Raw genomic sequence first — 113,128 nt, 5'->3', positions numbered from 1 at the left:
CTCACTGAACTCACCTCAACCAAAGGGGGTCAAACTGGTTATTAGGGTGTCCTAACTTTCTCCTCAGCTATAAAATGCATTTTTTGCTGATATCTTTTTATGAATAAACCTTAATGATACATTAAAAAAACAATAATATTAGACTTCAATATCTGAACCTTTGTTTTTTTTAAACTGAATGTTTAATGGCGTGCCCCCTTTTCTTCACAACTGTATACTGGGATATTTATTTCTTATTTAATTTATTGTTATGAAATATGAACAGACCAAGAAGAACCGAGTTTCACAGATAAAGATTTTAAACAAATAAAAACGATAACCTTATTGTTATGTTTAGATTGTTGGCTAATCCCAGGGACTGACCCTAGGTGAGACTGGGACCAGCTGGCAATTAATTTTTTTGACCGCATACATTTATAAATCCACTTCTAGAACTATCAAAGTACATTTTCAATAAAATTATTTATTGACATATACTTTCATACGGTAATCTATTTTTGTGAAATACTTAAACAACAGTAAAAAGCCTAGAAATTGACCAGAATTGTCCTAATATGGCCCATAATTTATAGTGGCTATATTTCCCAGCTGCTATAATTAATTGATTTAAAGATGGACAGAGACTTTCAAACAGTCTAACAAGCCTTAAAGTTGGCGCTGCACATAACGAGCTTATATAATTAATAGGTTGCCTTTTTCCCCAGTTTGACCCGGAGGTCAAAACTCTAGTAACGGCACCACAAGGTGGCAATATGCAGCGAATTGTCTCAGAAACACTGATATAATTACATCACCTCAATTAAACTAATTTCTGCCAGCTTTAGAGACAATTAGCCAATCATGTACGTACCCAACCATGTTATATGTGTTTGTTTCCCTTTAGATCAGGGGTGTCCCAACTCATTTCAATGTTTGGGCCACTCTGCCATCATGAAGTCATTAAAAACGCAGGTTGCACCTGTATAGATGATACTTTTGATTTCATCATTTCAGTTCACATAGAAGTGAAAAAAAATGCACAGTAACACAAAAGTAGCACCCTTAGGCCCATTTTATACAGTTCTTCTGCAAAAAAAAGTTGATATTGGGATGAGTTATACTTTAAACTCATCATTCTGCATCACCTTTTCTCTTTTTGGAGATTTCTGTTTTTTTTTTAATGTGTTGTTGAAAAACTGACATCTAGTGGCAGGATGCTGTTACTACACCGAAAAATAATCAACATTTGCTACGGGAAGCACAGTTTTAGCCACTTTATACAACATAAAAGGATATATGCCTTTACTTTCTGACACGACATGAGGGCCAATAAATTGACTTGACGGGCTGATTTCGGCCTGCGCACCTTGAGTTTGACACATGTGCTTTACAGTATTTTTAATAAATGTGTAGGGATAATTTATAAGAAAGCTCAAATATCACCTATAATATACTATAATAAAAACTTGAGAACTTCCAAAAATAAAATATATAATTTGGATAAAATCTGTATAACATAACGACCCACATTTAAAATACCATCCTTATTTTAACATTTGCTGCCATTTAATCCCACCACCTCTGGTAAAGGGATTTATTTTTTCCACTTTTTAATTACTGTATTATGGCAGCATTCTGTCAGAGATTTATTATTCTAAATGTTTTACCTCTGTCCAATCATGATTATCAAGCACCATTTTTATTACACCGCACGTTTAGGAGGAAAGACTGGCCTTTTTGTGTTCTGGGTTCAACTAGTCAAGTAAACGTAATTTTACAATATTCAGCTAATTTCCTATTAACATTTTCCTGATATTGTTTCATCATTATAGACTCCTATCATCTATTAAATATATCAACGAGGTCCTCATTGTTAAAACTCAATGACTCATAAATGTGTTGGCTGCGAGCAGGGACTTAATTTCAGCCACAAAACGTTGGACTCGACTCTTTTGTTAACCAGTGTTGCGGGTTAAAGGCCAAACTCTTTTTGTTTCAGCTGGTCTGAGCCACATTTAGCCATCCACGCCTCTTTCCTTCCTTCCTGCTGCCCTCCTCTTTCACTGCTAGAGTTTCTAGGAACAGAAGTTTCACAATATCACAGAAAACTTTTACCAGTAAACTTAAAGCAATTTACCAACTGACACCACCCTGCTAAATTAATAATTATATGGTTTAATCTTTTGATGTAGCTCATTAATGAGCGGCGTAAAAATACCAAACGGACTGAAGACTTGTTGTCAAAGCCCACTTCAGACAATACTCAGCGAAACACATCACAAAAAATAAAATCTGTCTCAAGAGCATGGGTGTCCAACGTGTGGCCCGGGGCCCATTTGTGGCCCTTGCAATAACTTTGAGTGACCGCAGTTCCATAATAGTACAAATTTGTCCTTCCAGCAAATGGCGCTGATACAGATTGACACTTATTGTAATTTTTCCAATATGAAGTTTTCAAAGAAAACTCTTCTTGAATGAAATATGTCAAGTACGATACAAAGTAGGGATGCAAACAAATAATTGACTTACCATTTATTGTCGAATAATGGTTAATCAGATTAAAGTTTGTACAATCTGATAAACTGATAACGTCCGCTTAGCCAAACCTTCTTTCAGCGTTGTGGTATCGCCACCATCCAGCACACTCCACAACGTAGTCTGGGGTGGGATTATTTTTCCACCGTTTACTGACAACAGGGATGCAAAACACTCTTTATGCGGTTCCGTTTTTAAATATAAAAATTCAATGAATTCCTTAAGTTGTCAGCTAAATAGCTCGATTCAGCCGGGCTGCCTGGCGGAGCAGGGTCAGCTTCCCAACCAAAACTCACTGATGTGCTCAAAAGGAACGGACGGGATGATGAAAAAGTGGAAGGCATTACGCAAAAATTGGTAACATGATATTTTTTATGGGCCGCACAGTTTGTCTATCATGACATGATGCCAAAAGCATGGTTGATGATTCAACTTATTTGTTTCTATTCAGTAACCTAATAGAATCCTGTTTTGTTATATTTTCTAAATATGTCTAAGTTTAATAATGTGGGAGAAAACCACAAATGTTGTTTATCCAGTCAGTACTTAATACCAGGAGCACAATAAACTGGTAAAATATAATGATGTGCCTTTGACTTTTTTTAATGTATACGTCAATAGCTCACACTGGTTGCACACAAAGTTTTAATGAAAGATTATTCATTAGTTGTTATTTTGGTGTTTTATGCTTTGTTTTTGCTCAGTTTTTGCTTAATTTGTTAGTAAATAAAGCTTTTCATGTTTATTTACAATTATAACGGAAGTACGACCCCAACGCTGGGGCTATTTATCCACAAAAAGGACCATCAAAACATAATCAGGATGGAGGCTTGGTGTATATAATCTCATTTTATAATGATCAAACAGTTTTTGATGTTTTTTTAAGGATATAACGTGGCTATGTACCTTTGACATTCACCATATAGTAAATAAAATGAACCCTTCATGTTATAGAAAGACCCTCTTGATAATAACTTGATATAACTATGGTTTTAAAGAAATCAATCATTTAATCGTTAGTCGACCAATAAGATCAATAAACTTTAGATTAACTCATTAACTTGCATTCCTAATACAAAGTATTTTTCTTTTGTTATCTTTCCCCCCTTTGTAGAATTTTATTTATTGTGTGTTATTGTACTTTGCTAGTTTTGCTGTTGATTATATTTATTTAACTTAACCCATTCATTAAAACTTGGCTAAATACAGCAAAAGTTTTCAAAGAAAGATGTTTGGGAATTGACAAAAGAAAAACATTTCAACATCAACAAAATAGAAAATATTTGACCCAACAAATTAGGAAACTTTACCTTTCTTTCATTAAGGCAAACATCTAAGAACATTTTTGAACCAACAACAGTTTTTTTTTTCATTAAAATATTGCATGTTTAATTTATAACTGAGCAGGAATTCAAAATAAATTTTGTGTTTTCAGTTGGGATAAAAATATGGCCCTAAGTAATGTCAACTTGGCAGTTTTGGCCTGGGATGCAAAAGGTTTAGGGCCCACTTGTTATGATGTTATGTGAAGACACCACAGTTCTTATCTTCAGCGTATTTATTGCACAGATTACAGGTAACAGTATATATGAGGGTAGAGTAGATAAGGTTACAGCACTACTCAGTGGCTAATGTTCTGGACCATTAACAACATTCAAGTTAGCTTGTAGTACATTACAAGTCATGTATCATACGTATATTAGTAAGACCGTAGTGCACTAATCAACATCAAGTGTACTCAGACTGATGACTCGTAGTGCCCAAACAGTTTAAAGGGACCCCAATGTTTCTAATTGCTAAAAGTCACAATTGCTTGTCATAAAGTCATCAGCTAACCACAAATTGTGCTCATAAATGCACTTTTTTGAAATAGTGCCACAAATAGAAAAGGCAAAACCTAAATAAGCAAACAAATTTAAGACCTAAATAAATGTCATTTGAGACCCATAGAAAAACTGAATGGGAGGCAGATCCTTTAGCTATCAGGCTCCTCTCCTGTGGAACCAACTCCCAGTTTTGGTCCGTGAGGCAGACACCCCGTCTACTTTTAAGACTAATCTTAAAACTTTCCTTTGTGACAAAGCTTCTAGTCAGAGTGGCTCATGTTACTCTGAGCTACCTCTATAGTTATGCTGCTATAGGCTTAGGCTGCTGGAGGACATCAGGGTCTATTTCTCTCACTCTGCTGAGTTCTCCTACTGCTCTCCAGTCTGCATTTTTTGTTGTTATTTCAGCTTTTAACTTTTTGTTCTCTGTCATTTTTCTCTTCATAGAAGGTACGCCTGGTCTGGTGTTCTGTTAGCTGTGACATCATCAGGGGAGGCAGATCATCCTCTATTACCATCTAACATAGAAAGTACTCCTGGGTCAATGTGAGCTTCTGTGCTTTCTGTGTCTCTGCTCTGTCTTCTCTAAGCCCCAGTGGGTGGAGGCAGATGAGCGTTCACACTGAGCCTGGTTCTGGTTCTGCTGGAGGTTCTCCTCCCTGTTAAAGGGGAGTTTTCCTCTCCACTGTCGCTTCATGCATGCTCAGTATAAGGGATTGCTGCAAAGCCATCAACAATGCAGACGAATGATGTCCACTGTGGCTCTACGCTCTTTCAGGAGGAGTGAATGCTGCTTGGAGAGACTTGATGCAACCTGCTGGGTTTCCTTAGAGAGGAAACTTTCTCACCAACCTGGAGGATCTGATGGAGTCTGACTCTGGAAAGAGCCTTGAGATGACAATTGTTTTGAATTGGCGCAATATAAATAAAATTTTATTGAATGCTATGACTATTTAAAGCTTTAAATTTTCATGACCAAATTCAAGACATTTTAAGACCCCAATGAAGCTCAGGACAGAGACTGGAGGGTTGGAATCGACCCGCCACTTATGCAACCCCTGATCCATGAAGGGAGTAAGTCACAGACCCGAGTTTGACGAGTAGACGTAAAGCAAGGTTGGAACAACACAGCTGGTTTTGCCATGTATATGGTGCCATTTTCAGTTTTCTGCTAAATGCAACAACTTTTATTTTCATATAAAATGTAGCTTTTTCATGTAGCTACAGACAAAAGCAGTTTGCCCACTTGGTGCAGAGACCTAAGAATGCTCTGAGGGTTAATGAATAATGTCACTGCCCTTAGTTTCAGGTTTCATCATTTATGCTTAAGTGGCAAACCAGCAGTTCAAATATCAGTGTATGGGTGAAATTTCACAGTCCTATACTCTTATTTATAATTTTTATTCATAAGTTTGATGTAAAAACTGATGTTAATGTAATTTTTATATCTTTTTGTCCTCCTTAGAGGTCAGAGACTGTAGACAGAACACCTCAGCCCACATAGTGAGTTGTAAATAAATAAGAACCAGAGATGTGCCTTTTACAGATCAGTGAAATTGATTTTAAAATCATGTGTAAACCTCCCTGTACGATAAAGACTTCCTTGTTTACTTTTTAAAATCTGAAATATGCAGCCAGTAGTTTGAGAAAAATTGATGAACTGAAATATCGGACCACTTTCTTTGTACCCATTTAAAAATATGCTAACATATTGACAAGTTTGATTTTACCTTTGAACTAAAAGCATTTAGGGTCCCTTTAAATCTTGGTCAACAACCTTAAACATTAAAGTACACAAAATGTACAACATCCTACTATACAGAGTAGACACATTACTACGTCAGAGGCAGTGTGTGTTGTTGTACCGGCTCCTGCAGGGGGCGCTGAGAGGAACTCACTTTCACTTCAGCCAGGGCGGATACGCCGACGTCCGAATTTCCATCCAAATCCTGGATGAGCCCGAAGTGAAACAAGCGAGTGATAGTGGTACCAGGAGGCCAGTTGGGTTTTGTAGACTTAAAAGGTCCCTAGCTTTATGTCCAATGATTGTATCATAATGAAAGGAGTAAATAAAAATATATCTGTACATACAAAAAGTCTTTAAGAGTCTTTCTTCTCTGCAATCTGTTCATTCCGGTCCCAACAATCCCAGTTTTTAGCAGCAAGATACTTGTGTTTGTGGTCTATGGATAGAAACTCAACTCCACACACAAGTTTAATAGCACTTATATGTACATGTACTGTACACGGTGGTCCCGTTCACACAGAGTCCATCAGACGCATGTGTAGCCCATGTTCTTCGTTACTGGCATTACGTTAGAAATCTAAGATCTACGAAACACTTGGACACACAAACCCAAACAAAACACATCTCAATATTTCCGATTTATAACACAGTCTTCTCTAAAATGCACAATAAATCTGTTTTTTTTTTTGTATTTGTATTTTCTTAATTGAAACACTTTGGATGACTGATGAGTTCATGTCTTAAAATCCTAAAAAAAAAAAAAAAAAAAAGTAGTTTTCTATCATTATTTGTTTTAATAAGTTTTTCCCTCCTCACATTGAGATGAACGGGTTTCCATGTGGATTGTCCTCCTGATCTTTGATTCTTTCTGATTATAACCTATAGGGCACTTTTTAAATTCATCCAGCTCTTCTTAACCTAATCATTTAAAGAAAATCATGGTAGCAGATTTAAAAAAAAAAAATGGTAAAACAAAAAAAATTTAAATTGCTGATAGCCACTCAAAACATGTAAAAACTGTAGAAAAATAAACATATTACTTTGATGTAACAAAATCATGTATTACATAAGTTTAACAACACCACATTGATAGAAGTCCTGCACCATTGTTACAGATTATTTGACATTTTTGGTATAAAGCGGGGTTATCATCGCTGTTAGAGATAAAAGAAACAAATCTGTTCAAGGAAAAATTAATTTCTGCTCTTCTCAGAATAGTTTTTATTAAATTATATTTCCCTAACAGTTACTTATATTGATAATACTGCCAACAACAGGCCAACGTGGCACACACAATTTATACATTTTATTTATCTGTTTGTAAAAGTCTAGAGAGCGTAGCTTTAGCATTTTACGGTAACATTTTGAAGAATTACAAGTAAAAGTTGATAAAGTTTTTCATTTTGTTGGATTTTCTTTCTGGAATTATTAAGTAAAAAAGCAAAATCATTTCAATAAATGGAAATATAATCAATCTGCTGGTTCTGCTTCAGCAGAAAACATTTATGGATCTAGCTGTCTTATGACGACGCTTCACAGCCAAGTCTGTTTACGCCAAACCAGCTGATAAAAAAAAAAAAAAAAGACGTGGTCGTTATTTAATAATAAAAAGTATTTTTGTTATATTTCTGATAATTAGATGAAGACATGATAAATTTCTATCTGAAACTCCTAATTTTACTGCCTGTCTCTGTAAGACCAGAGACTGCCACTGAAATAGCCCGGTCTGTTCTGATTGGTTGTTGTGTCGGACCAGCCAATGAGAATTCTTTTAGTTTAGATTTGACCTAGCTACACAACAGAGCCTTTAGATTAATAACGCAACCTCTAAAACCATCTACAAACATTTTAATGGGGTTTGTCTATTTTATTTCTTTAAATATCTTCCTCCTATCATCAAACCCTTTCATTATTATTATTTTTTAAACAAATATACCTATAGCTCTCAGACTTCAACGAGTAAAAAATATTTTACAGACATTATTTGGCAGCAAATGACTCATTCTTTTAACTAAATATTGCGTCAGAACGGCGTATCATCTACAGCAAGATTAAAGCGTATAACTTTGAGCCACTAAAGCTAAAATCAACTCTAACTGCTTTTCTTTACTATAGCAGAAGCTTATTGTTCTACAGCTTGGTTTGCTAGCTTTAAACATTTATGTTATGGCTGAGAAAAGCCCCATTTAGGGGCTCAGAACCAGCAGATAAACTGGATTATATACACTCACCGACAAAAAATAAAGTTCAGCACCCAGGAGAAATTGTCTAATTTTCATGTGATTTGGTCTAAATCTGAACCAGTAGTGGAAATTATTTAAAAAAAAATATGAGAGTGTAATGTCTAAAACATATCTGCACATCTTTTTCCACGACAACGTTCCCGGCTTTAAGCTGCTGTACAGCTGCAATTAGAATTATTTAACAACGTTTCACTGTTTCATCTATTAACGTCTCCTTAAAGAACGAGAATCTGCTTTGGGTGACTTCCTTATGAGTTTAGTGATCCATAAGAGCAACATTGACAATGCTTTATGTAGCATTTGTGTACACTATATTTAGCAAAGACAGCCATGACACAATTATTCAACCCAAGTCTGACATTTTTTCTGACTTAAAGTGGAGTTGAATCCCAATGAAGCGATGTGCTTCAGCTGTGATGTTTATTAAATATAAACGCCACCCATGAAGGGATTAAGATGAGTTGCAGTGATGGGGAAGAAAAAGGAGCTCCCAGAAAAACAGAGAGGACATTATTTTATTACACCTGAAAGGTATTTGGGTATAAGAAGATTTCCAAAAGTTTTAATATTCAAAAAGATGCCATTCGGGAGCGTTATGTGTGTGAAGAATGGGCAAATATCCCAGTCGAGAGGTTCAGGAAGCTTGTCAGCTCGCTACGGATGATCTACAAGGTACTAAAGTTGGGCGTCTAAGAATACCACGTTAAAAACGTTTCATTTTACATTTGAACTTCAAGGTTGGATCAACATTTGTTGTCAAAGTTGCTCAAATATGTATCAATAAACGTGTTTGCTGTTCAACACTATTAATATTCACTGCAAATGAGTTGGTTCTTACCAAGATTTAAAAAAAAAAAAAAAAACACCTTAGCTTTAGTAGTGTTAGTGTAATTTATCTTGTTTTAGGAGTTCTTTTTTATTTTAAGTGTTTACACTATAATCTTACATCATGAAATGTAAGATTATCAAGTGAAATGTGTCAAGTGAAATGATCTCGTCCACCTGTCCAGCTCAAGGTGTCCTGCAGGTTCTAGATGTGTCCCTAATGATTCAAATGGCTGTGGCCCAGTTGTTGTCATTGGAAAAAAAATTATCTAATATGATTAAAGAATAAATTTAGTGCTTATACAGAGACAGTTTAGCTACTTTAGCTGAATAATAAACCTTTAAACTGACATTTTAACAGAAAAACCTTTAAGCCAGTTTATATTCCTGCAAGGGCCAAGTAGACTTTACCTTAATAACTTTATATATTCAGATAAATTCATGTGGATTTTTGTTTTTTGGATTGTCCGGCAATTTATTGATTATCATAAAATCCTGGATCTCAGACCTCTACTTTTAAAAAGGGAAAAGGAAGATCTGAACAAAAACGGGGTTTAACAACGTTTAGCGGCCACAAATGTTTGAAAAACTTAAAGTTTAATTTCTGCCTTCTCTTTCTGATTAAAAACTCTTCCTAATATAAACCCTTTTGCTAAACACGAAGTTTTTTTCTGACTTTATGTTGGGAAAATCCATGTGACGGGTAAAATGCTGCTCACAGGGGTCACAAACAGGGCTGACCGTGTCGGGTAAATACTTCCACAGCAGCTAAAACTAAAGGTGCAACCACATAACAGTCATGTTCCAAAAAGCTATCTGATAAGAACGTCACATTAAAAAATAATTTAAAATTCTATAAGACACAGAGACACGTGTCACATGGTGTTATCAAACAATGTCAATCTATCCTGTCAGCTTCTTTAAAAACGGCGCCATCCAGAGGTCAGCTGGGTGACAGGGGAAGTCCCTGGAGTGTCACTGTTCGCCAACAACACACCCGGCGGTGAAGAAGAAGAAGAAGAAGAAGAAGAAGAAGAAGGGGTACATCCCTACTGCTGAAATTTACCTTCTCCTCTTTCCTTCTCCCGTCGCTGCTCACAATTTACACAATCTGTCATCCATCAACGTCAAAGAGTCTCCCGGTGGGAGAGAACTCCCAAAGCTCATGACATGTTTCCATAAAAACCCGGCCGGTCTGAAGCCGAGGTCCCACGGCGGCGGGCGTTCACTGGCCGGATTCGGCCGACAGCCGGGCCTCGTACAGACTCAGGGCGTGATGGACGAACTCGTACTGCTCGCCTGTTTGGATCATACCTCCTCTGCACAAGAGAGACCGCATAAGGAGACAAAATGAGGATGAATAAAGCACTAAATCTGATTTTATTTAATCAATCTAAAAAAAAAATTCATTAGAGGGAGACTAAAATTCCATAAAACTCAAATGACTTGATATTACACCCTTAATTTTTCAGATTTGAGTCCATTAATAATAATAACAGTAACATAAAAAACATAAATGTCTGTCATCGCAACAGTAAAAAACAGGATTCAACTGGACTTTCGCGCCTGTTCAGGAGTCTTTGTCAGCTCTGGCGGCTCGCACTTGAGCATAAACCTGAAAAAAATAAACATAAAAAACAAACCTAAAACTGTTTTTTCACTTAAAAGAAAAACAATGAAGAAACTGACAATAGATTTTTGACCAAAGAAGCTAAAAGTTGCATTTTTCAGACAGTCTAAATCAGGGGTGTCCAAAGTGTGGCTCAGGGGCCATTTGTGGCCCACTGAATGATTTTGGGCGGCCCTCAATCCCAGTTCAAGAGTGGCTTAAATTTGGTTTTGCCAGTTCAGATGGTTGACTTTTAAAAAGTTGGGCAATTTTCACTGATATGAGGCATTGAAAAAAAAAAAGAAGCACAAATTAAAATCTTCTTAAAAGGGAAAATATAAGGTGCAGCAACATTTTTTTTAATCCTTTATCAGCTATATTTTTTGCTTTTAATTTAAGTCAATAATAAATAAGACCACAACGTTTTACCAAAAGGCAGACTCAGATGCACCCATTTATTTAACTCTGTAAAATAACGCAAGAGTAAGCCCAAACTAATCCACTTCTTGTTGCTGAAAAGACACAAAAAAGAAAACAGAAAAAGACGATTAACCCAAATAGTTGGACATTGTTTGCTGGGCGAACCTGCGATAGTATTTTTATGCTTCACATCTAAAATAATTTACAGATTCCTTTTGTACAGAAATCAGACTAATTTGCTTGTTTTATTCAAGTATTTGTGTGTTTAGTTTATTGTTGAGCAGGTAAAAATGAAAAAACAAGAAGGTTTTTGCCATTCTAATTAAAAAAGGTTTTAATTTTGTGGCCCCTGAGTACTTTCTACGGGACATTATTGGCCCCCATGGCAAAAAGTTTGGACACCCCTGGTCTAAATGAACGCACCATCCCTCAGTGCTCACGGGTCGCTCTGACAGCAACCATCTTCAGTGTGGAGGTTGTTACTGAGTAAAAAAGATTCAGTTAAATAAAATGAATTATTGTTTCCCTTTATAGACCCACAGAGGGGAGATTAGTATTTGTGTGTAACGCATCCCTTAGGGAGCAACGTGCTGGTACACTGAGTGGCGAACGGGGAGCAATCTGGGGATTCTTGCGCAGGGACCCATCATCACGCTGGATTAAAAAATGTTAAGGGAAGCATCTATTAACCTGGCCAGCCAGACTGATGATGTGCAGCACTCTATGTTCTGCACATCATCAATGTGGTTCTGATCCATTTGAATCCGTTTGGGGAAAGGAGGGACATTCAGCAGAACTCTCTGAGCTGATTGGGCAAAGCGACACCAAGTGCCCGCCTACCAAGGTTGGTTTTAGCCAATCGTGGTATCAAATTAAAACGAAAGCAGCAGGCGCCATGAGAAACCACAACAAGGTAAGCTAGTCAAGGCACTTCTTGCTGTTCTTTCAAAGATGGAATCATGTTGGTTCGACTGTGGGCTCAGCAGCGCTTGCTTTCTACACACCAGTGTATCCCGCTTTAAACCACAATACTGCAACGTGATTGGCCCAAACCGTTTGGACACAAACGGTAGAAGCCGGAGCGGCAAAAGATGAATTCTCGTGTGTTTGTGAACAAACAAATAACACGAGAAGTCATCCTGCAGGCAAGGTTAAGGATCTGTTACTGTTAGTAATCATGCTAGTCGTGCTAACTGCTAGCATAACATGCTAAAGTTTAAAACCAAAATTCTGTTAATTGTTTTGTTGTTTTGAGATGTTACTAAAATCCTGTTTAACTGCAGAGCAGTACATCTCCACCTAATCTCGCATGACATTCATTGCCGACTATTACTTTTGACAGATCATAATAAAATTGTTATTTTACAGACAAATTTAGGACAGAGAAGCCAAAGCTATGCTAAGTGCACACTGCAGGGAAATCTTTTTACCCATATGCGACCAATATATATATTTTTTTCATAGCAACGTGGACAACCCAATTCCGATATTTTCACCCCCAAAAATTGGGGATTTATTCTACTTGCATATGAGGTACTAATTTGGATACGTATCGGCTATTTTTCAAAGCGCCCGTAGTAAGGGCCGTCTGACATCACATCCTGTGACGTGGAAAAGCGGAGCGGCGACAGCATTTCTCCGCTCTTTCCAAGCAAAGTCAATAGGAGCCGTTCTACACAGCTGCGATCATCAACAATTTTTTCGGATTTCCAGAGGACTTCACTATTGACATTCGAAAGAGCTATTGTTACAGCAACAATGCTCACATACATGGCCATTGGATGTTCCAACACAACTGGTAAAAGTAGAAAAAACATTGCTTATTTCAACTTTCTGATTCATAAGCCACTGGGCTCGGTGCTGGATTGCCAACTTGAACAGAGCGGATTTGCCATCTAACTTCTGGCCAGAGAGAAAACACGTCATATGCAGCGACCATTTCGAAGAAGAATGTTTTGAACATGACATGAGAGCGAGGATTTTCGGTAAGTTATTTTTTAATTTAGAATTTTTAATTTAGAATTTGCGGGGATGATTACCGACCAGAGGGGCGGAGGGATACCACATGTGATGTGGTATCCCTCCGCCCCAGCATGTGCTGGAACGCTTTTATATTTTAATATTTATACAATAATGACCACCTGCCCTATTTACTAGGGGGCAAATATAACTCAAGTCACTTCAGCGCGATCTCTCCTCCGCTGCAGCGCTGGTCCAGTTGTCACCATCTTGGAAAATAGTGCGTCGTTGCTCAACAGCGGGTCCGCTGAGTGACGTCACAAAATGGGAGATGACTATTCTTGAACAAGATGGATTCCTCCACATAAACATGATTAAATTAAAATTATTCTTAATTAAAAAAACGTATAATTTATTGCACAGAATGTAGTAGTTTTATATTTAAAGTACTTTCAGCAGTTTGAATTCTGATTTTGACCGGACTTCTCCTTTAAAGGTCAAACCTATCATAAAAGGATGAAAGATTGTTTGAGAAAAACTAAATTCAATATATAAATATACTTTGGAAACCAATAGGCCAGCTCCCCGAGCTGCGCACACGAAAGTGCTGCAATTCTTGAAAAACGATATGTCTATGTTTACAGGCTCTGAAAAGGAATCCCTGATAGACAAAACTTTGCTTTTGGGGGTTGTTAACGGCTTTGACACCTTCTGTTCAAAGATATTTAATAAAGAAAAAGAAAAATCAAAGCTACAGAGAGAACAAGAGCCCATTTCTGCGGTAAAACCTTGGCCCGACGAGCTAATCTGCCACCCAGGTACTGCTAATCTTAGGGAACACAATAAAACAGCCATGGAGCTATGAGATGAAAGTAAACTCTGTATGAAAAACTTCCTACATGACAGTAAAGTCAATAAGAATAATAGGAATAACAATCAAACATAACTCAGACAAAAATATATGCAAAGCATGTCAATTCAAACAAATAAAGACAGTTTATGACGCCGTAAACACAACATCAGAGGCACTAAAGAGGTAAAAAAAAAAAATAATCTTAAAAGGGACTAAAATGTAGAGTAATATTTAGGAGCTCGAACAACAAATAACAAAAACAGTGATAAAGTAAAAGTAAAAAGGGGTTAAATGTGAACGCAATAATAAAGTCATCTTTAAAAGAAATAAAAAGTCGTGTTTTACCTGTCGGCTCGCAGTTGGCAGGTGATGCTCAGCACGTCCACCACTCCCTCCACCTGCAGCTGCCGGCAGCCTATCGTCGTAGCGATGAAGCATCCTGTCCGTCCAATCCCAGCACTGCGAGCAAAGGAACATGGGTAATGGAATGTTTTCTGACCTTTGACAGGCGTGGGGAAACGAGCTGCACGTCGGTACCTGCAGTGGACAATGACGGGTCCCACGGAGGCGGCGGCACGTCTGTCTGCCTCCACGTCGGCCATGAGCTGCAGCAGCGGCAGCGCCGAGTCCGGGGTTTTGTGGTCGGGCCACGACGTGTACCAGTAATGCTGCAGCACGCGGGTTTGGTTCCCACACTGTTCAGACACACGGGACAGGTGAGTCCTTAACCTGAAGCTGCATTCCTGGTGATATATTAAAGAATTATTTTTGTTCTTTGACAAAGTATTTTGGGAAAAACTGGTTAGTTTTAAACTAAGAGCAACAAATAAAGAAGCTCTTAGGTGTTTACACCTTTGAAAATGCACCAAAGTCTTCTGAGGATTTATATAATAACTTAGCTCACTCCTTCAAGAATTACTCCAGATTCATGACATTCGATGAGACAATTTGGACTCCTTCAGATTTTATTACCCACTGGCACGACTTAAATCATATACCAACAGATAACTTAGTTCCCTTAATGTGCTTGTCTGTTTTAAGGAACTGTTTTGTGTTAAATGAATTATCTCTTATACACCTTGCTCAGAACAAGAGTACCAGCCTGGTATCAAATGTAAATGGTAAATGGAAAAGACTCATTCTTCTTTTACTTTTACTGTCAGGTAATGTGCAACCGAATCCAGGTCCAACTTTCAATAACTTTGACACACCTGAAGAATTCAAAACCAGATCAGGTCTTGGTATTTTACATATTAACTCTCGTAGTCTCTTGCCCAAGATAGACCTGATTAAAATCTGGATTGAATCTACCAATACAGATATTTTAGTCTTGACGGAAACATGGTTAAACAAATCCATTACAAACAAAAATATTTCCTTAGAAGGTTACAATGTTTTTCGCTGTGATCGCCTTAAGAAAGGTGGTGGTGTTGCCATCTTTGTAAGGAGCAATTTTCATGTCACACTGTTATCCTCTGTATCTATTCCTAAACAATTTGATTTTCTAGCCCTAAAAATTGAATTCACTAAGGCTCAAAATATTACAGTTATAGGGTGTTATCGACCACCTTCTGCTGTCTGTGATGCACTTCCAAATTTGTACAAATATCTAGCTGACCTAAATAATAATGAATTTGTTTTATTAGGAGATTTAAATCTAGACTGGTTGACAGCATCTTCAGATAGTTTAAAAACTATCTGTGATTCTTTAAATATCACCCAGTTAATAAACTACCCCACTCGACCCAATAACAAATGCCCATCAAAATCATCACTCCTTGACTTAATTATGACAAATGCTCCGCATAAATATACAGGGACAGGAGTTTTTGCAAATGATCTTAGTGATCATTGTGCTGTAGGTATAGTTAGAAATCTCAAGTTACCAAAATCTAAGCCTCGTATTTTGAGCAAAAGAGATTTAAAACACTTAAATGAGCAAGCTTTTATTCATGATTTGATACTTTTTAACTGGAATAGGGTTTCTCTTTTTGATAATGTAGACCTTGCCTGGCAGTATTTTTATGAAGAATTTTTAAGACTAATAAATAAACATGCTCCTGTACGTAAAATTAGGGTGAAGGGAAGAAATAATCCATGGTTTTCCCCAGCTATTGGGGCTCTGCTTAAACAAAGAGATACAGCTTGGGCTAGAGCAAGAAAATTCAATACTGAGGAGAGCTGGCTTTGTTTTAGGAAATTGAGGAATAATTGTACATCATCAATTAAGAAAGCAAAGTCAGACTATTTCCTTGCGGAAATGACAAAAAATTTAAATGATCCAAAGAAATTTTGGAAAACAGTTAAATCAGCTACTGAACAGGCGCCACTGAGTGACTTTCCTAATTTTGTTTGGAAAAAAAGTAAAATGGTGTCTGATAAATTAGAAATTTTAAATTATTTTAATGAGCATTTTATTTCTGTAGGTTCTCTATTTGATGACTTAAATTCATTCGGCCAAAATGCAAATAACGATGAACTGTTTTCGAATAATAATGGTAACTCCACCTCTTTTAACTTTTCCCCTATTTGTACAACTGAGGTTCTTAGAGAACTGAGGAACATAGACACCAGAAAAGCGGCAGGGCCAGATAACTTGGATCCATTTTTTCTAAAGTTGGCTGCAGAGTTTATAGCAGAGCCATTGTCTCATATTTTTAATCTAAGTCTAATCACTAATAAAATCCCTAGTGTCTGGAAATCAGCATTTGTTTTGCCTCTATTCAAGGGTGGGGAGTCATCGCAGGTAAACAATTACAGACCAATTTCTAAATTATGTATCCTAGCAAAAATTTTTGAAAAGTTAGTTGCAGATCAACTAAAGAATTTTTTAGATTTCAATTGTATTTTACAAAATGTACAGTCCGGTTTTAGAAAAAAACATAGTACTGTTACTGCAACTTTAAAGGTTTTCAATGATCTGATCCAGGCTCATGATAACAAAAAACATTGTGTTGCTTTGTTTATCGATCTATCAAAGGCATTTGACACAGTAAATCACACGCTTTTAATTGAAATTCTACACAAAATTGGGCTTTCACATCAAGCTACCATGTGGATAGCTGATTACTTGTCAAACAGAACCCAGAGAGTCCAATTAGCTGGCTACACGTCTTCTAATTTAACTATTTTAAATGGCGTACCTCAAGGCTCAATTCTGGGTCCACTTTTATTCTCCATTTATATAAATAATTTGTGCGTCAACTTGTCAAATGCTTTTTATCATTTTTATGCTGATGACTTAATAATGTACTGCAACTCTTCATCATTATCACAGGCACTACAGTATTTACAGTCTGCTTTTAATGTAGTTCAAACACGGTTACAAACTTTGAAGTTGGTTTTGAATGTGGATAAGACTAAGGCAATGGTTTTCTCCCACTCTGCTAAACTACCAGAAATCCCTCTATTCCTTACCACTGCAGTAGGTGCACAAATTGAGTTTGTTAGTAATTATAAATATCTTGGTTTTATTCTAGATAATGAACTTTCTTTTAAAAATCATATTGCAAATCTATTACGAACATTGAAAATGAAGATTGGGTTTTATTATCGAAATGGACCGTGTTTCTCACTCAAAGCTAGAAGTAAATTGGTTGCAGCAACATTCCTGCCACTTCTGGATTATGGAGATGTTTTATATATGAATGCTTCAACCAAATGTCTGAAATCTTTGAATACTGTTTATCATTGTGCTTTAAGGTTTATAACTGGGGGTAGACGTTTGACACATCATTGTGATTTGTATGCAAAAGCTGATTGGCCTCCTTTAAGTGTTCGGAGAAACAATCATTTGATGATCCTGATCTATAAATCTCTACTTGGACTAACACCAACTTACTTAAGCTCTCTTTTGCATAGATCTAGTAGTTCACATGCTTTACGCTCAAATGACTTTATCCTTCTACATGTTCCTCGTGTTCGAACTGATAAAGGAAAGAAAGCATTCAGTGTGTTGGCTCCTATAGCGTGGAATCAGCTCCAGTCTGAGCTCAAGATGTCAGAAACTATTTCATTGGACTTATTTCGAGCGGTTCTTAAAGATAGACAACAAGCTTGTATGAAACAGTGTCACTGCTTTTAAATTGTTTTTATTGTTTTATATTTGTGCATATGTATTAATTGGTTTTATTTTTGTAACCAGGTTGTAGTGTTTTTGCATATTTCTGCCCAGGTCCCCCTTGAAAATGAGATCCAGATCTCAACGGGGTTTACCTGGTTAAATAAAGGAAAAAAAAAAAAAAAAAAAAAAAAAAAAAAAAAAAAATATGCTCGTGCTCTATTATTATGTTTCTCACATAAAACTGAGAACCACATGTGTTATTTTGCTATAACTTGTTTTAACTTGTGGTGGGAACCTATGACAATGTGTTGTGGGAAAGACTGATTCGGTATTCCTTATTTTGCTTATATTTGCTGTATTCTGAGTTTGCAATGTTATTTTGCTTCACACACTGCTGAGATGCTGGGAACGGTTTTGGTTTTGGAAACATGTTTTGGAAACGGGACGAACAGATCAGCTGAGAGAGAGAACTGGCCACTCTCACTCCCATCTAATACTTTGTTTATTAGTATAAAAAGGAGGGGACTGCCCTCAGTTGATGAAGTCTGCTGTGGGTTCGTGCGTTGATGTCGCTCTAACTGGACTGACCGGCTTCCCAGTCCTATACCATGGTAACAGACCTGTTGAACATCACGCCTGTTTGAAAGAATGTTGCTTTAAATGCTTTCTACTTTGCGTGTGTGAAGTGCTTGCTGTTTGTTTGCTGTATTCTGTGGGGAATAATAAATATGGGCACTATTATCCTAACAGAAACAGTGTTTGTGTTTTTATTTGTGTCTTGCCGATCTCTTCCGAATCTGAATAAAAATTTCATAAAACACCTGGGTGCAGGAGAGCAGAGAGCCTACCTTCAGCGTGAGGCTGCGGGTGGCGTAGTGCTCACACTCCCTGATGCTGTTCACCAGAACCTCCACCTTCCCGTAGATGCCCCTCTTCTCCGGCCAGTACAGGACACACTTCTGCAGACACACACGGCGCGCTCGGTAAACACACATCTGAAGCTTTCAGCGCTTTAAAGAAGATTTACAGACTTTAAGGTTAAAAAGGTCAGAATTAAAACTGATATATTTTCAAGCCATGAAATCTCTACGTGTACGGAAGAGGATTAGGGCCACTCAAAAAAAAAAAAAAAAAAAAGTCTACTCAATTCTGACTTTTTTTTCAGAATTCTCACTTTTTTCTCAGAATTCTCACTTTTTTCTCAGAATTCTAAAATTAAAATCAGAATTTTGAGGGGGAAAAAAGTCAGAATTTTGAGAAAAAAGTCAGAATTCTGACAAAAAAGTCAGAATTCTGACAAAAAAGTCAGAATTGAGTAGACTTTTTTTTTTTTTTTTGAGTGGCCCTAATCCTCTTCCGTACTTCGTGTAATTTGTTGCACATTATTTTGTCCTAATGCAACTTTATTTGGAAACATCCCCATCTAACATGCAATAACCTCTGGATTAATGTTAACACCAACATCTCTCCTTTTCTGGCTTTTTCTTAAGGCTTCGTTTTAACTAGGCACCGCATGTAATTTGTAATAATTACAGAGTTTTCTGTTTTTTTAATCCCGTGCGAATGTGACACGTCAGTAATATGTAAAGTGAAAATTCCCCCGCAAATTACCTACAATAATTTGCTGAACTCATAGAGATGCTGATTCGCATTGGATTGTTATCACAGGACCTGTGATTTGGACAGAAACGGGTTGAATCCGATGCGTGCATGGGTAGTTTTGTTTCCTGGGCGCATTTTTTATTTGCTTCCAGTGAAGAATGGATACTGCATTGGGTCTATACTGTAGAAAAGCATGCAGTTAATGTTGCATTTCGACTTTCTCTGTAGGTGAAATTGTCGGGGAGAACATAACCGGACAGATATTAACCGGCTCGCGCCGCCTGTAACGCAGCACAGCTCGATGGACAGAAGGAAAGGGTTCTATTGGAAAAATGACGGGCACAAATAAGCGACTGCACGTTCAAAAACAAGCCATTTTACAAGCGACTTTAAAAAAAAGAGAGAGCCCAAAGTGCCATATAAGTGGAGTTGGCAGCACTGCTTCTGTTCTCACATTCATAATACGCAGATTTCTGTAAGTTTCATAGAATCTCAGGCTTCGGTTATACCGTGCGAATGCGCCACTTAAAAACTTGATGTAGGGGGTAATTTACTTATCACATAAGGTCCCTAGGTAAAACTAATCCTGTGCATGTAGGGCTCATCTTCAGCCCACGTCTGATTGTTTTCTGAAGAACTTAAACTCTTCAGACGCAGTGTTTATACAGGAATGAGTAACCCTAATTTAATGCTTTTTAATGCTCGTAGAAATAATTGTATTGCCATCAACAGATAGGGTTCCCGGTGTAGGTACCAGATCGGCTCCGGCGCTACCCGATGACGTCTATATATGGCAACTCCACTCAAACAAACTACATTATGCCCGCGGTCTCCATTTGTTACAAATCAATTTTATTTTGTTAATTTACGGTTATTTTCCTGTAAATTAGTCGAGGCATGAAAACTTTTAACATCATTTTGGAATACTTGTGTGGTAGTCTGACAATTTTTATCGGTAATTTTGCAGGATCAAAGTTACAACCTTAGAGAAATTTAATTAAATTTAATTAAAATAAAATTTAATTACTCAGCCAATTGTCAAATATTTGTTGATTTTTTTTTTTTTTTTTTTTTGTAAAATGGCTTGAATATTTGTTCAAGCTTTTGAGAAAAAAGAAACCGCTAAATTAACTTAATAAAATTGATTCGTTACAAATGCAGACCGCGGGCTCAATGTAGTTTGTTTGAGTGGCGTTGCCATAATGTGACGTCATCGGGAGGCGCAGAGACCAAGGCGATTTTCTTCGTAAAATTGTCAGTTTACAAACCGTAATCCCGCTATAATTACTTTAGTAAGTTGTCCAGACCAATTACAATATTTTGCACAATTGAGCAAACGTTAAACCAAACATGTATAGTGACGTCATCAGAAGGCGCAGGACCCGAGTCGATCTGGTACCTACACCGGCTCCACTAAACCGGTACTTTCTTGGCACCAACAGCCAATCAAAACGGTCCGATCCGCCTGAACCTCAGATCACCTCGTTCTTCTCCTTCAGTTTGGTGATCATGACGATGACGGGCGAGTCCTCCTGCCACGCCATCTGCCAGAAGTCGTTCACCGTGTTCACCATGGGACCCTGAGTGGCGATGAAGGCCCGGCTGTCGCCTAGATAACCCTGTGAGGACATGGTGAGTGTTACCAGGAGGCCTTTATTCACATGATTATAATATAATGCATATAACACTGCATGGTGTTTTTGAGGCCACCACCGGGAATGTTTTCCCAATCAGGTCCAGAGATATTAAGTACAGCAGGACAAAGAGTTCAAGTGTGACAGTTTAAACTTTTTCTGCAGCGTTTCCTGACAGGAAGGTGGTCTATTGTGTGAGGGTCTGAGAGCGACATTACAGACTTCGGCTGGAGTTCACTTTCACAGCGTTTCAGCGCGAGGAATCCAGCAGAACAAAGGAAAGCAGCAGACACCCCAGACGAGCAATTAAAGCAGTGAACTGATGAAGAAAACCGCTGATAAAACATCCAAGAAATACAGACACAATGAAGCCTTGAAGGACAGCAGCTGTGTTACTTCAAGCTCGATGCAGATGTTCAGATTCCCCCGATTAGTTTACGATCGTCGTTTGTTCTGTTGGGCAGAAATCTGCAGGTCGTAGTTTTGACACAATTCAGCCAAGTTCAGTTTGTTTCCAAATGGAGAAAACAGTTTTCTATCAAATAAAAATACAGGAGATTGCATTAGGTTGGAGACAAGGCGTGATCCCTCCTCCAGAGCATGCATGTGGTGAAAGTGGAAATAAATAACCTGCTTTTAACAGAAAGAAACTACCAGCACAACTGGAGGCTTTAGACGCACAGAAAACACCAATTATGTATGAGAACAACAGAGCTAAATGGATCTGAAGATTCAGCAAATTTTAAACAAGTCGGTTTTGGTCCGTGAAACAGACACCCCGTCTACTTTTAAGACTAATCTTAAAACTTTCCTTTGTGGCAAAGCTTCTAGTCAGAGTGGCTCATGTTACTCTGAGCTACCTCTGTAGTTATGCTGCTATAGGCCTAGGCTGCTGGAGGACATCAGGGTCTATTTCTCTCACTCTGCTGAGTTCTCCTACTGCTCTCCAATCTGCATTGTTTGTTATTCCAGCTTTTAACTTTTTGTTCTATGTCTTTTTTCTCTTCATGGAAGGTACACCTGGTCTGGCATTCTGTTAGCTGTGACATCATCAGGGGAGGCAGATCATCCTCTATTACCATCTACCATAGAAAGTACTCCTGGGTCAATGTGTAATTTCTGTGGTTAACGGGAGGTTTTCCTCCCTGTTAAAGGGGAGTTTTCCTCTCCACTGTCGCTTCATGCATGCTCAGTATGAGGGATTGCTGCAAAGCCATCAACAATGCAGACGACTGTCCACTGTGGCTCTACGCTCTTTCAGGAGGAGTGAATGCTGCTTGGAGAGACTTGATGCAACCTGCTGAGTTTCCTTAGATAGGAATTGTTTTTTTTTAACCAATCTGTATAATCTGACTGAATTTGACTGTGGAAAAAGCCTTGAGAAGACATGTTTCATGAATTAGCGCTATATAAATAAACCTGAATTGAAACACTGCAAAAAGGGAACTAAAAGTAAACAACATTTTCTTGAAATTTGTGTAGTTGTCTTTGATTTGAGCAGGTAAATGAGACTACTTGCCAATGGAACAAGATTTTTTAACATAAAATAGTAACAATTCATCTGGACCATCTTGTTCCCAGTGTACTATCTAATTATCTAATTTTAAGGGCAAAAATACTCGTTCCACTCGCAAATAGTCTCCTTTACCTGCTCAAATCGGTGAAAAATGCACACATTTCAAGAGAATTTTACATACTCTTAGTTCCCTTTTTGCAGTGAAGAAAGAAAGTCAAGTCAAAGCGAGACATATGTAGAAGAATAAAATATATAAGGAATTTTAATACTGTTGAGTTTGCTAGCAAACCATCACCAGATATCCAGTCCACATGGATCGACCATAAACTGGGTTTTTAAAAATGTTCACTGTGGATAAGTTTATCAAAAATCACAGTTTCTGTCACGAAAACAAAGGGAGGGAAGGTGCAGAAAATGATTCATGGTGGTGCGCAGGAGGCTTAATGGTTGGGAAAATTGCACAGCTCTATTGCTTTCCTACAGTTAGCAGCAGGCTATCATGGTTAGCTTGGTTAGTGAGAGCAGACAACTGGCACAGACTAGTTAGTGGATCCGGTTTTCTGTGTGTGGCAAACAGTAAATACAGCTAAAAGCTAAGGAGAGCATATAAAAGTGGGGAACATAATGTTGTACTACCCACCCGTATGTAGTTAGCATTGATGTAGGAGCTCAGCAGGTCGTTGCAGCTCTTTGACTTCAGGATCACTCTGGAATGAGGATCTAAGACACAAGAACAAAAGGTGTTAGAAAAGGGAACCGTATAGAGCAACATTTATTTCATTAACTCTGGTCTCTTACATAGAAACCCTGACGAAGATCAGAATTATTCAAAATTAATTAAGTACCGATGCAAAGTTTCCGGCAGGTACTTGCATTTAGCACATTGCTGCAATTTTGAACACTAATTTTCTTAAAATGAGTATTTGTCTTTGATTTAAACAGGTAAATAAGATGATTTGCCAGATTAATATGATTTTTGCACTTAAACTAGGAAGAACTCATCTCCATCGTCTTATTTCAATTCAATTCAATTCAATTCAATTCAATTCAATTTTATTTATATAGCGCCAAATCATGAAACATGTCATCTCAAGGCACTTTACAAAGTCAAGTTCAATCATATTATACAGATTGGGTCAGATTACACAGATTGGTCAAAAATGTCCTATATAAGGAAACCAGTTGATTGCATCAAAGTCCCGACAAGCAGCATTCACTCCTGGGGAACCGTAGAGCCACAGGAAGAGTCATCTGCATTGTACATGGCTTTGCTGCAATCCCTCATACTGAGCAAGCATGAAGCGACAGTGGGAAGAAAAACCACCCATTAACGGGAAAAAAAAACCTCCGGCAGAACCGGGCTCAGTATGAACGGTCATCTGCCTCGACCGACTGGGGTTACAGAAGACAGAACAGAGACACAACAAGAGAAACAAAAAAGCACAGAAGCACACATTGATCTAGTAATCTGTTCTACATTAGATGGTAGTAGCAGGTGAGCCGTCTTCTCTGGATGATGTCACAGTTAACAGAACGCCAGACCAGGTGTACCTACTATGAAGAGAAAAGAGAGAGAACAGAAAGTTAAAGCAGAAATGACAACACATAATGCATAATTGAAGAACAGTAGAACTCAATATAGTGAGAAAATTAGATCCTGATATACTCCAGTAACCTAAGCCTATAGCAGTAAAACTATAAAGGTAGCTGAGAGTAACATGAGTCACTAGTTATAATTTTTGTCAAAAAGAAAAGTTTTAAGCCTAGTCTTAAAAGTAGACAGGGTGTCTGCCTCACGGACCAAAACTGGGAGTTGGTTCCACAGGAGAGGAGCCTGATAGCTAAAGGATCTGCCTCCCATTCTACTTTTAGAGACTCTAGGAACCACCAGCAGACCTGCAGTCTGAGAGCGAAGTGCTCTGTTAGGAACATACGGGGTAATCAGAGCTCTGATATATGATGGAGTTTGATTATTAAGGGCTTTATACGTTAGAAGAAGAATTTTAAATTCTATTCTTGATTTAACAGGAAGCCAATGAAGGGAAGCTAAAATTGGAGAAATATGATCCCTCTTGTTGATTTTCATCAGAACTCTTGCTGCAGCATTTTGGATCAGCTGAAGGCTTTGAACTGCATTTTGTGGACTTCCTGATAGTAAAGAATTACAATAGTCCAGCCTTGAAGTAACAAATGCATGGACCAGTTTTTCAGCATCACTCCTGGACAGAATGTTTCTAATTTTGGCGATATTCCGGAGGTGAAAAAAGGAAACTCTGGAAACCTGTTTAATATGGGATTTAAATGACATGTCTTGGTCAAAAATAACACCAAGATTTTTTACTTTATTACCAGAGGCCAGGTTAACGCCACCCAGATTAAGTGATTGGTTAAGAAGTTTATTTTTTGAGGACTCTGGCCCAAAGATTAAAACTTCGGTCTTGTCAGAATTTAGATGCAGGAAATTTAAAGTCATCCAGCTTTTGATGTCATCAAGACATGACTGCAGTCGAAGTAATTGATTGGATTCATCAGGATTTATGGATAAATATAGCTGAGTATCATCAGCATAACAGTGGAAATTAATCCCATGCTGTCTGATAATTTTGCCTATCGGAAGCATATATATAGTAAAGAGAATTGGTCCAAGGACTGAACCCTGTGGTACTCCACAGGTGACCCTAGAGTTTGAGGAAGATTTATTATTAACATGAACAAATTGGAATCTGTCTGACAGATAAGATTTAAACCAGCCTAATGCTTTCCCCTTAATCCCTACAGTATGTTCAAGTCTTTGTAGGAGAATATTGTGATCAACTGTATCAAATGCAGCACTGAGATCTAACAGGACAAGTATAGACACAAGTCCATTATCTGAGGCCATGAGAATATCATTAGTGACCTTCACCAGAGCTGTTTCAGTGCTATGATGAGCTCTGAAGCCTGACTGAAACTCCTCAAGTAGGTCATTACTTTGTAAATGTTCACAAAGTTGATTAGCAACTACTTTCTCAAGAATTTTAGATAAGAAAAGAAGATTAGATATAGGTCTGTAATTTACTAACTCATCTTGATCAAGAGAAGGTTTCTTAAGTAAAGGTTTAATAACAGCTACTTTCAAAACCTGTGGTACATATCCATTTACTAAGGATAGATTAATCATGTCTAAAATAGTGCCACTGATCAAAGGGAATATGTCCTTAAACAACTTGGTTGGGATTGGGTCTAACATACAGGTAGAAGGTTTAGATGAAGCTAAAATTTTAGATAGCTCAGAAAGCTCTACTGCTTTTAAACAGTTCAAACACTGCGCAGGTTCTAAGGATTCCTCCAATGCTGCCTCACTTACTGAGGACGAGGTAATCATGTTTGGGAGGATGCCAATTATTTTATTTTTAATGGCATCAATTTTATTTATGAAGAATCCCATAAAATCATTACTACTAAGAGCTAAGGGAATGGATGGATCAACAGAGCTGTGGCTCTGGGTAAGTTTGGCAACTGTACTAAAGAGAAATCTAGGATTATTTTTATTCTCTTCAATTAATGATGAAAAATATGCTACTCTAACTCTGCGGAGGGTCTTGTTATACAACAATAGTCTGTCCCTCCAGATTAAGTAGGATTCCTCTTGGTGTGTAGAGCGCCATTTTCTCTCCAATTTCCTAACATTGTGCTTCAAGGAACGCAGCTCTGAATTAAACCAAGGAGTGCAAGTATATCAAGTGCAGTATATCTAATTATCTTATTTTAGGGTTCAGAATACTCATTCCATTGGCAGATCATCTTATTTAACTGCTCAAATCAAGGACTAATACACTAATTTCAAGAATATTTTACTCACTTTTAGTTCCTTTTTGTAGTGATAATTATAAGTGTTGAAAATCTATAGTTAAAAGTAAATGCCTTTTTTGGTCTCATATTTGCAAAATCTAGAACACAAAAAGTCAACGTAAGTGTAGAATATCAGGATGTGGAGGTTCTTCTGGATCATTGAGGCTGGATTATTAGGAGCGATTATTTATTATTAGGTGTGTTTTGAAGCTGCAAGAAACCCGTCTTAATTTTTCCATTCTTAAAAGGTACAATAAAGTAAACATAAAATTCTGTTAAAAAACTGTATCCAGAAAGTAAATTAGTAATAAAAACGGATCAGGGCCTAGAATTGAGCCTTGAGGAACTCCATTTGTTAGTGCACTGCAAAAACGGATCTAAAATTAAGTAAAATGTTCTTAAAGTTCTTAAAGACATTTACTTTTAACTATAGATTTTCAACACTTATAATTATCACTACAAAAAGGGAACTAAAAGTGAGTAAAATATTCTTGAAATTAGTGTATTAGTCCTTGATTTGAGCAGGTAAATTAGATTATTTGCCAATGGAATGAGTATTTTTACCCCTAAAATAAGATCATTAGACATTATGCACTTGAAATAAGATGATGGAGATGAGTTGTTCCTATTTTAAGTGCAAAAATCTTATTCCATTGGCAAATAATCTTATTTACCTGCTCAAATCAGGACAAATACACTAATTTTAGGAACATTTTACATATTTTAAGTTCGGTTTTTGCAGTGTGAGGCTGATAACTGGATGAATACTAAACAACATGTTGCTGTATCTCTCATTTAGACTGCATCAGCTGAAGATCAGTAGACCTGCTAGGATCGTGTTTCAGGTTTCAAACAGCTCACACTGGCCCTGCAGAGCACAATGAACACTTTGCAAAGAAAACACACACTGGAACGCAGGATCAACAGCAGCTTTAGGTGAACATTCCTGTCTCCTGATTGGCTGCAGGAAGGAACAACTCTGTTTCTGATAACCCCCCACTCTTCCAAAACACGAGTGCACAATCCAAAAATTATTTGTAACGCAATGTTTTAATCAGAATAAGCACCTGACTGTGAGAACAAACTGTGCTCAGAGTAGTTATTGTCGGAACGTGTTGCTGGGGAAGAGCGAGGGTGAAATATATCTTTGGGAACGTCGGCCTTTGACACTCCGACATAATAAAACAACTTCCTGGTTCAGGGGGAAATGAGGGATGTTTTGGAAGTGTTGCTGCTTCTTAGCGACGTACAGTACTTACTGGGCAGTATGGTCTTGTATCTGTTCTTAGTGCCGTGGTTGGGAATATCCAGCTCCTTGGGATCGATGAAATTCATGGGAATTTCCTGAGAGGGGATAAAAGACGGGCATCAGCGATACGACACGCGTTATCCTCAGCCTGAACAGTACATCCTGGAATTTATTCAACTGGGGGTATGAAGTATAGAGCTGGATCATTTTAAGATGGACAAATCTTAAACACTTGTCTCTTGATCTAATGAGCAAGAGAAGTTGGATTAATTTTAGGTTGAGCTATTCCAAGAGGAGCATCTGATGTGGAAAAGAGAAAACCACACAACTAAATGCCAGCTTTAAAAAAAGATGAGTGATCAGAGTAAAAACACTGAATTAAAAATCTGTGTCCTCATGAAAAGGGCATAGAGAAATTTCCAAGTTTGTAAAAGAAAACTTTTCCCCCCTTTTTTTTTGGGTCTTGATCAATACTTTGATCAATTTGAAATAAAATAGATAAATTAGCATAAACCAACACACTAAAAATGGCATTTAATTTTTATACATAAAATTACTAATAAAGGCTCACTGATAATGTTCACATCAATCCTTCATTAATCCAGGAAGGACAATCAAATCTAGATGGTCGCACACTTTCAGAACGTAACGCAACGTCTGCATTTCCAGCGTTCTGATTGGACGATCTGATCTTGGGGCCGTAGGATTTGTGTCTACTGAGAGCGTACTGGGCATGCTCACTGCGATTCCAGATGTTCGTTATTTAAACAAACGGTGGGGGGCCTCTCCCAATATCAAGACGCCTCAGGAGGATTTAGCTACTGAGTCAGTTTTCTGGCAGACTTAGATATATAGACAGATGTTTATAGTAGAATTTTATTGGTAAGGGAATCTGTGTTTTTAACAATATTACTCTATAGAAAGAACGACCCTGTTCCACTGATTATTGTGAACATGGAGCTCCACAGCGACATCTGGTGGGGCCTGGCCCCAAATGCAGAGCCCCACAGCTCTCAACTCCTCATAGAATCTCAGATGTCGACTAATTCCCAGAACATTTAACAGATTAAAGCTCTAAAAAGGTTCTGTATCTTGATACCTTTATTTACTCATTTAAGCATCATTGCTTTAATTGATACGTCAGCTCCAGCTTAAGAGCTACAGGTATGAATCTATATGGGACTAGATCAGGGGTCTGTAACCTGTGGCTCCTAATAACTTTGGCTAAAAATTATATTTTTATTATGGTATTTGAATGTAACAATGATAATAAATGCAGGTTTTAGCAGTTTCTTGTTGGAATAATTGCGCTTAATTTTTACAACAGAATGATGCTAAAAGTGCCTGGAATATTTAATTTTAAATATTTTTTTTCCATTATGTTGGAAACCGAATTTTTTTTACATCAATATCCACAAATATCAACATCCCATCCATCCTCTTTTTTTCAAACCTGAAAATAAAAACATAAAAGGGCGTTTCTTTAACGATGACAACATGTTTCCTACAGTAGATCTTTATCAAAAATTATAACTTGTTTTTTTTCAAAAGGCCAGGCAACATTTGCGGCTCTGGACGAGTTTAATTCAAGTGGACTGGAGGAAAAATGGCTCTTTAGACTCTAAAGCAGGGGTGTCAAACATACGGCCCGCGGGCCGGATCCGGCCCGCCGAACAATTTAGTCCGGCCCTGTGGCTAAATGCATTATCATTATAATTTTATTTTTTTATTTATTTTTTTTCCCTCCCAGTGTCCTGTCTGGCAATGTGGCAATAAGAATTGTTGTGTAAATGCCACAAAGAGCTCATCAGATTTGACTTTCACAAGTGGAGCAGAACTGCTTTTGCCATAGTGCTCCGCTTGATCTATGAATGTGAATAGTTTTATTATGATTCATGCGGGGAATATCTCAAATGATATGGACACTACAATGGGAAAGTAGGAGAGGAAAGGAAGAACAAGAAGAACAAAAGAAAAGGTGAAAGAAAGAGGAGATTAAAGGAAGAGAATGATAAAACAATTATTGAAAAAAAATATGTACTTTGTTTAATTGAAAATCTGCAGTTCCTATATTGTCCACGAGGGGCGCCGTGTTTTAATTAGCAGATTAAGCTTCAGGTGTGGAAAAATTTAAATCATTTCTTAATTTTTATCCGTTTGATGTATTTTGTCATGCAGGACAGTGTTTTTAAGTTCCAAAAATTGTGAATAAATGTTTTTCAACATTGTACAATCACTGTGATCAGTTCTTATGCATAATGCACAAGTAAATGTTTAACTGAGTAAAAGTATTGTTGAAATTGCACATACTTTTCTTAAAAACGCTGAGGTTATTCATAATATATTGTGTAAAAGTGAAATTAATTTAATATAAAAATCAACAACAAGTCCACTTTTATTAGTTCTATTTAATCTTGCAATGAGTTTACTCGTGTGGCCCTCTTGAGATCAGATTAAGCTGAATGTGGCCCCTCAACCAAAATCAGTTTGACACCCCTGATCTAAAGGTTGCAGGCGCCTGGACTAGATGCAATAAAAAACACAGCAAAAAATCCACCTTTTTTGTTGTTTTTTGTCTTTCCAATACTCATCTTGACCCGGAAAAGGTCCAAACAAACAAAATAAATACTTTTCCACCATTTTAAAGACAGAAATAACCCCTCAGTGAATATAAAGCCCTCACTTATATCAACAGTGTTTTATTACATCCAGACCAGTAGAAATTCCTTGTATTGCATCGTTGTCATCAGCCGGAGCGTTAAACGGCTGGAGGGACTTACAGCGAACTCGACGTGCAGCTTGTGCGTGTTGCTGACGACGTCGCGAAGCTGCTGCCGTGTCAGCGGTCGGCCGGCCGCCAGCAGGTACTCTCTGGCCGCCGCCTCCCTGGGGGTTACCACGGAGACGCTGAGGGGCTCCACCGAGCCGAGCGCCGACATGTCCAGCACCAGGGACACGTTAGAGCCTCGTCTGCACAGGAAAGGATGGGAGAGGAGACAAAGGTGTCCGTCAGGAGTGGAAAAGGTTTCCGTTTTTCCTTCCCGCGTTTTATCGAAAAGAGTTTTAAGATTTGTGGCTCAGGTTCCTGCAGAAGTTAAAGGAAAATAGTGGAAGTTTTCAGAGAATGCTCATTAACGCTATCCACTGATCCAGATGTTTCACTTTAGCTACGTTAAAAAAAATTAAGAATTTACAGATAAGCTTGGATCCGTTAATAGAAAACTCTAATAAACTATAATTATTTCATCCATGGGCACCCAGGGCAAGGGTAGGAAAAATAAGTAAAATGTTCTTAAAAATGTGTGTATTTGTCCTTGATTTGAGCAGTTAAATAAAATCATCTGCCAATGGAATGAGTGTTTTTACTCCTAAAATTAGATAATTGGATATCCTGCACTTGAAATAAGATGATGGAGATGAATTGTTCCTATTTTAAGTAAAACAAATCTTATTCCATTGGCAGGTCATCTTATTTACCTGCTCAAATCAAGGACAAATACACAACTTTTAAGAAAATGTTAGTTATTTTTAGTTTGGTTTTTGCAGTGTGCATGCCAACAGCGCTACCCACTGGTAGGCATGTAATTTGATTAACTCCCCGAAATTGTCAATCTGGGCAGTTTACACAGAAACAGGATTGTAAGGATCTCAGCCGACCGGGTAAACGTTTTAATTTGATGGCTGCAACCAAAGAAAATGCTTTAAGGTAAGCAAAGAACGAAAGAGAAATGGTAGAACGTGCAAAGAAATGTGTTTATAAAGCCTCAACGAGCAGCAGGTAAAGTAGAAGAAGTGACATTTGGTATTGAAACTAGAAGGTCCAGACCAGAATTAAGTCAGAAAAATCAATGCATCTAACAATTAAACCATGAAACGGGTAATTTCCTCTTTCATGCCGGCGACCATTTAAAAGCCAAGTACGGTCACATCTAAGCTGCAAATACAATTTAATTATAAATCACCCGAGAAAGAAAAAAAAAAGGTTCTTGAGACAAAAATATAAAGCAGCAATAATCAGCAGTAAAGATAAGAGATGACTCAGCGTTTACTGTTGATCATTTACAGCAAATCCCTCCACACGTAATAAAAAGGTGGCTGATAACTGCAGTTAGCACTTTTTGGTCTCTGTCTTTTTTCTCTTCATAGAAGGTACACCTGGTCTGGCGTTCTGTTAGCTGTGACATCATCCAGAGAAGACAGATCATCCACTGGGTCTTCTCTAATCCCAGTGGGTGGAGGCAGATGAGCGTTCACACTGAGCCTGGTTCTGGTTCTGCTGGAGGTTCTCCTCCCTGTTAAAGGGGAGTTTTCCTCTCCACTGTCGCTTCATGCATGCTCAGTATGAGGGATTGCTGCAAAGCCATCAACAATGCAGACGACTGTCCACTGTGGCTCTACGCTTCTCCAGGAGTGAATGCTGCTTGTCGGGACTTTGAAGCAATCAACTGGTTTCCTTATATAGGACATTTTTGACCAATCTGTATAATCTGACTGATTCTGACTTTGTAAAGTGTCTTGAGATGACATGCTTCATGAATTGGCGCTATATAAATAAAATTGAATTGAACTGAATCACGTATTAGCCGCTAGGCTATCATTAGCAGAAGTGAGAACGATGCGCAGCACAAATAACCACCCAGTAGGAACACGGTGCACTAAATGGTTAAACCGAACTTAACGAACATTCATGGCAGATAATTTACTTCGAGGAGTTTTAGGAACGACCAGGACATGTAGACAGCACTAGAAGACGTCCATATTTACAGGTTAATAGCAAAGACAGTTGATTTGGGGGGAGTGAGTTACCCTTTAATTTGTGGAAAAAAAAAAGTTTGAATGTGATTGATGGGAATTTCTCTCAACAATGCAGTAGAGCTGCACTGCAAAAAAAGTACTAAAAATAAGTAAAAATTTCTTGAAATGAATGCATTTGCCCTTGATTTGAGCAGGTAAATAAGATTATCTGCCAATGGAGTGAGTATTTTTACCCCTAAAATAAGATAATTAGACATCCTGCACTTGAAATAAGACGAGGGAGATGAATTGTTTCTATTTTAAGTGCAAAAATCTTATTCCATTGGCAAATCATCTTATTTACCTGCTCAAATCAAGGTCAAATAGTTTCATTTCAAGAAAAAATGTTTTATTTGTAGGTCTATTTTTGCAGTGTGATTGAACCTGCTGCTGCCACCGTAAAATAAAACCAGGTGTTAAACCAACAATCGCATTTAAATAAAGTCAGCTGGTTTACTGTGGGACTCTTAGGGGTTAATGTGTAAAATATCACATCTTTTACTGGTTCCTCTACACAGAGGTAAAATATCTCCACAAAAATGTGACGAATCTCAGCGGTGCTGGTGAAGGGAGTTCAACGACTGAAACATTTTTGTGACATGACTACACGTTTATTTCCTTGTAGATCTGCTCATTCAGGCAATATTTTACATTCTGACTCTTTTGCAGCCATTTTCTTGCAGATTTGCTGCCGTGTCTGGATCATTTCTCTGATTATGACCCAGCTTTGGTCAGATGTTTTAAAAAATGCCTCGTCTACTTTGACCACATTGACCCGCTCTGATGTAAGCAGCCTTTTCTTGCTGTAAAAGGACAAATCAATACAAGAGACGTGGGCGGACTCTCCGTCTGGCTACGTGTCGGCCGGTTTCCCCTTCAGGATGCCGTTACTTCCAATTTGTTTGATTGCCGATTGGCTGGCATCCAGAGTGGACAACACACACACTGACAGACACCCAGAAAAACATCCTGTTCTCACTCCTGAGCCTGAAATCTTCCTTCCCTTTGTTACCTCAAGAAACACCACGTCTTCAGCCCCATTGTACCCTCCACTCAATCATGTAACCAGAACAAAATGGCGTCCAGCGTTCAGCTCTGTGGACTTGTCGCTTCTCAGAGGAAGAGAGCCGAGCAGCAGATAAAGATGTTTTCTTTACACGTGTGAAACTGCTTAACGCGGGCGCGCAGGAAATGAACTGCGGCCAGGTTTTAAAGAGCTGCTAAAGACGCAGCAGCTGGAAATACGGTCAGTCTCTCAACACGTCTGGGGTGTGAAGAACAAAGTCATCCTCCGATCCGTCACGTCTGAGACTTGTGTTGCACCGCGCCGGGTAAAAATACGAGTCACACAAATAGAAACAACTCCACAAGAAAAAAAGGTTAATATTTTAGGTGGGTTTTTACCCTGCAAATAAAACAAAATAAGTTATTTCTTTGCTTGCATAACATTTATTTATACCTTTTGTCGTTTGCATGGTCTGGTTCCTGTTTATTCTGGTGGAACAGATGATAAACCCAATATGACTTAAAGGTGCATAGCCACGTTATTTGACTTATTTATGCGTTAATAGCTCACTCTGGTTGCATACAAAGTTTTTATGAAAGATTATTACGTCCTGCTGCCATATTAGTCGTTATTTTGGTGTTTTATGCTTTGGTTATGCTCAATTTGTTAGTAAATAAAGCTTTTCGTGTTTATGATTTTAACAGAAGTACGTACTGCACATGGGCAGCAGGAGTTAAGACAAGGAAGCGGCTAACGGCTATTAGCATCTCCAGGCAAAACAATGAAGAAATGTCCAAGATCCCGTAAAAAAAGAACACAAATAAATATGATTCCAAGAGGGAAAATCCTGGAATGTCTCTGGGAATCCAGTCTGAACGTTGGTGTTCCCTGAAGCGGACGCTAAACCTGCCGAGGCTCAGATGTGACGCAGAGTTGACTGACGTGAGTAAATGTTCTGATATGAGGCTCTTAAAGCTGCTGTAGATCGTTTATTTAATTAATAATGTTGGTCTTCATCACGCCGAGCTGCTGCTTTACTGCGAGGCATTGCAGAGTGTCAGGCTCAGTCCGACATTATTAAATACTGATTTATAAATTGAGTAAACAGGTGTAATGACAGTTCTGATACTGCCACTAGATGGCGCCACATCTGTTCATTTCTGCTAATTGCACCCGGCTCTGGATTCTATCTAGCCTCAAAAAGGACCATAAAAACACTATCAAGATGGAGGCTTGGTGTATATAACCTTATTTAATCCTAATCAGATGTTTTTTGTTTTTTAGAAGCATATAATGTGGCTATATACCTTGAAGATTACTAAAGTTGCCAGGCTGTCACTCCATTGCCATGCTGCAAACTCAAAACAACGGTAAAATAAGGACTGCAATTAAAGCAAAGCAAGTTGAACTATTATATAAAAGCCACACAATCATAAATGAGCCCTAAACAGTTTTTCAAATGTGCCAACATGTTATTTAACATAATAAATAACAAATAAACCAAAGACAACTCAAAAAGCGCAACACAACTAATAATACAAGCCAGGTCTCAAACCTTAAAATAAACTGTTTAAAATAGTTAAACTATTTCAGCTGTTAATCCGTTTATTGAAAACACCTGAACTCTTTTTGAGTTTTACCAACAAATCTGTTTAGATGGTTATTAAAAAAGGTACTCTGAAGAAAATATTTTTAATGAATTGGGAGAGTAAACGCTAAATAATCCAACATGTAGTTCTTACGCTAAAGCCTTTAATCTCTAATCTTCTATTATATAGAGTTAAATTTTGCAGATTATCTGAAAATGTGTCATTTCAACAGTAATTTCCAGCCATGCTCTTTCGAAGGTGCATTTACGATCTTTTCTTTTACAAAATTTCCTGAAATCCCGGATTGTTTTGCATATAATACTATTGAATTTAATGAATATGACAACAGTAATAAAGCATAACGTGCTTCTGTTCGTCAAACAGACACTTTTGTATTTAATCTACAGCTTCTGTTAGAACAGTTCTGGTTCCTTTTAATAAACTCCTCTTTCTTCTTAAATCACATTTTATTTCTGCACAATGAGCTGTTTTTAATCTAATTTAATTGGGCAGGTGGCCCCTTTAGAGCTCTATAAATTAACCAGAACCTTAGATCAGAAACCGAACGGTTGAAGGAAGCTGCGTATTCCATGCAGGAATACGAAGGCATTTAAACAATGAGCCTTACATAAGCCGAGCATCCTTATTTAAAAACCACGCCTTGTATTGTTAACAGCATGGGAGAGGAAGAGATCGTTAATACTGAGGAAACTGAAGCACTTTGAGATGAGAGATTAAAATAAAACGTTTTATAATAGCTGTGTGGTATTTTTTTTTTATGTTGAAATAGTTTTAAAACTCAAAACTTCCAAAAAAGCTACCAGGAACCACAATAAATAAATGTTTTTAACAAAAAGCACCTTTTTACCCCTTTATTTATTAGGAATTATTTCCTGAAACAAAATGTTAATCTTAACTTTACTGCTAAATTTAAGATCTTTGTACGTTTAAAAAGCTAAAAGAATCAGCTTGAACAATCGCAGGTCAGAGGTTACTGTAGTCCAAACACTTTCCCTCCAAACATTATGATTTCTTCCTGTTTTATAATTATTATATTATATAAACAGCTGCTAACGAGTCAAATTATTTCATTATAAAACAGATCAGAAGACATAAAATTAAGCTGCCTTTACTGGACGGTTATTCAAGGCAGAAAAAAACTAAGAACCAGATTATATATTAGAATTTTAGTTGAGATTTGCTGTGATTGTCAATAAGATGAATCCTTGATCTTCTTTGGAGAAAAATTAGAACAATATTTTTTTTTATTCTGAAGTTTAAATTTCTCTCAGCTGGGAAACATTTTGCTTCAAAATAAAAAAAAACATTTTTAGCAACAATTTGACTTTTCTACGGAAGAGGATTAGGGCCACTCAAAAAAATTAACAAATTTACTCAATTCTGACTTTTTTCTCAGAATTCTGAGAAAAAAAGTCAGAATTGATTAGATTTTTTATTTTATTGTTTGATTGGCCCTAATCCTCTTCCGTACTTTTCTCTTCCGCTGATGGTGAAAAACTTCATGAACAGTTGTTTTATTTACATAATGCCCTGAAATACAATGGTGAATTAAAATAAATAAAAACTAATCCGTAATTTAAGGCGTTTTGCGGGACGCATCTCAGTTTCCAACTTTAATTTTGCCCGTCAGCGCCAGTTTGTCATGCAGCTATGATCGCGCTCTTCCTGCGCTCTCACCTCTCCTGCAGGCCTGCGGCGGGCTTCATCCTGAAAGGGGAGGGGCACGGCTTCAGCTCGTTAGTGGCCGTCACCGGGGGAGCGCTCGTTAGGGAGCGGCTCTCAGTGTTGATGACAGGAACAGGGGTGGGCCTGGAGAAGAAGAACAGAAAAAAGTCAGGTGGAAGACACACCAGATATAATAATGATAATAATAATAATCTGAAATGTTAATATATACTAAAACAGCCGTGTCAGTGTTGTTCTGGTGTCGCTTTGTAAATATTTAAAAGCTGAAACAAAACCTGCAAATCAGATTCTAAAAACTGATCGGATGATCTAATCCATCCCATCGTATCTGTGGGTTGTTTAGGGTGGTTGTCCTGCTGGAAGGTTTTTAAATCCCTCAAAAGAAGAGGCTTTAATTAAAAAGTCGCTGAAATAGTTTTTCCATATTTACTATCAGTTCTCCAGCACTTCACACACAGAAGACGCCATTTAAACGTCGATGAGAACATGGTGGACTCTCCCAGAAGAAAAGTGCTTCAGGACACACATGTTGTTGTGGCTCCGCCCCTCATGGCCGGTATCCTTGGCAACTAGAGAGTCACACCCACAGACTTATATAAGTCGATGCCATGTTGTATGTGACAGAGAGTAGTGAACGTCGATATATATATATATATATATATATATATATATATATATATATATATATATATATATATATATATATATATATATATATATATATATATATATATTTTTTTTTTTTTTTTTTTTTTTTTTTTTCATATTAATTCTTTTTTCTTTAGCACACGCGCCTCATGCACTGGCATGGACAGAGGCCCACTGACATTGAGAGTGTACAGGGCCCAAGAATTTGGTGCTACGCCCCTGACCCTGAGCTAGCACGTTACTCTTCTAGGTGATTTTTTTTTCCTGTTTTTTTTTTTTTGTGGCACTGGTGGCTCATTTTTACAAAGTAGGCTGACAGGAAAGGGGGTTTGAGAGAGGGGGGGGGTCAGCCGCGTCGACCGAAGGCCTCCGTACGTGTTTTAAATAAAAATGTAACAGCAAACTCAGCTGAGTTACTGGAAGCGAGGGAAGAAACGCTGACAGATGACGTGATCACAGGTGGAAATAACTCATTAATTTAACTGCAAGAGCAGCGGTAGATACGCTTACCGATGTTCAATCCACCGAACTTTCTGACCTGCTGGTTCGCATAAATCCAAAGAAAACCATTGACCACCGCTACTTTCATTCATGCCATCTGTAGTCAGTTGGAGATGGTCTTCCAAAAGTTACAATGATTGAAACGCATCCAACAGCTAGAGGCCATCACTGGCTGCGACTATCAGTTACTGTATAATTCGGACTATAAGTTGCACTTTTTTCATAGTTTGGTTGGTACTGTGACTTACTGTATAGTAAGGTGCAACTTATAAGTCAAATTTAAATGGTAAGGCATGTTGACCAACATGAACCAAGAAGCAAACATTACCGTCTGTAGCCACAAGAGGGCGATGTAGGTTTGTGAAAGCTAAAATTTAAAACAACAAACCTCAGACTACCAGATGTCACTGTCACTACCCGATCCGTACCATCAGCTCATTTGCGTGTGCGCGAATAGAATAACTTCCGGTGGGAAATGTTTCGTTTTTCTTACTTTTTTATTCTTTTTTTATTTTTTCGAGGCAGGGGTTTCTTTTTGTATATCTTTGTATTTGCGGCAATAATGCATATTCTAAAAAATAAACAACAGAAATACATAAAAAATACATTGTTTTTTGTTTTTTTAATAGAAAAAATGTTTCCTAGTTGTGGTTAGGGAAATAAAAATATATAAACCATTTCTTAAAGTACATAAACCCCCAGCTATAAACACATATAGGAGTACAGAAACGTATTTGATTTTGAATTTTTTTTTTAAGTTTTAATTTTTTTTATCATTTATTTTATTTGCATATGTATGTATTTTGTGCTTAATAAATGTATTTTAACAAGGTATGCCTTCGCTTTGTGTGTGGTCTTTGTTCTATTCCCTGTTCGTTATTGTTAAAAAAAATAAAAAAACAATGCAGCTACTATAATCACGAGGTCTTCTCTAGTTTATGATGTGTACACCAGAGGGCGCTATTTTCTCAATCGATAATTTTAACTTTCTAATAAAATAAATGTTTAGAACATGATTATTTGTATAACGAAATTCACCGTATAATTAAGGATTAAATATTTTTTTCCAGTCCTGTTTGAAGAAGCAATAAAACTAACAGATTGAATTCAGACAATACAGTTAAACTTTATGCAATGACAACTTCCCGGACTGGAGGATGCTGGAGCATAATCCGATGATGACGTCAAGCAATACAATGGAGAGAATGTAAAATGTATCAATTTCTTTCAGAAAAGTCTTCAATATTTTATTAACGATATAGTTTAGCATTTTTTAATGATTTAAGTATAGAAATAAGTATTTTCAGTACCGTAATTAAATTTTTTTTTTTTGGCGACCCAGAAGTTATTCTGTTTGCGCTTGCGCAAATGAGCTGATGGTACGGATCGTGCTACCGGTACGGATCGGGTAGTGACAGTCCCCTTTGCAAAGACCCACCCTACTCTCTTCCTGATTGGCTAATGTCCCGACTTTGCCAGGTTTCATTGGTTGAGAGCAGCTTCGGTTTAAAACCTTGAATAAAAAGTGTAAAACAGAACCAAGTGCATCTGTTGTTTGCTCTCATTTTCCAACTTACGGAAATCCGTCGCAGCGACAGAACTTTAAACCATGAGCCAGTCTCGACTTATTTCAGTTGCAAATTTTCAGGCGGAAATTAAAATTAACATCTGATTGAAAACATTTTTTCACACTTTGCAGCTTCAGCAGATAAACCACCAACCAGACCTGCAGCCTCTGTCCTTGAGATTTGCCTTTTGTCCGAAGGGTTGCTTTGGTCAACTCACCTTGGCAGAGGGACGACAGGAGGAGCGAGGTGGCGGCAAGCTGTGATTGGCTGCTGCTGGTGAATGGGTGTGGCTACGGCTGGCGGGAGCTCAGACTGGACCATGCTTTCTGTCTTGAGAACCTGAAAAATAAATCACCGTTACAGTTATCGAAACGTCTTACAGAGGAGAGCAAAGAAGTCCTCGGAGGTTACGGACCGTGGTGCTCTTTGACCACTTGGTGGGCTCTGGGGGGATGGTCAGGCTCACGTGGCGGTCGGGGGGCGGAGCTTTAAGGTGCTTCTCAGAAACGGGAACCTTCTGTTTCATTCGATACAAAACCTGAAGAAAATGAGGTGGACAGAAAAACACGTTTTGCAAACATTAAACAACTATTATAGATCCAGTTGGTTTAGTTCTCCCATCAGAAGCTCAAGTTGCTCTAATCGCTGAATAGAAAGATAAAGATTTAGCCGAACACTATGCCATGTATTAATTAATTCATTTAATGTAGGTTCAATGGTCTGTTTCAATTTTTCTTTTTATTTAAAAAAAAAAATCACAATTTATCATACAAACAAACAATCATTTTATCATAATCATCCACCTATATCTACATTTGGACATATGCCTGTTGACAAAATGCTTAGATAAAAAGCCAAGCAATTAATAAATTGCAAAAAAAAATGATCAAATATTCAAAAAAAGTGAACATTTTAAACATATTTTTGATTATATTTATTAAGCAAAAAATATTTTAAGAATATATACACAAAAGTCAAGAGTGTTTTAATTGACTATTGATGTACCGTATATATTCTTACAATCTGTTTTTCTTTCTTTTTTTTTTTTTTCCCAGTGTCCTGTCTAGCAATATGGCAATAGGAATTGATGTCTCAATGCCAGATAGAGCTCGACAGATTTTGCTTTTACAAGTGGAGCAAACGGCTTTCGCCATAGTGCTCCACTTGATTTATGCTTGTAAATAGCTTTATTATGATTCCTGCAAGGAGAATTTCAAATTATATGGACATGACAATGGGAGAGTAAAGGAAGAACAAAAAGTGAAAGAAAAGAAAAAAAAGAGTAGAGGTGAAAGAAAGAGGAGATAAAGGGGAGAGAATGATAAAACCAATCTGTTTTTCTTAAGGAATATGATTAAAAATATGTTTAAAAATGTTCTGTTGTACATGGCTTTGAACTAATTCATATTATAAAACATTGGTATTTATATAACTAGCGCCATATATTTAATAGTTTTTTAGCTCCCGGAGAAAAAAATGGGCCCCAATCAGCAATCAGAGCAGGAAAACGTTTTTGTTGTTTTTAACCAAAACTTTTTACTGTTTCTTGCTTCAGGAGAATTTGTAATAAATTTATTAAAGAAATGAAGGCTTAATTGCCTTTGGTCGAGGCAGATGACCGTTCATACTGAGCCCGGTTCTGCCGGAGGTTTTCCTTCCCGTTAATGGGGAGTTTTTCTTCCCACTGTCGCTTCATGCTTGCTCAGTATGAGGGATTGCAGCAAAGCCATGTACAATGCAGACGACTCTCCCTGTAGCTCTACGCTTCCCCAGGAGTGAATGCTGCTTGTTGGGACTTTGATGCAATCAACTGGTTTCCTTATATAGGACATTTTTGACCAATCTGTATAATCTGACCCAATCTGTATAATATGATTGAACTTGATTTTGTAAAGTGCCTTGAGATGACATGTTTCATGATTTGGCGCTATATAAATAAAATTGAATTGAATTGAATTGAATTGCTCTTTTAAAAACTAGGATGAATAATTCAATATTATTTAAAGTTACACTGTTGACAAATGAATTTCTTTGAACTTTGGGCTTAACTTTAATTAAAAAAATTATCTTTTACTGACTTTCAAAGCTATATGGTTGAAAATAAACATTTTTGGGAAGTCTGATGATCTCAAACACAGGAAAGTGTAGATTCCTCAATATTTCTTGTCATATAGTTTGTCAAATCTTTGTGTTTTCATTCAATTTCCAGTTTATAATTTGTTGCACATATTTCTTTGAACAAAGATAAAAGTAATCTCTTTAGAAGAGATCTTCCTGCAACCTGAAGACAATGGAAGGTGAAGAATTAACAGGAAGTTTTTAAACCAAAGACACAAACCCAGTTACTCAGTGTACAGGAGCGCCCCCGTGTGGCCAACATGTAACACTACAAAGGAGGGAACTACATAGTTGTTTTTTAAGACTTTTTTTTTTATTCAGATATGATTTATTTTAATTTCAGAAATTACAAAGCCTGTAAACGTGTTTTATTAAAAGAAAGTAGGTAATGAACCCTTTTCTGATGCCGTAGCTCTGAAATTCTTCCATCCAATGATCTAGATCTAGGTCCATTCTGATTCAAAGATGTTTGGGGTGAAATATTATTCTCTCATCCAGCAGCTTCACAAACTCTTTGCTGTATCTTAGCCATATGAATCAAAACAAGGTTGTCCGCTCTGTTAGGTACAGCTGTGGTTGTCCATCTGTAAACACAGTCTGCAGGCAAACTGTCTTTAATGTTGAAAAAACAACAACATTTTTCCAGGGAGGAACATTTTCCTTTGCTAAATAAAAAGGAAACAAATTGAATATGGGCAGCTAATAATACTTTTACAGGTTAGGAGGTTTGAGACCAAATTCGTTTTAATGCAATTTATCCTCCCAATCAAAGCATAATTTATCAATTTTTGTAAGTTTTGTACCTGATTAACTACTTGAATTTGTACAAATTCGTATCTACAATATTCCCAAGATACCTTCTTCCATTAAGGGAGCATTCAAAATGGACTTGTTTGCTGATATTCATGATAATCCAAATTTTCAGAGTGGAAGAATTTCACTTCCACTTTCACTCAGAAGGGTTTGAGATAAAGTTATCATTTCAGATCTAACCTAAATTTAATTATAACCCTATTCTTTGAGCAGGATGGGTTTACCATCAAGCAGGTGACGATGATGAGGAAGAACGTGAAGAAGAGGACGACGTTGTAGAGGCCGTCCCTGCTCCATGCGTGATCCCTCTGCTCGTCCTGCAGGACGTTCTTCTTCGGAGACGAAGGCGAAGAGTCTGGGATGTTTCTGCAGCACTGAAACAAGATGAAACACAGAAAAAAAAACATTTAAAGCAATATTCTCAAGTTTTTTTTTAAATACTTCTAAAAAATAATAAATACTCCACGACAGCCTAACTTTTACCTCCGGTTTGACCTCTGTGATGCCGAAGTCGGCCAGATGGTGATGAAGAACGCTGCGATTCAGCGATTGGACGACCTCCTTAGCAGGGCGGAGCTCCACGATGTCCCGCCTCTCAGAGGACACGAAGAGCTCGATGCCGTTTTTTGCCTGTAAAGACCGACCGTCCATCAGGAAAATCGGTCAGACAAGAGGTTTAAACGGAGCGGGATGACAGCGCCACTTACATTCAGCTTGTTGATGTGAACGTGTTGAGGAGCAACGCCGAGCGCCGCCGCTACACCGTCCCGAAACCACAGAAGGTGACTGATGTTCAGCCTCCTCACACCAACAGCCAGGTACTGAAACAAAGACAGAGAACTCGGTAAATACTGGGTCTGTTCTAGGGCTGGGCAATAAATACAGACTTTAAAGATATATAAGATGAGACCATATTGTTTATATTGAAATGGTCTATGTTACATTAGAATTATACTTTTATGTATTCCAGCAGGTTATTTTTCAACTATTTTTCATATTTATCTACAGCTGTTTGTTAAAAAAATTGTGCCTGTGAGTCGATCCTGCGACTTATTGTTTGTCAAGTGCGACTTGTATATCAAATTTAAATGGTAAATCATATTGACAAACATGAAACAAGTAGCAAAAATTACCGTCTATAGCCACAAGATGGCGCTCTAGGTTTGTGAAAACTAAATACAGCTCCTGTGCCACTTAAAAATGTGTTGAAACATTTACTTATAGTAAATGTTTCAACACATTTTTGTTGTTTGTTGTTTCGCCGTTTCAGTATGAATGGCCCATATTGCGACAGAACCTGTTATTGGGCTGTTCGTGAAGCTAACAGCAGCTAGCGTTAGCTTACAGGTCTGTTGTCTGGGCGGGTTACAACTTTGATAAGATAAGATAGTCTTTATTGATCTCACAATGGAGAAATTCACTGATGCACGTAAGCTGATACGTATTAGCATGTAGCACCATTACGCTCACAGTCTAATTTCAACGTAATTTTGGCCATTACGCAAAATATGTGCTGGCAAGAACCTCCCTGGTTGGAGTTCAATTAAGTTTCAATTAAATTTTATATATATAGTGCCAATTCATGAAACATGTCATCTCAAGGCACTTTCCAAAGTCAAATTCAATCAGATTATACAGACTGGGTCATCCTCCCAGGTATGTTTCATTTTATTCAGGCAGTTGTGGAATTGAATAAAATGCCTTATCAGATAAAATGTCAGTTTTTAGTCTTGGATTGTGTGAAATACATTTCTAAATAAATGTGTACGATCTGGTGTGACATGTTTTTTCCTCTTTATGACGCATTCTGGACTCTGTGGAGGAAGTGGCTGAGAGGAGAGTGTTGTCCAAGCTCGCACCAGACTGTAGAGGAGCTGAGCAGCTCCTTTAAAGATAGACTTAGACATCCTGCCTGTAAAAAGGAGCGTGACCGCAGGTCATTCATTCCTGCTGCCATCAGATTATACAATGCCACAAAATAACAATAACTGTAAATATAAGTGTAACCACAACTGTAACTATAACTGCAACTGTAATCCTCTGCCTCATTTCTTTTTGTATTTTATTTTTTTCTTCTACTTACCTACTCCTTTTGATCCATGGTATAATGAGGACACACTGTATATATATGATGCACCTCGTCCTACATGACACCTTCTTCCTATGATTACTGATTCTGAGCCGACGTGACATGTGAATTTCTCCAACGTGAGATCAATAAAGCCTAAGTCTTATCTTATTTTTTGACTGATGTGACTCCGGAGCGACTCCTAGTCCGAGAAATAGGGTAATTTAATTTCTACTCAAATATTCAGAGGAATCCATTAATGAGCAAGCCAATAACAGCTCTGTCTGACCACAATGGCCTCCATCACCATTTGAACTGTTACAGTTAGTAACGGGACATGAGTCGTTTCTTTTCTCAGCGTCTGAGCCAAGAGGAGGAGAGACAACTGATTCCAACAGCCACTGCACCTTTGCACCGAGATGATTGTTTTAAAGCTGGAAATCTGGGAGGACTTAAGGGAGAAGCAGTCTTGGTGAGACGTTTCCATCTATAGTATTGGAGTCCAACGCACCTGACTTAAATAATAAAGACGTATTTAATTCAGCCCTTCGATTCAAGTGTGTTGGATCAAAGAAATCTAGATGTTGATTGAGGGACAGTGGACCTTAATCAAACTCCAGTCCTGAGTGCAAATGTCTTTAATTACTTTACTCAAATCTTAATATTTCAATTTATACACACACACACACACACACACACACACACACACTTTAAATGGTAAATCATCTTGACCAGTATGAAACAAGGAGTAAATATTACCGCCTATAGCCACAAGAGGGCGCTCTAGGCTTGTAAAAACATTTAGCGCAACAAGAGGTAATTACCGGTCCTGCCGCTGTACCTATGTAGTAGAACAGCTGAGCCGCACTCTGTGGTCCGGGCGGGTTACAACTTTGCAGATGAACGTGAGCTTTATGTTGCTCTGAAACATCCGTGTCATACTGTTAGCTTAGCATGTAGCACCGTTACGCCCACGGTCTAATTTAGGCGTAATTAGGCGTAATCATGAACCTTGATCCTATCTGACTTTAGCTGATCCAGAACCAGTTTAGATGTGTGTTTGGGATCATTTGGTTGGAACAACCAACTGTGTCTAGGTTTCATTTAAATGTTCATTTGAGGTGAAGAGTTCTGATAAAGTCCATCCACCTTGTGCGATGCACCAGTACCACTGGGAGTGAAACATCCCTCTCCCCAGGGACATTCTCCAGCTCTTTCTCCAGGACCCTAAGGCGTTCCCTGGACAGAAGGGATATATAGTCCCTCCAATGAGTATAGTCTTCTCCAGAGTCTCCTCCTAGCCTGACATGGCTGAAAACCCCCCAAAGGGAGGTGTGCAGGGAACATCCTGATCAGATGTCCAAACCACCTTAATGGCGTACCGCGAGCGAGCTATTTTTAGAAACGTAACGTCACGAGACGTCACATCACGTGGTACGCAGTAGGGCAAGCTTGCATAGTCCGCCGCTGTTTCGCTGTAAAAGAGACGTGCGTTACCCTTGGTTTTACTCCTAAAACGACTGCTTTTTCCAAGTCTAAGACCATGGTTTTTAAACATTGTTGCTATGGAACGGGCAACAGCGACTCGAGGTACGCTGATCGGCCGCATATGAAGGATGTTTTCTTCATTAATTTCCCGAAATTCAAGACTGCCAAGGAGAAATGTGTGCGCTGGGCACACCGGTGCGGTCAGCCTACACAACAGTTCAACCCGGAAAAAGTTACCAAATTCACGTACATATGTAGCAAGCATTTTGTCGGAGGAAAGGGCCCAACCGAAGAACATCCTGACCCAATTCCAGTGACATCAAGTAGTGAACAGGTAAGATATTTTTGAATACCATTTACCTTTGTCAACCGAGCGCCTGCTACCATGATAGCATATAGGCTATCATGGCAGCTGAGATGTAAACAGTTGTTTTGTAGCTACCTATTGGCAACATATACCGATTCCTGGACGGTGATTACAAAACAGAAAAAAAACGGCCGACGACGCCATGAACGCCGAGCAGGGAAAAAAAACAACGACTTACCGTTCGATCAACTCGGCCAGTTTTCCAGTCTCTTTAAGCCCTCGACACTCAAGCCATCGTTTGAGCTGAAGGTTGGTGTGTTCTTCGACAGTTCGACCAGTAAACCGTGCGCCTGGGACATCGTCTTGCAAAAGTTTAACGGCTATAAAGTCGGTCATATCGCTGTTTCCGTTGCGCGTGTAATGGCTGGTGGCTACGGGCGCTCTCTACCTGTATGCCCTACCAAAGCGGCAAAAAGGGCGTTGCTCTTGAGATGGTGACGTCACATGCACGGTACGCCATTGACACCTTTCGATGCGGAGAAGCAGGGGCTCTACTCTGAGCTTTCAAGGCAGTGGCAGTGAGCCTCTGCTGTTTGCAACATCACATTAGCTTGTAAAAACACAAGTTCATAACAGCTAGGCTATATTAACCTAGAATTACTGCTCTCCAAACCTTCCTTCGCGATATAGACACTTCACACGTTGACATGACGGAGGCGATTCATCAGGGATGTATTGTGCTGCTGACAAAATGATCTAAAACTGAAGCCTTGGTTGGGAGATTCTCTCTGCCTTAATCATTTGTCTTCAACTTCTCTACAAACATAGACGTCGAGCTGATATTCATCGCCTCCTCTAACCCAATTAAAGGAATATCAGACTGAGAATATCAGATTCTTTCTTGAAATGAGATTAGAAGAAAACAAGTCTGACCTCTGCAGCTTTCACTCCACCAGCCTGAAGCCCACCGGCTGCTGCTGCTGCTGCTTCTACATCCCCGTGTGTTTTACTGTGTGTGCGTGAATAAGTGGGAGCGTGGGCGGCTGTTTGCTAATGGCTAAAACAACAACAACATGTTCTGCTGCCACTTAATTCAATATGAGGAAGAAAACCTGCAGCCGGTCAGTCTGAGCCTGGTTACGGTTTGCTCTCCTTAAACGACTCCTCTTCCTCTCAGTGGTGAAATAAAACAGCTCCACCACAAGAAACACTCCAATAATAGTAATACTGAACAATTACCTAAAGGGAGGGACAAGTAATCAGTAAATGAATCCTTTAAAATGTAAAACCTAACTAGAAGGAAACAGGTTAGAGTTTTTTTTTTTAAACCAACTCTAACCTCCCCATAATCCTGAGTGGAAATTTTCACACTGGGCAAAACAAACATCCTCATGTTGGCCTGGGTTTGGTGCATTTTTAATCTGTAAAATCTCTGTTTCAGCTACAGGCAGCAATAATCCACCAAACTCTGTGAGGAGAAAACTGGTTAAAACGAGAAACCATTTAAACTGTCGAACGAGAAGCCAAATAATGAAACTCTTTCACTTAAAAACAATGTGAGGCAAAGACAATAAAACAACAACAAACAATGTAATCATCCTTACCAAGCAGGCATGCAAACATCGTCCACCACATGAGGATTTTCTCTAAATGAAAGAAGGCGAGCCAGCCGCCTGTCAGTCAGGGACCTTTCGCTCCATTTCCTGATCTACTCATTCCCTGATCTCTGATTGGCTTAAGAGCCTGACACAGCTCAACCCTCCACCTGATTGGCCGTCGTCTGGGTAATGCCATTATCCCACTGTGCTTCCTGTTGGGATCAGGTACTATTTCTGTCCAACCCATGCACACTTTATCGGTTATAGCCTGTAATTAGCTAACGGCCTGGGTCAGCGGGGAAGGAATGGGGACGGGATGGGGGTCAAAGTGGGATCAATCTGGGGGGGGGGGGGGGGGGTGGGACGGTGCGGTGGAGAGGGTTCAATCAATTTAAAAACACCAACACAACCTAAGATTAGAGCCTCAGCAATTAGTCATCAGCAGATGATCAATGACATCCGATTGAGTCATTTTAAAGTGTCCAGGACAGAAAAAAAAACAAATAGATGCAAACTGTGGTTAAAACTGGAAAGTAGCTGTGAGGGGGAAATTACATTTTCAAAATAAAAGAGAAATTTTAGAATTTTTTTAATTGATAAGATTTTTTTTTAAACAGCAGTTGAAAAAATAACCAATTCGGGTATAACGAAAATAATTAATCCCTATAAATACATCCAGTCATGCCTCCTGTGTTTCCTTCAGCCCACCGGTGCACAAACTCTGGGTGAATTTAATGCTTATAGTAGCGGAGTAGTCAGAGGAAATTAATACGCTGTTTTACATCCTCACGAGATCAGGTCCAGAAAGCATCATTTATGGGTTTCTCCACCTTCAGGCAGGAAATAATTCCCAACTGGTTTATTAACAAAGCTAGCAGCCATGTTTATCCAACTTGTTGTACGTGTCTGTAAGTGTGCACACAATGCAGCATCAGCCATACAGAGTTTATTACTGGTTCTGTCAGATTTTATGGACTCTATTTTCGCCTATTTTACAGTAATAATTGTATTATAACCATTTCTAGTCATGCATTTTGTGTCGTTATGAAGTTCGGGTCACATACATCCTTTAAAAACATCCCATGTCATAGCAGTAAGGATATTATTTGACAATAGATGATATTTGTTGTGATTTGCTCCAAATAAACACATTGGCTTGATTGTCTTTCACTGATAAAAGGTATATTTAGATCTCCAACCACACTACAGCACCCATCTGTTGATATGTGGCTGATTTGATGCTGTTGATAATGTAGCTGACACACTTCCGATGCTTCTCGTTAGAGTGGCTTAGGTTACCCTGAGCTACCTCTATAGTTATGTTGCTATAGGCTTAGGCTGCTGGAGGACATCAGGGCCTAATTCTCTCTCTCTGCTGAGTTCTCCTACTGTTCTCCAATCTGCATTGTTTGTTGTTATTTCAGCTTTTAACTTTTTGTTCTGTCATTTTTCTCTATATACAAGGTACACCTGGTCTGGCGTACTGTTAGCTGTGACATCATCAGGGGAGGCAGATCATCCTCTATTACCATCTAACATAGAAAATACTCCTGGGTCAATGTGAGCTTCTGTGCTTTCTGTGTCTCTGCTCTGTCTTCTCTAACATAGAAAGTACTCCTGGGTCAATGTGAGCTTCTGTGCTTTCTGTGTCTCTGCTCTGTCTTCTCTAACATAGAAAGTACTCCTGGGTCAATGTGAGCTTCTGAGCTTTCTGTGTCTCTGCTCTGTCTTCTCTAAGCCCCAGTGGGTGGAGGCAGATGAGCGTTCACACTGAGCCTGGTTCTGGTTCTGCTGGAGGTTCTCCTCCCTGTTAAAGGGGAGTTTTCCTCTCCACTGTCGCTTCATGCATGCTCAGTATGAGGGATTGCTGCAAAGCCATCAACAATGCAGACGACTGTCCACTGTGGCTCTACGCTCTTTCAGGAGGAGTGAATGCTGCTTGGAGAGACTTGATGCAACCTGCTGGGTTTCCTTAGAGAGGAAACTTTCTGACTAATTTGTATAATCTGATTGAATTTGCCTTTGGAAAGTGCCTTTAGACGACATGCATCATGAATTGGCACTATATAAATAAAATTTAATTGAATAGATGCGGCAGCATGTCGCTAACGTCAACGAGAAGGTTCCGTCTATAGGACTTCCTGACCAGTTGATCCCTGATCCTTTGGAGAAAAGGACGTTCGTGTTCATGAGTCCTGTCTGACTTTGTGTGTTTTAAATTCTAGTGTTGAGGGATTTTCCCTAAATCATCCTCCAGTATTTGTTGTAAAAAGAGACTCTGTTCCCAAACTCCTTTAGATAAAGAGCGTGATGTGTTGCTGATTCGGTACTTTTAGGCAACTTCATGCTGTTTTACAGGTTTCATCGATGTTACGGTTGAAAATGCTTCATAGTAAATAGGACCACATCTATCCAATGACTTTTACTCAAATGCAGACTTTGACGGATCAAAATCTGCTTTTATTAAAATGGGCTAAATACAGCAAGCGCTTTCAAAGAAAGCCCAACCCAAATCCTGTTCTTATTGCCAGAGAACTTGCAAACTGGATGTGCAAAAGCCTTTTTATGTTTTGGATCAACGACTTCCAACAGAAAGGATGACTAACTTGTTTATTTTAAAACGTTAGTCACTCAGACAATATTAGTGCATTACTGCAAGGGTTTCACAATCAATAGTTATGATTTCAGTGTTAGAAATCCTCATCGCTGTTAGAAAACTCAACCTTGAATAAAAGCCCAGAGTTTGTTTCTGGGTGGTAACAGAGTCAACAGCTCTGGATGATTCATGTTTCTCTCTGTGGGCTTGGAGTGGCATGAAGTCCCCTCCACACACTCCTCACCTGAACCATTTACCAGTTTAACGCACAGAAACACATGATGGACCTCCATGCTCCGGCGTGTGTGGGCAGATGTTTGACCCTGCTGATGTTTGGCTATGCATGATTAATATCTGTTTTGTTTTGAAGCAGTTTATCTGGTTCTACTTGATAGAGTCAAAATAACTGGAATGTCTACTGTAACTAGGGACGCACCAATGTGAAAATTTGAGCAAAACCCAAAGCTATACTTGGTAATCCTGTTCAGAAGCACCTTTTGCTATAGGCTACCGGGTAAAATGGTCCTTCCATCCTGAAAGCAGTTAATACATTATTTAATCAGAAAAAGGAGGTTAAAAAACTCTGACTAATCACTGCTCTTCGGACCAAAAAGGAGTGATTGGTCAGAGTTTTGGTCCTGATCTCACCCCCCTTTCTCCATCCAGTTCTGGGGGAATCACCTTATCTACCGGTTGTTCCACATATCATCATTCTGACACGTTCACGTAACGCCAGTGTTGGTGCTCCTTCCTTGTTAGTTTCTGCTTGCTGGCTGCGCACTTCTAGTGTTTACGTATCCGGTTAGCTTAGCGGTTAGCCTTTCATTGTAGCTCCGCTGCTCTCACCATAGACTTTGAACATTGCTGAGAGTAACGAAGCAAAACACGTACAAGTTTATGAGATGAAGAGGAAGGCCTCAGTAGACAGAAATAAGACCAGAGGGGACTTGGGGAAATTTCCAGAAAAATCATTGACTCTACCTTTAAGGCTGATAGGCAATATTCTATGTATTTTCTTACCTTTTTAACCCCCCCACCCCAGAACATATAAACAGCAGTCGTTGACTCATTGGACCAAAACCAATATGTTTTTATAAATACATTAGACAGACAGACAGACAGATAGACAGATAGACAGATAGACAGACAGATAGATAGATCCTCACTGTAACTATAGGGGTATGAACAGTAATAAAACACTAAACTATTATCCTAGTATTACTATCATATAGTCTCTCACAAGAGCACACCCCGCATATTTTTGGTAATATTTTATCATATCTTTGGATAGAACACTAAAGACATTAGACTCTAATATGATGTAACCCGTGAACAGCTTATATAATATTTAAAAATTACTTAACATGGCAGTTAATGTTTAAAACCGCTGGCAACAACGCAATAAGGAATGTTGATCGCAAAATGCATTAAAGTCCCACAAAGTGAATCAGATCATTTCAACCAAAGAACGTTTAAATTCATCAAGGAATCACACAACTATTTATAACTATGTACGAGCTTAAAGTTGATTTTTTTTTGTCCTCCTACAGCATGAAAACAAGCGTCAACACAGATCTACAGTCACAACATCGTCGCCTTGACTACAACAGAGCATCAACCAGCGGCACACGTGCAGAGAGAGGAGTAAAGGTCACATGGTGTCTTCCAGGCATGTGATATAATGCAGCGATGGGAGGTAACTGGTTGCCATCTGAGGCTTATATAACCACAGTTTCTCTCACTTATACCCTGTAACACCACGTTTTTGTATATTATATCAAACCTTTAAACTAGAAGTGAGACAGAGGCAAGATGTCTGATCACCTGCTCACTCATTAAACTAGCAGCCAAAGTTAAACTTTGACTAAACATCTTATTAATGAACACCTTCTGTCTTCCTTTTAGGACATGAATGAGGAGATGACCATATTTCACGGTTTCGCTCGGCTTGCAGTGTCTCAGCGCATCAGAGTGAGGTTTTCACAGAGATACAGCCTGCAGGGACGGGTCATGTGACAAACACACAGGAAGTCACGCGGTGCCGAGCCTCAAAGCGGCCCCTCTGTCGTGTTGGATGGTGGCAATAAAAAAAAAAGCAGCTTTTATTTTATCACTAGAATATGCAAAGATGATTTCAGATTTAGAGCACAGATCCTGAGACAGACCGTCTACAAACTGCCAACGTTTCCGTCTGTCTTTAGAGGTTTCTGCAGATTGCCGACACTCCCACGATGCATCTGCGGCCATGACACCTCTGCCTGCTTTGGCTGTGGATAGTGGGACTGTTAGTGGTGTCAGATGCAGTCAGAATTCAGTTATTGTCTTCTAGGGCAATATAAAACCTTGAACTTTGGGTCAAATATTAAACAGTTTTTATTCTTTCATTTTTTTATTTAATCATTTGCTGCACAACAACTAGAGACACAGCCAGCTAAAGCGTTTATCTACAGTAGTTGTGTCCAGCTTCAGTCCATCCTGGACTTGGACACCCCTGATCTAGAGTTATGGTTGAAACTAATGGAAAAATAACTTTAATCATCAAGTGGTTCATAAACTCGTTAAATCTGCAACGACTCATTCAGACATCACCTAGAACACGTGTCAAACTCAAGGCCCGCCACTTCATTTTATGCGTCACCCCAGTTTGATAGGCCCATGTTTGACTTAAAACAGGTTTTAAGCACAAACTGACCATAGAGTGCATCTCCCAAAATGCATTTTGATTGTTACCAGCCAGCGTTACAGTTTCTCGCTACTTGAGTGCAGCAGCGTCACCTCAAGCAGATGCTTATTTTCCCCAACGAAAGAATTTGAGACATCTTGACAAAATTAATAAGGCAAAACGGCATTTGTGGCAGAACGAGTCAAAAATGATGCAGCGGTGAAAGCAAACTTTATTGTGGCTGCAGAAATCACCCAAGCTTTAAAATCTTTTTCAGAGGGTTAATTTTTGAAGCAGCGCTTGTTTAAGGTCCGTGAGCAGGTGTGTCCAGGTAAGGTACTAGCCTCGTGAGACCATCCTGATCTCGCAAGCTTTCAAGGTTTCACTCGCAGATCAGTCTGGCTACTCTCCGTTAAAGAAAATTTGGAGCCGTTCACCAAACGAACGTCCAATCAGCGTTGGCTTTGAGGCGGGTTGAGGTGTGACGCAACGAGGAGCGACAGTTCAGTCTAAAGAACATGGCGGCTTCAGCCAATGAAACTAGCGTTAGCGTGGCTATCGAGCAAGTTTTATCGGAATTACAGAGTATTTATTTGCTGAGCTAACGAGCCTTTACCTGCAGCAGCAAGAGTAGCTTGGCTTGTGGTTGTGTTTTCGTCGTCGCTCTGTTACGAGCGACGAGGAATCTGATTGGTTCATTTGGCCCGTCTATCACCAACATAGGCCAATCAGCTAACCAGTATTTTCGCCCCTTCCCAAAGTTACTTCAACGGAAGGTTTCCAGATGGATATGCGGAGCAAATCTATCTGGCAGAGTCAGGTAAGTAAGGTACGGACTTTTCAAAGTAACACCACCGCAGACTGAGTTATGCAAACAGCTGGAAGTCTTGCAACACAGCTGGCCGAAGTTAAATGCAGTTGTCCAGCTTTTTTTATTAGCTGTGGATGGAAGCACAAACAACACGGACACAGAGCACCAATTCATTTTTATTAGAGGCGTAAAACCAGACCTCTCTGTCACTGAGGAGCTCTGGGATGTAGTTGCGATGCATGAAACCACAACAGGCCGTGACATTTGTGATGCAGTGGAGAAGTTTGTAAGTAAAATCAAATTGCCATGGGAAAGGTTGGTGGGGCCAAGTACAGATGATGCACCAGCGACGTGTGGAGGAAAAACAGGCTTGGTTGGACTAATGATAGAAAAATTGAGAAAAATTGGCACTGATAACAAATCATTGCATTATCCGCCAGGAAGCTCAGCGTGGAAAGGATCTGGATGAAATAACATTCAGCCTCTAAGGGGCATACCAACAGTGAACGGCATTGATGCGCGTGGCCTGAATCACCGCCAGCTCCAGCTGTTCTTGCTGGAGGTGAGTTCAGAGCATGAAGACATGTCATGGCTTAGTAGGAGCAAAGTCCTTAAACGATTTTTTGTACAAAGTGTTGGAGCAGGGAATCATCTAGAAGTTGCAGAACGGTAGCTCTCAAAGACTGGACTTGGGCACCCCTGATTTATACTGTAAATCTGAACACTCCTGGTTTATACCGTTAATCTGGACACCCCTGGTTTACACCGTTAATCTGGGCACCCCTAATTTATACCGTTAATCTGGGCACCCCTAATTTATACCTTTAATCTGGACACCCCTAGTTTACACCGTTAATCTGGACACCCCTGATTTACACCATTAATCTGGGCACCCCTGATTTATACCGTTAATCTGGGCACCCCTGATTTATACCGTTAATCTGGGCACCCCTAATTTATACCGGTAATCTGGGCACCCCTAATTTATACCGGTAATCTGGGCACCCCTAATTTATACCGGTAATCTGGGCACCCCTGGTTTATACCGTTAATCTGGGCACCCATAATTTATACCGTTAATCTGGACACCCCTGGTTTACACCGTTAATCTGGGCACCCCTAATTTATACCGTTAATCTGGGCACCTGTAATTTATACCGGTAATCTGGGCACCCTTGGTTTATACCGTTAATCTGGGCACCCCTGGTTTATACCGTTAATCTGGGCACCCCTGGTTTATACCGTTAATCTGGGCACCCCTGGTTTATACCGTTAATCTGGGCACCCCTGGTTTATACCGTTAATCTGGGCACCCCTGGTTTATACCGTTAATCTGGACACCCATGGTTTCTTTAGTCAGTCATTTAAAGATATATGTGAATACTTTAGGTTAACTGTTAATGCTCTTACTAACCTGTAAAATCAATAAATTATTGACATATCTGGGGACGATAGATGCTGTGTTTTATTAATGAAACCGATTAGATGTTAACTATATAAACATAATGGCCATCATCCTATTGAACGCCTCGTTTTTTTATGGATCAAGTCAGTTAAACTCAAACTAAAATCACCAAAATATGTCAAAGCACAACCTCTAGCTCAGGGGTCTGCAACCCGTGGCTCTTTACACCTTCAGCTTTGGCTCTTGAAAACTTAGACCAAAAATGCAATGGGAATAAATTGGTCCATGTTTCTAAATGTAAAGGTAATTTAAAACTGCTAGCTTTAGGATACATTAAGTCCTGCAATATATGCATAAAATGTCCAGAAAGAAAGAAACTACTGGTGCATAGAATGTTTTATTATAGATAAATGCGGTATCTTTTTGTGAATAAGTTGCAAATGACATGCTTTTTCATCATTTTGATGCCTTTTGCTATAAAAATCAAATGTCCAATTGAAGAAAATGCATTAAATCTAAACATAAAAATTCTGTTGGTTAAATAATAAAAACTGTTGATCTTTAATTAAAAAAATTTAAACAAATTTCCTATAGAATACTATAAAAACAAGCTCTTGTTTCAAAGAGATGTGAAACATTTGTGGCTCTAAACTAAATTTGTTTAGCTGGACTGAGGGCAAAAATGGATCTGTGGGTTGTAAAGGTTGCTGATCGCTGATCTCGTTAGAACTGAGAAATCAGCTCTGTGTTTTTCCCTTCGGTATAATAAAATAACGTTTCATGTTAAAACACCTCATCCAACGTTACTATGCCGAACTTGTAGGAATATTTTTCTAAATAAATGATTATTTCATAAAAACAAGCCACCAGGTGCAGAGCAAAACAACCCAGTTTGTAGATCTGATCCTTTCTCGGAGGAGCTCTGACATTTTCCAGCACAAAACCTTCTGGAAGCATCTGAACCGCAGTCGGATCAGTAAACTGGGACACCAACAGTCTGTGTAGATGTAAAGGCACCCTCGGGGACAGAACAACTGTCTCACTGCGTCTCCGTCTCCCGACATGTCCCCCGTGTCTCTGTCTGTCTCTGAAGGTCACTGCTGTTTATCTAAGAGTTACACAACCACCCATTGTGGAGGGAAGTGGGTCTCTCTCTCTTTCTCTCTGCTGATTAACGTTACCAGAGCAACAGAGAGCGCAGCATCCATCCTGCAGCTCCACAGCCCCATGGAGACGTCTGCAGCGTCTGATTAATCATTCGCCGCGTGTTTTCTGACCCTTGACATGGCCAGAGCGGCTGCCTGAAACATGTTCCTTCTCAGAGGAAAATCCCAGGCTTTAAAGCCATCGGCCCGATGAGAAGGAAGCAGGGTGGGACTCATTAAGCCATCTGGGCGCCGCTGTAATGCCAGACTAGAAAATCTCACCTTGGTTTTATGAACTTTGTTGTAAATTATTTAATTTAATTAGTTAATTAACTACATTAATATGCTCACAAAGGTATTCAACTGTTGTATTATACATTTCTTTTGTTAAAGGAGTGTTGACATCGCTGTATAAACTGCTTCTTGTAGTTTATACTGCGGCGTAAGTAAATTATCCAAACTATTTCATAAAAAAAAAAAGAAAGTTTGGCAGGCCAGATTCTATAAGGCCTTTTCATTATGATTTTATATTACTTTCCTGTGTGTAGTTTGTGTTGTTTCTTTTAACTATGATGATGTTGCTTTTACCATTTATTGTTTTTACCTGTACAGAGTCCTTGAGTGTTTTGCAAGGCGCTTGAAATAAAATGTATTATTATTATTATTATTATTATTATTATTATTATTATTATTATTATTATTATTATTATTACAGATAAACCACTAAATGCATCTTGTATTAACCAATACTGCGTATTTTTCAGTGACGTTATAAATGCGTTGATTGTTTGTACCTGTGATGCCTTTCTGGTTGGTTTTGCTGTTCTTTTTATAACTTTTTCTGCAGATGTAGGAGCAGACTCCGAGGATCTTATCTTGTACTCTCTCTTTCCTCTCCTCTATTTTTCTCACATTTTCTCCCTTTTAACATTTTGCCTCCCCATTCATTCACTTTTACCTTTAATATCCAACAAAGTTTTTTGCACATATATCAAGCGTGCACTGTAACAAAAACAGTAATTCTCCACTTGTGAAAGTAAATCTCTTGGACTCTGTTAGGCATTAAGAAAGCAATTCGTGGTGCTACACAACCAGATAGGACAGGTAAAAAAAATCCCTTATTCATTATTCAACTCAGTTGTTTCCAGTTATTCATGTTGTGGCAAAACTACTTAAAATAGTTGTCGTCCTGCTTTATAAGTCCCAATTAAGCGAGCATACAACGAAACGATTCATTCCGGCTGAGCTAACACACCTTTCCCCGATACCTAATGCAGAACAGAAAAACTAAAACTCCTCTTAGTTTAAACCCCATGGCAGAACAAACAACTCACCATGGTGATCAGATATTCGCCGGGTACAACACGCCAGCCAAAGTGATCCGGTTCCACGTCCTGGTGCAGCTGTTCCAGCAGGTCCAGGCTCCGCCGGGGGCCGAGCTCCTGCTGGAGCCGAGAATCGTGGCGGGCAGCGGCGGGCGCCGTGGCCGACCGGACTGGGTGCCGGTGGTGGTGCTGGTGGTTGTGGTGGCGATGGAGGTGAGGGCGGGACTCTGGCAGCTCGTTAACATCTCTCTGAGGGTACTGAGATGGAGGCAGGCGACCCGGATGGTGAGTAGGGAAGGGTCCTCCAGCAAAACACTCTGAGAAAAGAAGGATGATAAATACTGTAAGTTCTGGATCCTCCTGCTCTGAGTGCGATGATTAAGTAACTGCAAGAATCAATCAGCTGGTCTTAATTTATAAGGCTTTCATCTCCGATGGGAGCACAAAATACTTCAGGCAAAATTAAACCAGGAAGCAATTAAAAAAAAAAAGGAATAATGAGGTAAACAAGCTTAGAAAACAAGAATAAAATTAACGGAAAGGTGCATCTGGCAGAGACAAGGTTGGTTTAAAGGACTGACGACCATTACTATTAAGGATAAAGGTGAAAATAAAGAATACAAAAGAAATTTGGAGAAAAACAGATAAAATTCAAAAAACAAGAAAATAATAAAATGGGAAATTTCAGAATTTATTTAATAAAAAAGGACAAAAAAATTAAACAAATAAAAGTAAAATAAATATTACATTTAATTAAAAGCTTATTAAAAATACCGTAAAACTAAATAAAGATCACGGTAGAAGAACAGAAGCGTGTTTAATAAGTAAAAAGCAAACGTAAACTACAGATATTGAGAATATACAGAAAATCCCTGGAGAGATTTTACCCAGCAGGTGAGCTCCACCTTAAAAATTCAGTACCGTAATAATTTAGGGCAAATCTATTATCAGTTTCTAATTAAAGCTTTTTTTCTGTTTTTTTGCAAGTGTATTTAAATGACATCAATTTACACTTTTCATAGTCAATTTCGTACTTTGCAATTTAATCCCAGTTACAAAACAGCACAGTAAAATTTAGTTTATCATTCAAATTCGCTAAAAGGTTTTTTAGGGAAGGAAGGAAGGAAGGAAGGAAGGAAGGAAGGAAGGAAGGAAGGAAGGAAGGAAGGAAGGAAGGAAGGAAGGAAGGAAGGAAGGAAGGAAGGAAGGAAGGAAGGAAGGTGCCACTGGACAAAATGCAGGAGTCCTCTCTGGCAATTTTTACTTCTGCTATAAACAAAAACATCCTTTGTTTCTGGCTTTTAATAATTAGTAGGGTGTTGGTTTTATGTCTGCTTTTTGTTAGACGTGTTTGTTTTTAAACAGGAACTTCATTTAAAATATTAATAACATAAAATGTGATTCACCATTAAAACCAATAACTGTTTCATCCTATGAAGACTTGATTAAGAGGATGATGCAGGAACTACCTTCTTATTTTTGGTTTTTGTTTGTTGTTGTTGCTTTTAAAACACGTCGACCTTGAACGCATCGCATTGAGCATCGCTCCCAGAGAGGCTGAGAAAGCAGAAACAGAAGAGATCCCATCTGGCTCCGCTCTCAGAGGTCTGCAGGCAGCATGGAGGAAATCCCTGAACCCGACTGAACCCGACCAACCGTGATGAAGATGAACCCTGAATAATTCATTCACAAGCTTTATTCATCCTCAGTGAGAAAAAAGAAAAAAACACCATGCTTCACACACACGAACTTGGTCGAATAGAGTTCCTCCAAACGTCACATTAACAGAAAAATGATAAAATAACGTTCTTGTGTCCTTCCCTGTCCAGCACTGTAGATAAAGGGTTGAGATTAGAATCTCAAAAATGTATCAAACGCAGTGCAGAGAGACAGACGGCGAAATGCACGACGTACAACGCAGCGAGAAAGTTAAAAATAAATAAAAGGCCAGCAGGGAGGCTGAAGTAGAAACAAGCACAGGCCTCTGATGCACCAAAGTGCACTAAACTGGGTTTATTTTTCCCATAAAGGAGCAGAGAAGATATAAACACTAGAGGCGAACAGTGAAAAGGCCAGCAGCCGATCCCGCACAATAGTTTAATAAGGAAGTTTGTCTCACTGTGAGGAACCAAAGGGTCAAAACTGACTCAATTAAAGCAAAGGGTTTAAGGTATTGACATTTTTTAAAATATGGTTAACAAAGAGTCAATGGAAAAGAACTTTAATGCTAAAATGTCCTTGAATTCAGATTAAGCGTACACTGCATAAACTCAAATTCTAAAACTATTTAAATCATTGTTATATTATTGTATTTTACTTTGTTTAACCTGGTAAAGTCCCTTTGAGTTCAAGAAAATGTTTAGCCAAGGCATTAAACAGTCAATTAGTACATTTTAAACTGTGTGGATTTGACTTAATTTTGAAAGCTGTCAGTTCAGTGAGCAGCAGTGTTGCTGCTGGCATGGAGGTGGTGAACAGCAGCAATAAGGAGCCAGAGCAGGAACCTGCAGGACAAAACACACCTGCAGGGTCTAAGTTTATGCTGGTGGAGGTGAGGCGCGGGATGGGATGAAATTCCCAACCTGAATTATTGTTATTCGTCCCTGGACACGAGAGAAAGCTCCTGCTGCTGGTTTCTGTTTGCAGACGCTTTAATCCGAAGCGATTTCTAAATTGGGATCCAACAATGCAGTTAATGTCTAAGCTATCAATAAGCTACAGTATTTTTCAGACTATAAGTCGCACTTTTTCATGCTTTTGGCCGTTCCTGCGACTTAAATACCAAATTTAAAACGGTAAATCATACTGACCAGCATGATTAAAGGAGTAAACATTACCGACTGTAGCCACAAGAGGGCGCTCTAGGATTGCTATATTCTGCTCCTGTACCACTTAAAAATTAAGTCGCGGAGCGAGACAGAACCGTGTTATTGGAATGTCCATGAAGCTAATAACAGCTAGCGCTAGCTTACGGGTCAGCTAGCGCTAGCTAAAATGTAAACCCCGCAAAAAGTGTCATAGGTTATGGCTGGAAAACACTGGGTGATAATCCCAATCGGTCATCTCTTGCTCATAGCTTTCAGTCTCAACAGACTCGGTGGCTGAGGGAGACGTCGGTCAACTCTCCAGGTGTAGAAGGAGCGGCCCTCTCAGGGCTTGTCCACACCTAGCCGGGTATCTGGGAAAACGGATACATTGTTATGCGGTTAAGACTAGTGTTGCACCGATACTGATACCAGTATGGGACAGGGGGCCCCGATCCAGCACTAAAATGGTAGTATCGGTATCGGCGAGTACCAACAAATAGGCACTGATACCATTTTGATGTTTGTATGTCACCTGAACGCAGCCTTCTCTCTCCCCACTACTATTATACATGTTATATAAGCTCATGAAAGTTGTGCTATTTTGGCATTTGAGAGCCAAAACTCAGGGTTTAAAAGAGATTATTCAATTATTAATGTAATTTTACTTTCTTACTGTTGCACTACAATTTTACATGTTATAATTTCATGAATGTTGCACTATTTTGGCCTTTGAGAACCAAAAGTTTATTCAATTATTCTCACCCATTCCAGGTAGGCAATAAAAAGTTCTACTGCCCTAAGTAGTAAGCAGTTCTTCATATATACACACACACATCAATTTCAAACAGATGGTATCGGCCAATACTGCACAGCCAGGTATCGGGTATCGGGGCCAAAAATTGGCATCGGCGCAACACTAGTTATGACTTTCATCCACACACAAAAAGCATTTTACTCAAAAAGATGATTGGAAAGACTCTTTGAGCCTGCGTGTGTACATGACCAGACGAAGATTTAGGGTACGGTACATTACGGCGAAGATGTCACATACGTGCAGTCATTGTTCACTACCCTATGGCATCTATAGTCGTTTATTTCCAACTTACATTACCTCCGCACGGCATTTCCTGTCTTCGTCTCGGTATCAAGACTTCAAAGTAAAAGCATAGATGGAGCATTAATTCGCCTCATGCTTGCTCACGATGAGGGATTGCTGCAAAGCCATGTACAATGCAGACGACTCTCCCTGTAGCTCTACGCTTCTCCAGGAGTGAATGCTGCTTGTCGGGACTTTGAAGCAATCAACTGGTTTCCTTATATAGGACATTTTTGACCAATCTGTATAATCTGATTGAATTTGATTTTGTAAAGTGCCTTGAGATTACATGTTTCATGAATTGGTGCTATATAAATAAAATTGAATTGAAATGAATTAATTCATTTTAATTGTATTTATATAACGGCAATTCCCAAATCTCAAGGTTCTCTCCAAAGTCAGACTCCATCAGATCCTCCAGGTTGGTCAGAAAGTTTCCTCTCTAAGGAAACCCAGCAGGTTGCATCAAGTCTCTCCAAGCAGCATTCACTCCTCCTGAAAGAGCGTAGAGCCACAGTGGACAGTCGTCTGCATTGTTGATGGCTTTGCAGCAATTCCTCATACTGAGCATGCATGAAGCGACAGTGGAGAGGAAAACTCCCCTTTAACAGGGAGGAGAACCTCCAGCAGAACCAGAACCAGGCTCAGTGTGAACGCTCATCTGCCTCCACCCACTGGGGCTTAGAGAAGACAGAGCAGAGACACAGAAAGCACAGAAGCTCACATTGACCCAGGAGTACTTTCTATGTTAGATGGTAATAGCGGATGATTTATTCTGAGACATTTAAACCCTTTTAATTAAGGAGATGACCGAGGCACAAAATCCTTCATCACAATCACAATGATCAGATCTGTCACAACAAAGAATCACAAGCCAGAGAAGCATGGATGGATGGACAGCAACACACAAAATGAAAAGGTTGAGGTGGAAATTGAATATATTTGGTTCTGAAATTACATAAATGAGTCTATAAAATCAGAAACGCTTAGCGTTATGGCATGAAAAAGTACGGTTGAATTTTGAGAGCAACATAACTCCTCTGAGAGGCTGTGAACCAGACTGCTTTCCTCGTCCCCTCCTCACTTCTTTTCTCCCTAGCAACAGCGTCCTGGTTGCTATGCAGGATGCTGAGCTGAGCTCTGATTGGACAGGGACCATCATGCCTCTGTTGAAGCCGGAGACAAATTACGAGACAAATGAAAAGCAAGGACAAACTACTTTATCTGAATCTTTTTGTTTGTACACACAGATGCTGAACAGGACCATTTTCCTTTTTTTTTTTTTTTTTTTAAACGCTTCCATAAATGTTACTTTGGCTAAAAGGGAGGCAGGACATCACCACTTTCTTTTGAGATTATAGATTTGATTTCTCTTCGTGTTGCTATAATAAATAATCAGCTTTCGAATGTCAGCACAAACCCAAAGAAGCAGCAGACTGGTTGTGTGTTTTCCGTTTGAAAGTACAGCTCGGAGTGTTTTGTGTAGAAAATGCTGGAAGCTCAGTCTGCTCCTCTCATGTAATCAGCATCACAGCTGCTCCCTCACAGCTGAGTCATCAATCACAAGAACCATAATTTGGCTCCCAGTTTCTCAGTCAGCGCAACCTGCTGACCACGACAGACTAATCAAATGTTCTAAATCCAATCAGCTAAATCGTTCCAGAAGCACCCCCCCCCCCTCCCATGACAAAGACAACAAATAAGAGATAAACACCCAGAACTAAAGGTACTGTGCGCACGATTAGAAACGTGATTGGTTTTCAGTTTTTGTTATCAAATCTACATGTTTTAATTGTGATCTACACTCACAGGCCACTTTATTAGGTACACCTGTCTGACTTGGTTAATGCAGGTTTCTAATCAGGCAATCACATGGCAGGAACTCAATGCATTTATGCATGTAGACGTGGTCAGAAAGTGGAAGAAAGGCGAGTTTAAGTGACTTTTAACGTGCCATGGTTGTTTTTGCCAGATGGGGCTGGTCTGAGTATTTCAGAAACTGCTGATCTACTGGGATTTTCACCCACAACCATCTCTAGGGTTTACAGAGAATGGTCCGAAAAAGAGAGAATATCAAGAAAGCGGCAGTTCTGTGGCCAGAGGTCAAAGAAGAACAGCCAACAGTTCCATGTTATTCAGCCGGCTGTGGATGCAGTTGTGGAATTGAATAAATTAGCTTACCAGATTAAATCTGAGTTTTTAGTTTTGGGATTGTGTGAGATAAATTTCTAAATAAATACGTATAGTCCAGCTCGACATATGTTTGTTTTTCCCCCTCTTTACGACGCATTTTCTTATATTCTGGAGCAATTAACAGTCTGAAAAATGCTGTTTCTACTGAGGCAAATTTATTTGTATAGCACATTTCCGTACCAGGATAATGCAAAGTGCTTTACATGATTAAAATATAGGAAAATAAAACAGAATAAAAGCAAGTAGGAATAAAATGCAGAAACAAAATGGAACATGGGAAAATAGAAATTAAAAGTAAACAAGTAAAAACAGTTTAACTAGAACAGTTGAAGGCAATCCTGAATAAATGTGTTTTTAATCTTGATTTAAAGGAACTCAGGCTTTCAGCACTTTTCCAGTTTTCTGGGAGTTTATTCCAGATCAGTGGAGCATAGGAACTAAATGCTGCTTCTCCATGTCTGGTTCTGGTTCTGGTTCTGCAGAGCAGGCTGGAGCCAGAAGACCTGAGTGGTCTGGAGGGTTGATGCCCTGATAATAAGTCTGTGATGGATTTAGGTGCTAATTCAGGGATTTATAGACTAACAGAAGGATTTTAAAGTCTATTCTCTGAGATCCAGGGTAGAGAGCAGTGTGCCAGGACTTCTCCACACAAGCAGAGTCAGTTTTCCTGCGTACAGGACAATGGAGACCCGGATGTTTGTGAATCTTTCCCTCGGAAGCCGTCGTGTCAGACACTGACAGCCGAAATGCAACTAAACTGGCTGAACAGGAGGAAGTAGTGTTCATCCACTGATCTCTATTACACACACTGCAAAAACAGATCTAAAAATAAGTAAAATGTTCTTAAAGTTAGTGTATTTATCCTTAATTTGGGCAGGTAAATAAATTTATCTGCCAATGGAATTAGTATTCTGACCCCTAAAATAAGATCATTAGACATCCTTCACTTGAAATAAGATGATGGAGATTAATTGTTCGTATTTTAAGTGCAAAAATCTTATTCCATTGGCAAATCATCTTATTTACCTGCTCAAATCAAGGACAAATACACTAATTTTAAAAACATTTTGCTTATTTCTAGTTCCGTTTTTGCAGTGCACTCGAGTGCTAATCGCCCGCTGTTAGAACGAGTCGCTTTGAAGCCACCAGCCGCCATATTGGTACTCCCTATTTCCCCTCAGTAACTAGGGAATATGTGCGCTACAGCATCGAATAACGAGGATTTTCTCATGTTCAGGGGGGCTTAAGACTTTTAAAATGTCAAATGCCATATACTTTTATGTTATGTTCTAAAACTATCAAGTACTGAGAAAGTCATGTGCTGAAATACTTTGCATTATATATATATATATATATATATATACATATACACATACTTATATACACATATATATGAATAACGTAAAATATTTCAGCACCTAATTTCCTAGTAGTTGATAGTGTTAGTACATCCACTGACTGTAGAATTACCTGTGAAACGTTTTCACTCAGCCAGAAAACTGCATGTTGTTGCAACCAAATCCTGTGAGATTCTGTGAGAGTAGGGAGTAGCAAGATGGCGGCCAGTGACTTCAGTTTTTCAGCAAAATCAGCACTCCAGTGTATTATATAGCTCAGTGGAAAATACGTTTCTGGGAAAGAACTCAAGAACTCACAATGTTTCCGTTGTTCTTCATTAAACTTGCGTCAACTTTGAGGTTGGTAGAGTATCAAAGATGCCCAAACTGTTGTTTTTTTTGTTTTTTTTCTTAATCGTGTACACCGCTCAGACGACAAACTACTATTTCAACACTGACCTATGTAAAACAACCTTTTTTTTGTTATGATTTTTATAAACTTTTATGACAATTACACTTAAAGCGTTAATTTAAAGAAAAATGAAAAGACTTTTCCTGCCAGGCAAAAATCCCCTAAATAGGCGAGAAATTAAGGCAGTAAAGTATTTGAAAAGCTACAATTCTGAAGTCATTTGTGTCTGTGAATTATAATATACGGTATTGTTTTTTTTATTATTTCTATGATACTTAGGAAATGATTTACCTTTTTTTAAGTAAATCAATATCAGTGAACTGATTTGTAATCATCCTAATCATTCAAAATGTTGCGTTTCCTATGATATAATGGGTTGAATTAAATTCTCTTAACAATAACGCTGTATACCACCACCAAAGGAATAGCTTGGATGCTATATTTAATAGGATGTTACATTCTGCATGCTAATAATGGGCAGAAAACCCTTGACGCTGAGCTGAGTGAACGCTGGCACGACTTGCTGCCGCTGCTCGCCGGAATTTTTGTATTTGCTGCTCCCTGCCTTTGCTCACCGGTAACTTTTTAACCGGTAACTTTTTAACAGACAGTGCAATTGTTTTTAACGGACAGTGCAATTGTTTTTTTACTGAGAACACGGCCACGATTCATCGGCACTACAGGTTGTGTGCGTCCCAACTAGGCTACTATCGGTAGCTCACCTGTCCTGCCCCGTTTTCAGCCTCACCTGACGTTTTTTAATAATGTGGACCGACAGGACATACATCCTGCTTGTCTGCATCTGGATATTTCTACTGCCCGCTCACCTGCAAGTGGCGGGTTTGCTGCAGTATTCAGCCGCTGACCTGCTCCGGCTCCGCTGTCACTCGCCCGGACCTGCGCCCGAGGCACTCCACCTTCACCCGGACATCACCTTCCAGCCACGCCGGAGATACATCCACCGAGGATCTCGCCGGATTTCCCACCACAACGGTTCAACAGCAATAAAATCCATCTGGTCCAGCTCCCGACGGGGGATTCGTCGCCCTCCATGCTCCACCAGCCGGGCTGTCGACCACAGCGTGTTAGCCCGCCTAGCTCGGTCGGCTAGCACCACCACCAGCTGCAACAACACTGCACTCAACTTTGCTCTGCTTAACATCCGCTCACTGACAAGCAAGGGACATCTCATTCAGGACCTCATCACTGACCGTAAACTGGACTTTCTCTGTTTAACCGAGACCTGGCAACAGCCCCAAGAATACTCTCAGCTCAACGATTCCACTCCTAATGGGTTTGTTTACATCTCTCAACCCCGTGGTTCCGGGCGCGGAGGAGGTCTCGCGATAATTCATCGCGAGAATTGGAAAGTCTCGCCGGTATCTGCGCCAGTCTCAAGCACGTTTGAATCCACAGTCTGCAAGCTGTCTGGCCCAACTCCAACCATCATTGCTGCTGTCTACCGCCCCCCAAAACCGAATAGTGCCTTTTTAACAGAGTTTGCCGATTTTCTCACCCACCTATCCTCTCTATCACCAAACTTAATCCTACTGGGTGATTTCAATATCCACATGGACAATACCAATTTGCCTCTCACCAAAGACTTTACTTCCTGCCTAGAGAGTTTTGGATGTCAGCAATACACCACTACCCCCACACACTCCAAAGGACATATTCTGGATTTAATCTGCTGCTCTGGCGTCATCCCTCACAACATAACAGCTGATGAACTCCCCATAACTGACCATTTTCTCCTCTCATTTGAAGTGAATATTACCCTCTCTATCTCTAAAACATCCCGCCTCATATCCTTCCGGAACATAAAGAACATTGATCCCTCCACCCTTATCTCAAGTATCCACTCTTCCTGCCTCCTTGACTTCAATAATCTGCTAACCCCTGATGACCTGGTCATCCACTACAACACTGGTCTCCATAATATCCTTGACTCGCTTGCTCCACTAAAAAATAGATTTGTTTCTTTTTCCGTCTCCGCCCCCTGGTACACCCCAAATCTCCGACGCATGAAAACCAAAGGACGGCAACTCGAAAGACTTTATAGAAAAACTGGTCTCACTATACACAAAGAAATGTACAATAATCACATTATTCACTATAAGGACTCCATTGCCAGCACTAAATCACAGTATTACTCGAGCTTAATCACTACCAATCAACATAACTCTAAGTCACTTTTCTCTATACTCAATAATACTATCAAACCCAAGGACTCTTTCCCCCCGCACCTTTATACAACCTCCTTCTGCAATGACATCATGTCATACTTCACAGGAAAAATCAAGAACATTCACCAAAACCTTGGATCAACGGCTCATCTCAGCACCTCACCAGATCTTCCCTCGCCTACACAGTCGCTCTCCTCCTTCCATCTTCCCACTGTCTCGGAAATCACAGAGCTCATTCGGAAATCCAAACCATCCACCTGTCAACTGGACCCCTTCCCAACACAACTTGTCAAAACCTGCCTCCCCTCTCTGGTTCCCCTCATCTCCGCTATCATCCACACCTCCCTCACCACTGGAACTGTCCCTACACTTCTCAAAACTGCTGCCATCACTCCGATTGTAAAAAAACCTGGTGCCGACCCGATCAACTTCAACAACCTCCGTCCTATCTCCAATTTACCCTTCATTTCCAAAATTCTTGAAAAAACAGTTGCCTCCCAGCTCCATACTCACCTATCTGCCAACAGCCTGTATGAAGAATTTCAGTCTGGTTTCCGGCCACTCCATAGCACTGAAACAGCACTCATCAAAATCACCAATGACCTCCTCATGGCATCTGATTCTGGACTACTCACCATCCTCATCCTCCTCGACCTGAGTGCAGCCTTTGACACCATCTGTCACACCACTCTCCTCAGTAGGCTTTCTTCCATTGGCATCACTAACACTCCGTTGGACTGGTTTATTTCCTACTTCTCTGACCGCACTCAGTACATTCAACTGAAGACCCTCAAATCCACCCCCTCCCCCCTCACCTCAGGCGTGCCCCAGGGCTCTGTACTCGGGCCCCTCCTCTTCATCATCTACCTCCTTCCCCTTGGCAATATCTTCCGCAAATTTAACATCCAATTCCATTGCTATGCTGATGACACCCAGCTCTACCTCTCCACACAACCATCGTCCTCTCTTCCCCCCACCTCCCTCACAAATTGCATCTGTGAAATAAAAGCCTGGTTCACCAAAAACTTCCTTCAATTAAACAGTAGTAAAACTGAGGTTCTCCTCATCGGCACCAAATCAACTCTTTCCAAAACTGACAGTTTCCCACTTGTTATTGACAGTTCCTCCATCTCCCCCTCCCCCCAGGTTAAGAGTCTGGGTGTCATCCTCGATAGCACCCTATCTTTTCAATCCCATATCAATAACATTACCCGGTCTGCCTACTTTCACTTAAGAAACATCAACCGCCTCCGTCCCTCCCTTACCCCACACACTGCTGCCATACTTGTGCACAGCCTTGTCACCTCCCGACTGGATTACTGCAACTCTCTCCTCTTCAGCCTTCCTCAGAAATCACTCCATAAACTACAACTGGTCCAGAACTCAGCTGCTCGCAGCATAACAAGAACTCCCTCTATCCACCACATCACCCCGGTCCTCCAACAGCTTCACTGGCTCCCCGTGCAGTTCCGCATTCAATATAAAACTCTCATGGTGACATTCAAGGCCCTTCACCACCTAGCCCCCCCTTATCTGTCAGGCCTCCTGCACATTCCCACCCCCTCCCGTGCTCTTAGATCCTCATCTGCTTTACACCTGTCTGTCCCTTCCGCCCGTCTCACCACCATGGGGAGCAGAGCATTCAGCCGCTCTGCCCCCCGCCTCTGGAACTCTCTACCACCCCTACTTAGAAACACGGACTCACTTCAAAATTTTAAATCACAACTCAAAACTCATCTGTTTAAGACCGCCTATTCTCTTTAATTATCAATTTCCCTGTCCCAGCCTCGGTATTTATTTATTTTTTTTATTTATTTTTTAAATGTTTTTTGTTTTGATTCTGTTCCTGACATTCTGTTTTTTACCCTTCTGTACGGCGACCTTGAGTGTCTAGAAAGGCGCCTTTTAAATAAAATGTATTATTATTATTATTATTATTAATAACATGTTTGACTCCTTGGATGCATTTTACTGGATAAGTAAGTGGATGAATGCTAAAGCTCAGAAAATGTTTGTTAATTATGTCGTCATTGTAATATTCTGCAACACGATCGAAATTAAATGCTCTCCAGATTGTGTGCGAGCCACGTAGAATATTATGTTTGCATATACTTTTTATTATCTTTCAAATCTGTTGTGCCAACACTTTTGTTTTCAAATTATTTTGCTCATCTTAAAACATTCAAATACATTTTATTTATAAAAAGGCACCTGCACAATTCCTCAGACGTAACCTCATTCTTTAAAAAAAAAGCCAAAATTGTCTGTTTTTCTAATCTCAATCAATGCAACCAGTGAGATTAACGTCTGATGAATATCAATTAGGCTCCTGGTGGATGTGAGGGCTATTCTGACCTATATTCAGTTTTAAGTCGTTCTCGCAGGTCCTGCATCACTGAGCATCCCCTGAAGGCGCAGTGGGAGAACGCTTGCATCTTCTGCAGCTGACTTAAATATGTCTCCTGGCTAAAAATACTACATCCGATTCTCCTTTCTTAAAGCTCTACGTTAACTGACATGGTGACAAAGAAATTGAGTTTTAACTTAAGATCGAAAGAAATTATTGCACTGACTTAATTTGGGATATTTACAGCTTTTTGAAAAAGAATATTTTATATATGTCTTCCTTACATTCAACCATAAATATATACCATCTGTATTTGCAACATTTAAATAAATATCCATCATAAAACAAAGAGGGTATTCTGCAAATTTAAAGTAAGCTTTATAAGATATATAATTGATTTTGTATCGAATGCAGCATTTTTTGTCTATTTTCTGGAAGCAAAGGCCAATTTATTCGACAACATATTGTGTTAATGCTGCGTGCATCTGCAGCCAGCAGACGCTTACCTGGGATCAGCAGCTGTGTCCAAATTAAAGCCAAGGAGAAAAACATGCTGAGGAAGCCTCCCCCGTCTCCTGCTGCCTTCCTGCAGAAACAAACGCGCTCTTTGACGCTCCGGCTGGAGCTGCCAAGGCGCATCCAGGACGGCTTGTCTTCGCTGAAGGCAGCTGTCACAGCACCACAGCTTCAACCACCGGGGCCCCTGCCGCTGCTTCCCCGCCCTGCAGCGTCCTGCAGCGGCCTGAGCGAAGGAGGAACAGCCGGTCTGGGGTGGTGGTGGTGGCGGTGGGCTGTTTCCTTCCGAGTCTGGGAGATAATGAGGAAGGATGACGCTCTGGGGGTGGAGGTGGGAGAGAGGAGGAAGGGGAGGAGAAAAGACGAAGGTGAAGAAACAGTGGAGCACGTTATATTATTTTGCAGTAAATATGATATTGAGAGGAATTAATTGATAAATAGATCACAATTCAGTAAATTAAAGTTAAACATAAAATATCTTTTAGACATGGACACCAAATCAGAGGGTTATTCTTTATTGTTGAGATTTCTTAAAAAGACTAATTTGATAAAAAGGATTTAGTTATTTATTTATTTATTATTTTTGTTTATTATTATTATTATTTTTATTTATAGTAGTAGGGTATTAGATTAGGTCATCCCGATCCACACTCCATTTCAGTTGGTGGCGGAAATGCACCAAAAGTTGTTTGCCAACCGCCATTAAACAAAAGAAGAAGAAGAAGAAGAAGAAATATTTTTTTTATTTTTTTTTTTTTTAATTTAAGCAAATCCAAAATACAATTTTCAAAATGTTGTTCTCTAGGATCAGACATGATTTTTAACCAGTATATGAAATCGATAGTTTCATTTACATGTAACATAGACTCATGGCTACCCGTTAACCCTTCATACGCCTGATAAAATCCACTTAGTGAAATAAATGTGAAAACACCAAAACTTGCAGGCCAATATTAGCCAAATTAACAAATAAAAATTAAATTCACTAAAATAAAGAGCCCAAATGACCTAGCCTTGCCGTTTTTAGCTGTAACGGTTATTAGCTTCATGCTAAAACATGGCGGCGCTTCCTTGTTTGTGCCAACGCTACACCTCTTTAAAAATTTTATTAAATAAGCATGTTTAATTAAATAGATATTAAAGCTTTCAAATGTATCAGTTCAGTTTACTAAGAGATAATTGGGTTTTCTTTCCTTTTTTTGGTTGTCGGAATTAAGAAATAAAAATGGCTGACCTTCTGGTTTCCTGCACAGGACCACCATGGTCATTGGACCAGCTTTTGGTACCTTTGACACTGGCAATGTGGGCCAAAGACCTAATGGGAAATCAAATTGTCAGCAGAAGGAAGCATGAAGTGCTCTAAAATGTCCTGGTGGGTGACTGCGTTGACTGTGGACTTCAGAAAACCCAATGGACCAGAACCAGCAGATGGTTTCCTGAATCATCACAGACTGTGGAAACTTCACACTGACTTGGTCACTGGATTGGGGAAGAGAATTTAGTTTTGTTGTTTTTGTTTTAGCTTGTTGGTCCTGGGGTCCGTTCTTCGTACGTCGCTAACTCAGTTAGCTGGATTTCATTGTTGACGATTTGGCATGATATTGGATCGTTTGGTTCTTCGAAAGACTTCCTGCACTTGTTGTCATAGCAACATGTGCGGCAGCTTAAATCTGCTCGCTAACAGGCTTATTTCATGTAAACAGGATTAGATCGCAGCTTTATACAATACAAAAAACTGTGGATGACTTGGAAAAGGAAAATTTAAATTTTTTATGGATAAAGATTTTTTTTTTGTTAAAATTCCCTGTTTGCACGCGTCCTTTACTTCCCGTGTCTAAGGAATGACACTGAAATTTGGATCTCTTGACATAACAAGTGCCTTTTTAAAATAAAGTATAATAATTAAAGGCTACCATTTTGTAGAATATTCTTGTATTTCACTTTTACTTGTCCCCATGTTCTAGTGGGTCCCGTGGAGGCTCTGACATAAAAGAACAAAGTAAATATGAGATAATTAAAATGCAAAAATACATACTGTAGAAAGTGATAGAAACATCTACCATGGACAGTATTTACGCATTAATTTGTCTGCTGCTTTTTGCCAGCCCTCTCTCCTGGCTTTAACAGATTTTTAGGTGTTTTAATCAATGACTCAAATTCAGCATAACCTTCCATTAAAAGCTCGTGTTCTGCTTGGGAGAAAAACTGTGGGCGTTCTTTGTTCATGCTGAACAGCCAATAGCAGCGCTGCTGATCATTGTTTCTACTATCGATACATTTCCCCTTTTAAACAAACGCATGAACGCGCAGTTATCTCAGATAACTCAATCCAGCCATACTAATCAGAAACAACAGGTGTGTTGGAAGAACCCAATTAGCCGGATCATGATTAGCCGGATGAAATCATCTTGGATGTGTCATTTTATCTCGGATGTTTTAAGCAACGTACGAAGAACGGACCTCTGGTCACCAAATTGTTGTTTGCCAACCCCCAATAAACTAAAAGAAGAAGAAGACAGACTCTTCACATTGAACTTGAAGCCACATTGGCCTCTCCGCTCTCGGACTCTCGGACACTGATTTCTAAAGTAAATGCAAACTTTACTCTCCTCTGAAAGATGACTTTGGACCACTGAGTAACGGTCCAGTTCTTTTTCTCCTCAGCCCAGGTAAGATGCACCTGACTCTGGATCAGGACTGGCTTGACAGGTGAAAGGTAACATTGGTAGGCCATGTGTAGGAATTGTCTGTGAGTAGGTTCTTGATGTGCTGACGCCATGACTCCAGCTTCAGTCCACTCCACGTGAAGCTCCAACACATTCTTGGATGGATTTTGGTTGGTAATCCTCTCAAGGCTGTGGTTCTCCCTGTTGCTGGTGCACCTTTTTATAATCACACTTTGTCCTTCCACTTAACTTTCTCTGAATAAGCTTGAATATAGCACTCTGTAAACAACTGGCTTCTTTTGCAAAGACCTTTCTTGGCTTAACCTCCTTGTGGAGGATGTTAATGACAGTCTTCCCCATGATTGTGTTGCCTCCATGACCCAGACAGAGATCATGGTTCAGAAAACCTTCATAGGTGTTTAGAGTTAATTCAGCAATGAGGGCGTGACGCCAGAAGTTTCCAATATTTAACTCTTTCACACTCTTCAATGTTACCCCTATGAGCTATCAACGTTAGCAGCATCCTCAAAAAATATTGAAAAAGATTTTCTGGTTTTAAAAAAGCAAAGAAAAATAGCAATATTCTCAGTTTTGTGGGTGAGACTCAGAGGTATAATATTAATATTATTAAGAAAATGGTTTACCACCTACATCAGTCAACATTCAGATGCTGCAACTTGGAGGACATTTTCTATTAACATTTGTTCAACTTCAACAAAAAAACTTACTGGATAAACCTGTATGCTTTTACTAGATGCAGCAGAATACATACTAGTTGGATAAAAAGAAATACTCAAAGCTTAAACTTACTTCTAATAGCTGTAGCAGTTAGAGAATTAACTCAGTTGTTTACCCAATTAGCTGTATTCAACCAGAGATAATTGTCATATTTTATATTAATCTATTATTTATTAACAGAGTTATCTCATAAGGCTTCATTAATTAAATTTTGAGCATTTTGGAGTTTTATAGGTATGCCACAAATGCTGGGTGACAAGACATTCTCTCTCAGGGTCCTACAATGACCTTACATTTTTTTGCCTCCATCTAGCGGACAGAGTGGGAACCACATGTTGTTCGAACAACCGGAAGTGGGCCAATTTTCGTGGATATTTTGTGCATTTGGCTCTTTACAAAGTCAAATTCAATCAACTCATGCAGGTTTGTCAGAAAGTTTCCTCTCTAAGGAAACCCAGCAGGTTGCACATCAAGTCTCTCCAAGCAGCATTCACTCCTCCTGAAAGAGCGTAGAGCCACAGTGGACAGTCGTCTGCATTGTTGATGGCTTTGCAGCAATCCCTCATACTGAGCATGCATGAAGCGACAGTGGAGAGGAAAACTCCCCTTTAACAGGGAGGAGAACCTCCAGCAGAACCAGAACCAGGCTCAGTGTGAACGCTCATCTGCCTCCACCCACTGGGGCTTAGAGAAGACAGAGCAGAGACACAGAAAGCACAGAAGCTCACATTGACCCAGGAGTACTTTCTATGTTAGATGGTAATAGAAGATGATCTGCCATCCCTGATGATGTCACAGCTAACAGAACGCCAGTCCAGAGAAATTAGACAGAGAATTAAAAGTTTAAATAACAACAAACAATCCAAATTGGAGAACAGTAGGAGAACTCAGCAGAGTGAGAAAAATAGGCCTTGATGTCCTCATCATCATGAAACACATTTCTGAATCCAGTCTAATTGGTTCATTTCTCTCCTTTGATCGCTAGGAGCACTTTTTTTACTCCAAAAGTAAGAATATCTCAACAAGGTGGTTCAAAACAGTTTTTATCATATACAAATTTTTCTTTGTTCACTAGGAGCGCATTTTTGTTGTTTTTTTCTTTTACTATCAACCAATCACAGATTCACACCTAGCAACAAGGTCAACCACACCTCCTCACCAAGATATAATTTCTGTCATTTCCTCACTTAGAGTCTCTCTCAGTAGGTATATAAATAGCTTTAAGCTGAGATTCCTAGGTAGGAAACTTTATGATAACATGGGAGGTTTGAGGGTCTTTGTGAAAACGGCCACTGATTTATTTTCTTGAAGTTCCCAACAGCTGCTAAATTCTGAGACAATTGCTTCCTCTGTCCACTAGATGGCGCTTTAAGTTAATAAATCCCGTTGGTTTTCAGCTCTTTGACTCTCAACTAATCATGTTATAAAACCATATTACCCAACTTCAGTAACACCACCGAGTAGAGTTCAGATGCTTGTCATGTTTACCTAACAGCAAAATCTCCCAATTGGGTTAAAAACAATTACCCATATTTGGTAATCAAATCCAAATCAGGCTTCTTCCTCTTCATCTTAGAGGTTTAAAGTCACTGAACCAAGAATGTGGAAGTTCCTGATTCCCGGTTAGGAAATCCCGATATGAGCAACGCCAACATGTCTGTTTTTCCTCTAAAGACTGTAGCCTGGTACACAGAGATGGATCTCTGCCAAACACACTAGGAGCTGAACAAACTCCACCCACATGGTGCTGTGGTTTGCATAAATTTGCTGCTGACGTATGACTATTATTTGGAAAGAAAGTATGTGGTCCCCACAGGGATTCAAATTATTCAAATTAGTACAAAGACACTCAACCGAGACAAAGTCGTAGAACCAGCAGCAGTAACTCCCGGTAGTTGTTTCCTCCTTTAATCACTCTTCTACTAGCATTTCCATAAAGTCCAGGTTTGGACTTTGACTAGGCCATTACAGCACCTTGTTGCCCAAAAAAAGGCCAGGGGTGCCTGACCATGCTTAACAACAATCAACAGGTGTTTAATGTAGATGTGCAGTTTGGTTTTCTCCATTATGACCAAACCTCTCCTTTGGTACCTAAAGGACGTGTTGTGCTTCTATTAGGGCTGAACGATTTTGGAAAATAATCTAATTGCGATTTTTTTTCTTAATATTGTGATTTAATGCGATTTTTTTCCCCCAGTTTAATTTATCGTGTCTTTTTAAATATATACAAACAACAAATCAATTTGTTTCCTCGCCGTGTGGATTAGTTGCTAAAAAGACCCGCAGCATCTAAACTCAGAGCAGAAATGATTGCGTTCTGCCTACGAAATATTTCAACCAAAATTGCAATTTTTACTTTTCTCTGCATTAACCACAAGCAACAAAAATGGCCTCTAAATAAAGATGTTTGTAAACAAAAACTATTTAAAACAAGAACTTTTAATGTTTCTATTAATCAGAATATTGTTCAAGAGAACAGCTATTAATTGATTTGGACATCAATCCTTGTTGAACATAAAGTGCAACCAACAATCAAGTCTATGTATTAAACTGATTGACCTGAACTTAATGCTATGTATGATTATATAAACTCTAAAACAATAAAATTAGATTATCTCACTGCTGCAACTGTCTTCCCTTCCATGTGGAGGCAAACCCACTTTAAACATTTTACCAACACCTAATGGACGTGTCTAATTCACTAATTGTTACATAGCCAAAAATTGCAGACTCTGCGATTTGGAAATTGCGTTTTTTTAAATCGTGATTATATTGAAAATGCGATTAATTGTTCAGCCCTAGCTTCTATCAGATGCAGCGTTGCAACTTAGTGCTGGACGATATAGACAAAAAAATATCTCAATATTTTCAGACTTAATACCAATATACAATATGTGTGATCTGTTAAAAAGAGGATTTATTGTTCTCCACACATAACAGAAACTGTACCAAAGGTCACATAAGCTTTAATAAAACCTTGAGAACCCAAAGTTCTGCTCCAGTCCTCACAACGCCTGTATAACCGGCCAAAAACCCAAAGTAGGAACCCGAGGATTTTTAAAATAAATACCACAGACTGTTTTATTTTATTCTTTTTATTTCCCTTTTAAGCTCGAGTAAAAATCAGTTCCCAGGAAATGATTAACAGAACAGAAACAAACTGGCACATTCAAAGCATTTCAGTTATTTAAGTTTCTATTAAGAAAAAAAAAATCCTAATCTAACAGCTCCAGCTGTAGGTTGAAAGGGTGCAAAGGAAAGTGGCTTTTTGTTTGTCAAGTTTATAGTTAACTGATAAAAAGTGTTTAATAAGTGAGCAATAAATCAGGCAACAGCTGCTGGCCATAAACTTCACTGTGAGGAACAGTCTTCAGTGCTTTTATTTAACTTCCCCCCCAATAAGCTGAACATGAACATTATTATATTATTTATTTAAAGACCTCTTTTGTTTTATGAGTCAGAAAAAAAAAAACAGGAAGTATCGTAAACATTTCAGCTAATATTTCTTAAAAATCTCCCAGAGATTTATGCTTCCCCAAATATTCAGAATGCATCTTTAAAAAAAAACATGTGGTTTAAAGTAATATCCTCTCAGGGACGCTCCAGAGTCGCCTCTGGAAAGTTTCTCCCCCCGCGGGTTCCTCACAGGAACCAAAAGGCACTTGGGTGCGGTCCTGGAACCGGACCAGAAACACAGCAGAAAAAAGCAGAAGGTCCTGCAACACGGCGCCAGGAGAGCGCCGCCGCTCCTCTAGTAGGGGGGAGGAGGGTTGTGCAGCTCCTCGTACTTGGGGGGTCCTGGAGTGAAGATGGTGTGAATGCCCAGGATGAGGGGGGCTCTGTTGGGATGACGCAGCTGGTGGATCATGATGGAGGACAGGATCATGCCGAGGACCTGAGAGACGAGACGATGTGGATGAGAACCAGGAAATGGGCCGAGAGGCATTCAGGTTTAAAGGAAGTCAGGATAAAAACGGCCCGTCTGGCACCTCAGAGGTAATTTACTCTAAAGCGGATCATGAATGTGGCCCACAACTGGCATTCAAGAATGATTATTTTTATTTTAATGAGAATTATCACAAATTAATCTTTAAATAACCAGACTTTTTTTATTTCATAAGGACCAGATCTATTTAATGACACTTTCTCTAAAGTAGCCTTTGGTGCACAAAAATGAGCTTTTATCTTGTTGAATGAAATTAGCTAAATACAGAAAGTGTTTTCAAGGAGTGACCCAAATTAATAGACGACACGTTTTGTTCATCCAGTAAACAAAAACAATTTGCCAACTGGGCGACCCGTTTTTTAAAAGGCAAATGTGCAAAACGCTTTTTAATTCTGGACCTACAATGATTTATGCATCGCTTTCCTACAGATAATCTGACTAATTTGTTTAATTTAAATATTGCATTAATATATTTTGGGGAATGGTTAAAAAAAAATCCCAATACGATTTAATTTATGTTTATTGGCCCTCGAATACTTTTGACTGGACAATTTCAGCCCACGTGACAAAGTTTGGACCCCCTGCTTTAAAGGCTTATTTCAAACAGAGGTCAGTGCGAGTCTCTAACGGTCCCTTTAAATGATGCCCCCCCCCCCATCAGGAATGTTTTACAGCTGAAAATAATTGTAGAGTAGTAGGAGAAAGAGTAATAAACAGTGGTCACTATGTCCTCCACTAAGCCTATAGCAGCATAACTATAGAGGTAGCTCAGGTCAACATGAGCCACTCTGACTAGAAGCTTTGTCACAAAGGAAAGTTTTAAGATTAGTCTTAAAAGTAGACGGGGTGTCTGCCTCACGGACCAAAACTGGGAGTTGGTTCCACAGGAGAGGAGCCTGATGGCTAAAGGATCTGCCTCCCATTCTACTTTTAAGACTAATCTTAAAAAGTAGAATGGGTGCCTCCCATTCTACTTTTAGAGACTCTAGGAACCACCAGCAGACCTGCAGTCTGAGAGCGAAGTGCTCTTATCAGGGTGACGGTTCTGAAACCTTGAGCGTTGAAGCAGCTCCAGAGAAGCAGACGGTTTTATCTGCCAGGATGGTCCGTTTGCATTCCTGCTCTCCATTAGAGGAATTTAACCTTCAGATTATTTACATGAGGAAAGCAGCTGGAAGGTTAAAGCGCCACAAAGACACAAACTTTCTGATCTGAACAGTGGCTGCTGGGACTCTGGGATGAAATATTCCTAAAAACCATTTTATTTAAAAACATCCTGCCGTGCGCTTCCACTTTTAAAGACGACGTTTTTTTTATCCGCGTCACGTTGTGCTCAGGAACCCGCGGCTGCGCTTCGGCACCGACGTCGGAGATATCGCTCCGCTTGATAAACAAAGGGTGTAACTCACCGCCAGGGCAGCCAGGGTGAAGAAGACTCCGAGCATGACGTCAGCGAACAGCAGGACGTAACGAATGAGGATGGGGAAGCAAGGCTGCGGGGAAGGAAGGACAAACAGCGGTTACTTTATCTGCCGGCGTGATCCGAGCTCACGGTCAGGCTGATGGATCCTCAGAGCTTCACTGACCTTGCTGTAGATGTTCATGGCCTGCATGAGATACTGAAAGAGACGTAAAGGCAGAAAGGTGAGAGTCTGGACCAGAACAGGCGACTGAGGGCCGAGCTCAGTTACTCACGTTGTAGCTGATTCTCTTGCACTCGTATCCTTCCTCCTCCTCCTCCATGGAGCACAGGCACGAGGCGGGGATGTCGCCGTTCCAGTCCGTGTAGCTGAACAGGCCGCAGCAGTGCATCTGACACCACAGAAGAAGAAGAGGGAGGGTTACTGAGGGTGGGAGGTTTCCCCCCTTGTAGCTGCGTCACCACTGAGCTATATAATACACTGGAGTGCTGATTTTGCCGAAAACCTGAAGTCACTGGCCGCCATCTTGCTACTCCCTACTCTCACAGAATGTCATAGGATTTGGTTGCAACAACAAGCAGTTTTCTGGCTGAGTGAAAAAGTTTCACAGGTAATTCTACAGTCAGTGGATGTACTAACACTATCAACTACTAGGAAATTAGGTGCTGAAATATTTTAATGTTATTCATATTATATATATATATATATATATATATATATATATATATATATATATATATATATATATATATATATATATTATATATATATATATATATATTTTTTTTTTTTTTGTATATTGTTATTTATATATTTATAAATGTTATATATATGTATATTTAAATGAATAAAATGCTAAATGTTTCAGCACACTAAAACTATCAACTACTAGGAAATTAGGTGCTGAAATATTTTACATGTTATTCATTATATATATATATATATTATATATATATATATATATATATATATATATATATATATATATATATATATATATATATATATATATATATATATATATATATATATATATATATATATATATATATAAAATGCAAAATATTTCAGCACATGACTTTCTCAGTACTTGATATTTTTAGAACATAACATAAAAGTATATGGCATTTGACATTTTAAAAGTTTTAAGCCCCCCCTGAACATGAGAAAATCCTCGTTATTCGATGCTGTAGCGCACATATTCCCTAGTTACTGGGGGAAAATAGGGAGTACCAATATGGCGGCTGGTGGCTTCAAAGCGACTCGTTCTAACAGCGGTGATTAGCACTCCAGTGAATAATAGAGATCAGTGTGCGTCACAGCTCAGAACAAGCCATCATCCCTCCGCCACGACACGTTTCTGATGAGCTTAAATGTTTCCCTCTAGAGCAGCTCGACATAAAGGAAACATTTAATTCTGACAGAAATGCTAAATATTGGGACGCTTCTAAGAATCACTTCCTCTTTTTCCCCCCTCAGCGAGTAGAAACATCTGCCTGGGCGGGAACCGAGGACAGTTGTGGACCGTCCAACCAACCAGACCCGATCCAGGTGTGCAGGCTGCGGGCGTGGCATCTAAAATATGATATCCCAGCAGCCCTGCTGTGTAAATAATCCCTCTGGCTGTAGAAACTCCTCCAACAGACACGCACACACTCGTCTGAGTTTAATCATTCATTTACTGCGTCTACCTGCCCTTGTGTGCCAGGTCGGGGGGGCAGGGCCCGTCTGCGGCGCCACAAGCTGCCAAGCAGTTAGTCAATGCACAAGATTCTTATTTAAAATGAATATAAACCTTCCTCCTCAGGCATTTTTTGTTAGAAATAAGCTAAAATCAGAGAGTTTTAATTACCCTCTGCTTTCTGTGAGACTTTCTTTGGGGATAAGGTTGTTTCAGTTTTGGTTCACCAGATGTTTCGGGTCCAGATGTGTCAAACGCTTGAGGTTTGCTTTAAAGTTGGCCAAGTGGTGTTTTCTTTTTTTTTTTCTATTATACGTTTACACGCTCTAATACAAGGAACCAGAGTTCCAGCTGCTGCTTGCAGATAGAAACCTTAATTATGCAGATAATTATCTGCTGTCAGGTTTTTAATACTAAGAGAATAAATTAAACATGTCCTCTAAGAAACATTTAATGTTGCAGGAAATTTTATTTTAGAAAAGAAATGAAGGTGCAAAATGGGTTCTTCTTCTGCTTTCTTTCGTTCACCTTTTAGGCACACCTGTCTCCAACGCTGAGGCAGATCCAACAGAGAAGGCCGGCGAAAACCTGGATTTTATAAATAATTCAGGAGGCTCCCAAACAAGCAGAGGCGGCTAGAAACGTTTAACGGTTGGTTCTAAAGCTTAATGCGGGTCAGCTGTTGTGTTTTTCTTCCCTTCAGTGGAATTTTTAAGACCTTTTTTAACTTCAACTCTGCCTCAGTTCAGAGGTAGGCTGGACTAAAACCAGTTTAAACACCTTCAGGTCTTCTATCTGAACGAGGAAATGAAAGTTTTTTTTTTTTTTTTTTTTAGAGGCGGGGTATCATCTCACCTTAGTCTGCAGGGTGTCGGCCATGTTCTTCACCTGGAACGACGCGGAGTTGAGAGGCAGAAACTCCCTGAACTTTTGCTCCAGCATTCCCTCTATCTGCAAACAAGCAGCAGGGATCGATTGAGTGACAGAACCGGGCCAGAGCAGCAGAACCAGAAGCAGACAGCGACAGAAACACACCCCCTACCCCCCCAGCTAAATGATATCATAACATTAAACAAGAAAGGAAGAAAAACATTCAATCATCTGGAGAAATAATAAAAAAGGATAAATTTATTTAGATGAAGTCTGAATCAACAAGAAGAGAAAATGGTGATCTGATTAATTTCCAGCACTTTATTGAGGAAATGGAGGAAAAACCGTTGGACCAGCGCAGCAGCTGCTCTCTGCTGCTTCAGGCCATAAAACAAATTAAATATTAAACTATAACAAAGAGTAAAACAACCTAGAAACACACGGGCTGGGCCAGTGGGACGTGAAGCCGTCCATAAACCTTTTCTGATTATTAAAGGTACCAGTATTGGGTCTTATCCAGAACCAGGCCAGCAGTTTATAAGATTTAATCTAATTGACAGCTGAACTGCCCCGTTTATTGCAATAATAATAATAATAATAATAATAATGATAATACAGATACTTTCTGATGGCAGATTTCCTGTGTGGAGGGACAGGGATGTTACCTGAGGACGTGTGATGGCAGTGGGGATTCCTCCTCGGATCATCACCAAAGCTCCAATGATCATGCAGACCAAAAACTGCAGAAAACAAAAAGAAAAAAAAACTGATGGAAAAAAACAAGTCGAACCAGATTTACACAGAAATACCCTTTTTTTTTTTTTTTACAGCCCTGCTGGACAACCGCCAGCCTCACACATAGATATTTGCATCCTGGTCATTTAAAAAAACAAAAACAAAAAAAAAAAACGTTTACACAGATTTAAAAAATGACTTTCTCAGTTTCAGAGTAATCTAAATCTGGTGCTGGACTTCATGTGGATCAGAGATGCTCAAAGGAACATCTTCAGATCTCATCCACAAAGAATACACTTTTACTTTTAACGCCTACATTGTCTGCCGTCCAAAACTCCAAGGAAAGTGGGTCAAACTTAATATGCATCCCTAAATATGTTTTTTATACGGGTAAAATACATAATTTATGTGCTTCTGTTTTCCCCTGCTCTGAAAGGCCGTGGAAAACTGATTTTAAAATCAGCCTAAAGCTATTTGGAGAAAATGTGAAGAAAACTGCACTACACCTCCAGTCCACCGGGTGGCGGTAACACAAAACCAAAGGCCAAACAATCAAAGTTGACCAAGAAGCTCGTCCCTGCTTTTTGTTGACAACAAGATGGAGAACTAATCACAAAAAGTACGCTTAGATATGAATCTCGGATTAAATATGAAAAAGACAACACGATCGAAAGTCGGAACACCGCAAGAAAGCGTTCTTTAATCCATCGTCAATATTGAGCTAAACTGACAGCTTTCCTGGCCTCCATGTTGGAATCTAAACCTTTGTTGTTTTTGCTTGTTTTGGAATCCTGACTTCTCAGAGGTCTATTCTTCGTACGTTGCTTAAAAAATCCGAGATCATATGACACATCCAAGATGATTTCATCCGGCTAATCATGATCCGGCTAACTGGGTTCTTCCAACACACCTGTTGTTTATGATTAGTATGGCTGGATTGAGTTATCTGAGATAACTGCGCGTTCATGCGTTTGTTTAAAAGGGGAAATGTATCGATAGTAGAAACAATGATCAGTAGCGCTGCTATTGGCTGTTCAGCAAAGAACGCCCACAGTTTTTCTCCCAAGCAGAACAAGATCTTTGAATGGAAGGTTATGCCGAATGTGAGTCATTAATTAAAACACCTCAAAATCTGTTAAAGCCAGGAGAGAGGGCCGGCAAAAAGCAGCAGACAAATTAATGCGTAAATACTGTCCATGGTAGATGTTTCTATCACTTTCTACAGTATGAATTTTTGCATTTTAATAATTTCATGTTTACTTTGTTCTTTTATATCAGAGCCTCCACGGGACCCATTAGAACATGGGGACAAGTAAAAGTGAAATACAAGAATATTCTACAAAATGGTAGCCTTTAATTATTACACTTTATTTTAAAAAGGCACTTTTTATGGCAACAGATCCAAATTTCAGTGTCATTCCTTAGACACTGGAAGTAAAGGACATGTGCAAACTGTGAATTATAACAAAACATTCTTTATCTATAAAATATGAAGTTTTTCCTTATCCAAGTCATCCACAGTTTACACGGTAAAACTGTATTGCTCCGTGTCTAGATAATCCATCCATAGTTTTTTCTAATAAAATATACGGCTCGACAGGAAGCAAGCCTTTCAAAGTAAAACTAAACTTCACAATAAAATGGCCTGAACAAATCTTCTTACTGAATATGATAAAAATAAAAAGCAAACCATCATACAAATAATTTAAATATTTTCTATCTATGGCTCTAACATGGACATGGCTACGACAGACTTCTCATCTCCTCCGCTTATAAAGCTGCGATCCAATCCTGTTTACATGAAATAAGCCTGTTAGTGAGCAGGCTTAAGCTGGCGCACATGTTGCTATGACAACAAGTCCAGGAAGTCTTTCGAAGAACCAAACGATCCAAGATCATGCCAAATCGTCAACAATCAAATCCAGCTAACTGAGTTAGCGACGTACGAAGAACGGACCCCAGACTCTTAACTGGAACGCTGTTTATTTGAGTTTACGCCATTGTTGGCTCCTAGTTTTGAGTTCCAAGGTAAATGGATTGCAGCAAAAGTTCCTGCAAGGGAAAAGTTTTTTTCTTTCTTTCTTTCTTTCTTTTCTTTGTGCAACATGTTGGATCATGTTTGCTTGCAGCATTTAGTTCCTATGCTCCACTGATCTGGAACAAACTTCCAGAAAACTGTGAAAGTGCTGAAAGCCTGAGTTATTTTAAATTTAAGATTAAAAACATTTGTTCATGATTGCCTTCGACTGTTCTAGTTAAACTGTTTTACTGAAACAGTCCAACTGTTTTTAATGTTCTATTTTGTTTCTACATTTTATCCCTACTTGCTTTTATTGTTTTATTTTCCTATATTTTAATCATGTAAAGCACTTTGTATCGTCTCTGTACTGAAATGTGCTATATAAAATAAATTTGCCTTGGCCCCTTGCCTTGCTTCTTTTGAAATAAAGATTCCTGCATGAAGCAACATCTCTAATCATCGGTGACTCCAAACTTACGACATCCTGCTGGATCTGAAACGGCTCCTGGAAGCACTCACCACGATCAGAGACACTTTGTGCTCCCTGTAAGCTCCGTAGGCTCCCAGGAGGCCCAGCATCATGGTGACGGCCCCCATGATGTAGAGCCCGATGAGGCCAGTAGTCCGATTCTCCATCTGCAGGCACCCGGGCAGACGGCACAGTTACACATTTATATTTCTCAGACCAACTTTAATTCTTCTGTTTATCAAGTAAAAGTGTGAGATCTTACGCTTTCTTCTTCTTCGGCGCTGGTGTAGATCTGACACAACATGGTAAGGCCGATGATCAGTAACCCGATAACCTAGAGGAAAAAGAAACGTTTATTATATCCAGCATGCTGAACAGATCCATGTTCCCTTTTTTTATTCTAACAAACATTTAAACGAGGGCTTTTTGCATCGCAGATCGAGGATTAGAGCCTCTGAACCACACCTTGTGATCCGGGAAACTTTCGGTTTCATTTCCAAAACACTTTAAAAGCTTCTCAGGGTTTAATCGAAGGTCGAAATGTCATAAAGAGAATAAAAGACTAATAAACGAATAAAAACTTAAACGTATACAGCATGGAACAATGCAGAAAAAGCGTTAATGAATCTGATTATTGCTGTTTTTTTATATTTTTTAATAGAAAACATACAAAATTTAAACTGAAAACAGCCACAAACTGTTGCTTTAACAATCTGTAATCATTGTGGCTTATTCCAGCCCAGGTTTGACATATTTACGAATTAGATTCATAACTGAGGCTGATCCGAGTGGCTTTTAACTTTCACATATTAAATAAAAAAAAGGTTTCTCAGATAGTAACTTGGGTTTTAAACTATATTTGTGACAGAGTTTAGGAGCTCGTATTCAAGTCTGTCAGATAACAGGAAGAGGAACAAGGTCACTGTGGCTTTTCTGTCCTATTTTTTATTTTTTTTTTCTGGCTCAAACTGGTTCTTCCTCCCCCTGGCAACGTTTGCAGATAAATATGCAAATTATCAGTTTCAAAGCCTTTATTGTTGGAGATTAACACTTTTTATTTTTACTTTGAGTTGATTTTTTAAACAAAAAAAACAAAAAATAGCAGACATGCAGCTCACATCACTGAACAAGTCACTTAAAACTGGAAATGCCCGTTTGAAGAGTAACAAAGCAGAAGTATGAGGCGGCAGGTCAAACATATCAGGAACCGAGGAAACATCGCGCCTTCAGGTAACACGAGCGCAAAGAAAACCAACCGGGCCGGTGGCAGGAACGCCCACAGCAAACAAACCAAACAGCAAAAATGTTCCAGTCAGAACAACAAATCCTGCATTCACTGCTGCTGCTGCTTTACAACAAAAACAAAAAATAAAAACACAAGGGGAAAAAAACATGTTTACAATCTTAAGGAAAACAGTCACTATTAAATGATCATCCAGCTTTTATTCTCAATGTTATAATAAAACATTATCTGTCTTATAAAGATGTTAAGTCATTAACATCATGAGTGAAACCAAGTTTATACCCTGAGGAGAGCAGGAAACTCGACCCCCATTGGTTTTTAGAAAGACAAAATTTAAATATTTGCATTTAGTGTGAACTTTAAATAGTCTAACCAAAAAATCTTGGATATTAAGAATAGACAAACTGTGTAAAACTAATGAAAACAAGTTTGTGTCTGATCAGATATAAATAAAGCAGCTATTTCTGCTACAGTTGAGCACCTTTAGTTTTAAAAATCAAGAATATTTCTCATTTCTTTGAACACAATAAAGTGATTGTGGACTTTATGAAAACAGAAAATGGAAAAACAGACTCGTTTTTGCCATGTAAACAACCAATAAAAGAGATGTTAAAAAGAGGAACTAGGTGATTCTGCAGCGATGGGAGTCGTCCTTTTTACTCTGTGAAACTTTTCATCTATTTAACGTTTATTTAAGTCTAATTCAGCATATTTTATGGTCTTTTGAAGGGTTCATCTGTAAAACCACAACATTAAGACATGAACATCGTTTTGTTTATTTAAAAAAAAAAGGTTTATTTTTAATGCTGGACCTGATCCAAAGTGGTCAGAAATGAATCCATAGTGCAAAACAATCCGTTTGACCAGCTCAAATGTATTAAATTTCATACCAGAATCATTTTGTGCCCCACCAGAGGACTTAGAAGTGAACCTGCCAATAAAACTCATGCGTCACCACGTAGTTATGAAACTTATTTTCACATTCTTTTACACCCAAACTCTCAACATGACATTTATTTAATTATTTACTGCATGTTTAACGTTTTCAGAACCGAACATAAACCAATTCCAGCTTCAATTACATACTTTAAATTCGGAATAAAAAAAAAAAAAAAAAAAAAAGGTTCTGGATAAAGGCGGCCTTTTATAGTTTTTTTAAACACACCAACTTACCGCGAACAGCAGATTAAAGCCAATGAAGGTCCGCTTTAGGCAGCTGTTGATGTGCGCCATGTCTGCGGCTGGAAACGGAACCGAAAAAACAACTTTAGCAGCAAAGTTTGGGTCTCTGTGTTGAGCCGACAGCTGGTAACTCTGAGCGGAGAGGAGAAGCGGCCTGAACTGGGTGAGACCCGCTTATATACCAGGGGGCGGGGCTTCCAGTAACCGTCCTGGTGGTCAAATATGGTCACTTCCGGAGGTTGCGCAAAACGAAAGTTATCTTCAAATACGGGAAGACGGAGAAACCGGGAGTTATGTTGGGAAGTGACCACGTTAAATTACAGCAAATTCAGGAGCAGGAGTTTTTTTATTTTTTTGAAGGATCTGAATCTTTTCCAGACAAGTGATCTATTCTTTTTTATTATTATTATTCTGTCCAAAAAAAAGGTTATATTTATATTTATATATATATATATATATATATATATATATATATATATATATATATATATATATATATATATACCTTCAGCTTCAACATTAGAAGTCCAGTTGTTTTATTTTTAAACCTTTTTTATTATTAATAATGAGACGATACAGAGAAATCAGAACAAGAACCAACCGTTTTAGAGACAGTTTTTACCCGACAGCAATAACAAAACTAAATGCAACCAAAAATAACCATTAATTATCATGGATGATGTGTGTGAGAATGTGCTATTTTTTTATTTTTTAGTTTTTATCAGTTATTTGTTATTTATTTCTTATATTGTGTGTAAATTGAGGGACAGAGATTTATTTATTATTTTTTTATTTATTATTATTATATATATATATATTTTTTTTAAACATATGCACAGATCGATGGCACTTTTTAAATTTCGTTGTTCTTGTGACAATGACAATAAAGTTTTCATTCATTCATTCATTCATGACCCGGATGACAGAATCTTCACCATTTTTATTTAATCTGCAACTTTTTCAATGTTTTACTTTGGTCTGGTGGTTGTATTGACATTTTCATCCACAAAAGGCTAAACTAAATTTGCTTTTTATGCAGGCGACTGTTAAAAAAGGAGGTTTAATCACCGTAGTAGTAATCCATAAAGAGGGTAAAGACCCATAACACCTCTGAACACACCTGGGTATACTCACCAATCCTAGAAAGAAGACTCAGTCAAATTAATACGTAAACCAAACCGTTCAGGCAGGATTTACTTACTGCAGGGAGATATTATGGGAATTATCTATGGTGCTTGGTGAGCACCTTCCAAAATTAAATCATATATAGAAACCAAACTGGTTATTTGCCAAAGGAGCATTTCAACATTTATAAATGTGTTAGCACATTTGAAGAAAGGGTGAATAAGAACTAAGATTAGTTTTTAGTTTAGGTCTTTCAGTGTTTGCAAACTTATATTACATTTAAATTGACTTTACCTCTCTACTCCGCCTTAGAGAGAAGGTGAGGAGCTCCATCATCCTTGGAGTAGAGCTGCTGCTCCTTCACGTCAGAAGGAGGCGCCTCATCTGGACAAAAATGCCTCCTGACCAAAAAGCTCACTGGCCACTTTATTAGGTACACAGGGCAGCAACTTATTTTTGGGCATCTAGACGGGGTGAAGACAAAGGCAAGTGCTTAGAAACTGCTGATCTATGAGGATTTTCCACATCTGCGGTTTATCAAACGGTCTAAAAAGAGGAAGCGCCGTTCCACAAAGCCCAGATCAACTCAAACTGATTCCCTGAGTTCACTTAGTCAGAAGATCCCAGTCCAACAGAACGTGATGTTCAGATGACTAACCGGCAGAAAGACAATGTTTAACACTTTCACCCTGAACAGAACGTTAAGTTCACAAAAACGAGGCAGATTCTCCTGGACCCGGTTCTGAAGTCCTCACTAAGACTAAGAACGTAGAGAACATGGACCCGGTTCTGAAGTCCTTCCACTAAGACTAAGAACGTAGAGAACATGGACCCGGTTCTGAAGTCCTCACTAAGACTAAGAACGTAGAGAACATGGACCCGGTTCTGAAGTCCTTCCACTAAGACTAAGAACGTAGAGAACATGGACCCGGTTCTCAAGTCCTCACTAAGACTAAGAACGTAGAGACCATGGACCCGGTTCTGAAGTCCTTCCACTAAGACTAAGAACGTAGAGAACATGGACCCGGTTCTGAAGTCCTCACTAAGACTAAGAACGTAGAGAACATGGACCCGGTTCTGAAGTCCTCACTAAGACTAAGAACGTAGAGAACATGGACCCGGTTCTGAAGTCCTCACTAAGACTAAGAATGTAGAGAACATGGACCCGGTTCTGAAGTCCTTCCACTGAGACTAAGTTCCTTTAAATCCAGATTAAAAACACATTTGTTTAGGATTTTAACTGTTCTAGTTAAACTGTTTTACTGAAACATCATTAGTTCAACTTTGTAGTCCAACTGTTTTTAATATTTACTTTTAGTTTGCTTCTTAATTTTATTCCAATTTGCTTTTATTCCATTTTATTTTCCTATATTTTAATCATGTAAAGCACTTTGCATTGTCTCTGTACTGAAATGTGCTATAGAAATAAATTTGCCTTGCGACGGTTTCAGTTTCACAGGAGCGGCAGAAAGAGTCAAAGCACAGAAACTCGTCACAGATTTCCATCACTGTAAAATAACTTATTTTATTTTTGTTTAAAAGTGAGACAAACGAAGCCGTTTACAGGAATCCAACATGCACAGTTTAACTTCTCTGTTCAGGGAGTCAGAAAAATCTAAACGTTAAGTGAGGAAGAGGAGCAGAGCCAAAGCTGGGGGGGGGGGGGGGGGGGGGACCCTCCTACAATCAATAATAATGGCACATCATCATCATCACAACACACGGAAACGCACATTGTTGTTCATTTCACCTTCTTTTATCTGCAGATTTGCCCGTTTTTTTTTTTTTTTTTTTATACGTTTTTCTCTTTAAATCTAAAAAATACTTTGACTCTTGGAGAAATAAGTCATCTTTAGACGTAATTCGGGGCTTTTTTTAAAAAAAAGAAAAAAAAAAAAAAAAAAAGAGTTGTAAAAGCTGCGGCTCTCGTCTGATTTAATGTTTAAAACTGACGGGAAAAAAAAGCTTTAGGGTTTTCACTTTTAACCAAAATCAAGCTGAAGTTGAAATAAATCAAACAAAAAAAAACAGAAACAAGGAAAATACCAACACTCAATTGTGTAAATGTATTTTTCCGCTCCAGTCTTCACAGACTGAACCCCCTTTAGACAAATATATCACTTTTTACTTTTACTAATGATTAAAATATCTGACAGCGGATCATTATTCCCATCTAAGTTTGAGTTTTCTGTCGTTAGCGCGTCTTTTAGAGTTACACACGAAAACACAGGAGCAACAAAAGAGCAGAAATCAGCTGAGTTTCCTCCGTCTGTTGGAATAAAACAGATTTTTCACACGGTTTATAAAATTTAACAAAAAAAGGACGAATCTAAGCAGCAACTTTCTACAGCCGGACCGGTTCACTTCCTGGTTGTGTTTGGAGTTATTTGCCTGCAGCTCTAGCTGGAGCCCGGCATCTTGTTTAGTTTTTAAGCCGATAACTGACCTGAACACATTAAAGGATGAATTCAGAGTATTTTCTCTCTCGTTACATAAAGAAAGTAATGGAGGGGAGCCAGCTGCTTGGTTTCTGCAGCTACGGAGCATGCTCAGTAGCTTCTCCTCAACATGTCGTTCCTCGCCTCGTTTCCCAGCAGCTGCTTGAACAATGAAGGTGTCTCTGTGTTTACTGCCAACAGACCAGAAGAGAAGTCACTGCCGTCCAGCACCGCTTTGCTCCTTAACCCGCGTTTGCATCCCCAGATGAAGGTTAATGAACATCAAAACAGCGGCTTCATCCCCCCAAAAAAACAACAAAAAAACCAAAACAAACCGAGAGCCGCCATGTTTAATGTCACAGCAGCTGTTCACATGTACAGACGCGTTACAGAGACCATCGTGCTACAGAAAGCACAGGGAAAATCTGAGGGGCTTTTATTTTGGAGCGGACACAGATGAAACAAACTTAAATATGATTTCCCATGATCCTCAGCAGCAGAGGTTATTTTCGAGCGGACGAACTGGATGAGAGACGGATAAATGTGTGTGTGTGTGTGTTAGCCAGAGGAGCAGCATCCTCCGGCGGGCGTGGCCTGTGGTTCGTCATCGACGATCTGTACGCCCCGCCTACTCGATGCTGATTGGCTGGCTCCGTTGCCCTTCGCCCTCTCCTCTGCCTGAGCCGTCTCCATCATCCCTGATAAAGACAAAAAATAAAATAAATCAGGAAATTAGGAAATGTTGCCTTGAAAGTTTTCTGCCTATTTAAGCAAAGAGTGCAGAGATGCGAAAGCGAGGGATGTCAAACAAAACCTCAGGTTCTGTTAATTAAAGTTTTAAATCAGTCGTTAGTTTTTATCTTTCAGCTTCTCAAACACAAACTAAACAAAAATGACGTGTGCATTGCAGAAGTATTCACACCCGTTGGACTTTTGTGTATTTTCTCCCGAGTATTTGCTGAGTATTTACCGTATTTTTCAGACTATAAGGCGCACATAAATTCCTTAAATTTTCTCAAATATTGATGGTGCTCCTTATCTATGGTATTAACCTGACAACAGCCAGCTGTATGTATCGCTCCGCCTAGCTCCACTCACATACATCTGGGACACCGCCATAGGCATTGCCTTTACTGAAGGCTGGGCCTTATCAAAAATCCTTGCATATGATTGGATAAGCCACTTGTCTGTCATCTTTATCAACGTGCTATTTCAACCAGTCACACCGAAGCTAACCCGTGACGCTGATGAGACCGACGCCGGAAAAAAAAAACCTTTTTTTTTTTTTTTTATGTGTTTGCGGCTGTAGTGCAGGGTTTCCCGCAGCGCTATCTTGGCGAGGCGGCCGCGGAAAACGTGTCGTCCACCCCCCCCCCCCCCTCCGCTCCGCGAGCCGGTCCGCGGAAAACGTGTCGTCCACCCCCCCCCCGCTCCGCGGAGAAAAAGTCATCCACCCCCCCCCCCCCCCCCCCCCCCCCCCGCGAGTCGGTCCGCCTCGCATAAGCAAATCCATGCGGGAAACACTGTAGTGGCACACCTTTTATTGACAGTGAGCTGACAGGAAGAGGGGGAAGACAGGTCGGAGACAGGTCGCGGGTCGGAGTCGATCCCGGGCCGACCGCGTCGAGGACTAAAGGCCTCCCAATATGGTTAGCGCTAACCGCTAACCGCTCCGGGGCGCGTCCGCGTACGCGCCCCGGAAAACAAAACTTGCCAAATCCGGTCGGGAGAAGGGTGAAAACATGGTTTCCACCAACAAAAGCCTTCAGAGCCGTTCTCTGATGTTCTTTTAATGAAACAATATCAGATAGATTGGACAACACGGAAGAAATAGCAGCATCAATGCTAACGCTTGCTTCCTCGATGCGAGCCGCCATTGTTGTTGGAATCTCACGGTGGCTTCTCCACTACGTCACATCCATGAATAACCCGCCCTGCGTCCTGATTGGCCAGACCAAAAATTTGGTTGGGGAAATCATTTTCAATGAGCCGTGTCCCAGATGTATGTGAGTGGAGCTAGGCGGAGCGATACATACAGCTGGCTGTTGTCAGGTTACTATATGGTTAGCAATGAAGCCGCTCTGCTCAATGGATATTAGGAGCATTACGGTACACTGTGTCACTACCTGAGGACCCCTGAGCTGTCTACCAGACTGCCTGACTGTAATGTCTGAACTAGAACTGCAACAATAAACCTAGTAAGTTAATTCAAGATAAAAGTTATGTTTATTTTAGCCTTATGTTAGAAACAGAGACGGATAGAGAGCTGTGTATGCGGAGGTGCGCACTGCAAAAAGGGAACTAAACGTACAATTATCTTGAAATGAGTGTATTTTTCTTTGATTTGAGCAGATAAATAAGACTATTTGCCTTTAAAATTACTATTTCTACCCCTAAAATAAGATAATTAGATATCCTATAAGATGATGGAGATGAATTGTTCCTATTTTAAGTGCAAAAATCTGATTAACTAGGGAAGAATATGCAGCTTCCTTTATGCGTTAACTCTTAAATAAAACCGAACAGACCAAATCGGCAGGGCGCGCGGTTAACATGAGGGCAGGGAGGTATGATCGATCGCATCACTTCCTGCATTGAGTCACAAACAACCAGCAGAAACGTGATGATGACTGTAAGATATGATATCTGAGACTAAAAACAGCTCGGTTTATTTGCTGTATTTCTAAATATTCAACATGAAGCGAGAGATTTTCTAATGATTATTTTAAAACGCAGCCCTTCTAAATTTGACAACAGCGCCCCCTGCTGTTTGGTCTGTACCTGCAGTCAGTAATATGATGAATACTAGTAATAAACTCCTGAAAAAGTACAAAGCTTAATGTAACAGAGGTTTATCTTTAATATTAATGGTTTGATGTTATTTTTGCCATATGAGGTTCAGAGCTGGTTAAAGTCAATCTTCAGAACGACAGCTTTAATGCATTAAAACGGAAAATGTTTTAACACAACAGAAAACATCTGAGAACCGCTGTTCCAGGTGAACAAAGGAGATAAATTAGTGTCTCGTGTTGATTAAAACTAGCAAAATGTCATCAAGATGTTTATAATCACCTTGAGATCATCTTGATTTGCTTATTTTTACGTTTACTCTCCAGTCAATTTACTACCTTTGTCTAATTGATATTAATGCACTCTCACCTGTCAGCATTTCACAGGGATTGCCTGCTAGTATAAAGCGGACTTATTTGGAAAAATTATGACATGAAATGGAGAAAAGGAGATAAATTAAAGAAACTGAACAGCAGCACATCTGTCTGGTCATTTCTGGGAGGAGAAGGAGTTTTAAAAGTTAAATTAGTCCCTGGATCATGGCGCAAACAGGCGGACTTTTAAGCGTATTTCTGCAGATAAATGAATCTGGAAGGAGAATCGCTGCAGCAATCAAAATCGAGGAGATTGCATCACAAGCGAACTCCTAGACGACCATTTAGGCTGCTGACATTATCAATACAGAGAATACTTTCTCGCCTGTTTTATATACATATTTTGTTAACATTTTCACTTTTTGTTCATGATTACCAAACATTTTTCTTATCCATCCTCAATAAAATGACGTTAGTGGAGCCTTTAACCTGTCGGGGCGCTGAAACTAATTAATTTCCCTTTATGGGGGATGGTAAAGTTTATTTTACTCCTCCTCACTCCTAAGATATTTCCACTTTAGCAGCTCTCTGAAGGCCTGAGATGCTTTGTCATTAACCTTTATCTCACCGAGGTAAAATCCTAAGATTTTTCCTAAATGACGTCACTAAGAGCTGCTTTTAGTCTGAGGATTCTTTGTGAAAACGTGGACTGGACTCCACTGAATGTCGCCTAATGCCATTTTCCATGAACCTTCAGGAAGGGGAGCTCATATTTTTAATAACTAACTAAAATCTTTTTTCATGTAAACAGAATTAGATCACAGCTGTATAAGCGGATGAGATAGGGAAGTCTGTCGTAGCCATGTCCATTTTTACAACAACAACCTGTTGCGGAAGGTGCAAGAATAAATAATCACGTATTGCGCAATAGACAGGATCCTTTAGCGCAGCGCGACAGTGTAATTGTAGAGAGATTTTTCTTGGTGGCTGTTATAAACAGACAAACATCATTTAAAAGTGGCTTTTAAAGAGGAAAAAGTGGTGTTAGAGCCATAAATAGAAAATATTTAAGTTATTTGTATGATAGTTTGCTTTTTATTTTTATCCTATTCCGTAAGAAGATTTGTTCAGGCCATTTTATTGTGAAGTTTAGTTTTACTTTGAAAGGCTTGCTTCCTGTCGAGCCGTATATTGTATTAGAAAAAACTATGGATGGATTATCTAGACACGGAGCAATACAGTTTACCGTGTAAACTGTGGATGACTTGGAAAAGGAAGAACTTCATTTTTTATAGATAAAGTTTTTTTTTTGTTAAAATTCCCAGTTTGCACGTGTCTTTTACTTCCAGTGTCTAAGGAATGACACTGAAATTTGGATCTTTTGCCATAACAAGTGCCTTTTTAAAATAAAGTATAATAATTAAAGGCTACCATTTTGTAGAATATTCTTGTATTTCACTTTTACTTGTCCCCATGTTCTAGAGGGTCCCGTGGAGGCTCTGACATAAAATAACAAAGTAAATATGAAATTATTAAAAAGCTAAAATTAATACTGTAGAAAGTGATAGAAACATCTACCATGGACAGTATTTACGCATTAATTTGTCTGCTGCTTTTTGCCAGCCCTCTCTCCTGGCTTTAACAGATTTTGAGGTGTTTTAATTAATGACTCAAATTCGGCATAACCTTCCATTAAAAGCTCTTGTTCTGCTTGGGAGAAAAACTGTGGGCGTTCTTTGGCCATGCTGAACAGCCAATAGCAGAGCTGCTGATCAATGTTTCTACTATCGATACATTTCCCCTTTTAAACAAACGCATGAACACGCGGTTGTCTCAGATAACTCAATCCAGCCATACTAATCGTAAACAACAGGTGTGTTGGAAGAACACAATTAGCCGGATCATGATTAGCCGGATGAAATCATCTTGGATGTGTCATTTGATCTCGGATGTTTTAAGCAACGTACGAAGAACGGACCTCTGATCTCCGGTCCATCCCAGCACAGACACATCTGAAGACAACGTACCAGTGGACTTTACTGCCTGTTTTTAGACTGCGGTACCCAAGCAGGAACGAGGAGAACATGACGAAGCTCAGACTGGGATTCAGTCCGAAATGTTTAGGTGGTGAACTACATGTGAATTAATTGGTTTTAACTGAACTGAGATTAGAAGTAGTTCTTCTTAAAGGTGCATAGCCGCATTATTTAACTTTATTTATACATCACTATCTCACTCTGGTTGCATACAAAGTCTTTATGAAAGATTATAACCTCCTGCTGACGTATTAGTTGTTGTTTTGGTGTTTTACGCTTTGCTTTTGCTCAATTTGTCAGTAAATAAAGCCTTTAGTGTTTATTTACGATATTAAACAGAAGTACGTACTGCAGATGGGCAGCAGGGATTAAAACAAGGAAGAGGCTAACAGCTATTAGCATCTCCCAGCGTAACAATGAAGAAAGGTCTGAGATTTAGTGGAAAAAATTTAAAGTCTAAGAGGGAAAAGTCTGGAATATCTCTGGGAATCCAGTCTGAACGTTGGTGTTCACTGAATCAGACGCTAAAGCTGCCGAGGCTCAGATGTGACGCAGAGTTGACTGATGTGAGTAAATGTTCTGATATGAGGCTCTTAAAGCTGCTGTATATCGGTTTATTTAATTAATAATGTTGGTCAGGCTCAGTCCGCCATTATTTACAAGTTATTTATTAAATAAGCAAACTGGCATTATGATAGTTCTGAGATATTCTCACTAGATTTGTTAATCGCGCCTGAGAAGGAATTATTTTTCGGCTCAAAATGGAAAATATGAAGATGGAGGCTTGGTGTATATAACCTTATTTTATCCTGATCAAACTGTTTTTTATAAGCATATTACGTGGCTTTATGCCTTTAAGGATGAACGGACTTAAGCAGCCTTGTTGCAGGAGTTTGGTCTAAATGCAGAAGACTAAGATAGAACAGAGGAAGAGGAAATGATTAACCACCATCTTAGCCACATGTCGCTGCTGCTCCGAGTTTTTTTTTTTTTTTAATCCATCGTCCTGTGTTTGTTTGGACATTTACCTTGACGGGATGCAAAGTGTTTTATTGAGGTCCTTTCTGCTGGTTCTGAACCTGAATTATCGTGCAGAAACCTGACGTCTGAGAGCTGCTGAAGCATCAGACTCTGCGCTTACGTTTACACAGATCCAGGAACAGCTCCTCGATGCCTTTATTTAGCTTGGCTGACGTGTGGTAATGTTTGGCTCCCACCGACTCCGAGTAGCTGCACAGAGACAGACGACAGAGGTCAGCAGGGAGAGACTCGACAGCGCCACCTGTCTGTCAGCAGCAGGACAGCTCTGCATGGAAAGGTGACCATTTTGGGGTTTTTTTCCCCCTCCTCACCTCTCAGCTTCTTCCACCGAGACGTTTCTGTCTTTGTCCAGATCTATTTTATTACCTGCAGAGACAAAAATGTTTCACCTGTTAAACTGAGTTGCTTTAAAAAAAAAAAAGGCAGATTTTTAATAAAAAACAAAAACAAAACTGGAGAGAAGAATCCAACGAGGTTCATCATGATTCAACTAGGGCTGAACGATTTTGGAAAATAATCTAATTGCAATTTTTTATCTTAATATTGCGATTTAATGCGATCCCCCCTTAGTTTAATTCAATTCAATTCAATTTTATTTATATAGCGCCAAATCATGAAACATGTCATCTCAAGGCACTTTACAACGTCAAGTTCAATCATATTATACAGATTGGGTCAGATTATACAGATTGGGTCAGATTATACAGATTGGTCAAAAATGTCCTATATAAGGAAACCAGTTGATTGCATCAAAGTCCCGACAAGCAGCATTCACTCCTGGGGAACCGTAGAGCCACAGGGACAGTCGTCTGCATTGTACATGGCTTTGCTTTATATTTTTTATATAGTTTACTTTATCATGTCTTTTTAAACATATACAAACAACAAATCAATTTGTTTCCTCGCCGTGCGGATTAGTTGCTAAAAGACCCGCAGCATCTAAACTCAGAACAGTAATGATTGCGTTCTGACTACAATATATTTCAACCAAAATTGCAATTTTGACTTTTTTCTGCGTTAACCACAAGCAACAAAAATGGCCTCTAAATAAAGATGTTTGTAAACAAGGACTATTTAAAACAAGAACTTTTAATGTTTCTATTAATCAGAATATTATTCAAGAGAACAGCTTTTAATTTAATTGGACATCAATCCTTGTTGAAGATAAAGTGGAACCAACAAACAAGTCTATGTATTAAACTGATTGACCAGAACTTAATGCTATGTATGATTATATAAACTCTAAAACAGATAAAGTTAGATTATCTCACTGCTGCAACTGTCTTCCCTTCCATGTGGAGGCAAACTTACTTTAAACATTTTACCGACACCTAATAGACGTGTCTAATTCCCTAATTGTTGCATAGCCAATAATTGTTGACATCTGCGATTTGGAAATTGCGTTTTTTAAAATTGCGATTATATTGAAAATGCGATTAATTGTTCAGCCCTAGATTCAACTACATGATCCGTGCAGAAATAAGTCGATTATATCTTTACTAAACTTCTCATTCACCTGAAAAACATCACAAAAGATCTGGATTTATAAAAGAAAAATCTGTCACATAAATACACTAAAGTCTGTCAGTTTACCTGTTAGGAACCTAAAGTGACAGCAACACTTTAAATACGAGCCGAGGGAAATATTGGCCCAAAGTCCACAGATTTTACGAGATCAGCAGGTTAAATGTCTTAAAAAAAACAATCTTTGAACTCCATGAATGAAACACAAACAGCCATCATGTGACTGTTTGTGTAAATCACATTCACAAACTGCGGATTTATTATGGTCTGAACTCATGATGGCCATAATCTAATCCACTTAGGAGAAAAACATCCACCCCATGAGGCCAAAGCAGCAGCAGCTCAACAAACCCAAAGTATCCGTTTAAACGTGAAATCCAGATGGCGGCGTCTGATAACTGAGGCCGTGATGTGTGGTTGAACTATTTGCTCTCAGTAAATATTTAAGCTTTCTGCGGGTAATGTTTCCTTTAGCTCATCTTTGATAACTCACCTACTATACATAAGCAAATCTCGTTCCCCAACATTTTCCTCAGCTCTTTCACCCAGTTCTTCACCTGCAACGACACAAAAACAACGGGCAGTTCCATAAAACCGAGACGTCTGCTCGTAAAAAGAAGAGGAAAAAAAAAAGCACGGCTGATTGTTTTACAGGAGCTTTAAAAAGAGGAAACAAAAACAGCCTGTTTCATTTTAAGGGAAACGTTACATTTTTGGCACAATCTTTACAATTTCTTTTAAGTCTCAGATTAACTGTGCTGCTCTTTTTTTTGGTAAAAGTCTTGAAAATCTGGCTTTTTAAAAATCTTTATTTACTGGAACATGAGTTTCACTAAATTTTAATTTAAAAACAGTTTTTTTTCTGGGGTAAAAACGCCTGAGGTGATTCAGGGTGTGTCCAGCAGAGGGCGCTCTGTCCCCTTTGTTGGCTGAGCTGATGGGTTGCAGAGGAGACGGGTGGCTACACCTTTTCTCTGATGATTCCTAATTTTTAATATAAAAAGAAGTTAAATTTGGCATTACTTTTCGAGACAAAAATGTGGAATTTTTATGTAATATTAAGTTTAATTACTGGAAATTTCTTTATTCACAAGTGCAGATTCTTTGAAGTTGCTCCAAATTTCCAAGCATTCCAAAATGATTTTAAAAGTTTTCAAGCCTCGATTAAGTTACTGGAAAATAACAAAGCCTTAAAGTTGCTTGTTGCTTGTTTTATTTTATTTTTCCTTTTGTTTCTTTTAATTTGACTGTCTGTTTAAGTTTATATTGGGTTTTTATTTGTCTTATAAAAACTGTTATGGATGGCATATGTTCAATTGTACTTTTGCTGTTTTGGAATTGTATTTTGAATTTGTTTAATAAAAAGTAAAAAAAAAACTTCTCCACCTCCATGCTGTGGTCCTGACCAATTTATCTGGTAAAAAGTGGAAAATCAACTAAAGGATGTTGAATCTGGCAGGGTCAGTGTCTGGTCTTTTTCCATTGTCTTAAAGGAGCAATAACTAATATATTTACTGTAAAATAAGCCTAAATCATTCTCATTTGTAACCTGGGATGTTAGTTACATTCCCTATAAATAATCAATCCTCTCCATCAACAATATCTTAGTCACGTTTTTCTCCTTTCAATCCTGGAGGTCCAGAGTGTAGTCCGTGTTTACTTCCTGGTTCCTGAGCCAATCAAAAGAGATTTCCCAGGGTTTCCAACTCAGAGCGCAGTATTTGGTATTTTATCTTGGCAAAAAAGCAGCAGTAAGATAAGTAGAGCAGAACTAGAACAGAATACAACATCATATACCTGTCCTGTGGAAGTAAAAACTCACAACAGCAACACACCGTTTAAAAACGGCATGTTAGATTGTTGTGATTGACAAGCTGTTGTACCGATTTGAGCCACAAGGTGTCAGTGTTGCCTATAGCGCCTTTAAACGGCGGATTCACTTTTCAGTTAATCATATTTTTACTGTCATATTTCTGAAATACACCAAGTTTTCTGTCAACAGCTCTCTGGGAAACATCTTGTTGGAGCTCAAGTTCAGTTCTCTGACTGTCAAACTGTGTTATTTTTGTGATTTTTTATACAACAAATAAACAAAAATAACTATCCAAAATGTCTCTGTTAATCTTTCAAAAAGTCAGAGTTCTGATGTTTAAAGAAATTAAGAAATCTGGAAATGGTCGGGTATTGGGCTGGTTTTGGGCGGTCGCCATGATAAGTGCTGTCTAAATAGTAAGGAAGGAGGTAAGAAAAGGAGCCTGTATGTTTCCTCTCACAGCTCCTTTTAGCATAGGAACATCACGACGTCACTTCCTGACGATAAGGAGCTATAAGGAATCTCATAATTCGTTTCAGCACAGCCCACCTCATAGAAATTAACGAAAACGCCCTGAGACTAAACGGTTACCTTCTGAAAGGAGTCTTCGTCTGTGATGTCGTACACTAGGATGGCTCCATTGGAGTCTCTGTAGTAGATGGGACCTAACGCGTGAAAACGCTCCTGACCTGCTGTGTCCTGCACACACAGAAAGTCACGTTTCAGGTTTGCACTTGAACGCATCACGTTGGCGGCACGAGCACATCATCAGAGACCGTCTCACCCAAATGGCCAGGTTAACCCGCTTCCCTGTGATGTTGAGCTTCTTTGTGAGGAAGGACGCCTGCAGAGGAAGAGGAGGGATTATTAATAAATGGACAAATGACTCCATTAAGCATTGAGGCAAGCTGGAGTTACACTGGAGAGCTTCTGCTTCTGCTGTTATTTACGGGAGCGTTGTTTGCTTTAGAGGAACAGGTGAGGCCCCAAAACTCAGCTGACCACTTTACCTCACTGACTTATCGTCCTGCAAGCAGCATGTTGGTTTCATTACTGCTTCATTTCTTTCTGCCCCTGAGCAAGGCGCTTAATTATGGAGTAAATTTTGCTCCATTATTGATGCAAGCAAAAAAATACGTTCTGTAAATGGAAATATGGAGAAAAAAATGCAATCCAGAAATTTTAACTTAATACTTCTTAAGTTCTCAGATTTTATTTAAAAAAATGTTTTTTTCTTAAGTGTTATTTTTTTTACAGATTTCATATTTTCAAGTTTTACGTTTTCAAATTTCTCTTTTTCAGATTGAGTTTTATGAATTGTATTCTTTTCAAATTGTGTTTTACTGATCACATTATCTTCTCTTCTGGGTCCAAAAGAGAAATTCGAAAAAATTAAATGAGCAAAAACAAATTTTTGAAAAACTTCAATTTGAAAAATAAAACCTGTAAACATTTTTTTAAATAAACAAATTTTTTTTGCAAAAATAACATCTGAAAAAAATACACCACATTTTTCACATAAATGTAAAAACACCAAAATTACTTTCAAAACCTGGTTTTCGGATTCTGAAGTTTTGCAAAGTTTAATTTCTGGATTGCTTTTTAAAAAATTTCCATTTACAAGAATGCGTTATTTGTTTGCAACAATAATGGGACAAAATCCACTCCATAGAGGACAGGATTTCCTCTGAGGTGACGAGCGAAGACGCATAAATGTTAGCAATGACATTTTTATTGGTCAAGAGCGAGAAGTGAAGAGAACGTGATCTGTAAAACGCAATTTGAAAACAACCAAAATCATAAAACTTAATCTGGAAAAAGAGAAGTTTGAAAAAAATAAAATATGAAAACAAGTTGGGGGTTTTTTTTGGAAAACAAATGTATCTAAGAAAATAGAAAATTTACTCTAACAACTGTTTTTTGCTTAAGACGTTTTTCAAAGTTTAAATTTGCAGATTGCATTTTTGTTTTTCAAATTTCCACTTACAAAACGTATTTTCTGCTTGCAACAATAATGGGACAGAATTCACTCCATACTTCACCTCATATCGCCGACTTCTCTGCATATAAGTGCATGACGGCTTGGTTAACGTGGCTCTCTTAATAACTTTGGCTACAAATTATATTTTTATTATGGTATTTAAATGTAGTAATGATAATTAATGTTTTTTTCTTGGAATAATTGCTTTTAATTTTCGCAACAGAATGATGCTAAAAGTGCCAGTAACATTTCATTTTAAATCAAAATGTTTTCATTATGTTGCAAACTATGATTTCTTTTTACATCATTATTCACAAATATCAACATCCCATCCATCCTCTTTTATTTAAACCTCAAAATAGACATAAAAGGGCGTTTCTTTAACGATGACAACATATTTCCTACAGTAGATCTTGCAACATTTGTGGCTCTGAGTGAGTTTAATTCAAGTGGACTGTAGAAAAAATGGCTCTTTAGACTCTAAAGGTTGCAAGCGCCTGTCCTAGAGTAAATAAAATAGTATTTTACAAGTTCAGTCTGCGTACACAGCTCAGAGGGACCCGCTGGGCCCCTGGCTGACATCACCCACGTGATGCTAAGGATCCGTATCTGGTACAAATCCAAAGCTTCACAGTTTCTTTCATTTTTACTTCCTTTTCATGTCCAAACCACAACAACACGTCCACCATGTTCTGAAATGTCCTCCACATTAACAGCTGGCCAACCTCAGCGTGTTGCTGCCATTAAACCTCCGAGCGGCGTCGTTTTTAAAGACTCTCCAGACGTCAGACGTGAGATTAAAACACGTCAAGAGTCCGAAGCCCCGGTGCCGTTTCCTCCTGGCCTACAGGAAGAAAAAACGCACATTTACCAACATCGGTGTTGAAATCTTCGGCTTCTGCAACTTTAGATTTGCCGTTTCGACTCGGAGCTGGAAGCGGGTTGCTCAACGCGCGTCTGACGGTAACGTGGGGGGTCAAAGTCCGCGTGGGGAACAGGTGCAGCTCTGAAGCCTGCAGCAGGTCCAGGCGGAAATGATCCAAACACGTCATCGTTTCCTGGTTAAATTCCTGCTCGGCACATTACTAGATTATTCTTCAAAGACACGCAGGCTGATTAAATATGAATGAGATCGATGGAGCCATTTCCAGCAGCGCAGCTTCTCAAAGTGTTCCTGGTTGCAGACATGAAACTAACTGCACTAACTGCGTTTATTGATCTGCAGAGCCTGTTTTATTGCCTAAATGAGCAGTTTTTGTCTCGTTAAGAAATATCTAAACTAGTCTGGTCTTAACGGACAGTCCTGTGACAAACCGTGCAGTTGTGTTAATGTAGAGCTCGTGCTGAGAAAATGCTCACGGCAGCGTTGGAAGTTTCCCCCAGATCCGATGAATCTCGCCGCGCCGCGTTTCACGGCTCCTCCCTTTTTGTTTGAGGATCTGAGGCGTTAATCGTTTATATCTGCGTCCGGCGGCGCCGTCGCTCATGTGAGCCGCTGAGCCCGGCAGCTGTGGCCGCGTGACGGCGGCGTGGTCCAAGCCCGCCGCCGTCGGTCAGTTGCAACCTGCTTATCTTCATGTTGGTGATTGAAATGTGTGGAGATAAAATATTTGGTCACGTCATAAAAATTTAACGTGTTTTTTGTAATAGGGCTGCACAATTAATCACATTTGCAATATAATTGCAATTGAAAAAAACGCAATTTCCAAATTGCAGAGGTCTGATGTAACAATTAGTGAATCAGACCTTTAGGTGTCATAATATGTTTAAAGTGGGTTTGCCTGTTGCAGTAGTGAGATAATCTAATTTTGTTACTTGTTTAAGAGTTTATATAATCATACTTTATACCAGAAACTTTCAGGAATCCCACCACAGCATTAAGTTGTGGTCAATCAGTTTAATACATAGACTTGTTGGTTGGATTGATGTCAACAAGGATTGATGTCCAAATCAATTAAAAGCTGTTCTCTTGAATAATATTCTGATTAATAAAAACATTAAAAGTTCTTGTTTTAAATAGTCCTTGTTTACAAACATCTTTATTTAGAGGCCATTTTTGTTGCTTGTGGTTAATACAGAGAAAAGTCTAAATCAAATTGCAGTTTTGGTGCAAACATATCGTAGGCAGAACGAAATAATTTCTGCTCCGAGTTTAGAAGCAGCGGCTCTTTTAGCACCTGATCTGCACAGCGGTGAAACAGATTGATTTGTTGTTTGTATATGTTTAAAAAGACATGATAAAACAAACTGGAAAAAAAAATATTATTGCATTGAATCGTAATCATAATAAGATATAAAAAAAAAAAATTTTTCCAAAATCGTTCAGCCCTGTCTTGTTAGCGACCGAGTGACACAAAGCATAGCAGGAAGAAGGAGAAGAAACTACGGTTCTCCATTTAAATTAAATTAAATAATCTGAAAAGCATGATTGGCATTTCCATTCACCATCTGTAAAGATCTGTTTTAAAGGTGCCTGGACTTTGACTAGGCCGTTCTGACCCGTGAACCTGCTCTGCGAAATGCGAGTAAATCTTCCATTTGGCGAGTAAATTTCAGAGCGGTAGCTGCAACATGCCGAGTAAACCGTCTTTTTCAGTCGTCATCTGGGCGGATGCTTCTTTACGTTCCTCTGCTTTCAGCTCGTAGGACGACAACAAATGCACACGTACACAAACGCATGTGACGCGACAACTACAGCAGCTACGTCATGTCCGCTTGCTAACAGCTAGCGGTTAGCTCAGGCTAGTTACATAGCGGCGGGATCAGTAGCAGGAGTCAGTCAGGATTAATATTTTAGCTGGTAAAAAATATGCAAACTCATCGATTAAAGGCCCATTCATACCTCACGTAAAAGACGGATACGGATACGTGTGGAGTGTTTTATACGTTCTAACCGTTGATTTCGTCCGTATTTTGACACGAAAATTGGGCGCTTACGATTACGGACGAAACGGATCAACACGGAGCAATACTACCGGAAAAGGTGGGGGCGCTATTGAGTTTGTTGTACAAAATGTCAACAAAATCACGAAGAAGGTTGTAATTCTGGGCTTTAAACAATGGCGGGATTCGAGGAACGACTTGCGGAGCTTGTCCACAACTACCCACACATATGATGTGTCGTGTCCGGGGCACAGGGACAAACAAAAAGTTTACTTACAGAGCAAATACAACAAAATCACGTCTTGGACCGTCGCGATTATTGGCGCCCAGCACTGCCACCTAGAGGAAATATTGGTTATTGCGCACCTCAACGGACGGAGGTATGAAGGAGTCAACGGATAGAACGTACGGAAAGAAATACAGACGTGTAGGCCAAACGTAGGGTATGAATGGACCTAAAAGCCGACAGGAAACCGCCGGGACATTCTAAAACGCTTAACGTGAAAAAGCTTAACGTGGCTTAAGGTAGGAAAACAACGAGGAATCATCACCAAATTTCGCATGGCCATATCTTGTCATGAAGACTTAAGCCTGTCAAAAATAAATAAATAAACCGAAACCCAACGATTATAGAAGATATCCCACATTAACGTTTTCTTCTTCATTGGCGCCTATGGCAAGAAAAAAGCTTAACGTGGGTTCGATATTTTTTATAGTTTTACGTGGACATGATGAGAAATATGAGAGAGACATTTGGTGATCACTGAGCGTTGTTTAGGTACATTGAATTGCGTTAAGTTTTTTTCTTTTAATATAGGCCTCAATGAAGCAGCAACGCTTAATGTCAGATAACGTTCATAATAATTGGACTTTGGGTTTGACATTTTGACAGTTTTATGTGCTTATGGGGAGCAACATATGAGAGAAATTTGGTGATCATTGATCGTTGATTAGGTACATTAAACCACGTTAAGCCTTTTTCTCGCCATAGGCGCCAATGAAGAAGAAAACGTTAATGTGAGATATCTTCTATAATCGTTGGATTTCGGTTTATTTATTTTTTTTGACAGGCTTAAGTCTTCATGACAAGATATGGCCATGCGAAATTTGGTGATGATTCCTCGTTGTTTTCCTACCTTAAGCCACGTTAAGCTTTTTAGAATGTCCCAAAACCGCCTGCAGCAGCCGAGCCCAGAGCGAAGGCACGGTGGTGGCAGCATCATGCTGTGGGGCCGCGGTGGTTCAGGGGGGGGAACAGGGGAGCTGGACCCAGGAAGAAACCCTGTTAAAGGCGGCCTGGGACTGGGGTGGAACCTGGTTCTACTCTGCTGCGGTCAGAACCCAACATGGAGGCCTCCAGTGGGTTTGTTCTGGAGAAATGATCACAGTACCCGGATCTGCCAGGCTGCTGGGCGTGTGGACCGGACCTCAGTGGAAGTGAAACCAGAACCAGTCCCGGTTCTGGGTGAGCGTAGACGAGCCTGACCGGCGGCCCGGGGCCCCGGCCGGGCTCGGTTCGGCAGGTTCGGGTCTTACCTGCAGGGTTGTGATGTGTTTGTCGTTGAATTTGTTCTCGCAGTATCTGAGCACCAGCGACGTCTTCCCCACGCAGCCTTCCCCCAGCAGCACCACCTTAAAGGAGTAGGTTCTGCTCCCGGCCGCCCCCGCTGTCGCCATAGTGTCACTTTGTTCGGAAAATCCTCAAGTTTTCCTCCGGGATAAAAAAAACAAAAACAAAAACACAGACGTTTGTTTCCGAGCTGCTAGCGATGCTAACCCCGTCTGGACCTAACGCCGACTTCCGACTTAAAAAAAGAGGCTAAAATCATAAGAACCGCTCCCTGACAGCTCACACGACCCCGGCGTTCAACGGTACCGGTCCGCGGCGACAGGACAACGGGTCTGGAAATCGGAACCGGGTCGTTTCTCTTGGGTTCTTACGCCTTCTTTTCTCTAACTAATGGCGTCAGTCTGAGTTACCAGCTAGCCGGTTAGCTTTAACAAAGATCGTCTATATACAACAAGATGACTCACTTAGGGGAATTTTGAATGCTCCTTCACCCTCTTGTATGATAATACTGTTTTAGGTAACTTCCACAATAGTGATAATAATTGTAGTTTGATAAATAAAGGTTTATTGTGTTTAATATGTAAAGTATTATATTAAGTAAAATAGATGTTCCAAGTTTTTAATGAGATCTGAGGAGTCTCGCAAAACTGTCTGTCAACATTGTTTTTGCATTACAAACACAACCTTTAATAGATTTTATTTGGATTTTTTTATTAGACCCACAGAAAGTAATACATAATTATGAAGCAGAAGGAAAATTGCATATGGTGAACTGTGAAAAGTATTTAGTTAATAATTTAGTTAATAATAAATAAAATGCAGTGCCACCATCTTCTTTCAGAAGTCACCTAATTAGATGAGTCCACCTTTGTGTAAGTTATTCTAAGTATAAATTCAATTCAATTAAATTTAGTTTTATTTATATAGCGCCAATTCATGAGACATGTTACCGCAAGGCTCTTTCTAAAGTCAGACTCCATCAGATCCTCCAGGTTGGTGAGAAAGTTTCCTCTCTAAGGAAACCCAGCAGGTTGCATCAAGTCTCTCCAAGCAGCATTTACTCCTCCTGAAAGAGTGTAGAGCCACAGTGGACAGTCGTCTGCATTGTTGATGGCTTTGCAGCAATCCCTCATACTGAGCATGCATGAAGCGACAGTGGAGAGGAAAACTCCCCTTTAACAGGGAGGAGAACCTCCAGCAGAACCAGAACCAGGCTCAGTGTGAACGCTCATCTGCCTCCACCCACTGGGGCTTAGAGAAGACAGAGCAGAGACACAGAAAGCTCAGAAGCTCACATTGACCCAGGAGTACTTTCTATGTTAGAGAAGACAGAGCAGAGACACAGAAAGCACAGAAGCTCACATTGATCCAGGAGTACTTTCTATGTTAGAGAAGACAGAGCAGAGACACAGAAAGCTCAGAAGCTCACATTGACCCAGGAGTACTTTCTATGGTAGATGGTAATAGAGGATGATCTGCCTCCCCTGGATGATGTCACAGCTAACAGAACGCCAGACCAGGTGTACCTTCTATGAAGAGAAAAAAGACAGAGAACAAAAAGTTAAAAGCTGAAATAACAACAAACAATGCAGATTGGAGAGCAGTAGGAGAACTCTGCAGAGTGAGAGAAATAGACCCTGATGTCCTCCAGCAGCCTAAGCCTATAGCAGCATAACTATAGAGGTAGCTCAGGGTAACATGAGCCACTCTGACTATAAGCTTTGTCACAAAGGAAAGTTTTAAGATTAGTCTTAAAAGTAGACGGGGTGTCTGCCTCACGGACCAAATCTGGGAGTTGGTTCCACAGGAGAGGAGCCTGATAGCTAAAGGATCTGCCTCCCATTCTACTTTTAAAACTAATCTTAAAAAGTAGAATGGGTGCCTCCCATTCTACTTTTAGAGACTCTAGGAACCACCAGCAGACCTGCAGACCTGACAGGGTTATCAGTGAACCGTAGTGATCAAACTTAATCAGGGAAGCAGCCAAGAGGAAGGTGGTAACTCTGGGGGAGCTACAGAGATCAGCAGCTCAAGTGGGAATATGTGTTGACATCACATCTATTAGTCTTGCACTCCATAAATCTGACCTTTGTTAGAGAGTTAAAACAAGGAAGTCGCTGTTGAGAGAAAACACAGAAGAATTGCTATTTTCAGTCTGCTACAAACCATGTAGGAGATGATTAAAAGGATAAGGAGTTATAATAGAAACAAAATTAAACTTTATATTGAAAACTAAAGTGAGTAGATAGTTTAGATGTCGTGAAATTTTGCTTCCCTACAAAATGAAGCTCTAATAAAACATCCTGGAAGAGACCTAGAATATTGAATGTGCCACAGCTTTTCTTTAGTCAGAATACCCCTTCAAAAATATTAATTCACTTCTTATTGATGTTACTTCAACTTCTTACTTCTAGTCTCAGTTTTGGTGTCTCTGTTGTATTTTAATCTTTATTATGTGAAGTGAGACCTCACTGGTGAATTATCTATTTACAAGGTATTAGTTCCTCATCATGTGCACAAAATGAACAAAAAGATTTTAACATTTTTTAATTTATTTATTTATTTATTTGCAGTGATGATACTCCCAAACTACACTTTTAGAATGCTTTTATTTTTCTATGTTTTTTTAAGGAAAGCTTAATAAAGTAAGTAGCTTACTTATAAAACTTATTAAAGGAAAATGGCTGAATCCCGAGCTGAAGCGGCAGCAGAGTGAGACGTCTTTACTGCGTGCTACTCTCTGCAGCATCACGTGATGAGGACCGTCAGAGCTGCTGGAGTTTCTCACGTTGGCTCACAGACAGCAAACAGGCTGAGGGACGAAAACATCCGAGGAGCTCAGGGTCCATTCGCCACTTCGTGTCTCCGTTTCGTAGCCACGCGTTGCCATTTCACGCCCCTGCGCCTAATCCGGATGTTTTGGTTTAATTGTTTTTGTATGTATAAGTATTTTAAGGAGCTATGACAAGATAGGGGGTCCGAAAGGCTCAAATCGTGTGTGGAGTTTAATGATATTTGCATTATGTTTACAAATCATTAATCTCTTTGCTTTACAAGTTATTCCCATTTATGTTGGTTCTGCTTCTGCCTTGGACCAGTCTACAGCAGACTACAATCCCTGATCAGACACGTTTATTGGAGCCATATAGGCCTTTAAATAATAATAATAAAAAAAAAAGTTATTTAAAAATGTCATGTGAGTTCATGCAAAAAGAGATTAAAAATGGCATTTCCTAATTATATTCCGCTATTTGCTCCCTTTTTTGCGTCCATTTTGTTGCCTACCTTTAAAACAAACCTTTTCGTAGCCACGCCTTCCTACATGGATGCTAGACGTGTCGCCCTCCTGCAATTTTTAACCTTTGCAGTTGCCTTTGGGAATTAATTGCTCTGGGGTCAGTCAAGAGGAAATGGTCTAAACTTTTAGATCACAACAATTAACTCAATCAGAGAAAATCTTATTAATTTTATATAAATTCTTTTATTGAACATGATATTTCACATATGTATTAATAAAAAAAGTTATTTCTTTTCTAAACAAACGTCTAATTGCACATGAAAACAACAATTAGCTCACCCATCGGAACCATTTTAAGGTTCTGTGAACCTTAAAAAAAGAAAGACACATTTAATAATTATGATTTTTGCAAAAATATAAGGATCAAACCTCAAAAGAGAAACTTCTGACCTGGAAAACTCTTAAACCTGGAAACCTCTTGCAATGCTTCGGTTCGGCCACATGAGGTCAGTGTTTCACCATAAAAATCAGAATCTGAAACTTCAAACGTTTGTTAAAAAAACGGTCACAATAATTTAACTTTTTTTTGGTGAATTTTATTTTAACTAGACAGTTTTTCAGCTTAGAATATAAATGTAATTATTATTATTATTCCTTTAAAATCAAGAAAAATTCAAAGCGCTCCCTTGAAACAGCTTTTGAGTGTTGATATAACTTATTAAAATAGCTTAATTTTGCACAGTGGTATAAATAAAATAAAAATGTTGCTGCACTGGAGTTCTACATTAAAATATATTGAGCAATCCTAAAAGAAAACGCACAAAAAAAATCACCATAAAGAGAGGCACAAAATGGTTGCAAAGGAATAAAAGGAAATCTCATGACTAAAAGTAAACAAATAACAACAAACAAATTGACAAATACAGCAAAGTTTTAAAAAATATGTCAGGAAAACACAAAACCCAAAGTAAATACTACAAACATATATAAGACGAAAGGCCTGCAGAATCCTCTCCACTCCTCTAGGTGGCGCCAGCCAGGCAACAGATGGCAACATGTTAGGATCAGAGCGTTACAGTTAAGTACAGTAGTACTGGTACTAGCTACTAGTACTATGGCACTGGTTAGGATGCCCTCTGCAGGCGATGTATGCCTTGTTTGGTCAAACCATTTGGACCAAGCTTCAAGCAAGCCCAAACCATCACTCCCCACCACCATGCCTTAGAGTTAGTAACGAGTTTGTCCTGTAATTTTGTTTTGGTTTTCTCCAAACTCCTTGGTGAACCTTGCAAAACAACTCCCAATCATTAGCCCTCCACCACCGTGCTTGACAGTTGCTGTGTTTTAATCTCACATTAATCTGATTTATTTCCTCTTTAAAGCTAGAGTTGGTGATTTTTCAAGAAGTTTCCCAAAGTCCCTCTTTGAATAGCTGTGCATGTGCAAGACCATCTTACCTGCTCTTCCGCTCTTGAGGGGGATTGCATAAAAAAATCTCCCAAATCCACTCTGGTCTTATTTCTTACTCCTGAGTCCTTCCTCTTCTTCTCATAAACATGAACATGGTTCAATTTCTTGTGACTCTCAGCCATGTTCAAAGTCTACACTGAGAGCAGCGGAGCTACAATGAACGGCTAACTGCTAAGCTAACCTAGCCGCTAAGCTAACCGGATACATAAACACTAGAAGTGCGCAGTCAGCAAGCAGAAACTAACAAGGAACGAGCACGAACACTGGCGTTACGTGATCGCGTCAGAATGATGGCATATGGGACAACCAATAGATTAGGCAATACCCCTGGAACTGTAAGGACAGAGGTGGGCTGGGCCGGATTTTAGCAGGGGCTTACCGGGGCTGCAGCCCGGGGCCCCGGCATTTCGGGGGCCCCGAAGGATGTTTTCTATTTTTGTGAACGGCCGGCACCACAGCGGCGCTTGGCTGCGCAAACCCCGCCCGCCCGCCGGCCGCCGGTGCGCGGACCCCGCCCGCCCGCCGGCACCGCAACGGCGCTTGGCTGCGAGGGCCGATCGACGCCGCTTGCGGCTTTAACATCCTTCATATGCGGCCTATCAGCGTACCTCGAGTCGCTGTTGCACGTTCCATAACAACAATGTTTAAAAACCATGGTTAGTAGACATCTTAGACTTAGAAAAAAAAGTAGTTTTACTTTTTTAAAGTTTATCTGCTAAATGAAAGTAAAAATTTAAATGAGTGTAGATACAAAACAAAGATTGTGCATGTCTGCATTATAAGACAGGCTCAAAGTTTCAAACTTTGAGTATTGTTTTCTTATTTGGTTTGCGTTTGAGTAAATGTAGGTTGTGTTTGTGGTTCGAGTTCCTACAAAGAAGTTGAATGCAAAAGTGTCATTAATAAATGGAAATCTGTATTTTGTTCTTCATATTTTTCAAGATGTTCTCTGTAAAAACCTTGGTCTAGAAGATGAAAATTGTTCATCTGCACCCACCTC

The 113,128-nt window shown here is 39.3% G+C and overlaps 3 protein-coding genes across 3 annotated transcripts; all 3 read right to left on the bottom strand.

The window, feature by feature from the left end:
- Positions 1-9,306: 9,306 nt before the first annotated feature.
- Positions 9,307-71,259, bottom strand: ptprr (protein tyrosine phosphatase receptor type R). Its single transcript, XM_012868667.3, has 16 exons — positions 70,925-71,259; positions 58,050-58,357; positions 43,343-43,456; positions 43,119-43,265; positions 42,860-43,009; positions 40,120-40,242; positions 39,922-40,043; positions 36,979-37,110; positions 30,672-30,861; positions 27,902-27,986; positions 23,452-23,531; positions 21,143-21,280; positions 18,908-19,018; positions 14,534-14,691; positions 14,342-14,455; positions 9,307-10,474 (listed from the first exon to the last, which is right to left on the bottom strand). The coding sequence occupies exons 1-16, from the start codon at positions 71,055-71,057 to the stop codon at positions 10,381-10,383; spliced, it is 2,199 nt and encodes a 732-aa protein (XP_012724121.3). The 5' UTR covers positions 71,058-71,259; the 3' UTR covers positions 9,307-10,380.
- A 6,158-nt stretch (positions 71,260-77,417) lies between these two features.
- On the bottom strand, positions 77,418-88,071 carry LOC105930425 (23 kDa integral membrane protein). Its single transcript, XM_036149147.1, has 9 exons — positions 87,897-88,071; positions 85,743-85,814; positions 85,531-85,647; positions 82,922-82,996; positions 82,242-82,337; positions 79,980-80,096; positions 79,871-79,903; positions 79,694-79,777; positions 77,418-78,233 (listed from the first exon to the last, which is right to left on the bottom strand). Exons 1-9 carry the CDS (start codon positions 87,954-87,956, stop codon positions 78,090-78,092), a joined length of 798 nt encoding a protein of 265 aa, XP_036005040.1. The 5' UTR covers positions 87,957-88,071; the 3' UTR covers positions 77,418-78,089.
- Positions 88,072-90,535: 2,464 nt separating this feature from the next.
- On the bottom strand, positions 90,536-107,859 carry rab21 (RAB21, member RAS oncogene family). Its single transcript, XM_012868631.3, has 7 exons — positions 107,387-107,859; positions 101,771-101,830; positions 101,578-101,685; positions 99,667-99,730; positions 97,961-98,015; positions 97,750-97,838; positions 90,536-92,166 (listed from the first exon to the last, which is right to left on the bottom strand). Exons 1-7 carry the CDS (start codon positions 107,525-107,527, stop codon positions 92,027-92,029), a joined length of 657 nt encoding a protein of 218 aa, XP_012724085.1. The 5' UTR covers positions 107,528-107,859; the 3' UTR covers positions 90,536-92,026.
- Between the last annotated feature and the right edge of the window lie 5,269 nt (positions 107,860-113,128).

The sequence above is a fragment of the Fundulus heteroclitus genome, chromosome 17 (genome assembly GCF_011125445.2).
Source record: "Fundulus heteroclitus isolate FHET01 chromosome 17, MU-UCD_Fhet_4.1, whole genome shotgun sequence".
NCBI lineage: Eukaryota > Metazoa > Chordata > Actinopteri > Cyprinodontiformes > Fundulidae > Fundulus > Fundulus heteroclitus.
This window is presented reverse-complemented; position numbering and strand designations above follow the sequence as displayed.

What these genes read in the sequence shown, in the direction of transcription:
- ptprr (XM_012868667.3), bottom strand. Translation starts at nt 71,057, where the DNA reads ATGCGCCTTGGCAGCTCCAGCCGGAGCGTCAAAGAGCGCGTTTGTTTC. An exon ending in GCGAATATCTGATCACCATG is followed by an intron (nt 43,457 to 58,049) that starts GTGAGTTGTTTG and finishes TCTTTGTTTCAG; the next exon opens with TACCTGGCTGTTGGTGTGAG. An exon ending in CCTGTCGTCCCTCTGCCAAG is followed by an intron (nt 37,111 to 39,921) that starts GTGAGTTGACCA and finishes CTTCTTCTCCAG; the next exon opens with GCCCACCCCTGTTCCTGTCA.
- LOC105930425 (XM_036149147.1), bottom strand. Translation starts at nt 87,956, where the DNA reads ATGGCGCACATCAACAGCTGCCTAAAGCGGACCTTCATTGGCTTTAAT. An exon ending in CTGCCATCACACGTCCTCAG is followed by an intron (nt 82,338 to 82,921) that starts GTAACATCCCTG and finishes GCTTGTTTGCAG; the next exon opens with ATAGAGGGAATGCTGGAGCA. An exon ending in GCAAGAGAATCAGCTACAAC is followed by an intron (nt 79,904 to 79,979) that starts GTGAGTAACTGA and finishes CGTCTCTTTCAG; the next exon opens with TATCTCATGCAGGCCATGAA.
- rab21 (XM_012868631.3), bottom strand. Translation starts at nt 107,527, where the DNA reads ATGGCGACAGCGGGGGCGGCCGGGAGCAGAACCTACTCCTTTAAGGTG. An exon ending in AACACATCACAACCCTGCAG is followed by an intron (nt 101,831 to 107,386) that starts GTAAGACCCGAA and finishes CTTCCTCTGCAG; the next exon opens with GCGTCCTTCCTCACAAAGAA. An exon ending in ACGAAGACTCCTTTCAGAAG is followed by an intron (nt 99,731 to 101,577) that starts GTAACCGTTTAG and finishes GTGTCGTTGCAG; the next exon opens with GTGAAGAACTGGGTGAAAGA.